Below are 118475 nucleotides of genomic sequence, written 5' to 3' on the forward strand. Positions count from 1 at the left end.
GGCCGGAGGGCGGGCGCCACCTCCGCAAGCCACTTCCTCCCGCTCCCGGCAGGGCCCTCGCAGAGCCCTGCTCCTGGCCAGGGCGGCCCCTGCTCCCGCCTGCAGCTGCTGGTGGGGGCGTGGGTGCAGCCAGCCCTGCGCCCCATCTGGGGAGGGGGGACAAGGCAGGGCCCCGGGAGTCCACAGCGGGGATACTGAGGGCCTGGGGGCCCACTGGGGCGTTCCAGAGACCCCCTGAGGACGGGATGCAGGGGGTGCCCTGTGAGGTACAGGCCAGTGAATTCACCCCCATGGGGAGGTTGGAGAAGCAGATGTGAAGCCCAAGACCCCGAGCCTGCGCCCCAAGCACACCCAAAGGCCCTTCTGGGAGCCCCTCCCCAAATCCAAGCACAGGACGGGGTCCTGGGAGCCCACCGGCCCCTTTGGGTGCAGAGGACACGAGCTTTGGGGCATGGATGGAGCTCTGGGCGATGCTGCCAGTGAAGGGGGAGGTGGTTGGCCTCGCTTAAGGCCAGACAGGCAAGGAAGCGAGGCTGTGAACCTTGGACACTCGGGGTGGGAGGCTGGGGCGGGGGCTCGTGGGGGACGGGAGGAGGGAGAATCACAGGGCCTGGAGATGGGGCTGTGCCCATCTGGGAGGATAAAGTTCACGCCCCCAAAGTACACAGTTGTATCAATGAGCGAAAATCAATGAAATCTAAGAGCTTCAAAATACCAACCCCCTTCTGCCCAACGCCTGCGTGACCCCCAGGCCCGAGGCAGCCCCGGCTCTGGGGGCCGCACGGCCTCACTGCGCTGGGACCAGAGCCGAGAGAAATGTTAGATAAGCTCGGTTTATTTTATTTTTTTAAATATATTATTATATTGCTTTTTTTCCCCAAAGATTTATTTATTTATTTATACCAGCACTGGAGACAGTCAGAAGCACAGGAGGGTGAGAGAATTCACCAGAGCCAGAGCGGGGAGCAGAGCAGGCAGAAGGACCGAAGTACACTGCTGAGGGGAGCAGCGGGCGGCAGGAGAGGTCTGTGCGCCATGTGGGACCCTCGCCCGGTGGCCGGGGATCGAACCGGAGCTGCAGAGGCTGCGGGCAGCTTCACAACCCAGCGCTCAGCCGCTGCACCACCGGGGAGGTCCAGCTCAGTTTATTTTATAGTTACGATAATACGCACGTGAACCAAGGTAACGTTTTCTTGCAAAAACAACCCTTTCCCAAACAGGCAAGATTCAGGGTCACATCAGCGTCACATCGGGGTCACGGTGGCAGCCAGGGCAGGGTCCCCCTACCTGAGGAGGCAGAAGGGCCAGGCCCAGGAAGAACACCCCCCACAGTTCCCAGCACATCCCTGCCAGCCCGCGGCTCCCTCTGGGATCTCAGTGGGGTGGGGGGCGTGGGGTGGGGGGCTCACGCGGCAGGGTGCTGCCACGCCTGGGACGGGCGAGACCGCTGCACCCAGCCAGGAGGCGGCCACCAGTCGCCGTGGGACGGAACCGGGCCTGGCGCACACAGACTCGTCCCATGTGCTCGCCCAGGCACAGGGGACGGCGACCCTGGCAGGGCACGTAGTTAACAGTTGAGGGGCCCGCTTGGGGACAGCCTCAGAGAGGTCTCCGTGCAAACACCACCTGCACGCACCTGTACACACCTGCACACGCCTGCACTCACCTGCACACACCTGTACACATGCACCTGCACGCACCTTCATGCACCTGCACACACAAACACAAACTGCAGAAGCACAGGAAACCCTAGGTCTTGGTCACAGCCTCTACCCCAAGCCTGCCCATAGGGCCCCTGGGTAAAAGGTGTACCCCAAGGTCTCCGAACAGGTGCAGGTGTGGCCGGAAAGTCACACACTCGCTGTGCAGGGAGCTGGGGCAAGCGCAGGCACTCACACACACAGGGTCAGCGGATAAACATTCGCTAGTTTTGTGGCTTATTTCCCCCTTACAACTCTAAGCCAAAGGACTCCCCTCCCCTGGGGCGTCCCCTCCAGGGGCCTTTCAACCCCAAATGCAGGAGGAGACCAGGAAGAGGGGGAGAGGGGAGGAGGGCAGAGCCGGAGGCGGAGGCTGTCCCTCCACGGCGCAGAGCCAGCAGGCGCCACAAGAGGGCGCCGGAGACCTGCTGCCTAGCCCAGTCAGAAAAGGGGGTGCTGCCGCCTGGGAGCGTGACACCAGGGCTCCCCGGCACGTGTCGGCTCACTAGGGCACAGGGACTGGGGGGCCAGGTGGGGGGCAGGGATCAGAGTGGAGGGATAGGGTTCAGGGACTGGGGGGACCAGGGACTCGGGCTCAGGGACAGAGGGACAAGGGACCGGGATAGGGACGGGGAGCCAGGGACCAGGGTGCGAGGGCAGAGCCAGGGCGTACCTCCCAGCAGTCGCCCCCAACCCCGCCACGCAGACCCCTCTCCCCAGTCAGCCCCTGGCAAGGGGCCAGGGCGCGTTGCCGGCGGGCACAGAAACCCACAGACCCGCCCCACCCCTCTTGGGGCAGATGCATCTGAAGTTGGCAAATCTTCAGGTTCCTGTAAGCTGGAAACACACAGCTGGGGCCACGTCCCAGATCATGGCGTCACCCACCAAGAAGTGACACAGTCGTCTGTCCCCCCATCCCCGCTCAGAACAGGCCCCCAAGACGTGCCCTGGCTGTGGGCGGTGGGGAGCGAGAGCCAGCGCCCCGTCACTGTCCAGGAAGCCTGGAGGCTGCAGACGCCAGGCCACAGCATCGCCCCTGAGACAGGCACTCTGCCCCCTGCAGCAGAAAGGGGTGAGGAAGCTGGGGAGCGTCAGGAGCCCCCGCTTTCTGACCCTCTTCAGGGCACAATGCAGGTTGTGCACAGGCCGCTGTAAGAACTGGGGGGCGGGGGCAGAGTGCCCTCCTCTCAGTGGGGCGTGGGGCCTCTCCTCCCCACCGCAGGGCCCGGGTCACCTTCCCGCATAGAAAGTGGCACCAGCAAGGCTTGGACAGAGCCCCCCCCCCCACCCCCGGCAGGGCCCGCACCCAGCACAAGGCTTGCACAGACCCCGCAGGCCACTGTCCAGGCTGAGCGCGCGACTCGGCCTGTGACTTGGGTTCGCATGTTGACCAGAACCCCCGCGGTGCGTGTGCTGAAGGCCGGACAGCCCGGCTGTGGGGGGATGCGTGCTGGGCCCAGGGCGCAGGGTCTGCTTCCCCCTCCGAGCCCCCCCTTCAGCCTTTGGGGTTCCCCCCCTCAGCACTCCGCCTTCCCTTGCTCACTTGCCCCCTCTGCACTCCTGGGGCATCTCACGGCGGGCTGAGTGGAGGACTCGGCTCAACGCAGGAGGCCCCGCAGTGACCGGTCACTCTTCCGCACCTCTGCCTCCTGCTGGGATGGGCGGCACTTCCTGCTCCCCATAGAGCCCCGAACCAAAGCTGGTCCTGGAGGGGCCTCCTCCTGCGCTTGGCAGGCCCCTAAGATGGAGGCCAGCGGCAGGAGGATCAGGGAGGCTGCTTGGACTGGACTCTCCCTCCAGGCAGACCTTGAGAAATGAGCCCCAAGAAATGCCAAGGCCTGACCCCCAGCCTCCATCTCTGCTAAAAGCAGAGACCTGCGGCCACACAGGCCCAGGGCAGCCCCAGGAGAACCCCAGGGGAGCCCCAGGGAGGGGTGGGGGTGGCGGGGGTGGTCCAGGCTTAAGGAAAGGTCCTTTGGTCCGCAGCTCCCACACTAGATCTTTCCCGAAGCCCCAGTGGGAAGAATGCGAGCAGGGGGAGGCCGAGGCCCCCAGGCCCGGCGCAGGGACAGGGTTGGGGGAGAGGTCTGGGGCCAGTGGCCACCAGTCTTCCCCTGGAGGCGCGGCTCCGGCTCCAGGCCCCGTGCCCAGCCGGCCCCAGGCTTCCTGCCCCCAGGCGGCACCGCGGGAGAAACCAAACCTCTGCAGCGCAGCTCCCTCTCCTGAGGCCTTCCCAGGAAAAGGCTCTGCTCCTCAGGTGCGCAAACAGCCCCCATCCTGGACAGAGGTGAGGTCCTGCCCAGGCCGTCTCAGACGCTGCCTGGCGGGGAGCCCCGGCCTTGCCTCATCCCAGGGCAGGAGGGGCTGCCTCCATTCACCTTGGGGAGTCCACCCCAGAGAGTCCAGCCCAGAGAGAGGCACCCACTTCCCTGCCTGCCGAACTGACCGGCTGACTGCGGAGAAGGCCCCTTCCAGCGCCCCTCCAATCAAGACCAGCGGGCAGCGGGCAGGCCTGGAAGAGGGTCCGGGGCTTGCGGGGAGGGCCTGCGGCTCTGGAGACCCAGCTCGCCCGTCCACGGGGCCCGGCCCCGTCAGAGTCTGCACTGGGCAAGAAGCAGCGTCTCCAAGGAGCTCCAAGAGGCGGTGCGAGCCGGCGGGAGGCGGCGCAGGACACAGGACGCGGCTTAGCAGAAAGAGGCTGCCGGGGTCTTCCTGGCAAGTCTGGCCCAGCACCCGCCCCTGACCTCCCCCCGCTGGGGCCCCCGAGCTGCAGGTGCCCCAGTCCTGGCCTCGCACACCACCTCCGGGCCGGGGGCAGGCCCTCGCTCCCCAGGTCCCAGCAGGCCCCAGGCGCCTGCCCTGGGTGCTTGTGGGCGCTCCACCTATTGCAGCTCTGGAGCTCATGGTCGCCTGGCCCCTCGCGAACAAGCAACGTGAATGACCAGCGTAAGGCCAGCGGGGGAGGGGCCGCAGCGAGCATGTGAGCATGGCGGGCCGGGCAGCGCATGGGCGGGCGTGGGTGCAGGTGCTAGGTGCTTGCGGGTGCTGGGTGCTCCTAGGTGCTGGGTGCTTGCGGCTGCTGGGTGCTCCTAGGTGCTGGGTACTCGCGGGTGCTGGGTGCTCGTGGGTGCTGGGTGCTCGCAGGTGCTGGGTGCTTGTGGGCGCTGGGTGCTCGCGCGTGCAGTCTGGCCGCGTGCCCAGCTGCCTGAGCCCCTGATGCTGCAGGGCGAATGAGGCAGACTAGGTGAGCCTGAAGACACTGATCCTTCTCGGAAATGGCCCTAGCCGGCTCCCCGGGGCCCCAAGGGGCGACCCAGGAGCTCTCCACGCTCCTCAGCTGTCCCTAGGGCCAGGGCTCCGTGTTCCCGCCCCGAGGCAGCCGCTGCCCCCAGCACCACCCGCCCGCTCTGCCAGTATGCAGGCCCAGCGGACCCTCCGGCCCAGCCCTGCTGCTGCCTTCACGCAGTGGGCGACGCGTCAGTGCCCATCCAGCTGCCCCCAGCACTGCCCACCCGCCCACTCTGCCCGCTGCCCAACCCCACGCCCAGCTAGCTGTGACCCCAGGTGCCCCCAGGGCCGCCCCTGTCCTGCAACTGGCCACTTAGGGCACCGCTGTGCGCAGCATCTCCTTCTGGAAGGCCAGCAGGTGGGGCTGCCGCGGGGATGCTGAGGACGTTGCCCCACTCGCCTGCCCCAGCCCCGGGGCAGAGCCAAAGGCACTGGCAAAAGCAGGCGTGAGGGGCTGCTGGGGCGGGCTGTGGCCCTGGGCACAGTGGGGGCCGGATTCCCCACCTGCCCCCCAGCTGCCTGGGGCTGGAGCGCGGCTCTGCCGGGGACCTGGACCCTTGCTGACCTGCACCCGCCCCCTCCCTGCCCAAGCCTCTCCTCCAGGCCCTGCGCCCGGCTGGCTCCGGAGAGGAAGGGGCAGCGCGGACCCGAGCTGGAAAGGGCGCGGGAGGGCTCTCCGGGCCGCTTGGGGGGCGCCGCCGCCCCGACTTCCCCTTGGCCCATGTCCTGCAGCTGCAGCGTCACCGCGTGTGGCTGAGTTGTGGCTCCAGGCCCTGGTCAGTCAGGAGTGACCGGCCCGTGACCCAGAGCCAAGGGGCGCCTGCCGGCGGGGAGGCCCCTCCCGAGCGCCAGGACACTGGCCTGCGCCTGGGGGTCTCTTCCCGGCCCCGCCTTCCCGGCGGGCGGGCGGTGGGGGTGACCGGCCGCGCCTCCAGGGCGGCACCGGCTCCCACACTCAGAACCGGCCGGCGGGGGCGTCCCTGGGGACCGTGGCCCGGCTGGGGCCTCCTCGGCGCAGCCCCGCGGCCCCCGGCTTGAGTCTGGGTCCCGGGCGGTGCGCCCCTGGGGGCGGCCTGGGCTCCCCGACCTCAGGGCTCTGGGGGTCGCCGCTGCGCGCCCGCGGGGGCGCCCCTTCGCCCACCCAGGCCCGGGGGGGCTCCCGGGACCGCGGGCGGGGCGGGGCGGGGCGGGTCCCGGGTGCCGCCCCCCCACCCCGCCCCACCCCGCCCCGCCCCGCCCCGCCCGCGGGCCGCAGCCGCAGCCGGACGCCGGACGCCGGACGGGCGGGCGGGCGGGCGCGGGCGCGCGCGCGGCGGGGCGGGGCGGGGCGGGGCGGGCGCGCGGCCGGCCGGGCCGGGGGTGTCGGATGTCACCCCCCGCGCACACCTCGGCCGGGGGGCGGGAGCGAACCACTGAGATGCGGAGACCTCCGCGGTCCTAGAGCGGAGCAGGAAGTGTCCCGGGGGCGGGCGCCGGGGCTCCGGCCTTTCCTCCCCGCGCGTCCGGCGGGCTCGGCGGCCAGGCCTGCGCCAGGGACGCGGTGAGTGGCCGCCGCCCGCGCCCCCGCCCCGCCGCGGCCGCCCGGAGGATGCGGGGCGCCCGCCCCCGACGCCGCGGGAGCGCCCCCCGCTAGGCCGCCGCGCGTCCCGCCCCGGAGCCGGTGAGGCCCCCGCGGGGCCGGGGCGGGCGCGGGGCCGGCGGGCCTGGCGCGGGCGCGGGGCCGGCGAGCGGGGCCCGGCGGGGGCGGACGGGCCCGGACGGGCGGCGGGACGGGGGCGGCGCCCGGGGGTCCCGCGGCCCCGCGCGCGGAGCCGCGCCCCGAGATGGAGCCGGGACCCCCGCCCGCCCCGCGGGGCCCGCCCCGCCCCGGAGGTTGGGGTGCCGGGGCCGTTCCGGGCGGGGGGCCGGGCCTCTCCCCCCGCGCGCCCCTCCCCTGCGCCCCGGCCCGCTGGTGTGCCCCGGTGCAGGCGGCTGGCGCTCCCGGGCAGAAGGGGTGCCCCGAGCCCCCCGCGGGAGAAGGGGCGAGGCGGGCGAAGGGCGAGCGCCCGCCTGTGCTCACCTCTGCCCAGACTTCGCAGGTGTCTGAGAGGCCGCCCTTGGGGTGAACTCCCCTGGCCCCCACCCCAGGGCGGACCCCTCGTGTCTCTGAGGCCCGCCCCCGTCTTTGTGTTCCAGCTCGGTTGGTCAAGGTCTCAAGGGCCAGGACAGTGGCCTGGGAGCCTCAGGAGAGCGGCCTGCGGGGCCCTCCGTGGGGGCCGCTCCAGGAAGGTACCCGCGCGCCTCCCTCCCCCCCGCCCCTGCATGTGGCCCGGCCGGGACCCCAACCGCTGCATCCAGTTCCAGCCGGACGCTGCCTGGGGCCCTGGGAGGGCCCCGCCTGTGTGGGAGGGCTCACCCCAAGGGTCTCACCACCCCAGATCCTCCACAGGAGACCAGACGTTGAAGCCAGCGATTTCTGTTTGGAAATAGGGCCGTCTTCTGCTGCTGACCCCCGTCAAATCCCATCATGCCCACAGCCCTGTGCCCCCGAGTCTTGGCTCCGAAAGAGAGCGAGGAGCCCAGGAAAATGAGGAGCCCGCCCGGAGAGGACCCCAGCCCCCCCGGGGAGCTGCCCAGCCCCGAGTCCTCCCGCCGCCTCTTCCGCCGGTTCCGCTACCAGGAGGCGGCGGGCCCGCGGGAGGCGCTGCACCGCCTGTGGGCCCTGTGCCGGGGCTGGCTGCGGCCAGAGCGGCACACCAAGGAGCAGATCCTGGAGCTGCTGGTGCTGGAGCGCTTCCTGGGCGCCCTGCCCCACGAGGTGCAGGGCTGGGTGCGGGCCCAGGAGCCCGAGAGCGGCGACCAGGCCGTGGCAGCCGTGGAGGCCCTGGAGCGGGAGCCGGGGAGGCCCTGGCAGTGGGTGAGCCGCAGGCGGGCAGCTGGGTGGGCAGCTCCCCGGCGGGCCCAGCAGGGGAAGGACATCTGTCCAGGGCTGCAGCCCCGGGTCCCGCACGGAGGGCGTCTCCCAGGAAGCAGGCCCGCCCCACTGGGCCCTCGGCAGGCACCGCGTGTGCCCCATCCCACTGGCCCCACTCGCAGTGCTGAGCGTCCCATCGCCTTGCAGCTCAAGCTCTGTGAGGACCCCGTGGTGATCGACGATGGGGATGGGCCCCCGGACACAGCTTCGCAGGAGCGGCCGCCCACCGAGCCCCAGAGCGACCTCACCACCCCTGCGGGGAGCCAGGATGTGCTGCCCACGGCCCTGCTGCAGGGAGCAGGCCTCCCCGGCCGCCCCCCCAGCGGGGACCCAGGTGTGCAGCCCGCAGGGGCGGGGCGGGGGCGGCCCTGACGTCAGTGCTTTCTCTGCACCCCGCTCCCATGGCCCCCACAGGCTGCGACCCTGGGCCCGCAAGGTGGTGCGGCCTGGCAGGCGGTCCCGGCACAGCTAGGCAGGGTCTTCTTGCCTCGCGTTCTGCCCTGGGCCCGGAGCCACATGGCACGCGGGCACCCGAGTGGCCCCCTGGCTGCCTGAGAGAGTGCCGAGGTCTGGCAGGGTGCCAGCAGGCCTCAGAGACCTGCCCTCCCCTGGGTTTCTGAGGGTCAGCCCTGGAAAACACTGAACTTGGGTCGGGCTCGAAGCCCTCGTGGGGAGGGGTGTTCCGAGGGGCAGGGCGCGGCCTTGTGGCCTGCAGAGTAGTCCTTGGCCTTGGGGTTGAAGGACGTGTGCAGATGTCCCTGTGTGCCCCGTGCTGTCCCGGGGCCTCAGACGGGTCACAGACCCACGTCCGGGAGAAGCTTCCAGAACTGCTGCCTAGCCGGGCCTCTTGGAGAGCACAGAGGTGAGGCTGGTGTCCCCGCAGCAGGAGCTGAGAGTGGAGTCCACACCCCCTCGAGCCCACGCCACCGCCCGCTGGCCGCAGAGGCGCCGGCCCAGCCTGCCCTTGGCTGAAGGCCTGGCCTCGGCCCGAGCTGCAAGGCCCAGTGGGGCCGCCTGACTCTGACCCAGGTCAGCCCCAGGTTTCTCTGAATGGCAGGAGCCAGTGCGTCCGCAAGGTGGGCAGGTGGTCCCTGCGGCCCCCGCTCGCCCCTTGCGCAGGTGTCGGGTCCCGGGCGCCCCCTTGGTGTCCCGTGTGGGCCACAGCAAAGACCCTGCCTTGGAGCGCCGGCCCTCGACCCCTGACCCTCCTCTCTGTCTGTTCCAGTTCCCCACGACCCAGACCTCCTTCCCGAAGCCACCCTGAGGGACGCGCAGCCAGCCAGCACCCTCCAGCTGCCCCCGGTGAGTGGCTGCGCGGCGCCTGGGCCCTGCCCGCACTGGGGGCCGCCTGCAGGGTGAGGTGGTCCCAGCGCTCCTGGGTGAGCCCCTCTGCCGCCTCCACTCCAGGGCCCTCTGGCCACATCCGGCAGGTGGGGGCCGGGCCTGACCCGGTGGGCCACCACGGCAGTGACCGGTTCCCTGCAGACTGTGGCAGGCGCTGGGACATAGGTTTAAGCATTTGGAATTCTTTTCACTTTCAAAAGCAGGTTAGCGTATCGTGTGAAAGTACATCGGGTTGTGTTTTTCAAAAAAAAAAAAAAAAAGTGTGGGTTCTTCCCGATTAACTGACACTTTTTTAACCCCCAACGGCGCGGCGCGGGGAGGCAGAGCACATACGCCCCCTTCCGCCGGCTGCAGTCGAGGTGCTGGCCTCGGGTGGGCGAGGTCCGGGGAAAATTGAGACCCACAACTTCCAGCATTAAGGGGTTTCCCTCGAGCAAAGGGTGCCTGCGCCTCCTGGTGTTTCTGAAGCTGCTGAGGCCGGACCCCAGGGCCCGTCGGCCTGGGGGTGTCCCCAGCCCAGGGTCCTGGCTGCGGCGTCCGGCGCGGCTCCCCCCTTGCGGGCCTCGGCTCAGGCGCCCCGTGCTGCGCTTTCAGAGCCGAGCGTCTCCCTTCAAGGACGTGATCTTCTGCTTCTCGGAGGAGGACTGGTCCCTGCTCGACCCCGCCCAGACCGGCTTCTACGGAGAGTTCATCATCGGGGAGGACTGCGGGGTGGCGCTGCCCCCCAGTAAGACTGGGCCGTGTCTCCCGTCCCCTGACCCCACCCGCCACCTGCACAGCAGCTGTTCCCACCACGCCCCATCTGGCGCCTGTCCCCATCCTGTTCTGCCCTTGTTCTGCCGCTGTGGCTCTGCCCTGGGAGGCGTCCTTGGTGCTCCCACCCCCCCCACCCCGGGTTGCTCACGCACCTGCCCCCCTTGTCTCTGAGCAGACGACCCTGCCGCCCCACCGCCCACCTCCCAGGGTGGGGAGAACAGGCCCCAGGGCCTGGAGCTGCAGGAGCTGCAGGAGAAAGATGCACCCCAGGTCTCCTTCGAGGGTGAGAGGTGGCTCTGGGGGCGGCGGGTGGGGTCCCCTCTGCAGGCCCCTGGCCCGGCACTTGCCAAACAGCCTTGCCTCCCCTGGCTTCTGGCGCCGAGGGCAAGGGTTTCCTGGGGGTGGGGGTGGGGGTGGCAGCAGGTGCCCCTGGGAGCCACACAGTACGCCAGGCACTGGGCTGCACCTCCAGGAGTCTCGCCTGGGGTGCAGGCAGTGTGGGGACACGAGGGCAACACCGTGCAGCCCCTCCTGCCTCTGTCACCAGGGCCCGCCCGTCACCCACACTTGAGACACCCCCTTCACGCACCCTCGCCCTCTGGGCCTAACGCAGTGAGAGCTGGTCAGTGTGGACAGCCCTCTGGCTGGAACCAGCGCCCAGGGCGTCCGCATGGCCCCGCAGCTCCCTCTGGCAGGGCTGGCACTAGGCCCCAGAGTGCCCCGCGGGGAGCAGACATGACCGCAGGTTCAGGGCCAGTGGGCAGGGGCGCCCCCGTGGCCTCTGGTGCCGCGGCCGCCAGGACTGTGGCAGGACTCGGGGCGGGTGGCGCCCGCCGCCCACTGTCCCCGGGCACCGCACCTGGGCCGCTGAGGACAGACGGGCTGCCTCGCTTTCCCGGCAGGCTTCCCCGGCGCCCAGCCGGACGACAGGAGGAAGCGCGACGAGCTACAGGTGCAGACCTGCCCGCAGACTGCGCCAGCCCAGGGCACCTGCGCAGGTACGGGCGGGCCCTCCAGCGCGAGCGCCAGGGCGGTGGGGTGTGTGGCACACAGGTGTGAGTGCAGGGGCGCCCCGGGATTGCGTCCAGCCCGGCTGTCGGCTGCTGCCCCTGCCGAGGCCCCTCCAGGGCCACCCCCAGGCCCAGCGGGGACGCCCTGCGGAAGGCGCTACCAGGGGGGCCGGAGTGCGGCTCGGGCGCCCCTGCTGACCGCCCCTCTGCCTCCTGCAGCTGGAGGCGACACCCCGCCCCCCAGAACGGCCTGGAGGAGGAGGTGACCATAGAGATCGTCCTGTCCAGCTCCGGCGACGAGGACCCCCAGCTGGGCCCATACTGCGCCGAAGGGCCGCGCAGCCCCCTGCAGAAGCCGCGGGGCCTCCCGCCCGCCCACCGCAGGGGCGCCGAGGCGGGGCCCGGGCCGCAGGGCCCCGGGAAGTCCTACGTGTGCCCCAACTGCGGGAAGATCTTCCGCTGGAGGGTGAACTTCGTGCGCCACCTGCGCAGCCGCCGGGAGCAGGAGCAGCCGCTGCAGTGCTCCGTGTGCGGCCAGCTGTGCCAGGACAGCGAGGACCTGGACGGGCACCTGGAGACGCACGAGGCCCAGAAGCCCTACCGCTGCGGCGCCTGCGGCCGGAGCTTCCGCCTCAAGTCGCACCTGCTCTCGCACCGGCGGACGCACCTGCCGCCGCACGGCCCGGAGCCGGGGGCGCCCGAGGGGGGCGCGGCGCCGCTGCGCTTCCCGTGCCGCGAGTGCGGACGCGCCTTCCAGCGCGCAGACCAGCTGGCGCGGCACCGCGGCGCCCACGCCAAGGACCAGGCGCGGCCCTTCCGCTGCCGCTACTGCGCGCGCGGCTTCCCGCACAACCTCGACCTGCTGCGGCACGAGCGCATGCACATGCGGCGCCGCTCCAAGCAGGCGCTCAACTCCTACTGAGCGCGCCCGCCCCGCGCCCCCGAGCCCGAGGTGCTGGTGTCTGCTGGGCGCGCGGCCCCCACGGGCTGGACGCCGGGAGCAGTGAGGCCGGGTGGGCTGGAGGGCAGCAGGCCCCTCTGGCTCCAAGGCCCTGCGCCCCTGCCCCCCGGGAAGGGAGACCGGGTGTCCCTTGAAGCTGCTGTGGCTGTCGGTCACCTGCCACGGCGGCCTCCTTGAGGGCAGCCCACGTGTTAGACTAGATACCCAGGGCCTGCAGCCAGCACCGGGCCCGTGCTGCCAGGGCCCAGCCGTCCTGCTTGGAAAGGTGCTTGCTCTGCCCTGCTCCGGTGCTGGCCAGCAGCAGTTGGTGCCTGCGGTCCTGGCTCACTTGGGCCGGAACCGGGCGGCTCAGCACAGCTGGGAGCAGCCTGGGTCTGTGGCCAGTGGGATTGCAGCGTCCCTGCTCCAGGCGGTGGCCCCTTATAGGGCCCCCCACACTGCAGGGTGTCCCCTCTCCAGCGAGGCATCACCATCATCACGTGCTGGGGTGCCAGGGTCAGGACGTGGACGCGCGCGTGAGGAGACACGGCCAGGGCGGCCTGAGTGCTGCTGACTGGACTGCGGGGCTCTCCCCAGGAGGCAGGGCAAGAGGCCTCGGCTTCCAGGGCTGCAGCCCGCGGTGCCCTAGTGAGAGCCAGGTGGAGCCAGCGCGGCCTCCCACTGCCACTGGTGGGGGGCAGCCCCCGGGCCCTGCAGTGGGTGGCCAGCCTCTGCTTGCCATAAAGGCCAGCTCAGGCCAACCATGGTCAGCCTTGGGGACGTCCTCCCGAACCATCAGCCTCTGGCACCGATGTGCCCGCCCGGCCTTTCAGCCCGAGGGAGAGGAAACACCGAGTCCCCACCCCACACCCGAGGCCCCTCGCTGGGGCCCTCCAGACCTGTGTGTCCCGCATGGGCGGGTCAGGCACAACGCCAACAGCCCTGTGGGGCAGAAGCACAGGACAACCCCGAGCCTTGGAGCCCCTGGGGATGGTGCCCAGACCCAGCTTCACCCCAGTCAGCCCTGAGGGCCTGGGCAACTCAGGGGGAGCCCCACGTCTGCGGCCCCTTCTCCCCACCCGTCCCCACGCGTCCCCACACAGGTGCATAATAAAGACTCACTTCAGAACTGAGGAGTGTGTGTGCCCGGTGTGGGGGAGGGTCAGGCACCTGTCCACAGCCCAGGGGAGGAGCTGAGTCCCAGAGTCGAGGTGGGGGTGACTGAGCAGCTGAGCGGCATCCACAGCAGGGAGGGGCGGCTGCGGGCTGCTAGACAGGCTCCCCAGCTTGTCTCTGGGCCCCTCAGTGCCCCCCTGCGGGGGGGGGGAGTGCGGGGGGGTGGGGGGATGCAGCAGCAGCTCCCCCAGGAGGGGCGGGAGGCCCTTGCAGACCCTGAGGTCTCTGAGGGAGATGCCTCACCTCCGTGAGGGCGCCCCACACCCACCTCTGAGCCCCTCCCGGAGGACCCCGCCGCCCGGGGCAAGGGGCAAGTCCGCAGAAGGTTGGGGCAGGACCAGCCGACCAGGCCGCCCAGGGAAGAGCCGTCCAGGCCCACCCCGCCTGCAAACCTTCGGGGGGCGGGGGAGGGCAGTGCATAGGGCTCAGGCTGATGTGGGGGAGCTTTATCTGAGCCCCAGCTTCTGCCCCTGGCCTGGGTCCCAGCCCTGACGGGTTCCCCCAGGGCCTTGGTGCCACCAGCTGCCCCTTGCCATGGCACACCCCCTTATCTCCCACTGCAGGGGGAGGCGGGGCTGATCCCCACCCCAAAACCCTCTGCTTTGGGGTGGTTTTTTCTGTTGAAACTGCCAAGAAGACACCCCCGGTTCCTTTCGCAAAGGATTCACAGCAGCGTCCTGTGGGCACCAGGCGCGACAGCCCACCTGGACTTCCGGGCCCAGTCCCGTCGCAGGGCCTCGGACGTGGGTCTGGCTGCCTAGGACCCTCGGAGCATACGGCCAGTCCCCCAGCGCCCCAAGTCGCGGGCCTCCTGGGAAGCCCCCGCTGCCCAGCCAGGTGGGTCTCCCCAGAGGTGGAGGCAATGCCCACAAGCAGGTCGGGCTCACCCACTCAGCCCGACCCCCCACCAGACGCCGTCCACACGGGGCCTTCGCTGGGAGGCTGGGGCAGTGGCCGGTCATAGCCCCTCCACCCGACCACACAAGGCCCAGCAGTGACCTACGTGGCCAAGAGTGTGGATACCACACGTGTCCCTGCGGGTGACGCTAAGCCGCAGGACAGATGGACTTGGGGGGGCTCTGCCCCAGGCCGCGGGTGCGCTCTCCCCAAGGCCCTTTCCACTCCCGCAGGTATGGCCAGGACTCATGGGCTGGGTGCCCCTCCTCCCAGCCGTTGGGTCCCCCTCGTCCTGCAGCTCCTGTCCAGCTGCAGCCCCGGGAACGGTAGGTCCCCCCACACCCTCTCCCACCCCAGCACACCAAGGCCTGTCCTCCCGCTCAGAGTCTGGGGGTGGGACTGCCTTCCCTGCCCCACCCTCCTCCCTCTGTCCACAGGGAAGGCCGACTTCCAGGTCTCAGGGCCCAGCGAGCCAATCCTGGCCACCGTGGGGAGCACCGGGGACCTGCCCTGCCGCCTGACCCCCAACATCAGCGCAAGGGACATGGCGCTATGCTGGTACAGGGACCAGCCCTCGGCGGCCGTGCACGTGTGGGACCGCGGCAGAGACGCGCCCGAGGCGCAGATGGGGCACTACCGGGGCAGGACCTCCCTCCTGGGGGCCCACCTGGCCCAGGGCCGGGCCACCGTGCGCATACACAACGTCTCCGCCTTCGACAACGGGACCTTCCACTGCCGCTTCACCGACGGCACTGCCTCCGCGGGGACCACGCTGTGGCTGAGGGTGGCAGGTGCGGGCAGTGGCCCCCAGGTACCCCAGTACCATGAGCCTGAGAACCTTCCAGAAAGCTCTGCCTTCGGCGGCTTTAGCAGGGACACCCTTCCTGGGACGCATCCTGACCCATGGCGCTGCCTTATGCAACTGCCCTTCCTCCATCATCCCGGTGACGTGGGGGGCAGACGGACAGACTGAGACAGAGGCAGACACAGAGAGACAGGCAGAGAGGGAGACAGGCGGAGGCAGAGACAGGCGGAGGCCCAGGGCACATGCGGGCGCGAGGCGGCAAGGGCTCCGGGCGACCAACACTCGCTGAGCAGAGAGGCGGCCTTGCCCTCTGAGCCTTTCCTGCCACCTCGGGGTGGCTTCTCCCGGGACTGGTATGTGCTTGGGGGTGATATGGAGGGAGGCGGTGGCTGCGCAGCCCCCTCCCACCTGTGGGGGCGCCCCGGGCTTGGGCCTCGTGGCAGCTGTGGGTCTCCCCCAGGGCTGGGCTCGGAGCCCAGAATCCACGCGCCAGTGCACGGGGACCGCGGGGTCCGGGCGGAGTGCACCTCGACCGGCTGGTTCCCGGAGCCCCAGGTGGAGTGGACGGACCTCCAGGGACAGGCCCTGCCTTCTGTAACCAACCTCTCCGCCTCGCCGGAGACTGGCCTCTTCGCCGTGGTGTCCAGCGTGGCCCTGGGGGGCAGGGCCCTGAAGGGCGTCGCCTGCTCCATCTCCAGCCCCCTGCTCCAGCAGAGGAAGGTGGCCGAGCTCCGCCTGCATGGTGAGCATGGCCCAGCTCAGTCCCAGACCCTGCCCGGCCAGGGACCCCGGGCACCCCCGCTGTCCCAAGCATCTGTGGCCTGACTGGGGCTGCGGGCCCAGCTTGGGGGCGCCCACTGAGGTGTGTCAGGAGTGCCAGGGGAGAGAGGACGGTTCCCCTCCTTAGTTTATTTGAAAGTTTTTTAATAGACTTTGTATTTTAGAGCAATTTAGAATCAAAGCACACTGAGGGGGAAGCTCAGACATTCTTCTGCCTCCTGCCCTGCAGCCGCCCCCACCTCCCCGCACCTGTCACCACCCACAGCAGACAGGGCCTCTCTTGTGCTTGGGGATTCCCCACTGGCTGCGCTCACCACCCACGGCTCCCTGTGCACCACCCCGAGGGCAGACAGTCCGTGGGTTTGTGGGGTGAAGCTGACGGGCCTGCAGCCTGGCGTCAGGATTCAACACCCACAAACCCCTCTGCCCTGCCCTGCCCTGCCCGTCCCTGCTGAGCCGCTGGGTGGCCTCCGGCCGACTCTGTGTGGCATCTACTGCTGAACGGTTCGGCGTATGGCTCACCTGGTCTCCCCGCGGGGCTGCCCTGTCCACGCAGGCGCAGTCTCCCTGCCCCCCTCAAGCCCGTGCCCTCCGCTGCGCCCCCTCACTCCCATCTCTCCAGCTTCCTCTTCCAGGAGGGCCACGCTGGGCTGGAGAACGGCCCTGCCGCTCCTCGCCGCGGCGGGGATCACAGTGGCTGGAACCCTCTGCCTCTTCTGGACGCGCCAAAGGGAGGAGAAGCAGCAGCAGCTGGAGGAAGTGAAGGCGTGTGGGCCCCGGGAGCAGCCGGCCAGCGGGCCTGGGGACGCCCCGATACCCGGTGCGCACTGGGGCCCCGGGCAGGCCCCGCCTCAAGCCCAGTGGGGGGCGGGAGTGGAGTGTGGCGTCCGGCATTCCAGGCATCCCCCTGGCGCGCCCTGGGCCCGCAGGTGCCGGCCAGCCCTGACCTCGGCCCGGATGTGGGTGGCGGGACAGAGACCCTCCTGACCTCCATGGGGTGAACAGGGTCTGTAGCAACTTTAACGTAAGAAAACCAGCAGGAGCGGGCGTGGGAGGCCGCCGCCGACTGGCCAGGCCTGCGGGCGCCTGTGTCCAGCTCCCGCCCTGCGCAGTCGCTGTTCAGCGGCCTCGCAGGAATGTTCTTGATGCTGCTCTGTGACTTCTGTTAGTCTCGGGCGACTTCCTGGGTGATGAGAGGGTGTGGACTAGAGGAGGCGCTGCCGGGGTGGTGGGGACGGCAGTGGCCTGCCAGGTGCCCGCACGCCGAGCCGCGGGGTAGGGGCGGAGAATTCCAGAAGCAGCAACGGGAATGTTTGGGGAGAAAAAAAGTCTTTGGCTTGAGGCAGAAAACTGGGGCTCTGAGGGCGCAGAGCGGGTGTGGGGTGAGCGAGGGACCCTTGGGGATGCCCGCCAGGCACAGCACAGCAGCATTTGGGGTTTAGAACCGATGGTGGGGACGTGCCCGGCCACCCCCAGACACCCTCCTGGCCTCTCAGCAGGGGCTGGAGCGCGGACGCGCGTCCTCCTGGGTGAATGCGCTCCAAGAGGGCCTTGGACATGGAGAGGACTCAGGGGTCCACTCCCTCTGGGTGTCCAGATGGGGCACGTGGCTGTGGAACAGCCCTACGGCCAGCACAGGCGCCTTCTCGCGTCCCCCTGCCCTGTCTCTGACCTGTGCCCTGACCACCACAGACCAGACGCGCTGACCAGGCCGCCACAATCCCCGGGAGCTCGGCCCACTCCCGCCTGCACCGGGCAGGCTGGGCTTGCTGCAGGGCTCCTGGGCGGGGCGCCCACCCCCAAGTGACCCCCGCGGCCCTGGGGCCCCTGTGCAGGCCTTTCCGTTGGCCCGAGCCTGACCTGCCTCTCCCCACAGAGAGCCTGTCCCTGGACCCCGACACCGCCAGCCCCAAGTTGGCCCTGTCTGCGGACGGGAGGAGCGTGGCGCGGCTGCTGCTGGAGCGGGAGCTGCCTGATGGCCCCGGCAGGTTTGACCGGGACCCCTGCGTTCTGGGCCGCGCACGCCTGTGGGCCGGGCAGCACTGCTGGGAGGTTGAGGTGGGGAACAGGAGCGCCTGGACCCTGGGCGTGTGCCTCGAGAGCCTGCAGCGCAAGGGGCGGGTCCCCAAGTCGCCCCATCACGGGGTCTGGGCAGTGGAGCTGCACAGGAGGGCGCTCTGGGCCCTCACCTTCCCCAGGGTGCGCCTGCGGCCCCGGGGGCCCCTGCAGCGGGTGCGTGTGCTCCTGGACCTCAAGGCCCGGGAGGTCGCCTTCCACAGCGGGGATGACGGCTCCCTCCTCCACACCTTCTCTGGGCTCTCCTTCTCGGGCGCCCTCCGGCCATTCTTCTGTCTCTGGACACACGACCCCAGACCCCTAACCATCTGCCCCGGGCCCCAGGGCCCGGAGGCCTCAGAACCTCCCCAGGGTCAGGGACAGGAGCGGGATGCAGGCCCCCCTCCAGGGCCCAGGCTCCCCCCGCCCAGCCCAGCCCACTGCAACCGCTCAGCCTCCTGAACCCCAGGGGGCGGGCACCGGGGTGTGGCTTCGTACACGACCCACTGCGCCTCGATTCCTCCGCAACACGACCACGGCCACGGAACCGCGTTCCCCCGAAATGTGCCAACTTCAACTTGACAGAGCAGGCTTGTAAGAAGCCAGCCGGGGCCGGGGCCCGCTGTGGGGCCAGCTCGCCCATGGCTGCCCCGGTGCTGTGCCGACGGCCATGCTCTGGCCCGTCCCGCTTCTGAGAGGCCCGAGTGCTTGCTTATCAAGAAGGGGCGAATTCCCGTTCGCAGATGGAGGTTTAATAAAAACTGAGCCCCCAAGGCCATCTTTTCAGAAAAGGTTTCAGGGTCTTTGTTTCATTTAAATTGTCTGGACACCTGGCGAGGTTCCGCTCAGAGGAAGCCGCTGGCCCCTGAGCCCGACCCTGAGAGGTCGGGCAGGGCTGGGTCCCGGGGGCCTCCTGGCTGGCGGGACGCGTGGAAACTCACTTCCCAGTGGTTTCACGGCCGCCTGTCTGCCACGGCCTCCCTGGCCACCCGGTGCCAGCCCGCCCGGGACTCCAGGCCGGCGGGGAGACTGGGCGGCAACAGCTTCGTGAGGAGATGGGTGCACGCGGGTGGCACCCGCACGGCTCCACGGAACACGGGGAAGGCGGGATGCCGCAGGCCCCTCGGAGCTCCGCCCACACCCGGAGACCTGGGTGCGGGAGCCTCTGCAGAGGGCGGCCGGTGCCTCGGCGCTGGGGACATCACTGCAGGCAGGCGTGCCCCAGCCCCACCAGCCCCAGCTGCCGCGCCAAGGTCGGCGCCCCAGCACCCACAACCGCCACCCAGTCCCAGCAATTAACCATCCTGGCTGGAGCGAAGCCCCTGTTGGCCGAGCAGGGAAGGCAGGGGCTGCCGCGAGGGGCCCGGGGTGGTGGGGGTCCGGCAGTCGCCGTCCTGCCCTCCAGAGCCCCAGGCGCCCGGCACCCCCAGCAGCCGAGGTCCGCCCACGGCAGGCAGCGCTGTTCCTCCTGCGGCCCATCCCGTGTCCCGCGGAAGGACCGAGTCCTCGGTGTCCTGCGGGCCGCGCCGGGTCACAGTGGTGCACACGGCCCCAGCACATCCCGGGCCCCACCGCCTTCCACACAGCGGCCGCGGACTCTGCCTGGCGCGGGCCGGGCATGGCCCAGGTCCTTCGCGTGATCTCCATGGACCCCTTGTTCTCCTGGGCAGTCCCTGCCCCTAGCGTGCTGCAGCCTGGGGCCAGCGCTGCCACACCTGGGGGGCGGGGGGCAGGCAGGGCCTCCCCATCACCCCACCGAGCTCCCCAGAAGCCAGCCTGGTAGAAGCGGCCGGACATCTGAGCTGGCAGCACAGGTGCCCTGCGGCCCGGATGGGGCAGCAGCCTGGAGCGCGGCACCCTCTGCTCCTCAGGGCTGGGCGGCAGGTCGCTCTGCCCTCGCGGCCCGGGCGAGCAGGCCGCGCCAGAGCCGGCTCCGGGCCCTCCTCGCGCTGCGGTGCCGCCCGAGCCACCAGCACAGGCCCCCTCCGAAGTGCCCCGTCCCTGCCGCGGGCGCGGGCCGCGGGCAGTTGGCCCCAGGCCCGTCTTCCTTCCCCCAGAAGGACCTTGTGTCCCCCACACCCACGGGGGTGGGGGGTGGGGGGGCCCAGACTGGCCCTGGGGGACAAGCACCCGGGACGCTGCCCGCGCAAGTCCAGGGTCCAGACCCGAGGCCCAAGCGCGGGGAGAGGGCGGCAGGGAGCACAGACCGCGGGGCGGGGCGTGGGGGCAGCACCCTTCAGGGAACTCCCGGGTGCTTGGGGGAGCGCGAGCCCGGTGGGGGGGGGCCGCGGCGCCCTCGCGGGGGGGGGGGGGGGCCGGGGCCGGGGCCTCCTCCAGCGGGGCTGTCCCCACCCGGGCCGCGCGGGCCCCGCGGCGCCGCCGTCCTCCTCGGCCCAGAGGCGCGCGGCACGCCCGGCAGAGGCGGGGGCCCCGGCAGAGGCGGGGGCCGCGGGCGCAGGCGGCGGGCGGGCCGGGCGGGAGCGCCGGGGCGGGACGCGGCCGAGAGCGGCCCGGGGCGCCCGCCGGGTCCCGGCAGCGGAGGGCGCGGCGGCGCGGACCGGGCCGCGGCTCCGCCTGGGGGGGGGTCGGCCGCCCGCCCGCCGCGCGAGGCCCACAGCGCCGGCCCCGGCGGAGAGTCGCCGCGCCCGCCGCCTGGAGCGGCCGGGACCCCGGACCCGAGCGCGGGCGCCGGACCCGCTTCCCCGCGGGGCGCAGACTGCGGACGGCCGCGGGCGCGCGCCCCGCCCCGGCCCGCCCACCCCGCCGCGCCGCGCCGCCCCTGCCGCAGCCTCGCGTCACCCGCCGCCTGAGCGCGGGGCGGGCGGGTGGGGACGCGCCCCCCAGGCCCGTGAGGGCGGCCGCGGAGAGGGCCGGCGTCGCTGTGGGGGCAGCTGGGGCCGCCGGCGCGGCGGTTTCTTTTGAAAACAACCGAGCATGGAGCTGAAACACACCCACACCCCTCACACACCCCTCCACACACCCACACCCCGCACACACCCACACCCCTCACACGCACACACACATCCCTCCACACACCCCTCCACACCCACAACCCTCACACCCACACCCCCTCACACCCCCACCTCCTCACACGCACACACCCCTCACAAGCCCCTCCACACACCCACACCCCTCACACGCACACACACACATCCCTCCACACACCCCTCACACCCACACCCCTCACACGCCCCTCCACACACCCACCCCTCACACACACACCCCTCCCACCCACACCCCCTCACACGCACACACACCCCTCCACACACCCCTCACACCCACATCCCTCCACACGCCCCTCACACCCACACCCCTTACACACCGCCACACTCACACCCCTACACACACCCACACCCCTCACACACATCCCTACACACCCCTCACACCCACACCCCTCACATACGCACCCCCACGCGCACCCCTCAACACACCCAACCCTCCACACACCCCTCCCACACCCACACCCGCACCCTCCACGCACACCCCTCACCCGCCCACACTCCTCACCCGCCCACACCCCTCACATGCCCACTCACAGGCCCACCCACGCACACCCCTCACACGCCCACACTCCTCACACACACACCCACGCGCACCCCCCCCCCACACACCCCTGCAAGCACTGACGCGCACTGCGCCGTCTCTGAGTCTCCAGGGCGCGCGGAGCCGCAACCCCGCCTCGGGAGCGCGCCGGCCCGGCCACTCCGCGGGGCGCCCTCCCCCGCCCCCCCGCCACTTCCTGCGCAGCGGGGCAGACGCCAGGGGCGAGGCCGGTCGCACGACGTGGCCCGCCGGGGCCCCCCCCGCCCGGACGCCCCGCTCCCCCCTCGTCCCTGCCCCGGGCGCGCGGCGGGGACGGGCACGGCCGAGGCCGCTGGGACAGGCCGCGCGCGGGTCACGTCGGGCTGCGCCGCGGGGACCGGCGGCGGCGGCCCCTTGGGATGCGCGCCCTCGCGGCCGGCCAGGCGGACGCGGGGAGCCCGGGAGGACGCGGGGAAAGCGCTGCCCCTGCGCCCGCCCAGCGGGGCCTCGAGCGCCGCCGGCCCGCGCCCTGAGCCCGCCCGCGCCCTCGCCTCTCGCGGGGCCGTCGGAAGCCGCCGCGGCCCTCCCGGCGCCGCATCACGGCGGAGCTGCCGCGGGGCGAACGGCGCCCAGGGGCGCGCCCTCCCGCGCCGGCCCCGCGGCCCCGCCCGCCAGACAAAGGTCTGGAGCGGGGAAGCGCGACCCGACGCCGCGCCGCGGGCCTGCGCGCGGATTGGAGCGGCCGCCGCCCAATGGGAAGGCGGCGCCGGCACCTGCATTTACATAAACCCCGCGGCCCGCCGTGCGCGTGGCTGCCGCCCAATCGGCGTTGAGCGACTTGGAGCCGTCATTTAAATACGGGGCCGTAAACACGCCGCGGGGGCGCGTCATCCCCCCCTCCCGTTCCCCCCGTTTTCTTGTTCGAACGTTTGCGTGCGTGGTCGGCGCCTCAACAGGCGGCGAGTTGGGCGCGAGCGCAGCCGCGGAGAGCTCGTGCTCGGGACGCTGGAGCAGCGCGTCCACGACACCGGGGCCCCCATCACGGGCAGGCGCCCCGGAGGTGCCGAGGACGCGCGCCTGCTGCTCCCCGGCCAAGCACGCGGTGTCCCGGGGCGCCGAGGCCATCACCCGGTCCACCCGCGGTGCCCACACCCAGGAGCCCCCCAGTGCTCAGGAAGGAGCCGCCACCTGGTGTGGTGCTGTGGGTGATGGGGTTGGGCCAAGCGAGACAAAGGGGAGCCCCACTTGCTCTGATGACACGGCCCCAGGGGCTCCCCCAGTGGGGAGCAGAACAGGCGGATCTACTGAAATGCACTGCTGAGGGGAGCAGTGGGCGAGTCAGGACAGGTCTGCCGCGCCATGGGGGTAGCTCCCTGGCTGGGGCTAGAAATTGTGCTGCAGAGGCTGCGGATGCTTCATAGGCCGTGTCTTAACCTCTCGAGCCACCAGGGAGGCCTTGTGGTTCCTTTTTAAAAGGGCATTTTTGTCCCCAAGATCTTTGTTCCATGACTTCATGTTTCTGAGTCTTACAAGGATTTCAGGTTATACCTGCAAAATCCCTCCAGAACCTACCTGAAGACTTTATCTCGTTATTTCAGGCCCAGAGGAAAGTCCCTTAACCTAGCTCTGCACCTCCGCCTGCTCTCTAGTATTTGCTGCACACCGCCTCACCCTTCTTACCCAAGCTAATCCCACTTGCCAGGAGTCAAATGGCTTCAGAGTTTAGGTTTGTGTGAACCACAACCGAATTTATTTTGACAGGATTGAATATGCAGGTAACATGGTCGCTTCTTGACTCCATTTTTCTGTTAGCACCATTACAGCTCTGTGCTGGAGACACTTCATTTTCTTGAACCTAAATTTCTATTTCCTGACCCCGTGCCACCCCCCGGGGCCCAGTCAGCAGGCCCCTGCTTCAGAGCAGGACCCTACTCTGCGGGCTTAGGAACTGTTACCTTTTGAGATGATAAAGGATGTTGATCTTTGTTCACAGATCATCGTTCAAAGTTCAACTATACCTAGGAAGGCAAAAACAATTGAGAAAATGGATTACTGAGCAAACGAATATAATAGTCAAGCAGAACTTCCAGCCCAGGTGCAATGCATACTCCAATGCAGGCATAATTTGCAAGTTTGCTTACAGCGCCTTCTCTCTCAAGATTCATGGCCAGGGCCTCAGCACGCTTATCTACAAGATGAGCAGCCGACCAGGTGGTCTTTCTATCCAAGGCCATCCCCGAAAGCCTGCATCTTTCCCCCCTTGCCTTGCCCCCTTTGTCTGGCGACTGCTGCAAATGGTTGTGCCAAAAACTGATGCTATCCATGTAACAGGCACGGACACAGTTGTGCATAAAGAAGCCCTTGGTCTTTACACCGGTGCTCACACCTTGCGGGGCTGCCCAGGTCCGGGACCGCATGCATGAGTCATAAAGCGGCGCCTGACCTCAGCATTCCTGAAGCACCCCTTGTTCTTCCCCGGCCTGGGTAAAAGGCTAGCATTAGTTTCTACAACAGAATGACTATGCCAACTACCTCGCGTCTAGGAAAAAAGTGGTATTTCCATTACTATCCACGTCTGCGTTCTACTTCTGGGAACACCCTTGGTGCCCAGATCAGCGCCAGCTGTGCCCGTGGACGCGGGAGGGACTGAGGCGTGATGGAGGGAGGGACTGGCACAACCCTGCTGATTACAGGTTTTACTAAATCTTCTTCCTTTGACAATTATCAAAACATACTCGTTTTTTAGAAAAAGTTGTGTCCTGTCCAGATGATTTTTTTAAAGAGACTACAGATGACAAGTATGTTTAAATTTCAACTTAAGAGCCTGGTAGAGAAGGGCGACCCTGGACACAGCAGCACGCCCGCACCGGGGGGCAGCCCTGAGGCAGCACTGCAGTGGACGTGAGTGTGCAGAGAACAGTCTTATCTAAAATCCCTCCCCAGCCACGGAAAAAATTAATGGGAGTATTTTTATTAATGGATTTGGCATCAAACTGCTGTTTCACTGAGTGGCGTGACCGTTTTGGTCCTCAGAATGTTGGGGTTTGCACCCTGACAAAATATTTCACATGCCGACTTTAAAACGCACGTCCTAGAAATCGAGCGCGCCCACGGACAAGGGTTGGGGTCAGGGGCCTTCCGACCACAGCAACTGGCTGCGCGGGTCCCTGACCCCCGACCCCCAGCCCGTGCCGACACACACACACCCGTGGAGACCCCGCCAAACCTGGAACGGACGTTTTGCCTGCGCTGCCCGCTGCCTGCGGAGACGACGACCCCTCCCACACCGCCGGTTCTCAAGCACCCCAGGGTGAGCAGGAGCATTTGGGCCCATGAACGGCATCTGGGGCGCAAACCCCGTCTCCATGAACTTGTCAACTGTCAGGGCCGCTTTCCTGCTCCGCACAGAGCGACCCGGGGCGGCGGGCAAGGGTCATTTTTCCCTCCGGCCCGGCACACTCGCGCCCCTCCCTCTCCTCCTGCACCCCGCTTTGCGCACCCCGCCCCGGGCCACCCGCCGAACCTGCGCTCGGGTCGCACCCGCAAGAAGGACCCCGCCCCGCGACTGCCGCAGCTCGGCTCGCCCCTCAGCACCCCTCTCCCCGACAGCCCGAACCCCTTTCTCATCACCGCACAGGACAAGCGGCGCAGGACGCCCCTGCAGGCGCCGCCCGGGCCTCCCTGACGCGCAGAGGCGCCGCCCGGGGAGGGGGGTCCGCGTCGCCGACGGAGGCCAGCGCGCTCGGAACAGGCGAGCGCCGCCGCGGGCCCCAGCCCGGGAGGGGCCCGCGCGGGCAGGTGACGCCCGCGGGGTACGTGACCGCAGCAGCAGCGCCCGGCAGGGGGGCCGCGCCCCAGCCCCGGCGGACGCGGCGCCAGGCCGCCCCCCACCCCCCGCAGACCGGGGCGGCGGCGAGGGGCCCCCGGGCCGCGCCAGCCACGCCTCCCCCGGGGCCCGGCTCCGCCGCCGGCCTTCACCGTGTGCGACACCCTTTCTCGACAGTGTGGGTGGCTCTGAAAAGAGCCTTTGGGTGCGGGCGCGCGGCGCGCTCACTTGGAGCTCGTGTACTTGGTGACGGCCTTGGTGCCCTCGGACACGGCGTGCTTGGCCAGCTCGCCGGGCAGCAGCAGGCGCACGGCCGTCTGCACCTCGCGCGACGTGATGGTCGAGCGCTTGTTGTAGTGCGCCAGGCGGGACGCCTCGCTCGCGATGCGCTCGAAGATGTCGTTGACGAAGGAGTTCATGATGCCCATGGCCTTGGACGAGATGCCCGTGTCGGGGTGCACCTGCTTCAGCACCTTGTACACGTAGATGGAGTAGCTCTCCTTGCGGCTGCGCTTGCGCTTCTTGCCGTCCTTCTTCTGCGCCTTGGTCACCGCCTTCTTGGAGCCCTTCTTGGGCGCGGGCGCCGACTTGGAGGGGTCCGGCATGATGGCGGCTCGCTCGCAACAAGAAAAACCTGCGCCGGGCGCCACCGTATTTGAATGTCCCGTATTCAAATGAGGGATCAGAAGCTCCTATTTACTCATAGGCTCCAACGCTGAGCAACGTCATCTGTGGAAGGCGCGCATGCAAATTAGGGGATACGGACTTCCCGCTCTGATTGGCTGTTGTCGCTATCCAATCGGAAGGCGCCATCTAGCCTACCTCGGGACCATATATAAGGGCTCACCGGGGCGCGCGCGGCTTTCACTTCAGCTCCGTTCCTTGCTCGCCTGAGTCCCCGTGCAACCCCGGAGATGTCCGGCCGCGGCAAACAGGGCGGTAAAGCGCGCGCCAAAGCCAAGTCGCGCTCCTCGCGCGCGGGCCTGCAGTTCCCCGTGGGCCGCGTGCACCGGCTACTCCGCAAGGGCAACTACTCGGAGCGCGTGGGCGCGGGCGCGCCCGTGTACCTGGCGGCCGTGCTGGAGTACCTGACGGCCGAGATCCTGGAGCTGGCGGGCAACGCGGCGCGCGACAACAAGAAGACGCGCATCATCCCGCGCCACCTGCAGTTGGCCATCCGCAACGACGAGGAGCTCAACAAGCTGCTCGGCCGCGTGACCATCGCGCAGGGCGGCGTGCTGCCCAACATCCAGGCCGTGCTGCTGCCCAAGAAGACGGAGAGCCACCACAAGGCCAAGGGCAAGTGAGGCCGCGCCGGGCGGACGGGCCCCGGCCGGGCCCTGCGACACCAAAGGCTCTTTTCAGAGCCACCACCGCTTCCCGAGGAGAGCTGCACGCCGGGGCCGCGCCGGAGTGGGCGGGAGCCGCGTGCCCGGGGGCGGGGTGTTTGGCCCTGACTCGCGGCTTCTCCCGGGGCGGGGCGAGAGCGCTCGGCTGCGAGGCGCACCCGCTGCCCGGCACGGGCTCCCCGCCGCGCCCCGCGGGCGCTCGCTGTGTTCCCAGGCGGTGACGCAACTTACACCCGCCGGAGTCTCGCCCCCGCCCCCGAGCCGCGCGCGCCCATTGCGCCCAGGTGGTCGCTTTCTGGGGCGGGGGGCCGCCGGGGTGGCCGCAGCCCGAGGTCGCCGGCAGTGGGGAGCGCCTGTGCGGGGGCGCGCCCCGCACCCTCACAACCTGCTTCAAAACGCCTGCTTCAGCGCTCTCGTGAGAGAGAAGCTGGCGCGGCGTCTCGGGCTGCGCGGGCCCTCGCGCGCGGGCCGGGGCCGGCTGTGGGCGGGGCGGGCGAGGTGAGGGCCGGGCGGCGTGTACGCCCGACGGGCCAGCGGGGGGCGCGGGGCCCCGGGGGGTCGGCTGAGGGCGGTTTCCCGGGCGCGGCGGGAGGGGGCGCCGCGCGGGAGGCCGAGGACCAGGGGCGCTCGGCACCAGGTCGGCGCGGGGCCCGTGTCCGCCCGCCGGCCCTGACGCGGGTGCCGCGAGGCGAGGCCACCCTCGGCCGGCGCCCGGGCCGGCGCGGCGCCCACACTCCCCGCGCCCCTATTGGCTCGCGCCCGAGCGGCGGGCGGGGCCGGCGCGGGAGTCCGGGCTGCGCTGCAGTGCGGGGCGCGGCCCGGGGGGAGGGCGGCCGCCCCCGAGTCCGCGCCCGCCGATCCGGCGTTTTGCCGGGGCCCCCGCCGCTCTGAGACCGGCGGGCGTCGGGAGGGAGGCGGCGCGGGCCCTGGGAGCGGCCTCGCGGGGGGCGCCGCGCGGGCTGCTGAATCGATTTCATGTGATTAAAGCTGACCCCAAGGACGCCGTCTGCGCAGCGCGCGCGGCGGCGGCGTGGGCCGGCAGCGATGCGGAGCCGGGCGCGGGCGGGGCGGGGGAGGGCCTGGGGGGCGGGGCGGGGGAGGGGCTGCGGGGGGCGGGCGCTGCCCGCACGAGCACGCCCGCGCGCGCGAGGCTGGAGATCTGCTCCCCGGGCGGGAGGCGGCGGCGAGGTGCTGGGGAAGACGCGCGCCCGCCGTGGGGCGGAGGGGGCGCGCGGGCGCGGGGAGCGGATCTGGGGGTCGGTGGGGAAGGGAGGCGGGGGGCCTCCTGGAGTGGAAAGGGCTCCGGGACGGGACGCGGGTGGCCCTGCGCGGGGGCGCGCCCCCAAGGCTGGTTTTGGGGGACCGGGCGTCCAGGTGAAAGCGGGCGGGGGGCGCACGCCGCGTGAGTGCAGGCGGGGGTCGAGCGTGGGGTGCAGGGCAGGGCGGCCAAGGATTGCGCCCAGCGCGCGCGAGGCCTCTGGGGGCCGAGCGGTCCCGGTGGGCGCCGGGGCCGAGCGCAGCGGTGCACAGGGGCGGCCGGGGGCTTCGGGGCGCGCTCGCGGGCGGCGGGGCGCGGGGCCGCGGCTGCTCGGCTCCGCCGGCGGCGCATGCGCAGGGGTCCTCGGGCGGGGCCGGGCGCGCCCCGCTCTCCGGCTTCGGGCTGCGGTGGGCGCGGAGCGGAGCGCGGGGACCCGGGGCGCCAGCGGGCGGCGCGCGGCGATACTGGACAAAGGGGCGCTGGGGGCTGCGGGGTCGGGGACGCGCTGCTCGTGGAAGACCCGGCCCGGGTTCTGTCGCGCTCGGGCACGATTCCCGGGGTCCGAGGCCCTGGGCCGAGCGCTTTCCCGCACCCCTCGGGCGGGCGCCCCGCCCCCGTCTCCGCCCGCGCGCTCCCCGCGGCGGCGCCTGCCCGCGAGCGCCTGGGCCCCGGCCCCAAGAAGGGCAGCCTCGGCCCCGGGGCCGGTCTCGGCGCCGCTCGCGGGCGCGGGGGTGGATCGCCCGGGGGCCTCCTCGCCCGCTCGCCCTGCCCCTGCCCAGGGCGTCCGTCTCCGCCTCCCTTTGCTCTGCGCGCGGCGCCCCTGGGTGCTGGGTCCTGCTTAGCGGTTTTCTTCCTTTTCCTCTCCCGCTGCTGCCCGCGTCTCCGAGCCGGGCCCAGCGCGACGGCGGGGCTCAGCGCGCTCGCCCGTGCGGTACCGACTATTTTGAATTAGAGCTACCTGAGCAGCACCTGTGCGAGGACACGGCGTCTCTCCGTGCCCCTGACAGCTGGAGAGGCTGCCCTGAGAAAGGCGCCCCCGCTGCCCCCCTCGTCCCCACACGGGAGTCAGGGCCAGGCCGCGGAGGAGCCGGGTCGCTCCCGTGCGCGGCGTCTGCTCAGCCCTCGCAAGCGCGGCTGCCTCTGAGGCCCCTCGTGGCCCCCCCGCACCCCCACCCCCACCCCCACCCTAGCTTCCCCCGCCCCCAGCTTCTCTTAATGTTTTTCTAGTGTTAACCTGCCCCTGTGTAGGTAGTGGACTACCCAACAGAACCCGGGGCAGGGTCAGATTTTCTCCTCCTTTCCACAGACACACCTCGGATCCCACATACCCTTTCTTGTTACTGAGCGTCTCTGTCATTTTATTATCTCAGGGTTGGCACAGGGCGTGGGGCAGGCAAATACCGTGCTCAAAGAACAAACCCCAAGTGGGTCAGGAGAGCGTTTTACTGGAGAGGACTATTGCAGGCGACGGAAGAGGACCACTGCGATGGGCAGGGAAACTCTCTCCCCGTTTTCGGTGTCGGTGGAGGTTCCGTGACGAGAGAGATCAGCAAGAGCAAAGAGCAAGTGTCAGGTTCACAGGGACCTTCCTGAGGAAACCAGACCTGGAGGAGTGGGAGGAAGGTGACCCCGGGAGCGCAAGCAGGATACACGAGGCGGCAAAATACACGTTGCGGCCGGAGGAAGAGAAGCAACATTTCAACCCTGGCCTGTGCAGAGCTTGGCCCTCACTTTCCTGCCTTGGGTCAACGAGGATTTCTCCTGGCATGGGGTGGGCGTCTTTCCCACGGAGCTCGCACTCCTGTGGCCAGCAGAAAGGTGGGAGCTCGGACGCCCCTTTACACCTATTTTTCAAGCACCGTTGGTTCAAAATAATCCTTGTGCTGAAGCGTTTTTTTTTTTTTTTTTTAATGCTACAGGAACGGGTGTAGGCCACAGGTGGGGTGTGAGAGGATTCGTCAGAGACAGCAGGGACAGCACAGGCGGATCCGCTGAGATCCACTGCTGAGGGGAGCAGTGGGGGGAAAGGAGAGGTCTGCCGGGTCATGTGGGTCAGCTCCCTGGCCGGGGACCGAACTCGGGCCACAGTGGCTGGCGCTAGCTTCATTGTGCCGAGACTTAACCCCGGCCCCACCAGGGAGGCCCTGAAGTGGTTTATTTTGGGGCGACACACACCTCCGCCCTCCAGCCGTGCCCTTGCTCAGGGGCTGCGGGCGTCTGCAACGAGAGCACCGAACAAGAGGAAGGACCGGCGGGGGAGCTGGATGGCGGGGCTGGCGGGGCTGGGTCAGGGGAGGCTTGGCCCTGAGGTGCCCAGTTCTCGAGAGGGACGAGGACCTCGGCGCCTGGGGGTGGGGGAGGCGCTGACGTCGGGGGAAACGTCCTACTGGATCCTTTCAAGGGCGTTCCCGCTGCAGACCAGAGTGGGGCCTTTGGCGGGTCTGCGCCCTGCCTGGTCGGGAAACGAGAGGGGATCCCCGAGTCAGCTGCGCCTCGAGGGAAGGGGGGCAGTGCCTTGGACCGGCGCTGAGACCTCAACACCGGCCCCGGGCGAAGGCCAAATTTTGAGCACACGCTTCTAGAAGGTTCTTCCCGCCCTGCCCGGGCTGATCTATCCCGTCACAGAACCTCCACCGACACCTAAAACGGGGAGAGAGAAATGCAGGAACCGAGCGGCAGGTGGTGACGCCCACGACCACAGGCCCCGGGGCCCGAGGCCCGACCCGCCCAGCCCGCGGGTGTTGGAGAAGCGCCCGAGGGCCCCCCTCAGCGGGCGGCCGCGCCCTGGCTGCGCCTGGATCAGAGGCTGGCCAATGAGCAAGCGACCCCCCGGGCCAATCAGAGCACAGCCTACCATCGCGCCACCCGGCGGCCAGCCAATAGGAGGGCGGGAGCCTCTATAAAAGCAGGCTCTGCGGTCGGGCTCACCACTCGGCGAGGAGCGGCAGACCCGGCAGCGCCCTCGGCATGGCCCGCACGAAGCAGACGGCCCGCAAGTCCACCGGCGGCAAGGCCCCGCGCAAGCAGCTGGCCACCAAGGTGGCCCGCAAGAGCGCGCCGGCCACGGGCGGCGTCAAGAAGCCGCACCGCTACCGGCCCGGCACCGTGGCGCTGCGCGAGATCCGCCGCTACCAGAAGTCCACCGAGCTGCTCATCCGCAAGCTGCCCTTCCAGCGCCTGGTGCGCGAGATCGCGCAGGACTTCAAGACTGACCTGCGCTTCCAGAGCTCGGCCGTCATGGCGCTGCAGGAGGCCTGCGAGTCCTACCTGGTGGGGCTGTTCGAGGACACCAACCTGTGCGCCATCCACGCCAAGCGCGTCACCATCATGCCCAAGGACATCCAGCTGGCGCGCCGCATCCGCGGGGAGCGCGCCTAGGCCCGCGTGCGCGTGCACGCGTCACCCCAAAGGCTCTTTTCAGAGCCACCATCTTGTCCCGAAAAGTGCTGTCCATGCTCGGCCTCGTGCCCGCTGCCACCTCAGGGTCTTGCTGGTCAGCGGGTGGGTGGCCGGTGCCGCGGGGGAGGGTGTGGGCGCGGCAGGAACCGGCCTCTGGCGCCCTCATCAGTCCCGGCGGGCGGGGCTTCCCTGGGGCCAAATGGGCGCCTGGGCCGGGCCGCAGGCAGGCCGGGCGCGCTGGCCGCGGGGACCGCGCACCCGGCGCCCCAGGCCGAGTCGGGCTCCTCTCGGCCAGGTCCGCAGGGCAGCGGCCCCGGCCCGCCTGAGGGCGCGGGTGGACGAGGTCCCGGCCCGCGAGCCATCCCGAAGGCGCAGCCAGGGCCCGGGAGGACGCCCCCCGGGTCTCCCAGCGCGCCGGCCTGTTCCTCGGGCGGGGTCCCGCGGGTCGAGCTGTAGGGCCCGCGCGGGACTCGGAGGACGGCGGCTGCGGTGTCCCCATCGCTCGAAAGGGGCCTCTTGGCCGCTCGCACGTGTCCGCGCACGCGCCCTCCCAGCACGACGCCCGGTGGTCGCCAAACGGCGCGGACGCCGCATGCCCGGACGCCCTGCGCGCGCTTTGCGCTGCCGAGCTCCCGCCGGGGCGCCCTGGGTCTCCTCAGGCCTGAGCCGGGGCGAGCTCGGCCGCTCCCTCGTCTGCCGCGTTGCTGCGCCCCGGCCGCAGGAGCACGTGACCCCCGCGCGGGGTGCAGCGAGCACCGCTCCTGGGGCCCCCGGGCGACCCGCGCCCGCCTAAGCCAAGCTGGGGGAACGCGGCCGGCCGCCCCGCGCAGCCGCACTCCGTGCCCTCCTGGGGCCCCGCGCGGGGAGCAGCCCTCGGCCGCGGGACGGGGGGCCGCGGGAGGGGGGGCACCGGGACCAGCGAGCAAGTCGCCCCCGGCCCGCCCTGCCCGGCCCGCGCCGCGCTCGGACAGCCGGGGGCGCAGGCGGCGTGGGGGTCCCGCCGCCCTCCCGGGCCTGGCGATGCCGCTGACCGTCCGTTTCTCCGCTGTCCTGGGCCGGCTCCAGCCTGTCCTCACCTGCCCCCCCCGCGCTGCACCCCCACGAGTACTGGGGAGCGCATCACCCCGTAAGGTCAGGGCTCAGGCTGGGGGGGCAGCGAGCCGCGGACACCCACTGCGGTGCTGCCCCTAACCCGGCCCGCGCCCACCAGGCGCCCCCGACCCGCCCCCCATGCGTCCCGCGCCCCCAGCGCCCCGACCACACCCCGCGGGCTGACGCCACAAAGCCGGGCCCCGCGCGGGGCCGGAAGTGCCCGCGGACGGGGCGGCGCCCGCGCTCGCGAGTGGCCCCGGCGCTGGCGGGCTGGGGTCGGGCGCGGAGCGGCGCCGGCCGTGGACACGCGCGCGCCTCCGCTTTGAAGATGGTGAAAAGCTGAAGCCACGGGCTGAGCCGCGACTGCAGGGGTCCCTCCTGCCCGCAGGTGGCCGGCCGGGGCCCCCCTCTGTGCGCCTGGCGGGGCTCCGCGTGGGGGTGACCACCCGCGCGTGGCCGCTGGGATGGAGGGAGGGGGCGGCCCCAAGGCTGTGGCCAGCGCAGGACCGCGGGGTCCAGACGTGGCTTTAAACAGTCAGGAGCCGGACTGGGGCGCGGGGGCCCCCATCCGCAGCCCCGTGTGCAGCCCGTCCCTTTGGGGTGCAGGCCCGCGTGCTCCTGGGTTCACACCCCCCCACCCCCACCCCGGGTGGACAAGCACGGACAGGGCACGCGGCAGCCAGAGTGGACGCAGCGAGAGCCGAGCGGACTTTACTCAGGACTCGCGACGGGCAGAGACCTCGGCGTGATCGGGGCTGGCTCGGCTCGGAACCCCACTGCGCAGGGGGCTGAGCGGCCGGGGCTGCGGCACCAGGCACGGGGAGTCGGGCTCAGCCCATGCAGCAGGGCCCCCGCTGCACCGGACAGAGCAGAGACAGACTGATGTCCAGGGCCTGGTCGGAACGTGCCGGAGCCCAGCAGAGTTTAGTCAAGGAAGCTGCCAACCTCACTCCCAAATGGAAGAGATTTGTCTTCTCACCTCACTGCCCCTGCCCTGCCCTGGCACAGCTCACGCTGCCCAGGCCGGCAGCAGCAGCAGGGCCTGGGCTCAGCACAGCCTGGGGGCACAGAGGGGTGTGCACAGCCCAGGAGCAGAGTGGGGGCTCAGGGGCCAGAGGCCCTTGGTCTGGGGTGGCGGAAAGGCCTGTGAGACCAGCCCAGCGCAAGGCGGGTCCAGCTCAAACTCATAGCAAGTGGGGTGAGGGTCCCCATCAGGCAGCCCCAGGGGATTCTCAGATGCCCCTAAAACCAGGGGGCCCGCAGGACGCGGCGCGGGGAGCTGGTTGCTGGCCGCCGGGGTCTGTCTGCAGGAGGGCGCTGCAGGGAGCAGCTGGCAGAGGGTGGCACACGGCTCCCCCCCAGGACATGGATGCCGTGGAGCTCGCCAGAAAGCTGCAGGAGGAGGCCACCTGCGCCATCTGCCTGGACTACTTCACGGACCCGGTGATGACCGCCTGCGGCCACAACTTCTGCCGCGAGTGCATCCGGCTGACCTGGGAGAAGGCCAGAGGCAAGAAGGGGCGGCGCAAGCGCAGGGACTCCTTCCCCTGCCCCGAGTGCCGCGAGCTGTCCCCCCAGAGGAACCTGCGACCCAACCGCCTGCTGACCAAGGTGGCGGAGATGGCGCGGCAGCACCCGTGCCCGCAGCGCGGCGACCTGTGCCAGACGCACCAGGAGCCGCTCAAGCTGTACTGCGAGGACGACCGGAGCCCCATCTGCGTGGTGTGCAGGGAGTCCCGGGAGCACCGTCCGCACAGGGTGCTCCCCGTGGAAGAGGCCGCGCAGGAGCACAAGGTGGGCGGGAGGGGCGGGCGAGGGCTGGACGGGGAGCCCAGACGGGTGCCTCCCCACGCCACGGGGGTGTGGGCATCGCAGCCAGGCCACCCCGGCCAGAGGGAGCCCCTTCCCTCGCCCGTTCCTCCAGCCAGGCCCAGGGGCCGGACCCGCCAAGACGGCCCAGCAGCCCAGTGGGCACAGGCAGAGCCACAGTGGCCGCCAGCCCCTAACAGCAAGCAGAGCGGGGTGGCGGCGGGGGTTGGGGTGGGGGGAGAGCAGCCAGTCCAGGCTCCCCGGGGCTGGGAGCGCCCCCCGCGGTCAGTTCCCAGGCTGCAGCTGAGGCTGGAGGCTGACGTGGCTGTGCCCGTGCGGCAGGGGCTGGGGTCTCCACCAGGCACAGCCCCACCCCGGCCGCGCCCCAGAGGCCCTGGGCCTGACACGTGTGACCGGCCTGGGTGGCGGCTCCGAAGTGCAACTCCCCAGCCTTTACCCGGAGGGGCTGCTGACAACCCTAAGTGTCTGTGGCCTGTCAGGCCAGGGGGTTCTGGGGTGCCATGCCCAACCCCTGACTGCATCGACCCCAGCTCCAAACACCCCTCCTCCCGAAGGGCGCACCTGGGCAGGTGCAGAGCCGCTGACCCTGCCCCACGTCTGCGACCCCAGGCAAGGCTGGAGGAGGACGTGGCCAGCCTGCGGGCGGAGGTGGCCAAGACAGGGGCGCTGCGGGCGCAGGAGGAGCAGAGCCTGGTGGACTGGCAGGCAAGTGCCGGGCTGGAGCAGGGCGGGAGGCGGCCAGCTAGGGGAACCAGGGCTCAGCAGGCCGGGGCAGTGGGCGCCATGGGGTCAGCGGCCACGGGGCCCAGGGCCAGGCGGGCTGTGCCTGCTGAGCCTGGGCGGGGGACCCTGGGCGGGCCGGCGCCCACATCCACACCCCCCCAGGAGCTGGTGCAGGCGCGGCGGCGGCGCATCCTGGCAGAGTTCGAGAAGGTGCGGCTCCTGCTGGTGGACGAGCAGCAGCGGCTCCTCCGGGCCCTGAAGGAGGAGGAGGCCGAGACAGCAGGGCGGCTGCAGGGGCGCAGGGCCGCGCTGGCCCAGCAGGGCCTCACGCTGGAGCTGCTGCTGCAGCAGCTGGAGGACCTGGGCGGGCGGACCCCGCTGCAGCTGCTGCAGGTGCGGCCCGGCTGGCGGGAGGGGCGGGGCCCAGGTGCACCGAGGCCGCTGCACGCCCGGCTGCTCAGAGGCTCGTGGCCCTGCCCTGTCCTCCCAGGCGCCTTGTCCCATCCCGCGCCCTCTTCCCACAGGCCTGGGTCTGTGGGGTTGGCACCACACCATGAGCTCCCCTAGCTCGCCCCTTCTGAGCCGTGGGAGGGCTCCCCACAGGCCCAGCGCGCCTGTGCGCTGCCGCCCTCCCCGCCCAGAGAGGTAGCCTGGGCAGCTGCCATCCAGGTGGCAACCCACACAGGACACCCAGCCCAGAGCGAGTCCCAGCAGCCTGGGGAGGTGCCCGCAGGACCGTGACGCGGAGTGTGCACAATGATGGCAGAGTCACAGCAGAGAGCTGTTGCACACACGTGCATGCACACGCACAGGCAGGCCCAGTGAGGCCTACAGACAACCAGTCAGCCCCCAAGTAGACAGGGTGGAGGGGGCTGTGAGGGAGGGGCCCAACCTCTGCCGCCCCCTGTCTCCACAGGCCATGAAGGACCCACCGAGCAGGTACCTTACCACAGCGGTGGGGGGGGCAGGGGCGGGCCCACGTGGGGCCCCGGGGACAGTGAGACCTGTGTCCACTGGAGGAAGAGCAGCGCGCCGGTGCAGTACCCAGAGGCCACGCCCGCACTGCTAAGGACCGTCTGCAGGGTCCCGGGGCAGATCGAGGTGCTCAAGACCTTCCAAGGTAAGCGCCCGTGCTCCCAGCCAGGCTGTGGCCCTCAGGGACCCGCTCCTGGAGCCGCGGAGACACTGTGCGCCCAGCCCCGGCCCCAAGCAGTCTCCCTGGGCTCAGCCACGTGGGCAGTCTGGGGTTCAGGGAGTGAGGCGGGTGGCCCTGCTAGGGTCCTCCCCGCAGGCCCTGAAGGCCTCCCCCTGCCCGCCCCACGCCCGCACGCAGAGGACGTGCTGCCCGACCCGGCCACGGCGTACCCCTACCTTCTCCTGTACGAGAGCCGCCAGCGGCGCTACCTGAGCACCCCTCCGGACGGCGTGCCCTGCAGCCGCGACAGGTTCCTGGCCTACCCCTGCGCCGTGGGCCGCGAGGCCTTCTCCTCCGGGAGGCACTACTGGGAGGTGGGCATGAACCTGACCGGCGAGGCCCTGTGGGCCCTGGGCGTGTGCAGGGACAACGTGAGCCGCCGGGACAGGGTCCCCAAGCGCCCCGAGAACGGGTTCTGGGTGGTGCAGCTTTCCAAGGGGAAGCGCCAGGAGCCTGTGGCACCCGCCCCGACCCCCGTCACACTGACGGAGCCCCCCAGCCACGTGGGCGTCTTCCTGGACTTCGAGGCGGGCGAGGTCTCCTTCTACAACCTGCGGGACGGCTCCCACCTGCACACCTACGCCCAGGCGGCCTTCCCCGGGCCGCTGCAGCCCTTCTTCTGCCTCGGCACCCCCAAGTCGGGCCAGATGGTCATCTCCACCGTGACGCTGTGGGTGAAGGGCTGAGGGCTCAGGCCGGGGCCCGGCCCCCTGCTGCGGCCCCGGGACGTGCAGCCCGCAGGGGGGCCACGAGCAGCCCCCCAGATTCACGATTAAAGCACTTGCATGTGAGAGGCCGGCCTCGGGTCAGACGTGCGCGCGGCCGCCCGGGCGGACCCCGCGGGCAGGGACGAGCCCCGCGGCGGGGCGGCGGCCACAGTGGACACCCCGCCCGTGTCCAGCCGCCAGGCGGCGTCCCTGGCCGGGGATGGGTCACGAGGAGCCCCCGCACCCGGGGGTGGGGGGTAACGCAGAGCGGGGGTCACCAGGGGTCACCCTTCCTCTCACGCCCGCCCAGTCCGCGCTGACCCCCACCCGACGCGACGGGCACCCCCCCCCCGGGCGCCCGCCCCCCCCCCCCCCCCCGGCGGGGCCCCGGGCGCACGCGCGCGGGCGCGCCCCGGGGCCACCCCTCGCCGCGGGCGCCGCGGCCACGTGACAGCCGCGGCCAATCCGGGGAGCCCCCCCCCCGCTTCCCGCTTCCTGCTTCCGCCGGGCCGCTTCCTGCTTCCGCGGCGCCGCGCGAGCCCGGCCGCCCGCCCGCCCGCCCGCGCGCGCCATGGCGGCCCCCGACCTGTCCGCCAACCTGCAGGAGGAGGCCACCTGCGCCATCTGCCTGGACTACTTCACGGACCCCGTGATGACCGACTGCGGCCACAACTTCTGCCGCGAGTGCATCCGGCGCTGCTGGGGCCAGCCCGACGGCCCCTACGCCTGCCCCGAGTGCCGCGAGCTGTCGGCGCAGCGCAACCTGCGGCCCAACCGGCCGCTCGCCAAGATGGCCGAGCTGGCGCGCCGCCTGCACCCGCCGTCGCCGGTGCCGCAGGGCGTGTGCGCCGCGCACCGCGAGCCGCTGGCCGCCTTCTGCGGGGACGAGCTGCGCCTGCTCTGCGCCGCCTGCGAGCGCTCGGGCGAGCACTGGGCGCACCGCGTGCGGCCGCTGCAGGACGCGGCCGAGGACCTCAAGGTGCGCGCGGGGGCGGGCGGGGGCGCCCCGGACCCCGGACCCCGGCCGCCCGCCTCGGGGCGCAGCCCGCGCGGCCGGGGACACGCGCGCCCGCCTCGCCCCAGCTGCGCGGCCGGCGCGGGCCGGGGCCCCCGAAGCGGGCCCGCGCCCCGAGCCCGCGCCCCGCCCGGCCGGCACCCGCGGGAGGGCGAGGCCCGGCCGCCCCGGGGCGAGCGGAAGCGGGGTCCGCGCCGCCGCGGCCCCTCCCGGCCGCGCCCCCTGCCCCGGGGCCCCCCGGGCGCGCCCGCGGGCCTCCCCCGCACCCGGCGGCGCGGGCGCCCTGAGGTCGGGGTGCCGCTCCCGGCGGGGGCGCAGGCGAGGGCGGGCGGCCCCGGGCGGCCAGGACCCACCCGTGGGCCGCACCGCGACAGCTCGGCTCCCGCTGCTGCGCGGGGTCGCGGGGCGCCCGCTCCTGCCGATGTGCGCACAGCGACGGCGGAGGCTGCAGGGCGGACCCGCACCCCGGCCGCCCTGCCCAGTGGCCTCCCGGGGCCCCCGCGGCCCGCCGAGGTCAGCCCCGGACCCGCCCGCGTGGGCAGCTGAGAACCAGCGTGTCCCACAGGCCCCCAGAGGCTGAGGGGACCCCTTTGCGCCCTGCCTGGACCCACGGGCCCCTTTCCTGCCTCACCCGCCAGGGCTCCCCGGGCGCCAGCCAGTACCCGCGCGCGCCGGGTGCAGGGAGAGGCCGGGCGGCCGTGTCAGGCGCTGTCGCCCCAGGACCTCCCCAAATCCCGGCAGTGACCCTGCAGCCCTGAGCAGGGGGAACCTGCGGGCGCCCCATCCCGCCAAGGGACCCGCGGGTCGTGCTGAGGCGCGGGCTCTGGCGGTCCCCGCCTCGCGCCCTGCTGGCCGCAGCCTGGGTCCACCGAGAGGGACCGTGGACAGTGTTGCACGTGCCCTTAGCTTTAGGCCGAGTGCAGTGGTTCAAACTCACTATTTAAAGCAATTTTACTTCCCCGAGCCCTAACTGGACTAGTAAATTTTGCCCACAAATGAAAGCCAGCCCGTGCCCGGCAGGGGCCCCGAGGGGTCGGGAATTTGCTCAGATTCACAGGCTGTTGCTTCCCGGGATCTTACGTATTTAACACCCTCGCGTGTTTTTGTTTTTTTACATTTTTGTTCACAGTTCATTCCCTTAAAGGAAATAACTCGCTTTAAAGACTGTCGAATAAAAAGTTATGAAAGGATTATGCCAGGACGTTCCTACGCTAAGAGGACACGTGCTGTGTCGTGGACACTAAGGGGGGCTTCAGACACCCTCGAGAACGCGCGTGTTACTCTCTGCGCAGCCCCTGCGCGGGGCGGGCTCGGTGGCTTTGGATCCTGTGTCTAAGCCGACTTTGTGCCTCTCTGTCCCGACAGGGCAGTTTTCTTGAGATTGTTCCCCAGGGCCACGTGGGGATAATTTCAAAGTTCACTTTCCGCCTATTTTTGAGTTTTCAAAATGTCAAAATACTGAAAGCGTAGGGGATTCCAAATAACAGTTACTTGTTTCATCAACAGACAGTCCCTGCCGGCCAGCGTAGGGCTCTCCCGGTGACCAGCAGGCAGCCGGGGTGTCCTCGGCCCGGGCCGTCGAGCTGAAATCGGCTTGAGTAAGACCCGGGAGAGCCTTGGAGCCAGTGGGGCCCGACGCGGGGCCCGGCCTGGGCCGGGCTTGGGCCTCCGCGGCGCCCGGCCTTGGAAGTGCGTGACATTCAGGTTTACTTCAGAACCCTCGTAATGTTGATTTTGTCCACTTGGGCCCCATGCAAAATGCTTTCTCTGAAAAATTTTTGTTAAACCTTTTATATAATTTTACGTTTTAAAAACAAGTTTTGGCTCGAGGCCAACGATTTTTTCCTTCACAGTATTTTTGTGAGAAGCAAGTGGGGGCTCCCTGAGGGCCCCCGCCTGGGGGGGAGGGGCTGCGGGCACGGGAGGTGGCACCCCAGCAGGACTGGGGAGCAGCCCCAGGAGACCCCGGGAGCTGGGTTGTTCCCTTCCATTTAGTAGCTTTGGAAATTACGTTTTATCAGGAGGCAGCGCTTCGTGTCTCATTTTTAAGTGCAAGCAATTGTGCGGACTGTCTCTTCGTCGTCCCCGGAGGCTCAGGACATTTGTATTTCAGGCAACACAGAAACGTGGGAGTTGGTTTTTTACCACACCCCCAAATCTGCGGGCCCCTCTCCTGTGCAGCGGCTGCCTGCATCCCGGGGTCGGGGGAGCCCTTGGGCCCCCATCTCAGCCCCTGCCGCCTCCTGGAGCGTCTGCCTGGGCCCTGCGGTCACAGGGCTGTACCGCGGTGCGGGGTGGCCTTTCTGTGGGTCCCTGGGGGTGCGCGGCCCGGAGGCGTCTCCACTGCCCTGGGCTGGCCATCCTGGGGCGCCCTGCAGCCACTGGGAATCCGCCACTGCGTGGGGTCGAGCACGGTGGCCCCTCCTAGGTGGCCATGGAGGCCCCGGACTTCAGCTCTCATGGGGCGGTGTGGGGGCGCCGGCCTCTCCCCTCCCCGTGGGCCGCGGCTCACAGGGGGCCTGGCTCTTGTCCAGGGGGCTCCCCCGCGCACGCTCGGGGCTCGTGGCGCCAGGCACAGGCTGCCATGTGGGCCACGGCGGCGGGTGAGGCCGGGGCAGCACGCCTCGACGGCCAGGCTCTCGGCCCCAGGGGCTCCAGGCGGCACTCGGTGGGGCGCAGCCCGTCCTGTGCCCTGGCGCCGGGTTTCGGGTCTGGCAGTGTTGGCACAACGTGCGTCCGAGACCCGGTCCCCGCCGCCTGGGCAAGTGACGCTCCCGCCGGCGGTCTCCGGGGCTGCCCGTGCCTTTTGCTTTAGGGGTGACGTGAGGCAGTGACGGGGCGTCACCTGGCCAGACCCTGGGAGGGTCGTTCTTTGGACTTTGCGAGCTGGGGGGCGGGGCCTCGGGCTGCCTCGGCCCTGTGCGTGTCCCCCCCTCTGGCGCTGGCCCTGGGTTTGGAGCTGCCCTTGCGCTCCTGCCCAGGCCAGCTTGTGCCCCTGGATGGCTCCCGCCTCCGGCCCGGGCCAGCACACCCTGACATGGCCGTGGGGGCCAGTGCGGCCAGGCTGTGGGGGCCGGGGAGCTGCGCTGGTCCCAGGGCCCGCGTCCGGCCGCACTCTCCGGGCTCTGGTGGAGCCGCCGGGCCGGGCGGGGCCGGGTGCTGGGGCGCGCACCCAGCCCTCACGTGTCAGGCCGTGCCCGTTTGCCCTCGGGGTTGAGGCCTGTGGGGTGGACTGGCCAGTGACTCCACTACCCAGCTGGGCCTTCCGTCGTCATTTCGCTCTCCTGCCCTCTCCGCCCCCCTGGCCCCCGGGGCGAGGGGTGTCCGCCCTTCCGGGCTCCGGCCTTGTTCCGCTGGGGTCTGGCCGAGGGGCCAGGGGTGCCAAGGCCACGCCTCACTCTGCTCTCCCTCACTCTGACGCCACAGGAGGGGAGCGAAAACCCCGAAAGCAGGCGGCCAGTGGCCTGGGCGCCCGCTCGGGGATGATGGCCGGGGCAGCGTCCCCACGGCTCAAGAGGGGCTGGGCCTGGCGGCGCGTGGGAGTGACGGTGGGTGTGGGGACCAGCGGGAGCCCCTTCAGGGCAGGCCGCACGGGCATCTGGCCCCTGGGGACTTGCCCTGCGCTCTGTGTGGGTCAGGGGCTGGGCGTCCAGGGTGGGTTGGGGTCAGGGCGCCCCCCCCCCATTGGCGCAGCACAGCTCTGGCCCCACGCCCAACAGACCTCCGCCGGAGTGGGCACGGATGGGCACCCGGTGCCAAGCGGGCAGGACATGTGGCCAGCGTAGGTCCAGGAGTGACCCAGGACTCGCCCTCCGGAGAGTCCCCTGCCCGCCCGTGTCCCGTCCTCCAGGCCCACACCTGCCCTTCTGGGGAGGCACAGCCTTCGCTGCGCCCTGGCCCCCCGGGGCCTGCGGAGGAGCCGCGGCCATGGCAGGAGGGCGCTGGCCAGGCTGCCCGCCTGTGGTCTGCGCCCGCGGTCTGCGGGGCCCTCTGGGCATCGGGCATAGCCACGGCTCACCAGCCTCCACCCGCAGGGGAAGCTGCAGGCGTCGCTGGAGCATCTGCGGAAGCAAATGGAGGAGGCGCTGCTGTTCCAGGCCCAGGCGGAGGAGACCTGCGCCTTGTGGCAGGCATGCAGGGGCGGGCGGGGCACCGGACACCCCCTCCCGGGCGCGGGGGCAGGAGGGCTGGGCGCAGGGAGCCCCGGGGTACGCGGCCGCCTGGCCCTCAGCCCCGCTCTGGCCCCGCAGAAGATGATCGAGAGCCAGCGGCAGAACGTGCTGGCGGAGTTCGCGCGGCTGCGGGGCCTGCTGGCCGAGGAGGAGCGGCGGCTGCTGCAGAAGCTGGCGGAAGAGGAGCGGGAGGTGCTGCCGCCCCTGCGGGAGAGCGCCGCGCGGCTGGGGCAGCAGAGCACCCAGCTGGCCGCGCTCATCGCTGAGCTGGAGGGCCGCTGCCAGCTGCCGGCGCTGGGGCTGCTGCAGGTGCGTGGGGCGGGCATGGGGCCGGCCTGGGGGGCGCGGGGGTCCTGGCTGTCCCGCTGCGCCTCCGCACCTGTGAACCCGCAGGGCCAGGAGTCCCGGGCACGGTTTGGGCCCTGTGGCGGCAGGGCCTGGAGGGTGGGCAGACCCTGCTCAGCCTGGGGGCCCGGGGCTGCTCCTAGGCCGGCTGTGGGCATCGGGGCCTGGTGGGGCTGCACCGTGGGCGGCTCCAGGGGTCAGGGGCCGCCCTTGGAAGCCAGCCCCGGCCACCAGGCCCCAAGGGGCTGCCCCAGGCGGTGACATGGCACCAAGTGCTTGTTGGTCACCACAGGAGAGGAGGGGTAAGAGGCAGGCTGGGAGGGGGCACCCCACGCTGCACAGAGGCACCTCCGAGGGCAGGGGTCAGCCGGGCTGGCCTCCCAGGGTTCGATGCCTCCAGGCTCTATTCCTGGGGCGCGGGGCGTGTGTCCGGGCGCCGGCGTGTGGCCCACTGCGGGGAGGCCCGGCCAGGTGACCAGCTGCATGTGTCTCTCCCACAGGACGTCAGGGACACCCTGCGCAGGTAGGAGCCTGGCCCCCAGGGAAGGGGCGGGGGTGCCGTGGCCACGTGACAGCAGCTGCCCCCCCAGGGTCCAAGACGTGAAGCTGCAGCCGCCCGAGGTGGTGCCCATGGAGATGAGGACGGTGTGCCGGGTGCCGGGGCTGGTGGAGGCCCTGCGCGGCTTCCGAGGTGGGTGCAGCGGCCGGCCAGGCGCCTCAGGCAGGGGGGCTGGCCCTGGGGCCCTGCAGGCGGCTTGGTCGTGGGTCAGGGCTGCAGGGAGATGGGGCCAAGGGGCAGCCGGGCCCAGGCTCTTGGCTGGTGTCCTTGGGGAGCGTGCCGGTCAGCCCAGAGCCCGGGCCCACAGGGGCCAGAGTGCCCAGCAAGAAGCTGGGTGGAAACCCAGGGTATCCCCCTGCCCTCGGGGGAAGAGCCAGAGGAGAGGGGGGCCTTCTAGACCACCCAAGTCACTGCGGCTGGGGGGATGGGGAGGCTGCGGGGCCTGCGCCGTCGGGCACAGGGTGACCGTGGCTCTTTCTGCAGGGGACGTGACCCTGGACCCTGACACCGCCAACCCCGAGCTGGTCCTGTCGGAGGACGGGCGGAGCGTGCGGCGGGGGGACCTGCGCCAGGCCCTGCCCGACAGCCCCGCCCGCTTCGACCCCGGGCCCTGCGTGCTGGGCCGCCAGCCCCTGACCTCGGGCCGGCACTACTGGGAGGTGGAGGTGGGGGAGCGGGCCAGCTGGGCGCTGGGCGTCTGCCGGGAGGACGCCAACCGCAAGGAGAAGGGCGAGCTGTTTGCAGGCAACGGCTTCTGGATCCTGGTGTTCCTGGGGAGCTACTACAACTCGCCCGAGCGGGCCTTCGCCCCACTGCGGGCCCCGCCGCGCCGTGTGGGCGTCTTCCTGGACTACGAGGCCGGCCGCCTGTCTTTCTACAGCGTGGCGGACGGCTCGCTCCTGTACGCCTTCCCCGAGACGCCCTTCTCGGGCACCCTGCGGGCCCTCTTCTCGCCACTGTCCGGGGGCCCGGTCCCCATGACCATCTGCAAGCTGAAAGGCGGGCCTGGGGACACACCGGCCCCCCAGTGAGCAGCCTGGTGCTCAGGGCCCGCCGTGCTGGGCCCAGCCCCGGGAGCCGCCTTCACCAGCCCCAGCGCCCACAGCTCTGCCTCCAGGAGCCTCCGTCCCACGCTCAGGGCTGCGCTGGAGTCCGGGGCCTGCACAGCCCGGCCCTGGAGCCCCGCAAGCCCCGAGGGGAGGTGGCCACCCCGTACCCGGGTTGGGTCCTCTACCTGCCTGGGAAGGACAGGGGCACAGCCACTGCATCCTCACGAGAGGCCGTCTTAGGAGAGCCAGCAGGAGGCGCTGCCCACCCAGGGCCAGCAGAGGGCCATGCAGCCAGGACACGGAGCCTCATGCGCGAGAACAAACCCCTGCAGGACTCTGGACAATGCCCTTCCCTGGCCTGGGAGTCGGAGCCCCCGATGTGCCTGTCCTGCCTGGGGCCGCACGCCTGCAGACCCCGACTCGTCCAGGGGCTGGCTCTGCGTCGTCCCCTCCACAGCGGCTGCGCCCCAGGCTGTATTTATTGTGAGGCCCGGACCCATTAAATACACTGACACCCCATCCATCGTCCAGCGCGGCTCAGAGGCGGCGACCAGAGCACGGGCTCTGGCTGCAGCCTGGCCCCGGGGGTCAGTGTGCACCTGGCCCTGGGCTGGGGAGGCCGGAACTCCAGGTGAAGGAGGGGGTCCCATGGGGGCAGTGGGGGGCTGAGCAGGCGGGGCTGGGGGCTCGGCCACCGCGCCTACCCAGGGGGACTGTGTGACCGCCAGGGCAGCAAGTGGAACAGGAGCTCGTCCACGGGCAAAGGGCGCCCTGCAGCCTGTGTTCCCCACTTCCAGGCAGGAGCAGCGCTGGGCGGAGGGTGGAGCCTGTGGGCACCGCCCGGCCTCCAGGGCACATTCCTGAGCAGGACGCCCTCACTGGCCCTGACAGCCTGGCCGGCTGCCCCCCAGATGCTGCTGACCCAGGTGGACAGAGGGCGGTAGTGGCCACCCTCGGGACCGCAGCCCCATCTGAGCCACAGAGCCGGTCACGGGGGTGCCTTGACGCCTGCACCTCTCACGCCCAGAAGGCAGTTCTGCCGCCCGTGGGTCCCCCCAATGCCGGGAGGTGACGGCCCCCCGGACAGAGCAAGCGACGCGTCTGGGCTGGTGCAGCTTTATTGGCGAGGCCGTGCGGGCGGGGCGCGGGCGGGGCGCGGCCTCCGGGACAGCAGGGCCCGTCTCCGCTCCCGCTCCCGCACGAAGGCGCGCAGCCGCGCGGTGGGGAAGGCGACGGCTGCGGGCGGCGAGCTGGCCGGGCCCTCCTCGGTCAGCCACGGGCTCTGCAGGCAGCTGGACGCGCATGGCCGGCCCCTGGGGTCCAGGAGGGGGTGTCAGTTGGGGGCGCGCGGCGGGGGGGCAGGGGGGCTGGGGGGCGGCTCACCAGGGGTGCGCGCACAGCGTGCTCCGGAGGAAGGCCACGGCGCCCCCCGACAGCCCGGCGTAGCAGCGGCCCAGCCGGATCAGCCCCTTGCGCAGGCCCCTCTGCAGGTCTCGCGCGCCCTCGCTGCTCACCGGGTACTCGGCGCTCAGCCTGCGGGGGCGGGGAGGGTCACCGGCCGGGTGACGGAGGGGCCCGGGGTTGTCCCAGTGGCCCTGCACCCAGGACTTACAGGACGAAGGCGGTCACACCGATGGCCCAGATGTCCGTCTGCGGGACAGCACCGCGGCCCTCCAGCAGCTCCGGAGCTGGGGAGTACATGGGCACCGGTGAGCAGCAGGGCACGGCCCCCCAAACCAGGGCTGCCCACGCACGCACCCATCGTCTCCAGGTGGTCCCGGAAGCCCTCCGGCGGCGGCACCCTCTCCTGGGCCAGGCTCTGGGCGCTGCCCAGGTCCACGACCTTGAGCAGGTTGTACTCCGTGACGATCATGTTCTCGGACCGGAGGTCCAGGTGCAGGATGCCGCGCGCGTGCAGGTACTGGGCGGCGCTCAGCATCTGCCACAGGTAGTCCTTCACCTCGGACTCGGAGTAGGAGGCCCTGGGGACGGGCGCGGCTCAGGGCAGGGAGCACGGGGTGTGGGGGGGGCGGGGGGACACCACCCGGGCCCTCACCTCTCGGCCAGGGCGGGGAGCAGCTCAGGGCCGGAGCAGAGCTCCTGGACGAGCACCAGGTGCCGGGGGCTGAGGTAGGCGGCCTGCAGCTGGGCCAGGTGCGGGTGGCGCAGCGCCTTGAGGGCCTGGTACTCCCGCAGCACGGCCTCCCGCTCCTCGGGCCGGTAGGGCACGATCTTGGCGGCCAGCGCCCGCCCGCTCGCCCTCTCCCGGCACTGATGCACCACGCTGAAGCGGCCCCTGGGGACAGGCCAGGCTCGTGGGGCTCCTGCCCACGCGCACCTGGGGGGTGCGGGGGTGCGGCAAGGGCCGGGTGTGTGGAGGGGCGCGGGGCAGGGTGGGGCAGGCGCACCTCCGGATCTGCGTCTGGAAGGCGAAGGTCTGGGTGCTGGGCAGCGGTGCGGCTGGTCGCGCGGGGCCGCTCTCGTCCTCAGAGGCTGCAGCGAGGGCAGAGCCCGTGACAGGGGGCCCGCCCCACAGCCCCAGATCCTCCCCTCTCCCCCATCATCCCCAGCCCCACTCTCAGGCCCTGGGGGCAGCCGGTGCTCACCCAGGTGGCGGGGCCCCCCCAGGAGCACCTGCTCCGAGGGGCTGCTGAAGGGACCCATGCCCGCCTTGCTGACGCAGGCCGTGCGGAAGGCGTAGGCACCGCCCCGGGGCAGCTTGCGGGCCAGGTAGCAGCAGTCGGACACGTCGGCCGCCAGGGTGCTCCAGCCGCCGCCTAGAGCCGCCCGTGTGAGCCCGGCCTGGGGCGCCCCCCCACCCCCACGCCTGTCCCAGGAGGGCTGGCCGGGGCGCCCCCTCCCCCCAGGCGTCGCCAGGGCGCCCCCTCCCCCACCAGGGAGGGACAGCGGGGGCTCCCCCTTTCCCCCCAGGGCCGGCCGGGCACAGGTCCCTCGGGGCTGCGGCACCTTCGCGGCTGCACTGCACGGTATAGGTCACGGCGCCACAGTGCTCCACGGGCTTCCAGACCAGCAGCACCCCGTCAGCATGCACCTCTCCAATGTCGGGGCGCGGCGAGGACGAGGGGCGCTCTGCAGAGCCGTGGCAGCCCCATCTGAGTGCCCCGCCCCCACCCGCCCCCTTCACCCCTGCCACCCCCTGCAGGCCAGGTCCCCAGAGGGCACACCCCGGGGTGCAGGGCCTGCCCTGGCTGCTCAGCCTGGCCACGCGGGGCGGGGGACTGGCGGCCCCATCAGCCCCCTCTGGGTGTCACGCTGGGGTGCCCGAGGGAAGCCTGCTGCCCCTCTAGGTCACCCCCAAACCCAGTGAATTGCAAGATCATGGCTGCAGGATGGAGCAGCCACCCTCCCCTGGGGGAGCGGTGAGGGGGCCAGGGAGGGGCCAAGGCACCTGCCCCACACATGCCCCTGCCCACGGGCAATGCCCTGGCAGGCGGATCACGGGGGGGCATGGAGGGCCGACACAAGCCAGGGCCCAGACAGGGGTGGTCTGGGCCCACTGGCCCCACATTGGGGGCGGCCACCCAGGCCCCGTGTCTGCAGGACCCACCTGCCCTCCGGAGCGCGGCCGTGGTGGCCGCTGTGCCCAGCGCGTTGCGCACGTGGCAGGTGTACACGCCCAGGTCCTCAGCGGCCACCACCAGGATGGTCAGCAGCTGGAAGTTCTTGAGTGTGGAGGAGATGAGGAGGCGGCTGCTGCTCTCCAGGGGAACCCCATCTGCAGCAGGACAGGGGAGCCTGGGGGCGGGTCCCAGCACACCCCCCGGCGCCCCAGAGCCACGCCCGCCCTGCGGCCTCCACGCACCCCACTCCCGCCTCGCCCAGCGCGCCTCACCTTTGCTCCAGGTGGCCTGGGCGGCCGGCTGGGCCGACACCTGGCAGGCGAGCGTCACGGACTGGCCCAGGACCACCGTCTCGTCTGAGAGCTCTCGCAGGAAGGACGGTGCTGGGAACCAAGGGGGCGGCCTTCGGCCTCCAGCCCACAGCACAGCCTGCCCCCCTCCACTCACCCCACCACCAGCACCTCCTCCGGGAAGGCCCCCGAGACTGCCAGTCCTGAGCCCACAGGGCAGAGCATGCCCTCCCGCCCTTGCCTGGCACAGCTGGGCCGGGGAGGGCACCCGTCCCCAGCCGGGCAGGCCTCTGGGGCTGCACACCCACCTTGGTCCCTGCTCTTCAGGCCGGGCAGCCAGATGGAAGCCAGACCTGCCTTCTTCCGGGGCGGCTCCCCCTCGGGGCCTGCAGGAGAACGGGCGAGTCACTGCAGGGTCCGCTGCTCTGAGCAGGCTGCTGCCGGGTGCCGGGGCGGGAGCCCCCAGGCCCAGCCGGTGACCTCGGGAACAGAGGTCCCCGCGGCGGGAGCCGAGATGGGCAGGAGCCCCGGCCAGCACCCGGCCCAGGGGCCAGGGCCGAGGACACAGCGTGAGGCCTGTGAGGGCCGAGGTGTGGCTCACCTTCAGGCCTGCCCCGCAGGAGCCGGGAGATGTGGGCCACCGAGGCCCACACCCGCTGACGCAGCCCCTGCTCCACCGGCTCCTCCGGCCACTCGGGGCCCCCTGGCAGGGGCAGCAGGCCCTCAGCGGGGGGCGACCACCTGCGCTTCCGGGCGCCGACCGGCTCCCCCAGCAGGGCCACCATGTCCTCCGGCTCCTCCATGATCTCCAGGCTGGCAGGGGTGCCCGGCCAAGGCCACGTGGGCTCCGGCAGCCCCGCCAGCTCCTCCCCGGCCTCAGACTCGGGGGAGGGTGGCCGCTGCGGCCTGGGGACCTTCCTGAAGATCATGAACTCGAAGGGGAGGTACTTGATGTCGTAGAGGTCGGACAGGTTCAGGTAGGCGGGGTCCACCTCCGAGATGTCCAGGGACAGGGTGTCCGCTGCCTCCGAGTCCCCCGACAGGTCCCGGATCTGCACCAGGGACACTTGGGGGCCCTCGTCAGAGTCCTCCCAGGCGCTGGGCTCCAGGGAGACGCCGGGGGGGCCCTCGCCGCCCTGGAGCGGGGGCCCCGAGGCGGCCGCCGCGGGTGGGCGCTGGGGCCCCGGCTCGTCCTGCTCCTCCGAGGACTGGGAGGCGGCCCAGGCCATCCTGGCCCACATCGGGCCCTGCCCCAGCATGCCCCCAGCGTCCCCGCCAAAGGCGAAGGTGCCGTAGCCCGCCACCCCCGCGTAGCCCCCGCGGTACCCCAGGGAGAACTTGCGCGTGGTCGCCTGCTCCTGAGGCCTCGGGGGGCTCGGTTCTGACTCGGCCTCTGGGGCCAGGTCCTCATTTGGGGAGGGACTGGGCTGTGTGTCCCCAGGGCCTAGGGAGCTGGGGGGGCCGAGCCTGCCTGGGAGAGCCGTGTCCCCCGGCCCCTCCTTCAGTCCCTTTGGGGGGCTCGCTCGGGTTGGGGAGGGGAGGGGGGCCTCTGCGCACTGGCCTACGCAGCTGGGACCAGGGGGTCTTCCACCCTTCGGGGGAGCAGGGCCCCGCTGGGCATGGCCACTGCAGCTGTCCTGCGGCAGCCCTTCCCGCTGGGTGGACACTGGTGTGCCACCCGTGGGAGAAATCAGCCCAGGCCCCAGGGCCCCCACCGCGTGCTCCAGCCCCCTGACAGTGACTCCTCCAGGCCCGCTGCACCCTGGGGCGCCCTGGGAGTCCGGGCTGCTGCTCCCAGCGGAGCGGCCGGCCACACACGGCCCCTCGAGGTCCAGGGAGCGGCTGCAGACCGGCGGCAGCCCAGCGGCCTGCTCCTCCTGGGCAGCCAGCTCCTCCAGCACGTGGTGCTCCAGCAGCGGCTCCCGCAGGCCAGGTAGGCCACGGGCAAAGTAGCCGCCCTGGAGCAGGTGGCGCCGCCGGGCCGGGAGGCGCCGGCCGCCAGGGGCCAGGGGCGCGTGCTCGGGGCCCTCGCCCGCCTGCTGGTGGAACAGGCTGCAGATGATGCTGTGCCGGGGCACGCTGCCCGGGGCGGCGCTGGGGGGCGCGCGGGCCTCCGCCTCCTCAGGCGCGCCGGCCTCGGCCTCCTCGGGCAGGCTGGCGGACGGCCGCAGGAAGCCCCGCGGGCGCAGCAGCGGGGAGTGCGTGGCCGGGGAGGGTGGCAATGACCTGGCCCGGGCGAAGGGCGCCAGCTCGGTGTCCGAGGAGGAGCTGCTGGAGGTGGCGCTGTCACCGCGGTGCAGGTGCCGAGCCACGCCCAGCGAGGGACTGTCGGGCGAGCCCTGCAGCAGCTCCGGGATGGCCCGCATCAGCAGCACCGACTTGTAGCTCATCAGGGAGCGCTGCGGGGGCGGGGCGGGGGTCAGCCGGTGGCTGTTGCCAGGCACAGGCCCCCCGGGGCTCAGGGAGGGAGACCTCAGGAGCCATGTCCAGCCCCTCCCGGGGCACAGCCACCTGGGCCTTGCGTGCCTCCCGCCCTGAAGCCGGGGCCAGACTGACCTGCCAGCGGCTCCGGGCCAGCAGGAACTTGAGCGGCTTGGTGCTGATGAAGTGGGCGTCCTCTGCGGGCACAGACCTCTGGGGGCCCCGGGGAGAGAGCCGCGTTGGAGGCCCCCAAGGCCCAGCCCCCCTTCTTCCCGTGCCCACGTCCCTGCCTGGGCTCCGCCAACTCACCAGGAACCAGGGGTGGGCGAGGCACTGGGCGGCACTGGGCCGGGCCCTGGGGGACGGGGAGAGGGGTCAGGCGGCAGTCAGCTGGTGCTGGCAGCGGGCCGGGGGCAGCGGCCGGGGGCGGGCACTTACTGCGGGGCCCGCTGCAGGGTGGCCATGATGAAGTCCTTGGCGTCCTCACTGAGGTGGGCGGCCGGGGGGCTGCTCCAGGACACCCGCCCTTCCAGCACGTTCAGGAGGGTCGCGCGGTCACTCTCGCCGGCAAAGGGGGAAGAGCAGGTCAAGCTGGAAGCAGAGGGGCAGCCCTTTGGGTGCCCTCGCTGGGGTGGCCTCCAGCCCCCCCCCCAACCAGCCCCACGAGGCCCACAGCTGTCCCATTTTCCCAGGGGACCAGGCTCGCCCTGGTAGGGGGGCCCACCACGGTGGGGGCCAGGCCCAGCAGGGTGGGGGCTGGGCTCAGGTGTCTGGGGGGGCCCCGTGGGGGGGTGGGCGGGCTCAGGCGTCCAGGGGCCTCTGGGCGAGGCGCCCAGTTCTGTGGGGACAGCCTGTCCACACGTCGCGGTGCTGAGCAAGGCCAGGCTGGCGCCAGTCTTATCAGCCAGTCAGCAGCCTGTGCCCAAGATAGCGGCCTGGGTCTCGGGTCTGCTCTGGGCAGCAGCCAGGGGTGCGCTGGCCTCCACAGACCCGGGGGGCCATCCAGGGTTGGCTTGGCAGGGAGGCTGCTGGCGTCTCCGCTCACCTCAGGTAGGAGATGACACCCATGGCCCTGCGGGACAAGGTGGGGTGTGAGTCTTCCCTGAAGGGGGTAGGGGGAGGGTTCCCAGGAGCAGCCGCCCAGCGTCACCCACCAGATGTCGGAGGCCTCGCTCACAGGGGTCTGCTCAATGATCTCGGGGGCCACAAACTCGGGGCACCCGTATTTGCTGTACTGGGGCTCTGCCGGGGTGATCTTTTGGGCAAAGCCAAAGTCGCAGATTTTGATGTCTTCTCTAGCAGGGTGCACCATCAGGATGTTGGGGGGCTGTCGGCAGAGGGGACCGGGCGTCAGGGCAGGTTCGAGCAGCAGAGCTTCCCCTGCAGGGCAGAGTGGGCCTGGCCCAGCCGGTACCTTTATGTCCAGGTGGAGCACACGCTGGCCGTGCAGGTAGTGCAGGCCCTCGGCCAGCTGCTGGATGTAGACCTTGACCTGCCGGGACCCGCAGCTCAGGCGGGGGGCGGGGGGAGAGGGCAGGGGCTGCAGGGCCTGGGGGGCTGCGAGCCAGGGTGTGGGGGCGGGTGCACGCAGGCTCGCTCCGGCCGGGGGGGGAGGGGGCGGGGGCCTCACCTCCGCCTCGGTCACCACGCTCTTCTTGAACAGCCGGTCCAGCAGCTCCTCCGAGGAGCACCTGCTGCCGTCAAGGAAAGGCCGGGACCAGGCCCACCTGCCCGTACCCCAGGACCCTGCACCAGCCGGGGCCGCCTCAGGGGGTGGTGTGGCCAGGCCAGGTGGGTGGGGCACCCTGGAGCTGGGGTGCCACCCGGGGGGTCCGACCCCTGCCGGAGGCCACGTGGACAGGCGGCCCGCAGCCCCGCCCACAGCCCGGCCCTTGGACAGGCAGATACAGCTCCAGGACGAGGATTAGGGTCTTGCGGGTCTCGAACTGGTCAAGCAGCCCGGTGAGCAGTGGGTGGCTCAGCCCGGCCAGCACGTCCCGCTCCCGGTAGGCCTGGGCGCGCGTCCGGCTCCGCAGGGGGATGAACTTGGCCGCGCAGCACACCTGGTTCCCCTTGTGCTGCACCCGCTTCACAAAGCTGAACACGCCCCTGCAAGTGGGGGCTGGGCGTGGGGAGTCTGCGGGGGCGGGGGGCCAGGGGGTGCTGGGCGGGGCTGAGTGTGGGGAGTCTGGGGGCTGGGTGGGGCCGGGACGGGGCCTGTGGCAGGTCCAGAGGTGAGTTCCACCCTTTGGGGGGGCTCCTGGGCGCGGAGCTGGTGGGCCTGAGGCCAGGCTACCTTCCGATCTCCTCCTTGACGTCGTAGAAGGACTGCAGCTTCCGCCGAGTGCTCGGCTCTTCCAAGTCCATCTCGTCCCCTGTGGTCAGGTGGGTCAGGCGGCGTGGCCAGGGCATCGCCCATGCCCATTCCCCTCTGGAGTGTCGGAGGCCGCTCCCAGGGCCTGAGCCCCATCCAGAGACAACCGCACACCGGGGCAGACTCACCCCCGAGGACCTGCAGCTCCGCCTTGCACAGCACCTGGCCCCCCGCATTGCTGGCCAGGCAGGTGTAGACGCCCGCGTCCTGCAGGTCCACCTCGCTGAGCACCAGGGAGTAGGTGCTTCCTTCCCGCAGCTGGCTGAGCCGCGGGCCCTCAGCGAGCTGGGCGCTGCCCTGCAGGCACGGGTGGGCAGCATGGTGGGCCGCCATCCCCGGGGCGGCCCTGGCCACCCTCCCCGAGCCTGAGCCTCGCCGCTGCCTCCAGCACAGGCCCCGCCCCGCCCCACCCCGGCCCGCAGGCTGCTCCCACCTTGTACCAGGTGACCGTGGGCTGGGGGTTGCCCTCGATGACCGCCTGAAAGTGCGCCTTGCCGCCCCTCTGTGCCTGGACATCCTCTATGGTGACCTGCATGGACGGGGGCCCTGGGCGGGACAGGGGGCGGTGGGGAGCGGCTGGCTGCGAGGCCCCGGCCGGCCCGGCCCTCCCGGCGCCCACCTCCCCGCGGCCCTCCCTTCGGCCCCAGGCCCTGCCGGACAGGACGTCCTGTGCGAGCCCCAGCTCCGCCCAGGTCCGCCTCACCGCCTGCCGGGCCGGGGCCCAGCGGGGCGGCATGCCGGGCACCTACTGACGGCTCCCGTGGCGCCGGCCTGGCACACGTATGTCCTGAGCGTGGTCTCCGTGTACACGTGGGTGTGGACGTCCCAGCGCGGCTCCGCTGCCCCCGGCCAGGCCGCACCCTCCATCCTGCGGGCAGGAGCTGTGAGCTGCTGCCCTGCCCGGCCCCCACCGCCTGCCCCTCAGCCGGGGCTTACCTGATGGGCACCGTCCGTCCCTGAGGCTCTGGACCCAAGTCCGGCCCCTGACCCTCTTCCACAAGCAGTTGCGGCCCTTCCCGGTGGGACTCGGCAGCTGGGGGCCCGTGGCCTAGTGAGGCAGAGCCGGGGTGAGCAGGGCCTCGGGGCCAGGCAGAGGCCCCACCGCCCACGAGGCTGTGCCCCCTGTCTGGTGCTGGCCCGCTCGGCGGGGCCCGTCATCATGGGCCCAGAGCTGACCGTGGGGCCTGGGCCCCAGCTGGGGTGGGCGGGCACCTGGCTCCCCAGACGGGACACAGGCTGAGCACAACGCCTCTGCGGGACCCCGTGCGGGCGCCAGGGCCCCTGGGCTCTGCCGGGTCAGCAGGCAGGGTCGTGGGGGCGCCTGGCAGTCCGGCTCACCTGTGGCATCCGCAGCCTCCGTGCCGGGCGGCCTGGAACTGGCCTCCTGCGGCCCAGGCAGTCCCCCCAGGCCGGCGCTGTCTGCTGCGGCGGATCCTACAGCCTCGGGACCCACCAGCGGCTCTGGGATCTCCTGGGACGCCGGCTCCTGGGCAGCAATGGTCGGGACAGCAGTGTCTGTGGGGTGGTCAGTGCCTGGGTGAGGGAAGGCCTGGCCAGGGAGGGGGCGGCAGGAAGTCCCTCCCGGCCCGATGCCTCCCCAGCAGGCTCCTGGAGCGAGGGGCCATGTGGGGCACGGTGCTGGGCTGCGACTCGGTTGTCCACACCAGACCCCTCACGGGCAGCCCACGCTGCCACCCCCCCCTGCTCATCCCACCCCCACGCAGGACCCCAGGGTGCTGGCGCCCGGCGAAGGTGGCCAGCCCCACGCTGTGGGGCCAAGAGGATGCCGAATCGCTGCCCCCTCCCACGCGGCCCAGGCGCAGCTTCCGTCTTGCTCTCCGCCCTCGGCCCCACTGGGGGACCAGCCCCCGCCCGTGGGGTCCCGGTGGGCCAGAGCCCCCATCCGCCCTCCCCTCTCCAGGGAGGTCACTGGGACCCGGCACGACCCCGCCCACCCCAGCATGGCTGTGCCCTGGTCACCGCCGGCCCTGGTGGGGCTGGGTTGGGCCCTGCTGCCCCCGCGGCGCCTGCCCCGACGCGTGAAGGAGGCGCAAAGGTGGACAAGTGCTGCTTTATTATGGGGCAGCGGCTCCTCGCCCAGAGCCCAGCGGGGGGAAGGGGAGGCGGGGTGGGGCCACGCACGGTCCAACCAGAGAGGCCACTGCGGCCTCCACTGAAGACCAAGTCCTTCGAGGTAGCAAGTGTCCAGGGCAGGAGGGGAGAGCAGCCCGAGCCACTGGCCACAGCAGGGCGTCCAGCCGTGAGTCCCTCCTGGCCGTCTCGGCCTCAGCCCTGAGAGGGCCCAGATGTGTCATCCACGTCCGGGCAAATGTGCAGGGTGACCGTCTCACCCACTGTCCCAAAGCTGACCATCTGGGTGGACACCTCCGTCTTAAAGCTGCTCTGGCCACTGTCCGCAGAACGCTGGACGTGGGTGTGGAGGGAGGGCTTCCAGGGGGCAGCGCCCACAGCCTGGGCCGCCTGCCCACGGACAGAGACTCCCCGGGACCCCGGGGGCGGCCAAAGGAGCCAGGGGGCCCCGGAGGGTGCCCCACTCTGAGCAGGACGGGCTGCCCCACAGCGAGCTCCCTGATGTCCCTCTGCAGCACGGCCACCTCGCAGGGGGGCTCGTCGGGGCTGCCAGAGGCCTCCCCCTGCGGGGGCTCACAGTCCTGCAGGTCAGCCAGCGTCAGCACCCGGCCGCTGCCGAGCACGGGGACCGTGGGGTCACCATCCCGCCGGCCCTCAGGTCCTTGGGGCCCCTCCAGGGACAGGTCCTCTTCAGCCGCCCAGGGAGGGGGCGGCGTGGCGGCCTCGTGGGGGTCCTGGGTCTCGAGGGCCAGCCACGTGTTGTTGGAGTTGTTGGCATTGGGGCCCCCTCCGGGGCTCCCGCCGGGCGGCGTGCAGAGCAGCGCAGCCGAGCTGGCCGGGGCCTCCCTGCTGGGCGCCACGCCCCCCGGGCCGGCCTTCTTCACCCGGACCTCCACGGTCTCCTCCACCTCCAGCCACTGGGGCCCCGCGCCCCCGGGCCGCGCCTCCGTCACATACAGGGCAGGCACGGCGGGCCGGCGGGGCTGGCCAGCCCCTGCTGCGTCTGGCGGCCCGGGGGCCGGCCTGGGTGGGCTGGCCGGGCGGCGGGAGGGCGACTTGCTGGGTGACCGGCGGCGGCCGCGGGGGCTCTTCACCACGGTGGTGATGGTCTCCTCTCTGCAGGGAGAGGCCGGAGGAGGTGGGCACGGGGCAGGCGCCTGCACCCAGGCCTGCAGCCGCGCAGGTTAGTGCGGAGCAAGCAGCAAGCGCAGGCGCAGCCCAGGGAGCCCTGGGAGGGCCCGCTGTGCGCCAGGGTGGTGCCCAGGAGCCGCTCTCTGTCTGGGCTGTGTGGTCCCTGCCTCGGAGGAGCCTCCCTGTGGCTGGATGCCCAGAACCAGGGCAGGGAGGCCCAGGAGTCCAGGCAGGGGCAGCAGGGACTCCGGCTGACCTGCCCACGCTGTGAGCGCAGGGCTGGGGCAACCCACCGGCTGGAGAGGCTGGGGAGGCTGGGAGGCCCGGGAGCCCGAGCCCGCGGGCGGCCGCCTCTGCCTGGAGGCCCTCCAGGTCCACCGCGCGGCCTGCTCTGTGCCCTCGAAGGGGTCGGCGGAGGCTGGGGGGGCGGGGGTGGGGGGCTGCGCGAGCCGGGGCACCACCTGGGCTGGTCCCGGCAGGTGAAGGTGACAATGAGCTCTCCAGGCAGACGCGCCGCATGCGGGTGGGCTGCGTGCGGGTGGGCGTTGCTCTTCCAGAAACAGGAAAGACGCGAGACAGACGTTAAGACGACGGGACGGAGCAGAGAAGGGACAGACGGCAGCAGGCCGCAAGGGACGCAGACACAGACAGAGACGCTGAGAGGAACACGGGAGGGACGGGGCGGGACGGGACACGGGAGGGACGGGACGCTGGAGGGACGGGGAGAGACGGGGGGGGGGGGTACGGGGAGGGGCGGGGACGGGGGGGGACGGGGAGGGGCGGGGACGGGGGGGGGGACGGGGAGGGGCGGGGACGGGGTGACGGGGAGGGACGGGGGGACGGGGAGGGACGGGGGGACGGGGAGGGACGGGACGCAGACACGGACAGGGCGCCGGGAGACGCAGAGACGCAGACGGGGAGGCGGCGCAGAGCTCAGCGGGGCTGACGGACACGGGCCACGGAGGGCGCGAGGTGCCGGGCGCGGGGGGAGCCCCGAGGGCGCAGACGCGAGGGACGGAGGGACAGGGCAGGAGACGAGGGACAGACGCAGGGTTGGGGGGACACGGGGGAGCAGCAGGCGGCGCCGAGGCCGGGGTGTGCGTGGCCTTGGGCGGGCGTGGGCGTGGCCGCGGTGTGGGCGTGGGCGTGGGCGGGCGTGGCCTTGGGCGGGCGCAGGCGTGGCCGCGGCGTGGGCGTGGCCGTGGGACGTGGGCGTGGCTGCAGGCGTGGCCGCGGCGTGGGCGTGGCCGTGGGACGTGGGCGTGGCTGCAGGCGTGGCCGCGGCGTGGGCGTGGGCGAGCGTGCGCGTGCGCGCGGGCGGGCGGGCGGGTTAGCGCGCGCGGCAGTCACGGTTAGGACACGCGTGCACTTACATGATGACGGTTTTCTTGGGGGCTCTAGTCTCCTGCTCAGTGACTACAAAGGAAACAGCGGGAGCCAGGTCAGCCCCGCCTCGCGGCCTGGCGGGAGCGCGGGGCCGCCGCTGGCCAGCGCGGCGGGTCCTCTCGTCTACGGGGGCAGCGGCCGCCCCGCGGCGGGGCCACCCGAGCCCGCGTCCCGCCGCCTGCAGCCCGGCCTGCGCTCGGCCACGCCGCGCGGCTCGGGCGCAGACGCTGGGGCGGGGGCGGCCCCGGACGGGGCGGCCGGATGTGCAGCAACGTCCCGGGAGGACGCGCGGCCCCGTGGGGAGCCCCCAGCGGGCGCTGGGCCGCGATACCGGGGCTCCCCGTGGAGTGGGTGTGGGGGGCTGGCTGGGGGCAGGTGACCTGCTCCCCATGGGCCTGAGGCCATTTCTCTGGCTGCCCAGCTGCCTGGACCCTCAGCGCTCTGGCCCTCCTGGCCGCCCTGTGGGGACAGTCGGGGTGAGGCCTGCAGCCCCTCGCTCCTGCTCTTGCTCCTGCCCCTGACCCAGAATATGGGGCCACTGCCTCAGGCACCTGGGCGTGGGGGGTGTGCCTGTGGGGGGGTGGGAGGTGGGTGTGCACACATGGGGTGTGTATAGGTGTGCAGGTGGGGGTGTGCACGGGGGGGTGTTGGATGTGTACATGTGTAGGGGCCTGTATGGGTGTGCAGGTGGGGTGTGTGCACGGGTGGGGGCGTGTATGGTGTGCAGGTGGGGGGTGTACACGTGTAGGGGCCTGTATGGGTGTGCAGGTGGGGTGTGTGCACGGGTGGGGGCGTGTATGGTGTGCAGGTGGGGGGTGTGCACGTGTAGGGGCCTGTATGGGTGTGCAAGTGGGGTGTGTGCACGGGTGTGGGCGTATATGGTGTGCAGGTGGGGGTGTGCACGGGTGGGGGCGTGTATGGTGTGCAGGTGGGGTGTGTGCACGGGTGGGGGTGTGCATGGTGTGCAGGTGGGGGGTGTGCACGTGTAGGAGCCTGTATGGGTGTGCAAGTGGGGTGTGTGCACGGGTGGGGGCGTGTATGGTGTGCAGGTGGGGGGTGTGCACATGTAGGGGCCTGTATGGGTGTGCAAGTGGGGTGTGTGCACGGGCGTATATGGTGTGCAGGTGGGGTGTGTGCACGGGTCGGGGCATGTATGGTGTGCAGGTGGGGGGTGTGCACGTGTAGGGGCCTGTATGGGTGTGCAAGTGGGGTGTGTGCACGGGTGGGGGCGTGTATGGTGTGCAGGTGGGGGTGTGCACGGGTGGGGCGTGTATGGTGTGCAGGTGGGGGGTGTGCACAGGTGAGGTGTGTATGGTGTGCAGGTGGGGTGTGTGCACGGGTGGGGGCATATATGGTGTGCAGGTGGGGTGTGTGCACGGGTGGGGGCGTATATGGTGTGCAGGTGGGGTGTGTGCACGGGTGGGGCGTGTATGGTGTGCAAGTGGGGTGTGTGCACGGGTGGGGGCGTGTATGGTGTGCAGGTGGGGGGTGTGCACATGTAGGGGCCTGTATGGGTGTGCAAGTGGGGTGTGTGCACGGGCGTATATGGTGTGCAGGTGGGGTGTGTGCACGGGTCGGGGCATGTATGGTGTGCAGGTGGGGGGTGTGCACGTGTAGGGGCCTGTATGGGTGTGCAAGTGGGGTGTGTGCACGGGTGGGGGCGTGTATGGTGTGCAGGTGGGGGGTGTGCACGGGTGGGGCGTGTATGGTGTGCAGGCGGGGGGTGTGCACAGGTGAGGTGTGTATGGTGTGCAGGTGGGGTGTGTGCACGGATGGGGGCGTATATGGTGTGCAGATGGGGTGTGTGCACGGGTGGGGGCGTGTATGGTGTGCAGGTGGGGGTGTGCACGGGTGGGGGCGTGTATGGTGTGCAGGTGGGGGGTGTGCACAGGTGAGGTGTGTATGGTGTGCAGGTGGGGTGTGTGCATGGGTGGGGGCGTATACGGTGTGCAGGTGGGGTGTGTGCACGGGGGGCAGGTGTTTGGGTGTGTGCACATGTAGGGGCCTGTATGGGTGTTCAGGGGGTGTGCACGGGGGGCAGGTGTTTGGGTGTGTGCACATGTAGGGGCCTGTACGGGTGTGCAGGTGGGGTGTGTGCACGGGGGTGGGTGCATGTTTGGGTGGGGGTGTGCAGGAGTAGGGGTGTGTGTGTGCGGGCTGGGTGCACGTTGGGTGCTCTGTTGTGTGTGGCGCACACGTGTGCGGTGTGCCCGTGTGTGGATGCGTGTGCAGCTGCCTCTGGAGAGGCGGGCCGTGGGTCGGCCCTCGGGTGGGGAGCGAGGCGGGCGGTGCAGCTGAGCGAAGCGGCTGGCGCAAGCGAGGCGGGCACGCGGTCCGCGCGGCTGCGGAGCCCTGGTCAGGAGGAAGCGCGGGCGGGTTAGGAAGCGAGGCTGCCCGGGCCTCCGGCCGTGCGTCCCGCACCCGTGGTGCCTCCTCCGGGCCGCCGCGCGAACGTCGTGGCTTCACCACCAGGGGGCGCGCTCGGCGGAGCCGGCGGGTCTGCGGCTGTGACGGCGCCCGCCTGCGGCGCGCGGACAGGTGTGGCCGGCGGGCAGGTGCGGCCGTGGCCGGCGGCCCGCGCACACTCTCCGCGACCCCGCCCTGCCCTCTGCGGGGAGGAGCGGATCTCCAGGTCCAGCCCAGGCGCCAGGTGGCGCGACTGCAGGGTCCGGCTGGACAGCACCCTGGGGAGACCCGGCTCGCTGGCCAGCGCATCCCAGATGCCAGGCCTCAGGGGCTCACAGCCCGTCCTGCTGAGGGAGCTGCGGGCCCCGCATCCATCCACCCGAGTCCCTCTGGCCCCCGCGCATGCCCCCAGTGACAGGCTCGCCCCTAGCCCTGCATGTGGCTGAGGCAGCTGCCCCCCGGCGCCCAGGGGCTCTCCTGCTGCCCTGAATGACTCAGGACAGAGCGCCCCGCCCCGGCAGGTGAGGGGGAGAGGCATTGCCCTGGCAGGTGGCTCTGCCCAGGCAGGTGAGGGAGAAGGTGTTGCCCCCCACCCCACCCCGCTGAGGCAGCCCACGCCTGCGACCCCCCAGGAGCCAGTGTCCCGGCCCTGCAGGCCCACCTGACCCCACTGCCTTCAGGGGCGGCTGGACCTGCACCTCTGCACCAGGCAGGGTTCCCTCCAAGGAGCTGCTGCCCACCCCGCCACCCCTGCCACGAGGCCGCTCTGACGGGCCCAAGGCGGCCCGGACTCACACCCCTGGTCCTGGGGGTGGTGAGCAGGCTGGGGCCGGCAGCCAGCCCCGGAAGGGTGCGGCCCACCAGCTTCTCCTGGTGGTGGCACCGGCACATCCCGCCTCCCCCTCCGCAGCCCCCCCACTGCGGGCTGCGCCACCTACCTTCCACAGCGGCCACCTGCTCCTGACGGCGCTGGTCTTGGGCCCGCGGCACGGGGCTCTGCATGTACAGGTCGGCGCCGGCTCGTGCCGTGCCCAGCCGGTTCACCAGCTGTGGGCAGAGAGGCTCCCTGCAGCGGCAGCTCCCACGGGGCGTCGGCCAGCTGGCCCTGCCACAGGTGGCCTGCGCCAGGTGATACTCCTCCCGCGCGGTCCACAGGGGCCACACGGGCCCAGGCACTTGGGACACAGCCAAGGACCCAGCTCTTCACCCAGAGACCCCCATCCTTACTCTAGCTCACCGGGGGCCTGAGGGCCAGCCTCCAGGCGCCCCACACGCAGGCCAGCCTGGACGCCCGAGCGAGTGTCACCGCCCACATCCTGCCCTGGGTGACTCTGCCTCTCACCCGTCCTGGCTGTGGCTGGTGTCAGGAGTGGGGCCATGCCCCCCGCCTCACCTCACACTCATAGTGACCGAGGTCCTCCTTGCTGGCTGCCCGGATCTCCAGCACCAGTCGGCCGGCGCGGGCCTCGCTCAGGGTCCGGTACTTGCCACCGGGTGTCAGCGCGGCCCCGTCCTTGTACCATCTGAAGTTAGTCAGGGTGGTGAGGGGAGCCCTGTCCCTGTGCTTGGTCTCCCCGCCACCCTGCGGGCCAGCCAAGGGCCAAGCCGGACCCTCATGGGCCCCGTGGCCTCACGAGGAGTGAGGACCTGGGTCTGGCCTGCCCTGCCCGTAGTGGCCACAGCTCCTGGCCCACCTGATCTGAGGCCACGGGAAGCCTTCCACGGAGCAGGTGACCCGGGCGTCCTCTCCCTCAGCGAAGGGCGCAGCCTGCACCTTGTTCACGAACCTCGGGGGCACTGCAGGCAGGCGGGGGTCAGAGGGGACCAGGAGCAGCCCCCATCCACCCACCAGCCCCGCCGCTCACCCTGCACCAGGATCCTCCCCAGAGTGCTGGCATTGCCAGCGGCGCTGGCCGCGAAGCACATGTACTGGCCGGAGTCGGCGCCTGTCAGGTTGTCCAGGATGAGTGTGCACGAGCCGTCCGGGTCCCCGATGAGGATGTGGTGCGGGTCCACCTCCACTGGCTTCCCGTCTGCGGGGGAGGCGGTAAGGGCAGGGATGCCCACGGACAAGAGGCTGGCCTGCGGGCGTCGTGCTCACGGGGTGGACCCCAGCACTGCCAGCCACCTGACCCCATGCCCTGGATGGATGGGAGGATCCAACCCCCCAGGTCACAGCTGCCCCCGGTGGATGCTGCGGACCCGCCTCTCTCTGGCCATGGCCAGCAGCATGGCCTGGATGCCCACAGCCAGTGGCCCCTCACCACAGACCCCTGGGAGGGCCCGGCTGCCCATCCACGCAGCACAGCTTCACACGCCGCAGCCCGCATCCTTATGGTAAAGCAGGAGCCGGCAACTGCCCAAGGAGACCCTGCGCCCTGGTGTGAGTGACCACTGCCCACCTCCCTGGCCCCCTGGCAGAGCCCAGCTCCTCCAGCAGGGTGGAGCCGGGCCCCTCTGCGCCTATGCCAGAGAAGGCAACAGGCTGCCTGGCCGCGGCCGGTGCCCCATGCTGGACCCAGCATGGCGCCCTGGAGCCGCAGGCGCGTGGGGGACAGAGGGCCCCGCTGGTGGGGGCAGCAGCCACCACCCCGCTGGTGGTCCAGCAACATCCCTAGGGCTGGGCCCGTGGTGCCAGAACCTCCACTGGCCCTACACACCTGGGGAGGCGGTGCACGTGGATGCTGTGACCACTAGCACCCTGCCTGCCCGTCTCCCCAGTCACATCCAGAGACCACGTCACAGCTATGGGCCCACTCCGCACCCCAGGGGTCACCCCACGGGCAGGATCCGCCTGTCCACCACCTTTTCCAGGCATATGGGGGGTCCCCTAGCCTGACCCACAAAATGGCCGGCGGTGGGCAGTTGCCCTAAGCGCCGGCACACCCGGGGGCCTCTGCCCAGGTGCCTGGCCAGGTCCAGCCCAGGAGCAGGTGAGGGGCAGGCCCAGCCTGGGGCCGCCTGTGCCCTCTGGGTTCCTCCTGGTGCAGGGGTGGCACTCAGGGCCCACCTTTGTACCAGCTCACGACGGGGGTGGGGGTGCCAGTCACACGGCAGGCCAGCTTGACCGTCTCGCCCAGTGTGGTGGTGCAGTCGGCCAGCTCCTCCTCAAAGTCCGGAGGCCCTGGGGGAGACACACATAGGTCCTGAGGGTGGCCCTGGTAAGGTGAAACGCCCCGGGACCAAAACCCAGCCAGGCCCAGGGAGTGGAGGAAGGGCGGCGGACAGTGCGGGGTGTCTGGTGGACACTGAGCGGAAGAGCCGGTGGCCAATGGGGAGTCAAGGAGGGGGTTGGTGGACACTGGGGAGTCGGGGCTGGACATGGCAGGTGAGTGGACACTGGGGCTGGGGGGTTGAGTGGACATGAGACGTCTGTAGTGACTAAAGGTGTGGACAGGAACCTCCCCTGCCAGGTCAGGGAGCAGACTGAGGCGGCCAGGTTTCACAGCCCCTGGGCACAGGGGGCACCTGCCCAGCACTGGGGTCCCTGCAAGCAGCCCAAGGGCCCTGCCCTGGGATCTGGGCCCCTGGGAGGCTGGGCTGGTAAAGGGAGCAAGCCCTCCCACTACGGATGCCCACCCACTCGGATCAGCCCTGGGTGACCCAGAGCCAAACTTCTGGGCTGCAGGCTGTGGCCCGTCCAGCTTGCTGCCCAGGGCACTCACGCCAGACGGGCAGGGCCAGGCGCTGCTGGATGCTGCGGATGTCCCTGACCCAGGCGTTCTTGGTGGTGGCCGTGCGCGCCTGCAGCAGGAACTTGCGCACGGAGCCCTCCCGCTCGTGCCACACCTCGAAAGCGCGCTCGTCCCCCTCCACCTGCTCGTTGAGGTCCACGCTGCTCAGCTGCGGGGCAGGACAGGCAGGTGAGCAGCGCGGCAGGGGCCGGCCCCGCCCACCGCCTCGGCCCCGCCCCCGGCTCCGGCCCCGCCCACTGGCCCGGCCCCACCCCACGGCAACGCCCCAGCCCGGCCCCGCCCACCGCCTCGGCCCCGCCCCCGGCCCCGCCCCGCCCACCTTCATCATGCCGCGGAAGACGTAGCTGAAGGTGTCGGTGCGCGGGTCCCGCCGCGGCTTGCAGACCACCAGGTGGTGCGGGAACAGGAAGACGTGCCGGTGGTGGCCCTTCCAGGGCATGCGCGCGCCCGGCGCGCCCTCCCACACGATGAAGTGGCCCTGGGGGGCGGCGGCGCGGTCGGTCAGCCGGGGTTGGGGCGCCCCCGCCCCCCCCCGCGCGGCCCGGCCCGGCCCCACCTGGCGGACGGGCTCGCCCAGGGCCTCCAGGCTGCCCGGGTAGTTCTCCATGAGCGACACGTGCAGCCGGTCCTCGGCGCGCCGGGGCAGCGCGGACACCACGGCGTAGGCCTGCTCCAGCAGCGCGCACGTGCGCCCGCCGCGCGCCTTGTTGCGGATCAGGTCCTGGGGGCGGCGGGGGGGGCGGTCAGGGCGGCCGGGGCGGGTGGGGCGGCCAGGGCGGCCAGGGCGGTCAGGGCGGTCAGGGCGGGGTGGCCAGGGCGGTCAGGGCGGGCGGGACGGCCGCGGGGCGGTCGGGGCGGCCAGGGCGGCCAGGGCGGTCAGGGCGGTCGGGGCGGGGGGGCGGCCAGGGCGCCCAGGGCGGCCAGGGCGGTCGAGGCGGGCGGGGCGGGCGGCCGGGGCGGTCAGGGCGGTCAGGGCGGGCGGGGCGGGCGGGCGGCCAGGGCGGCCATGGGGGCGGGGGGGGGTGGGGGGGGGGGCGCCGGCCCACCTTGAGCAGCGTCTGGTACTGCTGCACGCGCTCCACCGGCTGCTCCAGGAAGTGCTGCAGGGGCGGCGGGGGCGGCTGCGCGGGGTCCTCGGCCGCCAGCACCTCCTCGCTGTACCTCTGCGGGCAGGGAGCCATGGCACCAGCGCCCAGGGCCCGCGGGAGCCGCCCGCCCGGCCCCCACGGCGCGGCCCAGCCCAGGCCAAGCGCACCTTGTAGAACTCCTGCACCGGCGTGCTGACCACCACCGACTCGGCCTGCACGTGGCCCACCAGGAACTCCAGGTGCTTCTCGAAGGCCTCCCGGTTCTTGATGAAGCACATGGCCACGTCGTCGTCGGACTTGCAGGCCTGCAGCTCCCGCAGGAAGCTGGGGGGGCAGCGGCCTCAGACCCACCCTGCCCCCACCACAGGCAGGGGCCACATGCGCCGCTGTGCACGCGTGAGTGTGGGGGCCCGCGCGCATCTGCCCGTGTGCTCTAAGGGTGCACGCCGCCTGCCCACCTGCCGTGGAAGCGGCTGATGTCCTGCACATTGCGGAAGATGACGGCCCTCTGGCTGGCCACGGCGGCAGGCGCCCGGGGGCTGCGGTCCAGGTGCCGCAGGTGGTGGCTCTCCAGGAACTGCAGCTTGTCCACGAAGGCTTGCTCCGAGCGCAGCAGCTCCTGGATGGTGGCGCTGGGGAAGGGGCCCGTGAGGGGGGACCCGGCAGCGTAGGGGCTGCAAGCGCCCACCCCCAAGGGCGGCGAGGGGCCGATGGAGCAGCAGGCCAGGCCCCAGGAGCCAAGCAGGAAATTCAGGTGGAAGGGCGCCTGGGAGACCCCGCGACCCCACCTCCCCCGCCCTGCGCTGCTGGACCCTCACCTCAGCCGCGTCTTGTACTCGTCCTCAGACACGGCCTCCCCAGGGAACTCGGGGGCCTCCGTAGGGCCCCACTCGGGCGACAGCTGGCGGGAGACGGGAAGGGTCACCGCTGGGGCGGCTGCGGGGGCAAGACTCAGCCCTGGGTTTCCCAGGTTGGCCTCCGGCCAGGGTGGCCTGGCCTGCAGGGCAGGAGGCCCCCAGGAAGCGGTCCACAGTCAGGTAGAGGGCGGGGGGGGGGGGCAGGTGTCTGCCGGGACTGGCAGGTACCTTGAGACGCCGGTCCAGGTAGGCGGGGGACACCCAGCCCTGCCGGGAGGGGCTGGATTTGGTGGGCTTGGTGCGCACAAGCCAGCGCAGCGGGTGGGCAGCGTCCAGCACCTCCACGTACTGGCCCTCCCGCAGCGCGATGGCGTCCTGCTCGGCCCCCAGGGGCTGGTAGTCCGCCGTGGCCACGTAGATGTCAAAGATCTGAGGGGGCGCTGAGTCAGACCAGGGCTGCGGCGGCCCTGGTCCACAGCAGAGGGCGTGGGCAGCCAGGCTCGTGCGGAGCATGCAGTCCATGCTGGTGGGCCCCCGGGGACATCCCCCCACCCTACGCCCCCACCCTCGTGACCCCACCAGCCCCAGCACCTCGCCCCGCGAGTCCCCGTCCTCCGACTCCGAGGACGACTCCTGGACGCTGGAGGAGGGGCGTGAGCGGCCGTGCCGGGGGGACGCAGAGGGCGTCTTGGACTCCTCGTCGCTGTCCCCTCCTGGCACCTGCAGCTGGGCTGGGGGCACAGGGCGCGTGATGCAGGGAAGGGCTTCCCCGCACCCCGCCCGCACCCCGCCTCCGCGCCCCACCCTCACCCTGCGTGATCTTGGCTGACACCATCTCCGTGATCTGGGAGGTGAGCTTCTGCAGGAACTCCTCCGTGCCCACCTCAGCCAGGGACCGGGGCCCGCGGGCCGCCCCTGCCAGCGGCTCTGTGGGGCAGACTGTGCTCAGCGGCCACGTGTGCTGCAAGCGGCCCAGGCCGCACTGGCCAGGGTGGTCGGAGAGATGGGGCTGGGCGTGACAGGGTGAGCAGAGTCCCGGCAGGGGCGGTGGGAGGCAGGGGGAGTGGGTGTGGCTGCAGGGCTGCTGAGGGCAGAGCCTGAGGCCAGACCGACGAGTCAGCAGGCTGGAGAGCCCCCCACCCCAGGCTGTGCGGCCTCTGCTCTCAGTGGCCGCTGGCTGGGAAGGGACCAGGGGCGCCACCGCCTGGAGAGGGACCAGAAGGGCCCACACTTTGGTCGGAGCCGGGCTGTGAACGCGGGAGGGGGTTCCGCCGGGTGCGGGTTGGGGTGAGGTGAGGGTGGCTTGCAGAGGGAGGGGATGGGGGGGCAGGCGCAGAGGTGGGGAGGGGAGTCTCGAGGAGGCTCAGACACGTGGGGTGGGGCTCTGTCGCCTATGGCCAGTGCCGCCAGATGACTTCACGAAGCCCAGCACAGGCCAGAGGACTTAATGGCCCTGGAGGGAGGGGCAGGCCTGACCCGTAGGCCCCAGAGGAGCCAGGAGGGGGCGGACGACCCCACAGACCCAGCCCAGCCGGGGCTCAGCCCGTGGACCCCCAGGGCAGCTGTAACCAGAGACCACACATGGCCGGGCTCCGAGGGCAAGCATGCCAAGAGCCCAGCCCCCCTCCTGCGCCCACCCAGGGACCCGCCGCCCGCCTACCTTGGCCAGCGAGGTCAGCGAAGCCCGACATCTGGGAGGACACGGCCTGGGCGCTGTGGGGGACAGGGGTGTCCGAAGATGCCGGATTACCCGCCCCCGGGGAGATGGCACTCCCTGCCAGGGCAGAGCCAGGGCGGCCAGGACAGGGCAGCCCGTCTCACTCACCCCTGCAGGAAGGTGGAGATGAGGGCCGCCTTGACCCCTGCCTGCTCCTCCACGGCACCGGCCTCCTTGGGCACTGCCAGAGAGCAGGGTAAGCCCCAGGCACAAGCCCCAAGCACCTGGCTGGGCCCCGAACCCCAGGAGCTGGGAGAGGAATGGGCCTGCCCTTGGCCCCGCAGCCCCTGGGGGCCGAACAGCCCAGGAAGCAGTGCCCAGGGGCAAGGGCAACCGGTGCAGCGGGCAGTGGGGCGAGCCAGGCCTTGGGGGCCCCCCCAGCTCCCGCCCTGCCACCCACTCACGGCCGGAGACGCGCAGGCTGGCGGAGCACAGGGCCTGCCCCGCGGCGTTGGAGGCGACGCAGATGTAGGTGCCCTGGTGCTCGCGGCCCACGTCCAGCAGGACCAGGCTGTGCTGCTGCGCGGAGCTGGCCAAGGTGTAGCCGGGCGTGTCGCGGCCGATCCACAGCACACCGCGGCCTGCCTCCTCCCGCAGCCAGTGCACCACGGGCACCGGGCTCCCTGCGGGCCGGAGAGAGTGGTGGAGGCGCCGCTGCCCGCACCCGAGGGGCTCCGCCTCCCAGGGCTGTGGGCAGGTGGGGGCCGGGACACCCTACCTTCCACCTTCACCGAGAAGGTGATGCTGGAGCCCTTCTTCACCTTCTTGGGGGAGAACCTCTCCAGGATCCGGGGGGGCACCAGCTGCTGGTGTGCCTCTGGGGAGACCCAGCCGCTGGTGTGAGCCATGCAAAGCCAGGTCGGGGTCCCTACCCCACGCCCCCACCCGCCCTGTCCTGGCCTCACCTGGTGCAGGCTTCTCCTCCGGGTCACTGGGGTCTGAAAGAGGCGCAGGGTCAGACCGCAGGCCCATGGCCCTCCCTCCCCAACGGGTGGGGGCCCCGAGCAGCGCACCTCCCTGTGCCCGCTGTGTGGCCCTGGGGCCGGGCACGCGGCCCTGCCAGAGGCTCGGGCTGGCCCACAGAGGGGCAGGGGGGATGCCCGGCCCTACCCCCGCTCCCTGCCCCGTCCTCAGCCCCGAGCCTCCTACCCGCCGGTGGCAGCAGCAACAGGACTCAGCCCAGCACCCACCTCGGACCAGCAGGCGAGCGCACGAGTAGGCAGCACCCAGCGTGTTGCTGATGTAGGCCGAGTACTGGCCACTGTCCTCACGGGTGACCGAGAGGATCTCCAGGGTGTGCACCGTCCTGCGGTCAGTCATGCGGACGCGGGCAGATGCAGCCAGAGGCTGCCCGTCTTTGAACCAGTACAGGCGGGGTGCCGGATAACCTGGGTGGGGCGTCCATGTGGGGTCACCGCCCAGGGAGAGGACCTGAGACCCCCACCTAGCACCCACTGCCCCCTGGGTGGGCTCCCGAGGCCTCCTTGTACGCCTCACCTTTCACCTTGAGCTGGAGCTTGGCCAGGTGTGTGCCCGGGGCCACCTGAACATCCCTGAGCTCCTCCACCACCTGCGGCAGCTGGCCCTCCTCGAAGGGGGACTCCGTGCCCTCCTGCTCCCTGCTGGGGGAGAGCAGACCAGGGCAGCCGTGAGGGGCAGTGGCGGGGCCGAGCCGGGAGGGACTGGGCGGGTGGTGGGCGGGTGGAGGGCCCAGAGGCCATGTGCCCTGTTGGGTGCTGTGCCTGGGCCATGTCTGTGCGCCCAGCTGGCAGGGCCGTGCTGGGCCAGGGAGCCTGCCGGCCCCGCCGTGGTCTCTACCTGGACAGGTAGCCTTGAGCACTGAAGTAAGACGAGGTCTCGGTGGCATCGGCTGCAGTGTCGTAGTCGGTGCTGGTCACTGAGGAGGAGGAAGGGCAGCCCTGGGCAGGATGCACTCCCAGCCTCCTCGGTGCAGAGTCCCGTCACCAGCGCAGACCCCTGCGCTGCTCCCGCCCCACGCACGGCGTCCAGCCCCACACGGCGTCCAGCCCCACTGACTGTGGGCGCCGTGGGCCCTCCGCACTGAGGTTCTAGAGGCCCGGGGATTTGGGGGCGCATCTCCCCATGCCACCCACCAGGGACGCAGCGCTCAGGTCCCCACGCCAACAGCGGGCTGCGCGGCCAGGCAGGGCAGCAAGGTCCACGCAACTGCCCCGCGGACGCTGGAGCCCCGCCCCGGAGCCCCGCCCCACCCTGAAGCCCCGCCCCACCCCGGAGCCCCCACACGGAGCCCCGCCCCACCCTGAAGCCCCGCCCCACCCGGAGCCCCGCCCCTCCCCGGAGCCCCGCCCCGCCCGGAGCCGAGCCCCGCCCCCGCTCACGGTCCACGCGCAGCTCGGCCTTGGTGGAGGACACGCCCACGCTTTTCTCCGCCAGGCAGCGGTACACGCCCGTGTCCGCCGGCACCACGGCGGGAGGATGAGCTGGTGGCCGCCGCGCCCGTCGTCGGTGATCAGGTGGCGCGCGTCCTCCTCCAGCAGCCGCCCGTCCTTGAGCCAGCGCACGCTGGGCGCCGGCCGCCCGGCCACGGCGCAGTCGAAGCTCGCGGGGTAGCCGTCCAGCACCTCCTGGTCGCGCAGCTGCGCCACGAACACCGGGGCTGCGGGCGGACACCGGTCGGCGGGCGCCCCCCCCCCGCCCCCGCCCCCCCCGCCCGGCCACTGACCCCGGCGCGGCCCCTCCCGGACGCCCCCAGGCCCGCCCGCCCGCCCGAGCCGCGAGGCCGCGCGCACTCACCGGCCTCGGCGGCCTCGGCGGGCGGGGGGGCGCGGGGGGCGCGGGGGGCGCGGCGACCTGGCGCACGCGCAGCTCCACGCCCCGCGGCCCCGGCTCCGCGAGCGCGATGTCCACCGCGATGCCCAGCGCGCCGAACAGCTCCCGGAAGCGCGCGGCCGCCCGCCGGGCCTCGGCCGGCGCCTCGAAGCGGAGGCTGGCGGAGCGCGCGTCCTCGCGGTAGGTGCGCCCGTCGGCGGGCGGCGCGGGGCCCTCGTCCGCGCTCAGGAACAGCTCCTCGTCCGACACCTCCGACGCGCGCTTGGCGCGGAACAGGCGGTGCAGCCGCCGCGCGCCCGGTGGAAGGGGTCGTCCAGCTCGCCCCCGAGGAGCTCTCGGCCTCGCTGTCCGGCCCGCCGACCGCCACGCGGGCGCTGTGGGCCGCGCTGCCGAACTTACTGGTGACCCGGCAGGTGTAGCGGCCGGCGTCGGCCCGGCCCAGCCCGGGCACCAGCAGAGAGCAGGTGCCGTCGCCCTGCTGGTCCATGTGGTGGTGCCTGCCGTCCACGAGCTCCACGCCGTCCTTCAGCCAGCAGGCCCGCACGTCCGCCTTGCTGGACACCACACACTCCAGGCGCAGGGCATCCCCCACCCGCACCTCCGTGTCCCCAAACGTGCGGGAGAACACAGGCCCCTCCTGCTGCTTTATCTCCTTCCGGACCTTGTAGCCCTTGAAGGCAGCCTGGATCTTCACAGCCGCCTGGTCCATGACCGGGCCGCCCAGGTCCTCAGCGCTCAGCTCTTCTGGCGCTGTGGACGCTGCCGCCAGCTGGGCCTGCGGCTTCCGCAGCTCCCCCGCAGGGGCGGGCGGGACCCCGACCTGCGTGCACGGGTGAGGCAGGACGCAGAGGTCGGCGCGGGGAAAGGGCATTCAGGCAGAGCCCAGCCTCCCGCCCACTCCCAGCGCACACTCCCTCCCACACTCCGCCCCACCCTGGGGCCGGCCGTCCACACGGGGCCCAGGCCCCGCCACCCGCCTGACACAGCCCCAGTCTGGGTGGAGACGGTCAGCTCTTCAGCATCGGGACTTAGTGGCCAGGGGGAGAGACGAGGTATAGTGGACGAATAAGTGTGTAGCTGGACACACCAGACGTGTGCACAGACGGGTGGCTGGGGAGGTGAGTGGGTGGGTGTGGGTGGAGGAGTGGGCGGGTGGGCAGGACAGGCGGGCGGGTGGCCCATGGGGTGGGTGTGTGGGCGGGGCGGGTGCATGGACGGGAGGGCGGGGTGGCAGCGCAGAATGCCAACAGCCGGGGCCCCGGGCCCTCACTTGCTGGACAAGCGGCCGACGCGCCTCGCTGAGCAGGGGAGGGACGCCCGGCACACCGGCCTTCTTGAGGTAGGTGACGAGGGCTGGAGTGCCCGCCCGGGACTCGTCGTCAGAGCTGGTGTGGGAGAGGTCGGCCTCGCCTGTGCGCGCCAGCTCGTCGGCCGTGGAGTAGTCCTCGGAGAGGTAGGGGGCGGCCTCCTCGGCCTCCTGCTGCGGCCGCGGGAGCCGCCCGTCCTCCTCGGGCAGCTCGCTGATGGAGTCCAGCGTGGGCTCGCGGCTCATGCGCCGCTTCCGGGCCAGGGCCTCCCACAGCAGGTGCAGGTCGCCCTCCTGGGCCGCCTCTGGGGGCAGGCTGGGCTGAGCCGGGGCCTCAGCCCCAGGCCCGTCTGTCAGCACCACTGCGGACAGCGGGACGTGGGTGAGCCGGCTGGGCAGAGCCAGATCCGGGCCCAGCTGGGCTGCCGACTTGGATGCGGCCAGGAACGGGGTTCCCCTTAGGGGGCCTCTGCTTCCTGCCTGGGCCCCCGTGCATTTCCGAGGGGGTCTGGAGGAGGTCATGAGGCCTCCTCTCCCAACACCTCCCCACCCCGACCTCGTCAGCCCCGCACAAGCTTCCATCAACAGGGCCTGCAAGGCCAGACTGAGCTGACCTTAACCTCTGCCTTGGTCGCCCTGGAGGAAACCAGAACCCCAGCCAGCTGGGGAGGGGTCTGGCCTGAGGCGGTGACAGGTGCGCCCTCAGTCTCCCTGGGAGGACCCCAGGGGCTGCAGAGCAATGGGAGCAACGGCGGCAGGAACTCACCCTGGAAGGAGGCAGGGGCCGCGCCCTGGGTGGGGCTGCAGCAGTACTCGCCCTGGTCCTCTGCCGTGAAGTCCCGGACCACCAGCGTCTGCCGCCCACCCTGGCAGAGCATCTGGACACGGTCGCCAGGCTGGATGCGCTCCGTCCCCTTCAGCCAGGTGACCTCGCCGGTCTCGGCCACCTCGCACTCCAGACGCAGCTCCTGGCCCATGGCCACCTGCCGGCACTCGGGGGCAGGGGGTGCAGATGTGGACTCCAGCGGCTCTGCTGGACGGGACAGGTGCCTCAGCACAGAGGCAGCCAGGGCACGCGTGACCCTCAGGGCCACCCCTGGCCAGTGGGGCAGTGACTCACCGAGCCTCACCGTCTGGGGCAGGTGCACCGGCTCCCCAGCGCCCGCAGGGCCCACGGCCGCCACGCGGAAGCGGTAGGTCTCCCCAGGGGCCAGTCCGTCCACCACGCATTCAGGCCCCGGGACAAGCTCATGGCACAGTCGCCACTCGCCAGTGGCCGCCGCCTTCACCTCCACCCGGTAGCCACAGAGACCCCCGCCGCCGTCGCTGGCAGGGGCCACCCAGGACAGCGTCACGGCGCGGTCGCTGCGACCCACCACCTCTGCGTCCTCCGGGGGGTCAGGGAGGCCTGCGGGGAGGGCCCCAGTCAGCTGAGGGCGAGGCCTGCCTGGGCCACCCCACAGAACTGTGAGCCCGGAGGCCAGCCAGGCGCGGGCCTGAGGGAGGAGGACAGAGAGGGGCTGTGGGGGGGCCCCGAGGTGGACATGCGCAGCAGGTGGCAGCACTGCCCTCCCCTAGGGCTGGGAGGGGCGGGGTGGGCGGGAAGGGCGGGGCGGGCCTGGTCCACGCTGCACTGGCCACTCCAGGAGAAGGGCCCGGCCCTCGCCCCGGGCCGAGCCATCCCCAGCGGCGTCCCCGGGGAGGGGCGGGTGGTCCCCGCCGGGCCCACTCCCGCCCGGCCTCACCCCCCAGCACGCGGAGGCGCGCGGACACGACGGCCTCGCGGGCAGCGAAGGTGACCTCGCCCGCGTGGCGCGGCTGGGCGGCGCGCAGCTCCAGGGCGTGGCAACAGCCGTCCGCGGTGGCCGTCCAGGCGGGGTCGTCGGGCTGCACCGCGGCGCCGTTGACGTACCAGCTCGCCTCGCCCGCCGGCACCGCCTCGCTCAGGCGGCAGCTGAAGCGGGCCTGGCCGCCGGCGGGCACGGCCGCGTCCCGCGGGGGCTCCAGCACCTCCAGCCGCCAGCCTGCGGGGGGGGGGGGAGGTGTGAGCGTGCCCCGGCCCCGCGCCCCCCCGCCGGCCCTGCACGCCCCGCCGGCCCCGGCCCGTGCCCACCTCACCTCGCACGGTGAGGGCCGCCGATGTCGACAGGTCGCCCGCCACGAAGGTCACCCGGCAGCTGTCCCGGGGCCGCAGGTTCCGGAGCAGCAGCACGTGGCGCAGGCCGCCCTCGAAGTAGACCACCTCGGCGTCCTCGGAGGTGCGCACCGGCTGGTCGCCGCGCAGCCAGGTGTGGGCGGCCACCTCGGGCTGCGCCAGCTGGCACTCAAACAGCGCCTCCCCGCCCTCGGGCACCTCCGCGTCCTCCAGGCCACGCACCAGCGAGTTCTTGGCTGCGGGAAGGGGCGGCTCAGGCGTGGCCTCGGCCGGCGGCCCCGCGGATCGGCCCCACTCCCCGCGCGGCGCCGGCGTCCACTCGAGAGGCCGGCGCCCTCCCCTCTGCGGGCTCCCGGCGGGGCCTCCACGACCAGCTGAGCCAACACAGGCTGTCCAGGCAAGGAACTGGCCAGCACAGCCCTCCAGGGAGCCGGCCACAGCCTGCCCCTCTGCTCTCCCCCTGCCCGCCTGCCCGCCTGCCGCGGGGCTGCCCCCGCCCAGCCCAGTGACCCGCCCCACGCCGGGCTCCCCAGTGCCCAGTCGCCAGTGGTGGGAAACCTCGTGGGAGCTTGGGCCCCCGAGGCCTCTCTCCTGCCCTGCCCCACCCCCCTGCATCCACCCACTCGCCCGCCGCAGCCCGCCGCCGCCAGCCCTGCCCATCACAGGGCACCGCCTGCCCTGGCCTGGCTCCACGCACACTCCCCAGAGCTCCTCCCTGCGAGTCCCCACAGGTCCCCTTTCTGTCCCTGCTGGCCCCAGGGGCCAAATGGCGCGTTCAGAGAACTTGCTGAGGTACTGGGGTGTCCTCACCCACCAGCGAGTGGCCGCAGCCGGACACCCCCACAGTGCCACCCCTTGCCCCGCGCTATGTGGCGCAGCAGGAGTGAGAGCTGCGGGGCGGCCGCATGGAAGAGGCAGAGCTGAGGGGTCCCCTGGGCCTAGGAAGTCCCGCCCAAGGCCCTCCCCCTGCAGCACGCAGCCCTGCCAGTGCCCCGGTCACCACCCGGTCACTGACCCCATCACTGCCCCGGGGCGAGCTCAGCTGCAGGCCCTGCGGGTGCAGCCTCTGCGGGGAGGGGGCTTCCCTCTCCCCTCCCTTGGGCCCTGGGGGGCAGGGGCCTGGGGACAGGTTGTCTCAGACCCCCACGCCCTGGGGGGCATCACGAGCGCCCGGGCTGGCGTCACCGCGGGTCTCCCTAGCCTGGCCGCGCTGCCCACCGGGCGGCCTCACCTTGCACTTGCAGCAGAGCCACCACGCAGGTGCCCGCGGCCTCACAAGAATAGATGCCGCTGTCGCTGGGCAGGGCCGGCCTGAAGGACAGCCTGGCCACGGTCCAGTCCTGCTCTATGACGACGCGGCACCCGTCTGCGCACACCTCCCGCGCGTCCAGCTTCCACGTGGCCCGCACCGGCCGCGAGTACTGGCAGAGCAGCTCGGCCGGGCTGCCCTCCGCCACCACCAGGTCCTGCATGGCGCTCACCACCTCCACCGCGGGGTCTGCCGGCCGACAGCCACTGCCCGTCAGCCACCGCCACGCAGCACGCCCCGCGCAGGCAAGCAGCAGGCCCCGCCCTCAGCCTCGCCCGCCTGGGGTGCAGACCCCACAAGGGACACCCTGGTGCTCCCCGGGGCCCTCCCCACCGCCACCCTTCAAAGCCTGCTCAGAAACGCCTGTCCTCGGCCAGGCTGAGCCCCCACATGGCTCCATGGGGTACAGACCAGAGCCTCCCAGGCCAGGCCTGGGCGCGGGACTCTGCTGGGCAGGGAGCCCCTGGCAGCTCGCGGCTCCCCCAGCCGCTGCTTCCCTGCGGAAGGGCGGGTGGCCCGACTGACCGAGGGCGGGCTGCTGGCCCAGGCCGTCTGGTGAGGGCCGTGCACTCCTGGTAAGCAGTGGGCCGCACACCTCCTGCCCACCGCCCCCAAGAGGCTGCCAGGGGGCTGGCCCAGGCTGGCGGCCCCTGACCCCGCCCGCGCCCCAGGAAACGCGAAGGGCAGCGGCAGCAGCAGCGGCAGCGAGGGCGGGCCCCTTTGGCCCGTACCTTTGACCAACAGCTTGGCCGTGGAGACCAGGGGCCCCGCGCGGAACGTGACAGTGCCCGAGTCGGCGACCCCCAGGCCCGAGAGCGTGAGGGAGTGCAAGGTCCCACCACGCACGGCGATGGTGCTCTGGGGGCCATCCTGCAGCAGGGCCCCGTCCAGCCACCAGCGCGCCTCCAGCCCGCCCGCGCAGGACACCTCGCACGAGAACGCGGCCACCTCCCCCGCGAAGACGTCCACGTTCTGCAAGCCACGGAGCAGGCGCGGCACGGCCTCTGCCAAGAGGGCAAGAGAGGGCAGGCTGGGCGTGCTGCGGCGGGCGGGCAGCTGTGCGGCTCTAGGCACCCCCACCCGGTCACAGCATGAGCCGCGGAGCCACCGCAGGAGCCCCGCACCCGCCCCCACGCACGGACGCCCCAGCGGGCGGCAGCCACGCGTCTCAGCCCGAGGGACTCCAGAGGTCCCCGAGGTCCAGTCCTACAGCCCTGAGGCCTAAAGGCCACGCTGCGGCTGCCCCTCCCCGTCACCCCGACCTGGCAGTTCGCGCACCAGCAGCCTCCCCGCGGGCGCTGCCCGCCTCCAGTCACTTCCCGGGTGCCGGAGCCCTCGGCCAGGCCCTGACTCCTCACCCGCCGCTCCAATGGCCTCCTAGAGCCCTACCCACCGCGCAGAGGGCGAGGGGACGCGGGCATCCCCAGATCGCAGGCGGCGCGCAAGGCAGCTCCAGGCCTGCTGCGGCCAAGCCCGTCCCTCAAAAGCCCTAACCCCTGCGGGCAGCGCCACTCTCCCAGCCTGCTCCCTGCGTGCAGCCTGCCGCTCCTCATCCTCTGCTTCCCCTGAGAACGCAGCTGACTCCTCCGCCACCTGCCAGCCTCGCCCCACCTCCAGCGGGGTTTCCACCTTGCAGACAGGCGCCAGTGGGCACCCGCTCCCGCACACCCAGCGGCGCCTCCCCAGGCCGCAGCCGGTCATCCGTGCACAAGCCTGCTCGTCCCGCGGACGCCTGCCCGAGAGGGGCCGGGACTCAGCTCGGGTCCTTCCTGGTCAGCTGACTCAGGGCACCCAGGAAATAGTCCCTCTCCCCCAGCTCAACTGAGGGCTGATCGTATCTTTCCACTCCTGAGGATTCAGGACACGCTCAGCCTCCCTTTCCGGCTCCCCCACACCTCCCGCAGATTGGGGGCTCCCTGAGGGCACAGCTGCAGCCGACCCCTCTCCAGCTCTACGGTATACGGTGCTGGCTGGCTGACGGGTGGATGGACGAGGTGGTGGGTGGGGGGTGGTGGGGGGTGGGTGGGTGGGTGGAAGGGTGAGAGGCAGATGTGTGGGGGAGGTGGTCAGATCGTCAGGGAGGACAGGTCAAGAACCAGGAGGGGAGGAGCTCTCAGGAATGACAAGCTCTGGGAACAAGGATGACCAAGTCATCCTTGAGCGCCCTGCGTGCACCCTCGGGGCCGAAGCGGCACGCGTGTCCAGGAGTGCTGTGGCGTCAGAGTGCGGGGCCTGCTGGGAGTGCAGGGGCGTGTCCGTGTGGCTGGCATCAGTGGCCCTGCCCCCGGGGACCGCAGGCATCCTCTGCAGACAGCGCTCCCACGCGGGGCCCCACACGCCAGGACGTCTCCCGCCGACGTCCAGGCCCTCGGAGGGCCCTCTGGCCTGAGCCAGGGTCCAGGTGAGAGCACTGCCACCCGGGTGGTCACTGCCAGAGGCCCAGGTCCTGGCGCCGGCCCAGCCGCCCTCCCGCAGGGAGCACAAGGGCCCACAGGCAGGGGGGAGGTGGGGGGGCTGCCCACCTGTGACCTTCAGCTGGGCCTCCGAGCTGCACGAGCCCACCTGGAAGCTGACAGTCCCGGCATCCTCGAGGGTGACCTGAGGAGGGAGAGGGCGCTCACCTGGCTGCCGTGCGACCAGCTTCACTCAGGCCTCCCACACGCTGGCGCACTGTCTGACCCGGGAGCACCGCAGGGCCAGGGAGCACCACGTGTGGCCCGGAGCATGGCGTGTGGCCAGGAGCAATGGGGCCTGCCCACCTTGCGCAGGGTGAGCGAGTGCAGCGTGCCCTGCTGCACAGTGAGGTCATTCATCTCGTTGGCCTGCAGGGGCACCCCTGCCAGCGTCCAGCGGGCCTCCTGGCCCGCGGCCCTCGACAGCCGGCACTGGAAGTGGGCGTCCTGGCCCTCGCTGAGCTGCAAGTCCTGCAGGGGCTCCAGGATGGTCACCTCGGGGACTGGACACAAGGCAAGGACAGCGTCGGCCTCTGCAATTGGGGAACCCCGCAGTGCCCCCAGCACCCCACCCAAGGCCTGAGGCAGCACCAGCCCACCCGCCCCCCAGGGGACCCGGGCTCTGTCCCTGGAGGGGGTGACAAGGCCCAGCCCATGGGCACTACCTTGGACGATGAGCTGGGCAGAGGACGTGAGGGCGCCCACGTGGAAGGACACGGTGCCCGCGTCCTCGGGCGTCACACCCTTGAGCCGTAGCGTGTGGGTGCGGCCCCCCCGCACGGCCACCTCGGTCACCTCGTTGGTCTGCAGCGGCAGCCCCTGCAGGCGCCACTCCGCGCCCACAGCCCCAGCCCGCGACAGCTCACAGCTGAACTCCACGTCCCCATCAGCCTGCGCCTCGGTGTCTGCCAGCCCCCGCACGATGGTCAGCTCGGGTTCTGCGGGGAGCAGCCGGCGCCTAGGTCAGCCACAGCCGTCCAGCACCCCAGCCCTGCCGCCCGTGGGGCGGGGCCGCGGGCAGCTCTCTGGAGGGGGGCGACGGTCACTCCCACAGGGACACCAGGGAGGCCTGACTGCAGGCAGGGCCTGAGAGGCACAGGCCAGCCTGCCCAGTTGCTGGCTGGGGAGAGGCGGGCAGGCCTCAGTCTCCCGTGGACACTCCTCGGGCCTCTGCTCAGGGCTGCAGCCCCAGAGCCTGCAGCACTTGGCCCAGCTCGCGGCCGAGAGTGCTGGGGGCCACCCCGGGGTGCCAGGGCTCACCTCGGACGGTGAGGGAGGCCGAGGTCTTCTGGGCGCCCACCACACAGGTGTACTCGCCAGTGTCCTTGGGCTCCAGCCCGTGGACCAGCAGCTCACACGCGGCCCCCTGGCGCCGCATCTCGTACTTGGGGCCGGCGGGCAGCTCAGCGCCCTCCTTGAACCAGCGCACGGGCCCCGGGGTCTCCGCCTCGCCCAGCACACAGCACAGCCGCGCCAGGCCGCCCGCCTCCTGCTCCGCGCCCTGCAGCTCCGTCCTGAACGCCGGCCTGGGGGCTGGGGACAGGGGCGCGGGGCACTTAGGGCTGCCGAGCCAGGCCGCAGGCTGCCCCTGGGGAGCCCGGCCCGCGAGGCAGTACCAAGGGCAGCTCACCGCGGACAGACAGGACGGCCGTGCTCTGCGCATGGCCAGTGTCGCAGGTGTAGTGGCCGGCGTCCTCCTGCTCCACGCCGCGCACCAGCAGCCGGGCGGCCGCGCCCTCTTGCAGCATCTGGTACTTGGCGCAAGGGAAGAGCTGCAGGGCGCCCCTCCTCCACTCCACAGGGGCCCCCGGCCGGCTCAGCTCACAGCACAGGTGCGCCGTGGCCCCCTCGTCCACCTCCTGGGCCTGCAGCTCCCGCAGAAAGCGCACTGGCACGGCTGCAGGAAGGAGGGCGTGAGGGGCGCCCGGGGTGGCTACGGGGCCTGGGGTTCAGGGACCGGGGTGGCTACAGGGCTGGGGGGCTGGGGACCGGGGCTGGGGGACCAGGGGCCCGGGGACAGGGGCAACTAGGGGCGCAGAGCCCCGCAGGCGGCGCCGCCCCCACGAGCCCCACCCCCGCGGGCACCTGTGACGGTGAGGGTGGCGCTGGTGGCCTGGGACCCGCAGGCGCAGATGTACTCCCCGGCGTCCTCCCGCCGCAGGTCCCGCAGCAGCAGCTCGGCCGTGGGGCCCCGGCGCAGCATCTCCCGGCGCTCGTCGGCCTGCAGTTCCAGGCCCCCCTTGCTCCAGACCACGGCGTCCCCGGGCCGGGCCAGCTCACAGCGCAGGCGGGCGGAGGAGCCCTCCTCGGCCTGCAGGCTCCGCAGCGGCTCCCTGAAGCCCACCTGCGCGGCTGGGGGGCGGGGCGGGTCAGGCCGGGCTGCCTCACGCCCGCCGCAGAGTCAGGCTCCGCAGCTCCGCCCTGCCGCCCGGGGCTGGGTCCCCCGGGGAAGAGGAGCTCTGGGAGGAGCTTCGGGGCTGCCCAGGAGGTCTCCCCCCGGGAACCGGGACCAGGTGGGCCCCTCGGGCCGGGGCCATGTCCTCCATACCCCGACCGTGGCCTGGAGGACACAGACAGGCCGCAGAGCCAGGAGGTGAGGGCAGCGTCCTGAGGCCGTCGGGACAGACACCCGCCCCGACGCGGGACGGAGACGGCCGCAGGCCAGCGAGGGCCGGGCACGGACACGAGGGGGGACAGGGCTGGAGGGCCCCCTGGCCGCGCATCCTCACCCCTGACGGTCAACGTGGCCGAGGTGCTCTCAGGCCCGCACACACACGTGTACTCCCCGGCGTCCCCCGCCGCCAGGTCCCGGATCTGCAGCTCACACACGGCCCCGTCCTGCCTCAGGCTGACCCTGCCCGCGGTGTGGAGGGCCTCGGGCCCCCTCCTCCACTCCACGGGGGCCGCCTGGCTCAGCTCGCAGCGCAGCGTGGCCGTGGCCCCCACCGGGGCCTCCTCGTTCTTCAGACCCTTCGTGAACTTGGTGGGCGGGGCTGCATGGGCCAGAGGGCATGGGTGTCACCCCCCAGAGGGCACAGGCAGCAGCAGAGGGCACCCAGAGGGCACGGATGTCACCCCCCACAGGGCACGGGTGTCCCCCTCTCGCCCCCGGGCTGCGCGGCTGCGGAACTCACCCCTCACGGTGAGCGTGGCCAGGGTCACCTGGTCCCCGAAGCAGCAGGCGTACTGCCCGCTGTCCTGGGGCTGCAGGTCCCGCACCACCAGCTCCAGCACGGCGCCCTCCTGCCGCAGGCTGTACTTGGGCCCGGGCCGCAGGACCTGGTCTCCCCGGCGCCATTCCACCGGGGCGGCCACAGCAGACAGCACGCAGCGCAGGGTGGCCGCCCCGCCCGCCTGCACCTCCATGTTCCTCAGGCCCTCGCGGAACTGCACCGGCCGAGCTGCGGACACGGGTGGGTCACCGTGCCAGCAGGGGGCAGGGAGCACGGGGCGGGGGCAGGGGTCCCCTCTGGGAGGCCCCTGCCTGCGGGGAGCCCGCCCCAGCGGCTCAGAAGGGGCTGAGTGGACGTGGCCCTGAGGGGCAAGTCACGGAGTCACGGGCACAAGGCCCACCCATGGACGGGGAACCTTGGGAGAAGAGGTCAGAACACGGCAGGGCCCGCCCCACCGGCACCCCAATCTCGCAATCTGGTCTCTGGGCCTGGGGGGAGGTGGCTGTGCGGCCCTGGGGCAGCCGCTGCACAGCCCACTGGCTGTGGAGACAAGCCAGGCAGCAGGAGGGACGCCCGGCAGGTCGGGAGGGACCCCCAGCTGGGCGGGGCTGGGCAGGCAGGAAGCCCGCGGGCTCACCCTGGACCCTGACGATGGCGCTGCTGCTGCTGCCCGCGGCCTCGCACTTGTAGCGGCCGCCGTCCTGCGGGGTGACGCCAGCAATGACCAGCCGGGCCTGGCTGTCCTCGTGGCTGAGCTGGCACCGGGCCGATGGCCGCAGGGCCTTTCCATCCTTGGTCCAGCGCACCGGGCTGTCAGGAGCAGTGGTCTCGCAGGCCAGGATCAGGTCCTCGCCCTCCGTGACGGTGGTGTCTGTGAGCTCCTGGGAGAAGACGCTGGGCCGCTCTGGGGACAGAGGGCACAGGCACGTGAGGCTCCACAGCTGCCCATGCGCTCCACAGGAAGTCCGCAAGGGGTCAGGCTCTGGCGGCGCCCCCCACCCAGGCCAGGCCACGCTGCCCAGGCTCCCCTCTGCCCGCCAGCTGCACAGCCCTAAGCCCACCCTCCGGGATGGGAGGCCCCAGCTGGGCACAGCCGCGACGCCCTCTCCCTAAGCCTGGCCCACATGGCCCACGTGGCCCGTGGCTGAGCCGCCCTCTGAGGCTGTGCCCTGGGGTCGGGCTCCCACACCAGGCCCGGGCCCACCTGTGACCCGCAGGGCGGCTGAGGTCCGCTGCTCGCCCGCCTCGAAGTGGACAGTGCCTGAGTCCTTGAGCGCCAGCTGCCGCAGGGTCAGCACGTGGTAGCCCCCTGGCTGGACCTCGATCTCGCTGAGCTCGCTGGGGTGCAGTGGGGTCTTGTCCAAGAACCAGTGGACAGGCCCGAAGTCAGCAGGGGTGATACGGCAGCGGAAGGAGGCGGAGGAGCCCTCCTGCACCTCCACGGCCTCCAGGCCCTCCGAGATGAGCACCTGCCGGCCTGTGGGCACAGAGCAGCACGTCAGGGGTGCCCTGGGGGAGGGAGCCCCAGACCTGGTGGGCTCTGCCCGGGCACAGCAGAGCTGTGCGCAGACAGGTCCTAATCTCAGCACAGCGCCAGCACCTGCCGCGCCCCTGAAGGGGGCTCGCTGGGATCCCCCGGGAGGAGGGAGCCCTGAGAAGTCAGCCGTGCCCGGGAAGACACCAGGGCACTTCCCACAGACGCCCCGCAGCACTCCAGCAGGGCCCGCTGGCCTCCAACCCGAGCAAAGCCACCGCTTTCTTATCTGCCCAATGGAGGAGGTGACCCCTCCCCGGCCTGTGAGCCTGGAGGCGTCACGGTGAAGCCCGGGGGACCGGCGCCTCCTTTCATGGACCACATGCCCGGGGTCAGGACACGCACCAGCTAGAGGACCCAGGGAGACCGCCAGGGGAACCCGGAGAGCAGAAAGAACAGGTCTGGGTGTGCCCAGGCCAGCAGAGCTGCCACTGGCCCCTGCCGGGCACAGGCCTCACCGAGCACGAGGAGCTGGGCCTGGGAGCAGGCCTGGCCGATGTCGCAGGTGTAGGTGCCACTGTCCGCCTTCCCCAGGCCGCTGATGGTGAGCCGCAGGGTCAGGCCATCCCGGCTGGGCACGAGCCGCCCCGAGGGGCGCAGCTCCACCTGGTCCTTGCGCCAGGTCACGCTGGCCGCGGGCCGCGCCGTCCGGCACTGGAGCACGGCGGTGCCCTGCTCCTCCAGCTGCAGGTTGCTCAGCTCCTCCGTGAACCCGTTTGCCTTTTCTGGGGGACGGGTGGAGGTGAGCCGCGCAGACCGTCCTGCCCGGACCGGCCCGCCCCCAGGGATGCCAGGGGTGCGCTCACCCTCCACACGGAGGCTGGCGGAGGTGCGGGCGCCCTCGGCCTCACACGTGTACTCGCCCGCGTCCTCAGGCGCGGCAGCCCGCACCACCAGCACGGCGCGCGTGCCCTCGGTGAGCACCTGGAACTTGTGGCCCTGCCGGAGGGGCTTCCCATCCCGCAGCCAGCGCACCACGGCGCCCGCCCGTGACACCTCACAGCTCAGCCGCACGTCCTCCCCCGGCGCGGCCTGCTGGTCCTCCAGGGGCCTGGAGAAGCCGGCCCTCTCTGCAGGGAGCAGGGTGGCCGGGTGACGGGGCATCCCCACCCAGCCAGCGAGGCCCACAGGGCTGGGAGCCCTGGCCGGAGCCCCACAGCCAGGCAGCGGCTCCCACCTGCGGCCCCAGGTGGTGCCAGGTGTTCCCGGACCGGCCACCGTCCTGTAGGCACCCCACCCCCCAGACCCTGCCGCTCCAGAGGGAGCCCCTCCCGCCCCCTCCCACTCCCTCCAGCAGCCCCACAGGCACCCCCCCACCCCCGCCTCCGCCGGGAAGGCCCAGGCCCCACATCGCGGCCCAGCGCCACAGCAGCCCGGCCCGCGGGCGCCCACCTCTGACGATGAGCGAGGCCTTGGAGGAGAGGTCCCGCAGCGAGAAGACCACCTCCCCCGCGTCACTGGGCGCGGCCTCCCGGATGGCCAGGGTGTACTTGCGGCCCTGGCGCGTGGCCTGGAAGCGGCCTGAGCTGCCCACGGGCTGGCCTCCCAGGGTCCACACGGCCGCGTCGCTGGTGTTCTCGTGAGACAAGACACACTCGAAGCTGCAGCCCTCTCCCTCCAGCACCTCTGCTGTCTTCAGTCTCTTGGTGATGCCCACGTGCAGGTCTGCGGATGGCAGAAGGATCACTCCCGCCCATAGGGCCAATCCCAGAGGCGGGGCGCCCCACAGACCCGTGTCCCTGCCCTCTCATGGGCCTGCTGCCCTCTGAGCCAAGGCCCACTCCACCTTTGCTGTCCCTGGACCCTCAAAAGCACCACAGCCTGAAGGCCTGGCTGTAGGCACAACGCAGTTTAAGGCCCCACCCCGCAGCCCGAGAGCCGCCCCAGAGGACCAGGTGCGGGCACACAAGAGAAGACGCTCCAGGTGACCGAGTGAGTCCGTGAGAAAGTGAAAGATGGGTCACCAGGGGAGCCGAGGGGAGGGCCGGGGACGGGGTGCAGGCAGACGGCATGTGGGTGTGGGCAGTCTGGAGAAGGGTGAGTGCAACACACACCCCTAGAGAAGAGTAACAGTGTAACCCCCAAATACCAAAACATCAAACATCAAAAACCAGATATTGTTGGTGAAGGTGCCGCTAGGACACGGGAAATAAAGGCACAAACAATCAGAGTCCCTGCGATTAAAGACATGACCCTCGCCGCAAGAAGAGCAAGCGAAAGGAAAAAGTAGGAACCACTTGGCACCGCACGGAGCAGCAGCACGTTTAGGAGCGTGCGGCACGGGTGTCCCCCAAAGCAGGAGGTGCGGGGTCCGGCAGATGTCCCGCCCCGGCAGTCAGCGACGCAGGCACGCCCATGCCCACCCAAGAGCCGCAGCTCCCTCAGCTCTGGCCTCCCTGAGAGTACACCCAAGGGCCAACACGGCAGCCGAGGGCAGCCTGGAAGGGGGCCTGGCGCGGCGTCCGGCCCTCTGTCCCCAGGGTCACCTCCCAGAGCCCGCCCCTCCTGCGGGTAGCCGCGCACCTGGGGCCTCCATCGGCTGGACAGCCCAGCCGCGAACTCACTCTGCCGCCCGCCGCCGGGCCCACACCCGCCCGCACCAGGAGCCCTCGCCACCCACCGAGCACGCGGACCCGCGCCTGGGTCTGGGCGGCGCCCACGTCGCAGGTGTAGAGACCAGCGTCGTCCCGGGCCAGGTCGTGCACCACGAGCCCCCGCGTGCCCGCGCTGTGCTGCAAGTCGTACTTGTCCCCCGGGCCCAGCTCCACGCCGTCCTTGCGCCACACCGCGCGGGCCTCGGGGTCCGAGACCTCGCACTTCAGCGCCAGCGTGCCCCCCGCCTCCGCTGACACATCCTCCAGCGCCTTCAGGAACACCACTGGCTTCTCTGGGGGAGCAGTGAGGCATGAGGAACGCGGGGTGCCCGGGGGCCCCGCCCTGCCCCTACCCGGCCAGCTGCCTGACCTTGGACCACGAGGCGGGCAGAAGCTGACACCTTGCGGGAGGCAGCGCGCACCGTGCCCGTGTCCTGGCGGCGCGCCCGCTTTAGCACCAGCGTGTGGCGGCAGCCCTCGTGGGCGATCTCGTGGAAGCTGTCGTTGTACAGGGGCGTCCCGTTGAGCGTCCACTCCACCTCCTCGTCGTCGTGGGACAGCTCGCACGAGAAGCAGGCGCGGGCCCCCTCCGTGACCTCAGCGTCCTGCAGCGGTCGTGTCACAGCCACCGCGCGCACTGCAAAGGCACAGGGCGCTCAGCCGCCGGCCCAGGGGCGCGCAGCCCTTCCCGCCAGTCCCCGGCCGGACCTCGGTGACCTACCTTCCACGGTGACCTCGGCACTGCTCTGGGCGCTGCCTGCCTGGCACCGATAGACGCCGGCATCAGCGGGCGTGAGCTGCAGCACCCGCAGCTCCGCCATGTGGCCCTCCAGACGCATCTTGAACTTCGCGGAGGCTGCCAGGGGCGTGTCATCCTTGTACCACTGCACGGCCTTGGGGGGTGGCTTGAAGTCGCAGGACAGGACCACCGACTGCTGCTCGCGCCCGGCCTTGGGCTCCAGCGGCCGTGTGAGCACCACTGGGACGTCTGCAGCGCCGGAGAGGGGTGCCACGAGGCTCGCACCGGGCCACCCGGGCAGGGGCCCGCCTGCGCCTCCCGCATGCAGGCCGCAGCCTCCCGCTCGCGCTCACCTGAGACCACCAGGTGGGCGCTGGAGCGGGACTTGCCGATGGTGAAGTGCACGGGGCCCGTCATGGTGGAGCAGGTGCGCAGCAGCGCCAGACGGTGCACGGTTCCCTGCTGCTCCATGGCCACGTCCGCCCCCGCCCGCAGCACCGTCTTCCCCAGGAGCCACTTGGGCGGCCGCACCGAGGGGATGGAGGTCTCACACTCGAACCAGGCCGGGGCGGGCTCCATGACCGTCACGTCCTGCAGGCCCCGCACGATGGCGATGGATTGCTCTGCGGGCGAGGGGACCGTCACGGGCGGCCACAGGCGCAGCCCCCGGGCTGGGCCTCCCTTTCTGGGAACAGGCCTAACCTTAACCCTAAGAGGGGCCGCCCCGAGCGAGCGCTTGCGCCCAGCCACAGGGGAGCCCCGGCGAGCCCCCGCCCCCGCCCCGCCCCCGCCCCGCCCCCGCCCCGCCCCCAGCCTCGACTCTCGGGCAAGCCCCGCCCCGCCCCGCCCCAGGGCTCAAGCCCCGCCCCGAGGGCAAGCCCCGCCCCCAAGGGACCAGCCCCGCCCTGAGGGCCCAGCCCCGCCCCGAGGGCCCAGCCCCGCCCCTGAGGGCCCAGCCCCGCTCCCGAGAACTCAGCCCCGCCCCTGAGGGCCCAGCCCCGCCCCCGAGAACTCAGCCCCGCCCCTGAGGGCCCAGCCCCGCCCCGAGGGCCCAGCCCCACCCCCGAGGGCCCAGCCCCGCCCCTGAGGGCCCAGCCCCGCCCCCGAGAACTCAGCCCCGCCCCTGAGGGCCCAGCCCCGTCCCCCGAGGGCCCAGCCCCGCCCCGAGGGCCCAGCCCCGCCCCCGAGGGCCCAGCCCCGCCCCTGAGGGCCCAGCCCCGCCCCCCGAGGACCCAGCCCCGCTCCGTGGACCCAGCCCCGCCCCCGAGGGCCCAGCCCCGCCCCCGAGAACTCAGCCCCGCCCCTGAGGGCCCAGCCCCGCCCCCCGAGGACCCAACCCCGCCCCAAGGGCCCAGCCCCGCCCTGAGGGCCCAGCCCCGCCCCCGAGAACTCAGCCCCGCCCCCGACGGCCCAGCCCCGCCCCGACGGCCCAGCCCCGCCCCCCGAGGACCCAGCCCCGCCCCTGACCGCCGCCCTGGACGCCGTGGCCTCCAGGCGCCCCAGCGCCCGCGGGCTGCCGGCCCGGTCGCACCTTCCACGAAGAACTGGGCGCTGGTCTTCGCGTCTCCGGCGTCGCAGGTGTAGGTGTCCTCGTCCTCGGGCTGCACGTCGTGGATGACCAGCTTGCGGTAGAGGCCCTCGCTCACCACCTCGTACTTGGGCCCGGGCCGCAGCTCGGCGCCGCCTTTGAACCAGCGCACCTGCGCGCTGGCGCGCGACACCTGGCACTCCAGCACGCCGCGCCGCCGCTCCATGGCGATCTTGTCGCGCAGCGGGCGCAGCACCGTCACCGGCAGCTCTGCGGGCGGCCGCGGGGTCAGCGCGGGGCCGCGCGCCCGAGGCCCGGCCAGGCGGGCCCCGGGCCCCCCGGCCCCGCGCGGCTGGGCTAGCGGCGCCCGGAGGCGGCCCGGGGCGCACCGCACTCGGGCCGCGAGGAAGAGGGCGGGCGGCCCCCGGGTGCCAGGCCCACCCGGCCCAGCCCGCCCCGCCTCCACCGGCCGGGCTCCCAGGCCAGCCAGCTCAGTGGGCGAGGTGGCGCCTCAGCACCTGCCCGGCCCTCGCCCCAGTCTCCAGCGCTGGCCGCTGTCGGGGAATCCCGGTGGAAATAAGAGATGTCAAGTCCTCACACCCCAAGGCCGCCTCCCCACACCCCTGTCTCCCCCACCCTCGCAGCCGTCCCTGAGCCCCAGGCCCGCCCCACACAGGCGCCCCACCCACCGCCCTGCCCTCACCCTTCACACGCAGCTGCGCTCGTGATTCTGCATTTTCCACCACAAACTTGATTTCCCCGGCGTCTTCTGCCAGGACCCTCCGGTAGATGAGCGTGAATGTCCTTCCTGGGAACAAAGGAGGCTCAGCGCGGCTGGGGGCCCCGGGGTGGGCTGGGGCGCAGGGGAAGAGCCCCACCTTCCTGGCGGATGCGCACGTTGTCGCTGGGCCGGAGCTTACTGCCCTCCCGGAACCACTGGCCGGCCACCTCCTCGTGGGACACCTCGCAGGAGAACGAGGCACCCTCCTTCTCCATCACCTCCGCGTCCTCCAGGGGCCTCACGATCTGGACGCTCCGGCCTGGGGAGCAAGCAAGGCCCTGCCACACTCACCGGCTGGGGCCCAGCAGCCCCACCCGGCCTGGTGGGCACCATGCTGGCTGGGCTAGTGGCACCCAGAGGCAGCTTGGGGCACACCAGTACTCAGGCCACAAGGAAAATGGGTGGGTCCCTCGGCAAACGGGGGTTCCACCAGGGAGTGGGGTGGACCTGGGATGAAGCAGGAGAGTGATGCCCGCACCGCACATGGGCTCCCCCCACCCCTCACCTTGCACCTTCACAGAGGCCGAGCTCTGTGCGTCCTGCGCATCGCACACGTACACGCCCTGGTCCTCACGCTCACAGCGGTAAATGATGAGGCTCCGACAGGTGCCCTGGGCCACCATGCCCACCGTCTTGCCCGCCCGTAGCTCCACACCGTCCTGGGCAGGGGCAAGGGCAGGGGCAGGGCCAAGTCAGGGGGTTGGCCCCCAGGCAGCCCACCCCGCCCGCCCGTGGGTGCGACAGCCAGGGAGTCCACAGGAGGCACCTTCAGCCAGCGCACGTCCACATTGGGGCGTGAGAGCTCACACTCCAGGGTCACCTTGTCCTTCTCCGTGGCCACCACATCCTGCAACTGGCGGCTGAACCTCACAGGCAGCTCTGGAGAGGGAGAAATGGCTCAGGGCCAAGGAATCGGCCACTCCTGAGTGTGTGCCCACTATCCCAGTCGCCCCACCCCGCCCCGTCCCGCCACGCACCAGTCACCACCAGCCGCGCCGTCGTGTGCACGCCCTCGGCCTTGAAAGCCACAAGGCCCCCGTCCTGCGGCCGCAGCTCTGAGAGCGTGAGCGTGTGAGTGGGGCCACACACGTCCAGGCGGCACGTGGGCCCTGGCTGCAGCCGCAGGCCGTCACGCGTCCAGCTGCCCTCCACGTCGGCGTGCGACAGCTGCACCTCCAGGGTAGCCGTGCCCTGCTCCTGCACCTCCAGTGCCTGCAGGCCCCGCACCACGCGCACCTGAAGCCCTGCGGGACAGGGAAGATCAGCCGCAGCCCTAACCCTGGCCACACCGGTGCTGCCCCGGGTCCGGCCACTCACTTTCCACCGAGAGTTTGGCCTGCGTCTTGTCGTCTGGCGTCTCACAGCCATAGAAGCCACGGTCTTCGAAACCCACGCTGCGGAGGACCAAGCGGTGGCTCACATGCTCGGCGTGGATCTCCACGTTCCCACCCTGCACCAGGGCCGTGGCGTTGCGGGTCCACTTGACCTCCGGCCACGGCCGCGTCAGCTCCACCTCCATGGTCACTGAGCTCCGCTCCTCCACTGTCTGCGGCTCCAGCTTCTTCTTGAACAGCACCGGTGCCTCTGGACAGAGGGAAGGGGAGGTCGGCCCAGGCAGGGCCACCCTCAGAAACCACCAAAGCCTTCAGAAGCCTACAGCAACGGCAGCCTTGGCCCTGCCAGGACCCAGCCGCACGCCAGCACAGGCAGGTTAATGGGAGGAAAGAAAGGGCCAGCTCCTGCTCCTGCCATGCCCCAGTGACCGTGACCAGTACAGGCACACAGCACCCCCCACCCCACTGCACCTGTCGTCCCACTTCCAAGACGCCTTGGCCCCTCAGATGCTGAAGAACCAGAAACAGGCATGAGTGGGTGTCCTGCAAGCTCTCTACAGGCAGTACACGGGCCCACATCACCCTTCCCTGAGAGCCCCACAGCTCCCACTCCCCTCAGGCGAAGCCCCAGCTCCCAGCACAGCCCAGTCTCAGCAGCAGAGCTCACCCACACTCCCCCTCTGCTGCACCCACTGGCTGCCAGCACCACTCTCCCATTAGGCACACCTCCTCCTGGAAGCCTCCCTGGACTGCCTCAACTGCCACCCCTCTCGGCCCAGGTACATCCCGGAGAATTTTCCTCTCCTCTGCCGAGGAGGCACCAGGCCTCTTCCCACCCGGGGGGCCCCTCTGCGGCTGACAAGCCCTGTGCCCCTGAAGTCAGCCAGATGAGCCGGACACAGGCCAGCAGCATGGACTCCGCCTGGGAATGGGGCGGCAGGTGCTCCTGGACCCAGCGCACCTCGGACGCGGAGGGCTGCGGAGGACTGGACCCCCTCGGCCTCAGCGGTGATCTGGCCCGCGTCATCCAGGGCCAGGTTGGAGATGACCAGGCTGTGGCTGGCACCGCTCTGTGTGATGACAAACTTCTGGCTGGGCTGCAGCAGGGCGCCGTCCCGGAACCAAGTGACCAGCGCGTCGCCAGGGGACACCACGCACTGGAAGGTGGCCTCCCGGCCCTCCTCAGTCGCCACGGCACTCAGCCCGGACGTGAACTTGACCTGGCGGGGCACTGGGAACGGGGGTTTGGCTTGAGGGCCCTCAGCAGCCACGGAGGCCACACCTGGAGACACGGCAGGAGGCTGGTCCAGGCCCCGCCCCCAGGCCCCGCCCCCGCCAGGGCAACCACCCACGGCCCCGCCCCCACAGGCCCCGCCCCACAGGCCCCGCCCCCGCCAGGGCACACCACCCACGGCCCCGCCCCCACAGGCCCCGCCCCACCAGGGCACACCACCCACGGCCCCGCCCCCACAGGCCCCGCCCCACCAGGGCACACCAACCATGGCCCCGCCCCAGGCCCCGCCCCACAGGCCCCGCCCCCGCCAGGGCACACCACCCACGGCCCCACCCCCACAGGCCCCGCCCCGCCAGGCCCCGCCCCCGCCAGGGCCACCACCCACGGCCCCGCCCCAGGCCCCCCGCTCCGCCGGGCCCCGCCCCACCAGGGCACACCACCCACGGCCCCGCCCCCACAGGCCCGGCCCCCGCCAGGCCCCGCCCCGCCAGGGCACGCCACCCACGGCCCCGCCCCGGCCCCGCCCCCGGCCCCGCCCCGCGCTCACCCCGCACGGTGACGCGCGCGCTCGTGCGGTCGTCGCGGCTCTCACACGTGTACTCGCCCGCGTCCTCGGCGCGCAGGCCCGACACGGTGAGCGAGCGCCGCGCGCCCTCGGCCGCCATCCGGAAGCGCTTGCCCGCGCGCAGCTCGGCGTCCCCGCGGCGCCACACCACGGCGGCCGGCGCGGCGCTCAGCTCGCAGGTCAGGGTCAGCGCGCCGCCCAGCTCGCCGCTCGCGGGCGCCAGCGGCCGGCAGAAGCGCGCGGGCACCTCTGCGGGGAGCGGGCGTCAGGCGGGCGGCGGGCGGCGGGGGGCGGGGGGCGGGGAGGGGGGCGGGCGGGCCTCACCTTCCACCTGCACCGCGAAGTCGCGGCCCGCGGCGCCCGCGCGGCACGTGTACACCGCGCTGTCCCCCGGCCGCGCGCCGCGCACCGTCAGCGTGTGCGTGTCCCCCGCGCTGGCCGCCTCGAGCCGCCCGCCGCGGCGCAGCTCCACCCCGTCCTTCAGCCAGGTCGCCGCGGCCGCGCCGGGGGCGGCCAGCGTGGCGGTCAGCACGATGTCCTCGTGCTCCCTGACCACCAGCGGCTCCCTGCGGCCGCCCCGCTCCGGGACGGCGGGCTCGGGCGCCGGCGCTGCGGAGGGCAGGCGCGTGAGGCGGGACCCGCGCTGGCAGGCCCCGGGCCCCACGCTGCGCCGCGAGCGCGAGAAGGGGCAGCCCGGGCGGAGCCCTGAGGACTCGCCCGGCTACCCAGGACGGCGCCGGCACACGCAGGGCACTGACCCGGTAACCCGCCCCGGGGGCCAGGCACGCACCGGCACTGCCCCAGGACCCTGAAGGAGGCGCCAGCCCATGAGCAGGTGCGAAGGGGGGCAGGACCGGGGCCCCTCGGGTAGCTGAGCCTGGGGAGCGAGGGAGGGGAACAGCACAGACAGCCTGCTCTGCCCAGGAGTGTCCACTCTGTGTCCAGGCAGAGTGACCGTTTCCATCAGCTTCAAGCATCGGACAAGGGGACCAGGAGGCCTGAGGGGCAGGATCCTCAGGGGAAGTCTGCTCTGGAGTGACCGTGCTGGAGCCAGCACAGAGGACAGCCACATGCCCACCCAAGGGTCAGACCATGCCCTCAGACCATGAGAGCAGAGGTGGGCAGGGCACAGGGCTGGATGAAAGCCACAGGCAGCCTCACAAACACGGGGAGGGGACAGATGGCAGGTAACCGCTAGCCACCACCAGCCAAGTGATCCAGCCCAATGACCAGGCCTGGAACCCACCTGGAACCTGCAGGCGGAAGGTGACCCGCTGGCCCCCGGCCTCGCAGCTGTACTCCCCGGCGTCCGCCGGCCCCGCCTGCCGCAGCACCAGCCTCCGCGCGCAGCCCTGGGCCTCCACGCGCACCGCCGTGCTCCCACTCAGCCTCTGGCCGTCCTTGAACCACACCACCTCCGTCTGCGCCTGGGCCACCTCGCAGCTCAGCGTGGCGCTGGCCCCCGCCTCGGCCCGCACCTCCTCGAATGCCAGCTGATCCTTGGAGAACACCAGCAGAGGCTCTGGAGGTGTGGGGAGAGCACTGTCAAACACACCAACCACCCACCAGGGACAGGGGCCAGGAATGGCTGCAGAGTTGGCCCCAAACAGGCCCAGGACTCAGTGCCCTCCTCCTCACACAGGATCCAGCCAAGAGGCAGAGCTCCCGCCTGCCCATGCCCAGGCCCACGGAATCCCCTTCCCAGCAAGACGCACAGCCCAGTGCGATACCCTCACACCAAGCACAGGCCCCAAGGCCCAGGGAGGGGTACGCCAAAGCCAGACCAGCACTCCTGTCTCCCCAGAACAACCCAGCACTCAGGATGGTGCAAAAACCAATCACTTCTTGGGGAAAAACCCACCCACACCCACCCTCAGGCCCCTCCACCCGGCGCTGACCTGGGACCTGCAGGCAGAAGGTCACCCGCTGGCCCCCGGCCTCGCAGCTGTACTCCCCGGCATCCGCCGGCCCCGCCTGCCGCAGCACCAGCCTCCGCGCGCAGCCCTGGGCCTCCACGCGCACCGCCGCGCTCCCGCTCAGCCTCTGGCCGTCCTTGAACCACACCACCTCCGTCTGCGCCTGGGCCACCTCGCAGCTCAGCGTGGCGCTGGCCCCCTCCTCGGCCCGCACCTCCTGGCGCGCCGGCTGCTCCTTGGCGAACACCAGCGGGGGCTCTGGGGGAGAATGGGGGGCAATCACCCTCACTGGCCGCCGGTGGGGGACCAGGGACCAGCACAGCTGCAGAGTCGGCCCACACAGGCCCAGGACGCAGCTTCCTCCCTCCCCACTCCGGACCCGGCCTGGCCCTTGGTGACCCCTGGGAGGCAGAGCTCCTGCCTGCTCCTGCCCAGGCCCATGGAATCCCCTTTCCTGAGCACTCACAGCCCAGGGAGATGCCCTCACACCAGGCACAGGGCCCAAGGCCCAGGGAGGGGGGACACCAGAGCTGGACCAGCACCCCTGTCTCCCCAGAACAACGCAGGCTCAGGACAAGCGCAGAGACCACCCACCTCTTGAGGAAAACCCACCCACACCCACCCTCAGGCCCCTCCACCCGGCGCTGACCTGGGACCTGCAGGCGGAAGGTGACCCGCTGGCCCCCGGCCTCGCAGCTGTACTCCCCGGCATCCGCCGGCCCCGCCTGCCGCAGCACCAGCCTCCGCGCGCAGCCCTGGGCCTCCACGCGCACCGCCGCGCTCCCGCTCAGCCTCTGGCCGTCCTTGAACCACACCACCTCCGTCTGCGCCTGGGCCACCTCGCAGCTCAGCGTGGCGCTGGCCCCCGCCTTGACCCGCACCTCCTGGCGCGCCGGCTGCTCCTCGGCAAACACCAGCGGGGGCTCTGGGGAGAATGGGGGGTACCGTCGGCTTCACTGGCCCCCGGGAGGGACCAGCACGGCTGCAGAGTCAGCCCAGACAGGCCCAGGACGCAGCATCCTCCCTCCGGCCTGGTCCCAGTGGACCCCAAGAGGTCACCAGTTTCCGGATGCACACCGTGGAGGGCACCGATGCACATGTCAGGAGATGGACACTTGCCTGGGTTCTGACCCGACTGACAGCACCTGCACCGGCCCAGCAGTGCGGCCTCTCAGCCTCCCGCCCCCAGGCCTTCCCCACGGCAGCCCCGATGCCCTGAGCAGAGCTTGGCTGGCCCGTCTCACTGTGGCCGGCGCGTGGCCGGCGTCATCCAGGGCCGGCGGCAGAGTCCTGATCGTCGGCCGTGGTGTCGGCGGCTCTGCTGGCCACTGGGCCACCCGTGTAGTGCCCCGTCTGTCCTCGCCAGGCGCCTCCCGCACTCACAGGCTGAGGTAGTCAGGGCTGGCTGCACATCCCGCTCACCGGCACAGGCCATCACATCGCCCCGTCACCAGACAAGCGCCCCCTGCAAGGGCGGGAGCCCCTCCTGCCTCCTGCGGGCCCTGCGCCCCCCCAGCAGCCCAGGGCCTCCCCAAGACTGGCGACGCGGAGCCCCAGGAAACACCTCTGCCCCATGGCCCAAGCGTCCCTCCCCGCTGAGGCTGCTCGCTGCTCCCCAGGTATCTGTCCTCGCTCCCTAAGCGCGCAGGAATCCTGCCCCTGGGCCCTTGCACGCCTCTCCTGAGCCTGGGAAACAGGCGCGCCCGGGGCTGGGGTCAGCCGCCTCTCACCGGGCGGTGGTGGGCTGCGGCCTCGGGCGGGCAGGCCCCAACCCTGTCTCCTCCTGGGTTTGCAGAAACCATCACCCTCTTATCTGTGAGTTCCACTCTTATCTGTGAGTTGCCTCATTCCCTTTTGCCGTGTTCTCCTCCGCCGGGCCGGGAAGTATGGGGGTCCCGCCAGCGCCAGGCCCCCCCCAGCAGCCCTGGGCCACGCTCGTGTGAGCAGGGCGAGAGCGTGGGATTTCCACCGCGGAGGGATGCCGAACTATCATTTTTTTTCATGTTTTGATGTTCAATTTTCCCAGAAGTTTCCCCCACGTTTCCTGAGCTAATCGCCAGCTTCTCCTCGGGGCTCGGGCGCCATGGGGCACCGGGTCTCGGCAGCTCTGGTGTCGACCCGACGCCTGGCCTGGACCCGGGCTCCGCGGCCGCCGGCCTCCCACTGCGTCTCTCGCCCTGACACGGCCACCCGTGGGAGTCTCCCGGCGCCGCCCTCAGGCGGGTGCGGGCGAGCACGGCCTCCCCAGGGCCGGGGCGCGTCTCTCTCCAGGGAGCCCTCAGCGCGGAGCGGCGCTCCCGGGGCTGCCAGGACGCAGCTCAGGCCCTCCCCAGGCTGTCTCCCGCTGAAGCCACAGGTTCTGCGTCCTTGAAGGCCGGGGCCAACGCGGCTTTCCCATCTCTGCGCGTGTCGCTTCTCATACAGTTTCCAGGATGAGCCGAATTGGCACAATTCCAAGTTTTTTACCAAAAGGTCATTTTCCATATTATTCTTAGAGTGCATTTCACGGGCGCAGCGAGGACGCCCAACCGGGCACTCGTACCCCACCCACGCCCAGCCCCAGGCCCTCTCCCCTGCCCTTCCCTTCACCCCGCCCCTGCCCTCCCCCCTGCCCACCCCGCCCCTCCCCCTCCCAGCGCCGGCCGCCCAGCCCTCTCCACGCGGCGTGATCAGCTCCATGACGACACCTGGTGGCCACACGTGGGACTGCAGCCCATGCCTGCCCGCCGAGACCAGCCTGACCCACCGGCTTAGGATGGCAAGACAGGCCCTGTGGCCGCTGGCCCGCCCGCCCACACACACCCCCACCCCGAGCCCCGCGGTGCCAGCCGAGCACGTCCACTCCCAGCTCCCAACCCAGGCCCAATGCCCTGTGGCCAGGAACGCACATGGACCAGGCTGGTCCACACAGGCTGCGGACACCGTGGCAAAGCGGGAACGACATGTTCAACAGACGCCGTGGAACAAGGATCTGCTTGGAAGGACGGCGTGTCCCAGGCTCCGCGCGACGAGCCTGTCCCCCCCCCAGACGGCGGGCGGGGGGCCGAGACCCAACCTGAGACCCAGGTCAGCCGCTGGGCTAACCCTCCTGACCCGCTAGGGCCAGCACCTTGTGACAGCCACATGCGGCCGGCACGCAGGCGGCGCCAGGACGGCTGACAGGAAGGAAACGTGGACACCTGTCTGGTCTCCAGACCACATGGTCAATGGACCTGACATCCCTGACACAGAAGCAAGGAGGGAGTGGCTACGGGAGCTACTCACTCAGACGAGGACACGGGGCAAGGTGGCCGACAGACACTCCCTGACACACACCTCATCAGATCTAATCGCCTCCCAATGGTCACTGTGCCCAAAGACTGACCTGCAACCTGCAGGCAGAAGGTGACCCGCTGGCCCCCGGCCTCGCAGCTGTACTCCCCGGCGTCCGCCGGCCCCGCCTGCCGCAGCACCAGCCTCCGCGCGCAGCCCTGGGCCTCCACGCGCACCGCCGCGCTCCCGCTCAGCCTCTGGCCGTCCTTGAACCACACCACCTCCGTCTGCGCCTGGGCCACCTCGCAGCTCAGCGTGGCGCTGGCCCCCGCCTCGGCCCGCACCTCCTGGCGCGCCGACTGCTCCTTGGCGAACACCAGCGGGGGCTCTGGGGGAGAATGGGGGGCAATCAAACTCACTGGCCGCCGGCGGGGGACCAGGGACCACCAAGGCTGCAGAGTCGGCCCAGACAGGCCCAGAACCCTGGGTTCTCCTCCCCATACAGGAACCAGCCTGGCCCTTGAGCACCTCTGGGAGGCAGAGCTCCCACCTGCTCCTGCCCAGGCCCATGGAATCCCCTTTCCTGAGCACCCACAGGCCAGGGAGATGCCCTCACACCAGGCACAGGGCCCAAGACCCAGGGAGGGGGGACACCAGAGCTGGACCAGCACCCCTGTCTCCCCAGAACAACGCAGGCTCAGGACAAGCACAAAGACCACCCACTTCTTGGGGAAAACCCACCCACACCCACCCTCAGGCCCCTCCACCCGGCGCTGACCTGGGACCTGCAGGCGGAAGGTGACCCGCTGGCCCCCGGCCTCGCAGCTGTACTCCCCGGCGTCCGCCGGCCCCGCCTGCCGCAGCACCAGCCTCCGCGCGCAGCCCTGGGCCTCCACGCGCACCGCCGCGCTCCCGCTCAGCCTCTGGCCGTCCTTGAACCACACCACCTCCGTCTGCGCCTGGGCCACCTCGCAGCTCAGCGTGGCGCTGGCCCCCGCCTCGGCCCGCACCTCCTGGCGCGCCGACTGCTCCTTGGCGAACACCAGCGGGGGCTCTGGGGGAGAATGGGGGGCAATCACCCTCACTGGCCGCCGGCGGGGGACCAGGGACCACCAAGGCTGCAGAGTCGGCCCAGACAGGCCCAGAACCCTGGGTTCTCCTCCCCATACAGGAACCAGCCTGGCCCTTGAGCACCTCTGGGAGGCAGAGCTCCCAACTGCTCCTGCCCAGGCCCATGGAATCCCCTTTCCTGAGCACCCACAGGCCAGGGAGATGCCCTCACACCAGGCACAGGGCCCAAGACCCAGGGAGGGGGGACACCAGAGCTGGACCAGCACCCCTGTCTCCCCAGAACAACGCAGGCTCAGGACAAGCACAAAGACCACCCACCTCTTGGGGAAAACCCACCCACACCCACCCTCAGGCCCTCCACCCGGCGCTGACCTGGGACCTGCAGGCGGAAGGTGACCCGCTGGCCCCCGGCCTCGCAGCTGTACTCCCCGGCGTCCGCCGGCCCCGCCTGCCGCAGCACCAGCCTCCGCACGCAGCCCTGGGCCTCCACGCGCACCGCCGCGCTCCCGCTCAGCCTCTGGCCGTCCTTGAACCACACCACCTCCGTCTGCGCCTGGGCCACCTCGCAGCTCAGCGTGGCGCTGGCCCCCACCTCGGCCCGCACCTCCTGGCGCGCCGGCTGCTCCTTGGCGAACACCAGCAGGGGCTCTGGGGGGAAATGGGGGGCAATCACCCTCACTGGCCGCCGGTGGGGACCAGGGGCCGGCACAGCTGCAGAGTCGCCCCAGACAGGCCCGGGACGCAGTTTCCTCCTCCCCACGTGGGACCCAGCCTGGCCCCTGCAGAGCTCCCGCCTGCTCTTGTCCCACCCAGGCCCATGGTCTCCCCTTCCCTGCGGCTCCCACGGCCCAGGGAGATCCCCCCACACCAGGGACAGGGCCCAGGGCCCAGGGAGGGGGATACCAGGCCGGACCCAGGAGCCAGACAAGAAACTTTGCCTGCCTGGACCCCAGGACACGGCACTGAGCCCCAGAGCAGACCCACATCCACTGGTCACCCCACCAGTGACCCCACCTTCCCATGGCCTAGGTCAGCTCAATCACGAGCACCACCCGGATAACACCAAGAGGTCACACCCCACGCCAGGTCACACCCCACACCCCAGAACAACCCAGGCTCAGGACGGTGCACAGACCTCCCACCTCTTGGGGAAACCCACCCACGCCCACCCTCAGGCCCCTCCACCCGGCGCTGACCTGGGACCTGCAGGCGGAAGGTCACCCGCTGGCCCCCGGCCTCGCAGCTGTACTCCCCGGCGTCCGCCGGCCCCGCCTGCCGCAGCACCAGCCTCCGCGCGCAGCCCTGGGCCTCCACGCGCACCGCCGCGCTCCCGCTCAGCCTCTGGCCGTCCTTGAACCACACCACCTCCGTCTGCGCCTGGGCCACCTCGCAGCTCAGCGTGGCGCTGGCCCCCTCCTCGGCCCGCACCTCCTGGCGCGCCGGCTGCTCCTTGGCGAACACCAGCGGGGGCTCTGGGGGAGAACGGGGGGCAATCACCCTCACTGGCCGCCGGCGGGGGACCAAGGACCAGCAAGGCTGCAGAGTTGGCCCAGACAGGCCAATGACGCAGCGCCCTCCTCCTCACATAAGACTCGGCCTGGCCCTTGGTGACCCCTGGGAGGCAGAGTTCCCGCCTGCTCCTGCCCAGGCTCACGGACTCCCCTTCCCTGAATACCCACAGCCCAGAGAGATGCCCCCACACCAGGGACAGGGCCCTGGGGAAACCCACCCACACGCCCCCTCAGGCCCCTCCACAAAACCCACCCACACCCACCCTCAGGCCCCTCCACCCGGCGCTGACCTGGAACCTGCAGGCGGAAGGTCACCCGCTGGCCCCTGGCCTCGCAGCTGTACTCCCCGGCGTCCGCCGGCCCCGCCTGCCGCAGCACCAGCCTCCGCGCGCAGCCCTGGGCCTCCACGCGCACCGCCGCGCTCCCGCTCAGCCTCTGGCCGTCCTTGAACCACACCACCTCCGTCTGCGCCTGGGCCACCTCGCAGCTCAGCGTGGCGCTGGCCCCCGCCTCGGCCCGCACCTCCTGGCGCGCCGACTGCTCCTTGGCGAACACCAGCGGGGGCTCTGGGGGAGAATGGGGGGCAATCACCCTCACTGGCCGCCGGCGGGGGACCAGGGACCACCAAGGCTGCAGAGTCGGCCCAGACAGGCCCAGAACCCTGGGTTCTCCTCCCCATACAGGAACCAGCCTGGCCCTTGAGCACCTCTGGGAGGCAGAGCTCCCACCTGCTCCTGCCCAGGCCCATGGAATCCCCTTTCCTGAGCACCCACAGGCCAGGGAGATGCCCTCACACCAGGCACAGGGCCCAAGACCCAGGGAGGGGGGACACCAGAGCTGGACCAGCACCCCTGTCTCCCCAGAACAACGCAGGCTCAGGACAAGCACAAAGACCACCCACCTCTTGGGGAAAACCCACCCACACCCACCCTCAGGCCCCTCCACCCGGCGCTGACCTGGGACCTGCAGGCGGAAGGTCACCCGCTGGCCCCCGGCCTCGCAGCTGTACTCCCCGGCGTCCGCCGGCCCCGCCTGCCGCAGCACCAGCCTCCGCGCGCAGCCCTGGGCCTCCACGCGCACCGCCGCGCTCCCGCTCAGCCTCTGGCCGTCCTTGAACCACACCACCTCCGTCTGCGCCTGGGCCACCTCGCAGCTCAGCGTGGCGCTGGCCCCCACCTCGGCCCGCACCTCCTGGCGCGCCGGCTGCTCCTTGGCGAACACCAGCGGGGGCTCTGGGGGAGAATGGGGGGCAATCACCCTCACTGGCCATTGGCAAGGAACCAAGGACCGGCACGGCTGCAGAGTCGACCCAGGCAGGCCTCACTGGCCACTGGGGCCTCCTGTCGCCTCTAGAGCCTGCTCCTCGGGCCTGCGGGGATCTTCCCTCGGGGTCCGCCAGGCACAGGTGCCGCTGGCCAGCCCCGGCGTGGTATCACTGATGGCCTGGCCAGCCCCGGCCGGGCACACAGACTCCGAAGCCCTGGCAGTCAGAGCCACACTCGGCGTCTGCAAGAAGTTTCTTCCTGGTGGCAGAGGGGGACAGCACCTCTCCCAGGGCTCCCCACCGCACCTCCCGCTGCCTTCCCACCCTCGCCATCCGGAGGAAACAAGGGTTTCAGAATTCACTTTTTCTAGGGCCCGGCTAAGCACCCAGCCACGTGGACAAGGTTCCTCGGCCCGTCGGCCGAGCTCGGGCACCCAGACAAGGCTCTCCTGGGACCAGCCTGGGCTGGCTGCTCCTGCTTCGGAGCTTGGAGCACGAGTCTGGGATTCTCCACCCGAGTCCAGCGCCGGCCCTGCCCCGCGCTGTCCCTCCCCGTCCCCGCGGCGCCCGCTCACCGCTCACGCGTAGCTGGAAGTCCACTGCATCGTCGCCCACCCGGCAGGAGTAGGTGCCCTCATCCTGCCTGCTGACCGCGGAGGCTACCAGCCGGTGCTGCGTGCCCACGTCCTCCTGGGTGAAGTGCTGGCCGCGGAGGCTGAGCTCCTGGCCGTCCTTGAACCAGCGCACGCACTCCTGGGCCCCCACGGTCTCACACTGCAAGCAGACGGGGCCCCCCACCACGGCATCCACGCGGCCGCCCGCCTTGTCCTTGTGCAAAAAGGTGGTGGCCCCTGCAAGGGCGTGGGTGTGTCAGGAGGGCAGGACTCCCACCACGTGTTTGCATACGCGCCCCACGCCCACGGGCCTGGTGGCGCCCCATTCAGGGCCTCGGGACACTGGACACAGCCTTCCAGGGTCCCCTGGGCTCTCAAAACTTGCAGCCCCGAGGGGCCACCCACTCTTAGGAGCCTCTCCCGGGCCAGTGAAGCCCGCTCCCCCTCCACCCAGGGTCAGCAGGACCGCCAGGGGCCCCAGAGCCTGCCAGGAGCAGCGGTCACCTTGCACGGACAGCCGGTAGGCGAAGCGGCCCTGGCCACTGACACACTCGTAGAGGCCGGCGTCCTCCCGCGCCACGTCCCGCACCAGCAGCTCCCGCTGCCCTGCCATGGCCTGCACCTCGTACTTGGGGCCGGGGGTCAGCGCACGCCCGTCCTTCAGCCACGTCACGGCCGCCGCCTGGTCTGACAGCTCAGCCAGGAACCGTGCCTCCTCGTGCAGCCGGGCCAGCACCTCCTGGGCAGCCGCCGGATGCTTGGCAGCCTGTCCTGGGGCCCCTGGGGGCAGGGACAGGTGGACAGATGGGGCAGTGGACAGAGGGAACACAGACACAGAGTGTGGCCGGAGAGGATGTGGATGGGGAGGCGGCAGACAGGAGTGGGAGGGAGCACAGAGCGGGGTAGACAGGGCCGCGGGGGTGTGGGGGTTGGGCGGGGGGCCGGGGCACAGACAGGGGAGAAAGCCCGGGGCCAGCAGGGCACGCGGGGAGGGGCAGGACAGACGGGGAGGGGGACAAGAGAGACAGGAGGGGGCGGGGCAGACAGGGCAGTGAGCCCGCATCCCCGAGGCCCCCCCACTTCTGTGGCCAGGCCACCTGCTGCGCACGCCCCAGCACTTGGACCCCCCGCCAGGCCCATCCAGCCCCAGCCCTGTGGACACGCCGCGGGGCTCAGCGCCTACCTCGGACCTCCAGGCGGATGCTGCTCTGGACGCCATTGGCCACAAACTTGAGCTCGGCGCCCTGCAGGCTGGCGGGCACCTGGCGGATGGTCAGCGTGTGCCGCGTGCCCTCGCAGCGGATGCTGTACAGGCTGCTGGCCATCAGGACCTGGCCGTCCAGGAGCCACTGGCCCGCCGACACCAGCGTGAGGTCCACAGAGAAGGACACCTCGCCACCCTCCACCGCCTCCACGGCCTTCAGGGGCGTCTTCACGGCCAGCTGGGGGACTGTGGGGCGCTTCAGAAAGGGGCAGGGCCACCCTCCCCTCCTGCCCCTCCCTGGCCCGGCTGGGCAGGGGATCCGGCCGCAAGTGGAGGACACCTGGAGCCACAGGCCCGGCAGGTGGGCGGCTCCACAGCCTGGTCCTGCGCCCAGGCTTTGTCCCCCAGAGGGGCCCCACCCCAACAAAGACACTCCCTGAGGAGATGGCTCCCGCTGGGCCCAGGGTCCCCGAAGGCATGTGGGGCATGCCTGCCCACTCACCCAGGTGGACAGTCCCAGGGAACTCGAGGTAGGGACTCTGGCCAGAGCTGTTCATGGCAGACACCCGGAACTGGAAGTCCCCCTCCTGGGCCACGCCTGCCACGGTCAGCTCGGGCCCAGCCACCCACTCAGCCTCGTGGCACCGGGTCCAGGCGTAGGTGCCCAGCCGCTTCCTCTCCACCAGGTAGCCGTCGATGGCCACAGCGTGGTCCCCCGGGGGCGGTGGGGACCAGCCAAGCGTCACGGAACCCTCAGTCCTGGACTTCACCACGGGGGCTTCCGGCGCGTGCAGGGGCGGCCTCCTGGGGGCTGAGGGCGAAGCGCGAGGCGGTCACCACATGGAGCCCTCCATGTCCAGGGCCAGCCTCAGGGACGCGGCTCTGATGTAGGACGGCCCCATTCCAGCCAAGGGGGCACCAGCACCGGCCAGCAGCCACGTCTCTTGCAGTAGGTAAGGGCGGCCAGCCCAGCCCTCAGCGCCATGCAGCCCGGGCCACCAGGCACCGTCCAGGCAGAGACAGCTGGCCCCATCCGCACAGGCAGGACCCCACAGCCAGCCCGAGGCCACCCTCGCGGTGTCCGGGACAGGGCACTGCCCCCACGCTCCGCTTCCCACACCTGAGGCCAGCGGAACTACCACTGTCCACGCAGCGTCCAGACCTTCCGCGCCTGCGCCCGGCAGGGGGAGGGGAGCGGCAGGACGCTGGCCCCGCAGCGGAGAAGGCAGGGGCGGGGGAGCCAGAGCGTGACCCCAGCGCCGCCCGCCCCGCAGCCCGGGCCCCTACCCGACACGCAGAACTGGGTGGAGGTCCGGCAGTCCCCGGCCACGAAGGCCACCTCGCCCATGTCCTCCAGGCAGCACTGGGCGATGGTCAGCGTGTGGGTGGCGCCGTGGGCGGTGACGGCCACGCGACCCCCGGCCACCACCTCCTCCTGGTTGCGCAGCCAGCGGACGGGGCCCTCCGGCTGGGCCAGCTCCACGCAGAACAGGGCCGTGTCCCCCACGCGCACCCGGGTCCTCCGCGGCAGCTTGCGGGTGAGGTTGCCTGCGGGCGGCGGCGGGTCAGGCGGGGCCTCGGGGCTCCGCAGGCCCCGCCCCGGCCCCCCGCCCCCCGCCCCCCGCCCCGCGCACCCTGCACCGCCAGCTCGGCCACCGTGCGGCTGCCCTCGGCCGTCTCGCAGATGTACACGGCGTCGTCGTCCGCCGACACGTCGCGCACGGTCAGCCGGCGCTCGGTGCCCGCCGCCTCGATGGCGTACTTGGCGCCGGCGCACAGCCGCGTCTCCTCCTTGAACCACGCGGCCTCCGTGGCGGGCAGCGGCACCTCGCAGCGGAACGTGGCCGACTCCTTCTCGCGCACCTCCAGGTCCTGCAGGCGCCGCAGGAAGGGCACGGCGGGCTCTGCGGGCGGGGGCGGGCGGGCGCGTGGGCGCGGGGCGCGGGGCGCGGGGCGCCGGCCGAGCTCCGAGCAGGAGTCCCCGCCGCCGAGGCCGCGAGGAGGCCGGCAGGCCCGGGAGGTCAGAGGAGGGCAGGGAGGGGTCCCTGAAGTCCCCGGGCGCGAGCCGGGGGCGCGGTCCTGCCGCCCCGCGTGTCCCCCCCAGCCGCGGCGGAGACCCCAAGTGGAGGGGTTCCTCCTGCAAGGACGAGGACAGAGGCAGCCTGGGGAGCCGGGGCGGGACCGTGACCCCCTCGGGACGCTGCCTTGGAGAGGGGGCGAGGGACCTCCCGCCAGACCGGCCCCGGCCCTCTGCGCCCCCCTGCCGGGCGCTGCCAGCGGAGCCCGAGCCCCCCACCCCCGGCCGCGCGGCGCCCCGAGGCCGCGGGTGGTGCCTGCGCTGCGCTGCGCTGCGCTCCGCGGGGAGCCCGCCCGGCAGCAGCCCTGCGGCCGGGGGCCCGGGGGCCGGGGGCCGGGGGGCGGGGGGCGGGGGCCGGGGCCGGGCCGCGCCTCACCTCGCACGACCAGCAGCACGGAGCTGTAGGTCCGGCCCACCAGGTTGGACGCGGCGCAGGTGTAGAGCCCGCGGTCCGCCTGCTTGCAGAAGAGGATCTTGAGCACGCAGTTCTCCTGCGCGTCCTCGTACAGCAGGTGGCGCCGGCCCTCGGCCAGCGGCCGGCCGTCCTTCTGCCACACGGTGTCCGGCTTGGGCTCCCCGGTCACGAAGCAGCTGAGGCGCGCGTGCTTGCCCTCGGTCACCGTGCAGGTGCGCGTGCCCGCGCCGGGCGGCGAGGGCGGGGCGCCGTCGGCGGCGCGCATGGCCTCGCGGCGCCGCTGCAGGTGCGCCAGGAGCGCGGCCGTGGAGGCCCCGGGCGGGCCGGCCGCGTCGGCGTCCGCGTCGGCGTCCACGGTCAGCGCGGCGTCGGCGCTGGCGGCGCCCAGCGGGTTCTCGGCGCGCACCGTGTAGGTGCCGCCGTCGCGCGGCCGGGCCGCCTGGATGCGCAGCGCGCTGGCCTCGCCGCTCGCCTCCACGCGCACGCGGGGCCCGTCGGGCTCCCCCACGCGCCGCCCGTCCTTGGCCCAGCTCACGGCCAGGGGCGGCGAGCCCCGCACGCGGCAGCGGAAGGTGGCGTCGGCGCCCTCGCGCACGCGGATGGACGTGGGGCGCAGCAGGAAGTGGGGCGCCTGCTCGGCGCACGCGGCCGCGGCGTTCACCTGCAGCCCCACGGCCGCGAAGGCCTCGCCGATGGCGTTGCGCGCGCGGCACACGTACTGCCCGCTGTCGCCCAGCGCCAGGTCCAGGATGGTCAGGCGGTAGAGGTCGCCGTCCTGCGCCAGGCGGAAGCGCGCGCCCGCCTCCACCGGCTGCCGGTCCTTCTCCCAGCTCACCTGCGGCCGGGGGTTGCCCACGATCTGGCAGCTGAGCGTGGCGTCCTTGCCCACCGACACCGCGAAGGCCTTGGGCCGCGTGAGGAAGCGGGGCGCGCCGCTGAACGAGGACTGGGCCATGCTGGCGGGGCGCGGCGGGCCTGCGGGACGGGCGGGGCTCGGTGAGCGCCCGCGGCCCCCCGGGGCACCAGCCTGGCCCCGGGAGGGTCCCCGCGCGGCCCCGCGGCGCCCCGTCCCGCGGGTGGCACGCGGCCTGCAGATGTGCGGCTTTGAGGGTCGCAGCCCCTCCGGGGCTCTTCCGGCCCGAGGCGCACCGGAGCGCGCCCCCACCAGAGGCCGCTCGGCCCCCCAGCCCCGCGCGGCCTCCCCTGCCTCCCGCCGCACCGCGGGGCCCAGGCTCGCGCTCCCGCGTGGGCTGTCCATGCCCACGCAGGCCCCCTGCTGCAGAGGTTGGATATGCTAGGTCTCCCCATCCAAGAAGGGGGAGGGGTTCCTGCACCCCAGAGGCCCTGGCAGTGGAGGCCCAGGGCCCGCTCCTGACCTGTCCTCCCTGACCCCGCAGCAAAGGTCACCTCTCTCCCCTGCTCTTCCCCCAGGCCTCCCCCAGGCGCCCTCAGGCTGTGTGTGGGGCCTGCCTGGCCCAAGCTGCACTGCCAAGGGTGGCCACTGGCCCCCCCAGGGGTGTTCATCCCAGCGTGGGAGGGAGGGAGGAGCCAGCACCGGCCCCCCCCCCCAGCAAGGCCTCCTCACACCCTCAGGGCCAGCCCAGCTCAGGGCTGCGGGGCCCATTTCATGCTGGCTGGCCCCCACAGCCGCCCGCAGGCCTCAACGCACTCGCCTCTGCCCCTGCCCCTGCCCGCCACTGCCCCGCCCAGTCAGGAGAGCGGCCCTGCCCGCGGTGCCTCCAGTCGCCAGACAGCGGTGCCCACCGCGGGGCACAGGGCCCTCCGCCCTGGTCCTGTGATGCAGGCCCTAATCCCCTTAATCCTCCCCGGGAGGCGGCGAGCAGCCTGCTGACTCACTGTGCGTCAGCACCCCGCCCCGCCCGCACCTGGCTGCAGAGGGCCTGGCCCCCAGGGCACCCCGGGCCCTGGCCTGCCAGCTCTGCTCAGCGCCCACCCCAGCGTGCAGCTGGCCGCGGGCTCCCCAAAGGTGAGGCGCCACACCCCCAACATCTCAGAGGTCGGGCTGGCATGCAGACGCCAGGGACGCAGGGGCACCGCGCCCCACCCCGCCCCTGGCAAGGGTGGCCAGAGACCCCAAGACCCTGAAGGGCCACCAGGACCATGCCCACCACCTTTGCCCTCCTAATGCGCCGACCCACAGGGCCGAAGGGGCTCACGGGGGCCGCTGCCTCTGCTTCCGGGCAGCCCCGCCAGGCCGGCGTCCCCCTGGGCAGCAGAACCAGGCAAGAGAGGGCTGCCTCGGGCACCCGGGACATGACAGCCTCCGGCTTTCAGGCCAGCTGAGGCCCTCGGGCCGGCGGGCACCTGCCACAGTGGGGGCCAGGGCTGCTGGAGGTGTAGGTGCATGGGCAGCAACTGGAGAGGCCAGGACCTCAGGGCCGGGCCCCCAGAGATGCCCCCCAGGCAGGTGGCTCCTGTGGGGCCCACTCAGCCTCTCAGCATGGGGAGATGGCCCAGCACACAGGCCTCACTGGGGGGACCTGGGGCCCGTTGCTGGGGCGCTGGCGCAGGCCCCGCCTACCACTTTCCAGCCCTCTTTCCAGAACATGGCTCTGTCTCTCGGGCATGGGCTACTTTCCAGAAGGGCCTCAAGTGGGGAGCAGCTCACCCACAGCAGGGCCAGGCCCTCTGCCCCAGCGCTGCACTGCCCCAGCCCTCGCAGAAAAGACCCACAAGGGCAGCTCCTGGGGCCTGGCCCTGAGACCCACGCGGGCTTCGCACTCAGGACATTCTCTGGGGTCAGGTGTCAGCCCCGCTGGCTGTGCCCTCCGCTGAGCCAACAGGCCCAAAATAGCCCCAGCTGTCAGCAGCACTGGCCCTGGAGCGGGGGCAGGGCTGGCCGACCCCCGGCCGCCCTCCGAGGGGCCGCGAGCGCGGGCTGCAGTGCCCCTGCCAGACCCAGGGCCCGTCCCCAGAGCCCTGACCTCCCTGACTGTCCTCTGGAGACCCAGGGCTGCCCACACTGCCCCCCTCTGCTCCTCACCTTCCTCTCAGGGGGCTGCAAGCGGTGCCGGGCTGGGGCTCAGATGGAACGTCGGGCGCTGGGTCTCACCTCCTGCTGCCGGCCAGGACCTCCGCGGCGCCCACCCAGCAGCCCACACTCTGGCCGGCACTCAGACTGGACGGGGACGAAAGGACAGGCAGATGCCGTCAGCTGGAGAGGCCCCCCCGGGCAGGCCCAGCCCAGCTCCAAAATAGCCACTGTCACCGCCCGGGGTCTGGTTTCACCCACCCCAGAAGGCAAAGGGCAGGCTCTGGGGGTGGGGAGGAGCCCATGTCTCCCGGGTGGGCGGGGGACCCTGGTCAGACCAGCCTCCCGGGGTTCAGGGTGGGAAAGGACCCCGGGGCCCTGTGCCAGTGGGGGGCCGAGGACCACGCCTCGGGGCTGGCTCCCACCTTCTCACTCTGGGGATCCCTTTCAGATCCACCAGCCTCCAGCCTGTGTGCAGCGGCACAGACGGGGTGCAGGCAGTGGCTGGGGCCCAGCGGGGTGTGGAGCAGGGGCAGCCTCCATGCTCTGTCCGGGCCCCACCCCTACAAGGGCACCAGCCAGGAGGGCAGGCCTGGGTCCCCAGGGGCAGCAGGCCAGCCCCTCCTGGAGAGACCACGGGCCTCCCACCAGCCACCGACTGCCCGTTTGGCCCAGTCCACCTTCCCCGGGTGGACCCCATGTCCCTGGGCCCTGGTGAGGTCCTCAGGGGCCCAGTCCCACCAGGCGATGCCCCGACACGTGGCTAGGCGGGGACAGGGTCAGAGGACCCGCCATCTTCCTAGAGGACAGGCCCAGTGGTCCTGACGCCTGGTCAGCTCTGACCTCGCGGCAGACCCCGTGGACGGGGCGGCTCACGCCAGGTCACCGGTTGGCCGGGCGGCTACACCTAGAGAAATGCTGGTGGATCTGGCATGCAGCTGATCCAGGGCAGCAGGGGGCACTGAAACCGGCCCAGGACACTGCCCAAATAGTTTACTGGTCACTGTCTGAGCTCTTCCCCCGTGTGCACAGTTGCAAGGCCACGCAGGCCCGGAGAACAATAAAGGGATTTATTTAACAAACCAGGGAAAACAAGAGTTACTGAGGCCAAAAATGGCCCTTTCCTTCCCCCAAAGCTGTGTCCAGTGTTTTCCAGCCCTAAACAAAAGCAGTTAAGATGGCGTCCTCCCGCCGCTGAGGCCTGGGCCTCGCAGCAGCCGCGGGACGCCCCCGCGCAGCGCCAGACACGCACTCTCAGGACAGCAGCTGCAGCGGCCGAAGGACCCGACCGCGGCCACAGCGAGGGCCTGCCCTGGTCTCCGCCTTCCCCCAGGCCGTGACAGCAGCAGAGCTGGGAACAGCTTCCGTCGCTCGGCCAGCAAAGCCCCGGGACTCTCCCTGGCTGAGGCCGGCTGCTGGAGGCCTCCACGCCCATCAGGGGCCGCCCCAGCCTCGGGGAGATCCGCGCGGTGGGGCCAGAATCGCTGACCCTGGAATCACTGAAGGTCCGAAAACGCTGAATGTTCAGACGCTGAATCCCGAACACCGAACCCGGGGCCGCTGCTGCAGTCCCTTGCCGGAGTCTCCGCCCCAAATGCCATACCCGTTAGCCTGCCCCTGGGGCACGGCCTCGCCAGCGCCCCCTGCAGGGGGCGCCACCTGTAACAGTCTGGCTTCAGCCCTGTCACACGGTGAGGCCTCTGTCCCCCCACTTCCGCCTTGGGGACCCCACTCTTGTGACCCCTCACCCAGTCGCCTATGAAAGGACCCCCTAACACCACCACACTGGGGTCTCGGGCTCCTCGTGTGGATTTGGGGGGCAGATTCCAGTGAGGAAGGAAAAAGTGGGAAAGAGAACGAGGCCCGGGGTTCAGGGCGGGAAAGGACCCCGGGGCCCAGTGCTGACGTTTCCGGCGGCCAGGGCTGACACCCGTGTGCCCCGCGCCGCCCGGCCCCGACGCACACCGCGCCTGTCTCCCTGTGTGCCGGCAGCTCCCGGGCAGGCGCCGGAGGCCCCGGCGACGCCCCTGCTGTCTGGCGTCCCGGGGAGGCCTGGGAGTACAGGCCGGCCCACCCGGCCTCCAGGTGACCCCACGGCCGCACCGCCCCGTCCAGGGACCCAGCCCCACCGCCGGCCGTCACTGTTGTGTTTTTTGGAGTCAGTGGGTTTGGGGTGCAGGGTCCTTGGGTTCACTCCGGGAAAGGTGTCACCAGAGCTCCCCTTCCAGCAACACGCGGCCAGCCTCCCAGGCGAGTTTCTCCACGAGACAGAGACGTGGGTCGCATTTAAAGGACAGGTTTACTAGGGCCAGGGACGGCAGAGTAAGGGACACTTGCACAGACACCAGCGGGCAGGAGGAGCTGCCCGAGGAGGACGGGTTTGCTGAGAGGCCTGCATAGCCTCAAGCAGGTGGCCCTGAGGGGAGCGGCCTCCGCTGAGGGGGTCAATGAGGAGACGTCCCGGCAGGTGCAGGTCACGGGCAGGGAGGGGGCGGCTGCCCTGCGGACAGGGGAGTGGGTGACAAGAGGCCCCTGCGTAGGCACGGGTGGGCAGAGGGACGGCGGCCCCGAGCCAGGGCAGACTGCACTGATAGAGTCTCCCGTCTGGGAGGGGTCGCCCCTTGTGAGCCTCAGCTGGTTGCTGACTTTGGACAACTCTGCAGAGTCTCAAAGGGACCGGAGATTCCAGGATGGGCTCCATCTCCATGTCTTTCCCTTGGATGCGCCCCCGATACCTGCTTGGGTGCCACGCCTTGTGACCCCGGCGTCCGCGCCGAGGATGCTAGTTTCCGCGACGGTGCCGTCTGGCCTGAGGATCTTGGTGTCCGTAGCTGGGTCAAGGGCTGTGCGAATCCCTTCGACCCCCGCCTCCTTGAGTGAGCCGGGTTTCTGGTCTCGTGGCGCCTCCTCTTCAGTTTGTTTTTTTCTATTCTTGTCCTCCATCAGTCACCCTTCAATTGGGGGATCAGCCCCTCCCCTACCCTTACCTCAGGGGGAGTAGGCATTCGCCCCACCCTGCCCACGGTGTCCCTCATGGTCTCTGGCCACCGGAGGTCAGGATTCAGCGCCAGCAGGCATGCCAGGCCGCTGGCCCTCGGCCCCTGCCACCGTGGACCCCGCCGGGGTCCTCCCGGGCACACCCCATAGAAACGCTGCTGCAGCTGCACCAGCCCCCGGAGGGCCAGGGCTCTGGCTGCACACAACGTGGGGAGCCAGTCACCGCAGACCCCCACCCCCACCCCACGCGGCTGGCAGTGGCCCGGGCGCCTGCACTGGACCCTCCTCACCCTGCTGGGAACAAGCGCTCGGGGCAGGAGCCAGCACAGAGACACACACCCCCCCAAGCGCAGCCCCTGGTCCTCCTGGCCGGAGCTCGGAGCCGAGAGGCGGGCGTCCCCTGCAGATGCCGCCCGAGCCGAGGGCACCGTGGGCAGCGGGAGGCCCGGGGCTGTGGGCATGGCTCGGACACGGCCGCACACACAGGCCCCAAGCCCAGGGAACCCATCCTCAGTGCCACAAGCCCGGCCTGGGGGGATCCCGCCCCGGCCCCTTTCTCCTGGGGAGCACGAGGCCCCCTCGCGGCCATGGTGGGGGCCTTGGTCCACCTTTTTTGTGCTGCTTTGAAAAAGCGTCCCTGGGGGTGCAGGGGTTGAGTCTCAGCACTATGGCGCTATCAACAGCCTCTGCAGCACAAGTTCCATCCCCGGCCAGGGAGCTGCCCACAGGGCCCAGCAGACCTCTCCTGGCTCCCGCTGTCCCCTCAGCAGTGTGTTTCAGTGGATCCGCCTGTTCTGCTCCCCACTCTCTCTGGGGAGTCCTCTCGCCCCCGCACCTCTGGCCTGTACCCCAGTTCTTGTGTGCATAAATAAAATAAATCTTTTAAAAAAAAAAGCATCCCTTGTAATAGCGGCCAGTGAACGCCAGAAACGGACACCGGGACCACCCCTTCTCGAGCAAGAGGGGGCTGGGGGCATTTCTGGAGCGGCCTGGATCACGATCAGCTTCCCTTTCTCACGCCCAGCGGTTACGTGGGGCCAACGCCCTGTCCTGGGCCCACCTGCGCCCTTGTCCACGGCTTCCTGGGGAGCTCGGGGGCGTTCGCTGGTCAGCGGCTAGAAAGCCAGATGGTCACCTTGGACAGGCTCCTCTGCCCTTGAGCTCGCTGCAAGTGCATGCCACGGCCAGGGGTCCATGGTGGCCCTGCAGGGGGAAGGGCGGGCAGGGGGCAGGCCCTGCAGGGGCGGGGAGGGGGCTTCAGGCAGGATCACTCGGCTCAGGGACACAACAATCGCGTTTATTTAGCAAATGGGGAGACGAGGAGTTTCCGAGGCCGAGTGGCCGCTACCCCACCCCAGGTATCCTCGGTGTCCAGGATCCTAGGCAAGAGGCCCCTGGTCCAAGATGGCGCCATTGGGCCCACGAGGCCCAGGGCGGGCAGCCCAGGCAGCGGTGGAGGAGCCCAGGGGTGCGAAGGTCTGGGGGCAGCGGGCAGCAGCGGTTCCAGACGCCCAGCCGGCAGCTCGTGGTGGCCAGGCCGGCCCTGATGCACCCTCCCGGCGGCGGCTGGACACTTGCTCCTGCTCGTCCTTCTTTTGGAGGCGGGTTGGGAATGCGAGGGGTCTGAGCGTCTGGGGTCCCCCGCTGGCTCGGTCTCCTCTTCAGAGCCCCCGCCCGCCTGGCCGCTCCTGACTGGACCATCCCACCCGCCCGCCCGCCCAGGTGGCCTGGCACAGAGCGGTCAGCACCAGCTGCCCAGGCACGCACCCGCGCAGACACGGGAGGCCAGGGTGTCGGCGTCCATGCTAAGGTGCCACTCTCTGGGGTGGGGCACCCACCTCGCACAACAGTGGGGGTGCGGGGGGGTGGACCCAGGGGACACTTCGCTGCCCTCCCCAGCACAGGCGCTCTCGATGCTCTCGGAATGGGCAGCGCCCACCTGGCCTGAGGGAGTGCAGCGAACCCCCAGGGCAGGGGCTCCAGCGTGGTGGTCTCTGACCAGGTGCTGTGCAAACAACCCCCCACTTCCCACTCAAGGAAAAACGGTGCCAAACTGAGTCAACACCATTGACCAGGCTGCTGGGACCCCGGGACGGGGCTGCAGGGGGGCGGCCCCGCTCGGCCACTGATTTCCCTCCCGGCTAGGCCAGGCAGGGCAGCCAGGGCGTCTGGAATGGCCACGCCCACGTCCCGCCTGCGTGGGAGAGTGAGGGCAGCAGCTGCTGGAAGGACATGGCCAGGGGCAGAGCCTGCCGCTGCGGTGCAGCCCAGGGGGTCATCTCTCGGGGGTGGACAACACAAGGCACAGGTGGGAGGCCAGAGGCCCTGCTCTGCAGTGGTCACCACTGTGCTAGGCAGGGCCTGGGGGGCCGTGGGGGGCTTCCTCCTACGAGGGAAAAGGAGGCTGCTGCAAAGCCCAGCCAGTGCACAGACACCCCCTGGGGCAGAGCTGCCCACTTCCCCCATCAGCCCCCCACCCCCCCAGCGTGGGGGAGGGGCGCCGGGCACTGTGCAGGAAGCCACCCCCAACCACCTTTTGCTTCCCGCCCCAGCAGACACGCCTTGGGCTGGGGCTCAGGCCACTACCTGGGTCCTCCTCACTGCCAGCCCTGGGCAGACGCCCCGCGAATTCCCCCAGCCCCGCTCCCGCCTCTGCCTGGGGAGGTTAGCGCTGCCCGTGGGCCCCTGGCTGCGGTCCAAGAGGGCGGTTGCACGGTCACACCCTGGCTGCCCACTTGCCAGGCCCACCCCCGCCCAGGACAAGGTCCTGAGCTCGGACCCTGCTCCTGTCCAGGCCAGCACGCTCGCCACCCCTCCGGCAGGTTGGGGGACGGCCAGCTCAACACCCAGCAGGGTCGCGGCCCGCGGTCCCGGGAGGGCTTCCGCCGAGTGTGGCAGGCCAGACGCCTGCACCCAGCCCCAGGGCGCCCTGCAGCTCCAGGGTCTGTGGAGGGGCCGGGGTGCCCAGGCTACTTTGCGGCCCCCGGCCACCAGTCGGGCACTGACGCCGTGAGAGCCACGCGGCCGCGCTCGGAGGTGCCGACATGCAGGGGGCCGTGGATCAGCTCCGCGCGCAGCAGCGCTAGCCCCACGTGCCCCTGGCCAGCCCGGTACTTGCCGGCCACCTGGCCCGACGCGGTGAGCACGGGGGTGCCGGGGGCCAGGCCGCAGGCAGGGAGGTCGCCAGAGAGACGGACAGGGAAGAGGCGTTTGCGGACTACGCCCGTGTGGTGGGTGCGGGCCGTCAGCTCCTGGCCCAGGTAGCAGCCCTTGGTGAAGCTGACCCCATTCATGAAGGCCAGGTTGGACTCCAGGGGCAGTGCCACGCCCGGGGGCAGGTCTCGGATGCCCTCAGGCACGCCTGTGGGTGGAAGGGGCAGTGGGTGAGGGCTCCAGGGCTTCAAAGGGGCGGCTCAAGTCCCCACCCCGCCCTGCTCCTGCCGCTGTTCTCCCACCCTCCTCCCTCAGGTCCCCTGGCGGCACCCCCTTCCTCTCGCCCCTCTGGTGCCCAGCCTGGCTCTGGACGCCCGGCCATCCGAGACACCTGCTCCTTACACCGATCCCCCCCGCCCGGGCGCCAGGGCTGCACCCCTTCCCGGCCCTTGGGCAGGGCCACTCGCCCACCTTGCTGGTACCGGTGCCGGTGGTAGTCCTGGGCATCCCCAAGCTGGCTCCCCAGCACAGGGGCCGGGCCCTGGACCCGCGCGAGGAGCCGCCAGCCCATGCGGGCAGTCCGAGGATCACGGGCCATGATAGGGGCGTGCTCAGGGCCCTGCGGGGGTGCAGCCTCGGGGGCGCCAGGCAGCGCCGCCCACACACCCAGCTCGGGGTGCAGCTCCACGGCGACCCTCCGCCGGATCCTGTGCAGCGCCAGGTGCCTCTGCACCGCGTCCAGCGCCCCGCGGTCACACTCCAGCAGGAAGGCAGGCGCCTCGGCCTCGAGCTCGGGGAGCCTGCAGGGAGAGTGGGGTGCGTGGGGGCGTCAGGAGCAGCACACCCTGCCACCCAGAGGGGCCCCGACAGCACCAGTGGCTGCGCCGGGAGGGGAGCAGCAGGACGCGGGTGGTGGGTACCGCCAGCTCCAGGGACACTGCCACCGCCCCAGGCTCTCAGCCCCGAGCAGGGGGTGCCCACAGGAGACCCCAGCACCATGTCCGGCTTTACTCTGATACCCAAAATGGAAAGCAACAGCCCTGCAGTGGAAGGGCGCTCACCACGCCACCCCAGGTTCCGCAGGGCACCCCGGAGACCAGCTGCGGGGCTGGGGCTCACCCTCCTCAGCAGCAGGAGGGGCGCGGGGGAGGAGCCTGAGGGGCACACGCGGGAACAGGCAGCCGCGTCCACCACAGTAACTGCAGGCACACGCGTGTGCACACACCGGCCCGGGTGCGCCTCGCGGGTCACACGTCCAGCCCCAGCGGGCCCCGGGCCCCAGAGCGAGCTGCTGCCGCTTTGGGAACCGCGCCCGGCGCCTCCCGGGGGCTTCCCGCGAAGTGCGGCCGCCGCGCGCAGGGCGCGGAGCTCCCCGGGCGGCGCGGGCACCGGCCACCGGCCCGTCGCCTGCTTCCCAGCGCGCGTCACGCTCCCCAAGCCCTCACGGAGGGGGGGCCTGGGGGCGGGGGAGGCCGGCCCGGAGGGAGGGGCCGCCCAGGAGGGACCCGGGCCGACCCTTCTCGCCGCCAGCGGGCTCGGGGCTTGCGCCCAGGGGCTGGCCTCAGGCCCCGCCGGCGCCGGTCAGGGGGCGCGGCTGAGTGACGGGGACGGGTCGGCGGGGAAAGGGGGGCGGGGGGCGGCGGCGGGGCGCTCGGGCCCGGGGCCCGCCGCCGGCCGCACGGAGGCCAGGGCGCGGGCAGCGGCCCCGCGGGCGCAGGGCGAGGAGCGCCAGGCGGGGGCTGCGGCCACGGCCGCCCGCGGGCAGGGAGCTCGGACTCGGCGGGGAGGCGCCCGGGAGCGGACGGGCCGGCTCAGGCCAGGTCGGGCGAGCCCAGCCCACCAGGCGGGAGGCCCCTGCGGCCGCAGCGCGCAGGCGCGGGGAGCGCCGCGGGGGGCGCGGAGGGAGCAGTGGCGCGCAGGCGCGGGGCGGGGGTTGGCGCGCAGGCGGGGGGAGGACGGGGCGCAGGCGCAGCGCGCCCCGCGCTTCAGGCCCCGCGGCAGCCGGGCGGGCCCCTCCCTCCGCCCGCTCCGACGGGGGATCCGCCTCCTCGCCCGCCCCAGCCCCGCCCACCCGGCGCCCCGTCCTCTCACCGGTACACGATGACGTCATAGAGCGTGCGCCCCTGGACGTTGAGGAAGTGAGCGTAGCCCGCGCGCGCCGCGGGCGGGGCCGCCCCGTCCGCAGGGCCCGGCAGCTCATTGGTCAGCAGCCCCAGAAGGAAGGGCGCCGAGTCCGGCCCGCGCACGCGCACCAGGGCGCGCTCGCTCAGGGGGAAGCAGGTCCAGGCCCCGCCACCCCCGGGGTCGCCGCCCTGACGGCCTGGGCCGTGGGCCAGGCGGCTCCCCGGGGCGGCGCGCAGCCGCCAGCACCAGGCCCTGCGGCCACGTCCCGGAGCCACCCCCCGGAGCAGCGCCGCGGCCGCCATTTTGGGCACGATTGGAGCGCGGGAAGCGTCGGCGCTGGCGCGCGCAGGGGGAGAACGCCACAGCGACCTCTGGCGGCGGCGGCGGGCGGTGGCGGCGGGGCGGGGCCTCCGGGGCCCGTCACCTCGCGCGCCGCCTCTGCGCGCGCCCGACGCACCTGCAGCTGCTGCCCGGCGCGCCCGTGACGCGCGTGGGACGCGCCCGCCCGCGCGTCTCTGGCTGGGGTCGCCGGTCGGCCCGGGGCACCGCGTCTCCGCCTTTCAGAGGCCGGTGGCGCCGCGGTGGGGGGGCGCAGGGGGCCCTCGGCCACGGTGCCGTGAAGGACCCGGCCTGGGTGGGGCGCTGCCCCCGCATCACCCCGGGTCCCTGCGAGGGTGCCCCAGAGGCTTGGGGCCCGGGAACTTGGAGTTTATGGAGGCCTCTCCCCGATGGAATCAAGTCAGGTTCCACCTCTAGCCAGAGTCCAGTGGGGGCAGAGTGGGCCCCCCCACCCCACAGCCACTAGGGGCTTTCCAAACCCGCCTCCTCCAGGGCTCTGACCCGGGACAGTCCAGGCTTTAGTCCAGGAGCAAGACAGAGGGTGAGTGTGTTTCAGCATCACAGGTCAGGGCCGGGTGGTTGGCTCTTCTGAGGAGCACCCGTTGTGAGCCAGCAGGGTCTGCAGTCCTGCTGGGGTGGGGGGGGGGGTTCGCGGCAGACCCCTCCCCTGCTGCTCCCTCTTGGAGCCAGTCTCAGCTTGCTCCTCAGGTGTGGAGGTGCCCGCCTGCTCCCCGCCCGCGGGGCAGACCCGGCTTCGGCCCTGCCACAGGGCACTGCTCTGGAGCCAGTCGAAGCCAGCTCTGCCCGCACAGGCACTGCTTCTCCAGGTCAGGGCGCTTAGCATGGTGCCCCCACCCAAGGGGCCCCTCTGGCTCCTGTGACCTGGGATCCCGCCCTGCCCCGCAGGCCCCACAGCTCAGCTCCTGGGACCTGCCGGTTCTCACAAGCTGGGGCAGAGCTGGGACTTGGGGGCCTCCAGGCTGGAGGCCCGGCCCTTGAAGCACCTAGGCAGCTGAGCCGGATGCTGGCACACCCCGGGTCAAGGCCTCACCCTCTGCAGCGTGACCCTGCAGGCTTCCACTGGGCCTGGCTGCCGGACCAGCTCGCCAGACTGCCCCCTCCCCGCAGGCGGAATACTCCCCCCGCGCCCCTGTCCAGCTCAAGGCCTGCCCAAGACCCCTCAGGTCCGAACCCCAGCCGTGAGCCGAGCTGATTGCATGGGGAGGGTCACATGCCCCCGCAGTCCACAGCCCTCCATCCTGCTGGCCACTTCCTGGCAGTGACCCACCAGGCCTGCTGTGTGGCCCCCTGGCCCTTCAGGAGGTAGCGGGCAGGGACAGCAGGGCACATGGGCACGTTCCTCTGGCCCCACGTAGCTTGGCTCTGGGCCAGCAGAAGGCCTGCTTCCCACCTCAGGGCCACAGGAAGGGCCAGCAGCTGGCCCGGGGCCTCCCAGGCTGCCCCCAGCTCTCTGTGCGGCAGGGCAGGGCTGCTCCAATGCAAGTTCACAGGAGCCAAACACAATGTCCACCTCCCGCTTGCTGGGGTGTCGTGGACCTTGCCTTGTGGCCGGGGCAGGGGAGGGGGTCCCCTGGTACAGTGTCTGCCCTGAGACAGACCCAGGGGAGAGCTGGCATGTGGCGGGCTCTCCTGTCTCCCGGAAGGGGAGCTTTCCCGCACCCTCTGGACCATGCCGGAAATGTTCGTGAGACTCCACCGGGGCAGTCCCCCTATCTCCGCCCAGGGGACGTTGCCTGGGGACCCTGGGCACCGTCTGCTCTCCTGCCAGGCATGCCCGGCTCAGAAGCATCTTCCGCTGGTCCCGGGGGCCACTGAGTGCACAGGCCAGAGCCCCTCATGGCCGCCCCTAGGGCTGCGCTCTGGGCCCTCCTCCAGGAAGACCTCCTGTCTGTGGCCAGCCTGGCCGGACCGACTCTCCACTGCTGCCCCTTCCGGGTCCCCCACGACACCTGCCTGCAGCCGTGTCCTCAGCTGCAGGGGTCGCTGTGGTCGGGGTCGCCCCCCGGAACCGGGTCTGGCCCAGGCTGCAGGCTGCCCTGTGCTGTCCCTGCCCTGAGGCCATGGGCCCTGGCACAGGGAAAATGGGCAGGCGCTGGGGGGCCCAGACCCCACTTGCCAGCCGCAGTGGGGGTGGCTTCCTGTTACTCTGTCTCACGCTGACCTCCCATCCCAAGGCAAGGAGGCTGCCCCCGCTCTGGGGGTGATGGCACGCCCGGCGGCCACACCCTCTGGGATGGCCTCAAGCCCCAGGCAGGTTGGCTCGGGCCAGGGCATGGAGGGGGTGAGACGGCCACTCTGACTGGCCTGCTGCAGGTGGGGATGGAGCCTGCCACGCCCCCGGGGGAGGCCAGGTCACTGCAGACTCGGAGTTGAAACGGGGTGCCAGGCTGGGCTAGGCGAGCTCCCGGGGCACAGCCCTGCCTCTGTCCGCTCTGGAGGAGGGAAGGGCCGAGTCCCCCGGAGCCACTGTAGGCATAACTACACGGTGGGTGATCCGCCTGCACCCTGTCCTGGCCCAGCCCCGCGGCACCCCCATACCCAGCCTGGCCCGGCGAGGGCCTGATGCCCTGGCACTGAGACTCACGCCCAGCATGGCAGCCCACACCGGCTTGGGACAGGCCCCGAGGTCTGGTTTGCGTGGCCACGCAAACACGGGCCTGCTGCTGGCTGTCCCGCGGACTGAGTGCTCATCGTGAGGCGGCTGCCGCCAGAGCATCCGGGCTCCAGTGCCAGCCTGGTCACGTGGGGGGCAGGCCTGGCGTGGGGGTGGCACCATGCTGCCCAGCCCGGGAGGCCAGTGATGTGGGCAGTGACAGGACAGGGCTGGAAGCCACTGCCGCCAGAACCTCACAGAGCCGGGCCCCCAAGTCTCCAGATGGCGGTCCCTGCCATGGGCCCTTCTGCAGCCATAGCACAGCCCTTCTGACCTGGGCTGCCTGTGTCCCTCCAGATTCATATGTGGGGCCACACCCCCCAGGACCTGGAATGTGACTGCTATCGAAGATGGAACCCTTAAAGGCGATAAAGGCAAAATGCGTGGTGGGGAGGAGACCCAGCCTATGCCAGGTCGTGGCAAGGTCAGGACAGCCCACTCAACACTGTCTGCAAGGAGGGACCTGGGGGCAGCTGCCCCCGGGGCCCGGGCTCCAGCTGGGGCAGGCCCACGAGCTGTTTGAGCCGCACAGCCCCGCCCGCCCCGAGGCGCCTGCGGAGGCTGGCCCTAGCAG

General features: G+C 71.7%; 9 protein-coding genes across 11 annotated transcripts; 6 read left to right on the forward strand and 3 right to left on the reverse strand.

Moving 5' to 3' along the window:
• Window positions 1-6992: 6992 nt before the first annotated feature.
• ZNF496 (zinc finger protein 496) lies at window positions 6993-13242 on the forward strand. The gene is given in 9 exon segments (XM_037500276.2): window positions 6993-7256; window positions 7458-7884; window positions 8089-8275; window positions 9167-9243; window positions 9880-10012; window positions 10217-10324; window positions 10944-11002; window positions 11005-11039; window positions 11271-13242. Coding segments are annotated over 8 exon segments (1692 nt in total). The 5' UTR covers window positions 6993-7256; window positions 7458-7494; the 3' UTR covers window positions 11974-13242.
• Window positions 13243-14299: 1057 nt separating this feature from the next.
• BTNL10P (Butyrophilin-like protein 10) lies at window positions 14300-18166 on the forward strand. Its single transcript, XM_037500911.1, has 5 exons — window positions 14300-14390; window positions 14502-14855; window positions 15330-15611; window positions 16272-16469; window positions 17526-18166. The coding sequence occupies exons 1-5, from the start codon at window positions 14300-14302 to the stop codon at window positions 18164-18166; spliced, it is 1566 nt and encodes a 521-aa protein (XP_037356808.1).
• Window positions 18167-25231: 7065 nt separating this feature from the next.
• LOC119235414 (histone H2B type 3-B) lies at window positions 25232-25696 on the reverse strand. Its single transcript, XM_037498763.2, has one exon. The coding sequence runs from the start codon at window positions 25655-25657 to the stop codon at window positions 25277-25279; it is 381 nt and encodes a 126-aa protein (XP_037354660.1). The 5' UTR covers window positions 25658-25696; the 3' UTR covers window positions 25232-25276.
• Window positions 25697-25906: 210 nt separating this feature from the next.
• On the forward strand, window positions 25907-26454 carry LOC119235413 (histone H2A type 3). The gene has a single exon (XM_037498762.2). It carries the CDS (start codon window positions 25967-25969, stop codon window positions 26357-26359), a length of 393 nt encoding a protein of 130 aa, XP_037354659.1. The 5' UTR covers window positions 25907-25966; the 3' UTR covers window positions 26360-26454.
• A 4000-nt stretch (window positions 26455-30454) lies between these two features.
• On the forward strand, window positions 30455-31192 carry H3-4 (H3.4 histone, cluster member). Its single transcript, XM_037498761.2, has one exon. The coding sequence runs from the start codon at window positions 30627-30629 to the stop codon at window positions 31035-31037; it is 411 nt and encodes a 136-aa protein (XP_037354658.1). The 5' UTR covers window positions 30455-30626; the 3' UTR covers window positions 31038-31192.
• Window positions 31193-32506: 1314 nt separating this feature from the next.
• Window positions 32507-36709, forward strand: TRIM17 (tripartite motif containing 17). 2 transcript variants are annotated; one of them, XM_054691054.1, is made up of 7 exons: window positions 32507-32538; window positions 33513-33944; window positions 34590-34685; window positions 34866-35096; window positions 35620-35642; window positions 35723-35823; window positions 36037-36709. In XM_054691054.1, exons 2-7 carry the CDS (start codon window positions 33516-33518, stop codon window positions 36582-36584), a joined length of 1428 nt encoding a protein of 475 aa, XP_054547029.1. In that variant the 5' UTR covers window positions 32507-32538; window positions 33513-33515; the 3' UTR covers window positions 36585-36709. The 2 variants fall into 2 exon arrangements, with proteins under 2 accessions (XP_054547029.1, XP_037354656.1); XM_037498759.2 differs by having other exon boundaries at window positions 35723-36709.
• A 457-nt stretch (window positions 36710-37166) lies between these two features.
• On the forward strand, window positions 37167-44370 carry TRIM11 (tripartite motif containing 11). The gene is made up of 6 exons (XM_037498760.2): window positions 37167-37584; window positions 41655-41750; window positions 41871-42101; window positions 42638-42660; window positions 42728-42828; window positions 43180-44370. The coding sequence occupies exons 1-6, from the start codon at window positions 37177-37179 to the stop codon at window positions 43725-43727; spliced, it is 1407 nt and encodes a 468-aa protein (XP_037354657.1). The 5' UTR covers window positions 37167-37176; the 3' UTR covers window positions 43728-44370.
• Window positions 44371-44862: 492 nt separating this feature from the next.
• On the reverse strand, window positions 44863-104577 carry OBSCN (obscurin, cytoskeletal calmodulin and titin-interacting RhoGEF). The gene is given in 104 exon segments (XM_037500912.1): window positions 44863-45058; window positions 45129-45278; window positions 45358-45433; window positions 45504-45727; window positions 45802-46041; window positions 46154-46238; window positions 46352-46522; window positions 46713-46835; window positions 47314-47481; window positions 47599-47709; window positions 47925-48002; window positions 48218-50015; window positions 50173-50250; window positions 50347-50392; window positions 50476-50628; window positions 51083-51109; window positions 51192-51364; window positions 51452-51529; window positions 51668-51728; window positions 51946-52146; window positions 52334-52404; window positions 52526-52708; window positions 52845-52957; window positions 53161-53279; window positions 53348-53459; window positions 53750-53926; window positions 54763-54892; window positions 54991-55618; window positions 57007-57049; window positions 60364-60472; window positions 60819-60948; window positions 61120-61222; window positions 61291-61458; window positions 62436-62549; window positions 63091-63268; window positions 63440-63598; window positions 63677-63841; window positions 64167-64283; window positions 64376-64532; window positions 64667-64840; window positions 65027-65109; window positions 65294-65494; window positions 65657-65796; window positions 65876-65992; window positions 66711-66778; window positions 66891-66963; window positions 67187-67405; window positions 67501-67599; window positions 67688-67720; window positions 67973-68170; window positions 68280-68404; window positions 68601-68679; window positions 69143-69235; window positions 69238-69420; window positions 69545-69889; window positions 69892-69921; window positions 69924-70413; window positions 70888-71261; window positions 71666-71932; window positions 72020-72307; window positions 72645-72923; window positions 73018-73290; window positions 76886-76961; window positions 77123-77319; window positions 77482-77754; window positions 78077-78349; window positions 78447-78713; window positions 78902-79168; window positions 79546-79809; window positions 79951-80217; window positions 80627-80893; window positions 81194-81466; window positions 81982-82248; window positions 82330-82593; window positions 82916-83188; window positions 84144-84410; window positions 84488-84754; window positions 84839-85105; window positions 85210-85479; window positions 86388-86654; window positions 87088-87192; window positions 87671-87824; window positions 87932-88044; window positions 88143-88409; window positions 88483-88749; window positions 89461-89730; window positions 90281-90547; window positions 90623-90907; window positions 91545-91820; window positions 92197-92472; window positions 92864-93139; window positions 95579-95854; window positions 96245-96520; window positions 96910-97185; window positions 97734-98009; window positions 98339-98614; window positions 99005-99280; window positions 99888-100163; window positions 100431-100706; window positions 101110-101376; window positions 101633-101941; window positions 102418-102678; window positions 102765-103034; window positions 103584-104577. Coding segments are annotated over 104 exon segments (22875 nt in total).
• Window positions 104578-111334: 6757 nt separating this feature from the next.
• Window positions 111335-115190, reverse strand: IBA57 (iron-sulfur cluster assembly factor IBA57). Of its 2 annotated transcripts, none has more exons than XM_037498783.2 (3): window positions 114856-115190; window positions 113236-113564; window positions 111335-112972 (listed from the first exon to the last, which is right to left on the reverse strand). In XM_037498783.2, exons 1-3 carry the CDS (start codon window positions 115188-115190, stop codon window positions 112581-112583), a joined length of 1056 nt encoding a protein of 351 aa, XP_037354680.1. In that variant the 3' UTR covers window positions 111335-112580. The 2 variants fall into 2 exon arrangements, with proteins under 2 accessions (XP_037354680.1, XP_037354681.1); XM_037498784.2 differs by lacking the exon at window positions 114856-115190 and adding an exon at window positions 113826-114027.
• Window positions 115191-118475: the final 3285 nt, after the last annotated feature.

This window comes from Talpa occidentalis, unplaced genomic scaffold (assembly GCF_014898055.3).
Source record: "Talpa occidentalis isolate TD23 unplaced genomic scaffold, MPIMG_talOcc4v2.1 talOcc4.9, whole genome shotgun sequence".
NCBI classification, from domain to species: Eukaryota; Metazoa; Chordata; class Mammalia; order Eulipotyphla; family Talpidae; genus Talpa; species Talpa occidentalis.

Coding starts and splice junctions, on each gene's coding strand:
- LOC119235413 (XM_037498762.2), top strand. CDS start 25,967: ATGTCCGGCCGCGGCAAACAGGGCGGTAAAGCGCGCGCCAAAGCCAAG.
- TRIM11 (XM_037498760.2), top strand. CDS start 37,177: ATGGCGGCCCCCGACCTGTCCGCCAACCTGCAGGAGGAGGCCACCTGC. Junction 42,661..42,727: donor GTCAGGGACACCCTGCGCAG/GTAGGAGCCTGG, acceptor CTGCCCCCCCAG/GGTCCAAGACGTGAAGCTGC. Junction 42,829..43,179: donor GGCCCTGCGCGGCTTCCGAG/GTGGGTGCAGCG, acceptor CTCTTTCTGCAG/GGGACGTGACCCTGGACCCT.
- LOC119235414 (XM_037498763.2), bottom strand. CDS start 25,657: ATGCCGGACCCCTCCAAGTCGGCGCCCGCGCCCAAGAAGGGCTCCAAG.
- BTNL10P (XM_037500911.1), top strand. CDS start 14,300: ATGGCCAGGACTCATGGGCTGGGTGCCCCTCCTCCCAGCCGTTGGGTC. Junction 14,856..15,329: donor GCTGTGGCTGAGGGTGGCAG/GTGCGGGCAGTG, acceptor GGTCTCCCCCAG/GGCTGGGCTCGGAGCCCAGA. Junction 15,612..16,271: donor GGCCGAGCTCCGCCTGCATG/GTGAGCATGGCC, acceptor CCATCTCTCCAG/CTTCCTCTTCCAGGAGGGCC.
- IBA57 (XM_037498783.2), bottom strand. CDS start 115,190: ATGGCGGCCGCGGCGCTGCTCCGGGGGGTGGCTCCGGGACGTGGCCGC. Junction 113,565..114,855: donor TATGACGTCATCGTGTACCG/GTGAGAGGACGG, acceptor CTCTCCCTGCAG/GCTCCCCGAGCTCGAGGCCG. Junction 112,973..113,235: donor CCGGCACCGGTACCAGCAAG/GTGGGCGAGTGG, acceptor TTCCACCCACAG/GCGTGCCTGAGGGCATCCGA.
- H3-4 (XM_037498761.2), top strand. CDS start 30,627: ATGGCCCGCACGAAGCAGACGGCCCGCAAGTCCACCGGCGGCAAGGCC.
- TRIM17 (XM_037498759.2), top strand. CDS start 33,516: ATGGATGCCGTGGAGCTCGCCAGAAAGCTGCAGGAGGAGGCCACCTGC. Junction 33,945..34,589: donor AGGCCGCGCAGGAGCACAAG/GTGGGCGGGAGG, acceptor CTGCGACCCCAG/GCAAGGCTGGAGGAGGACGT. Junction 35,643..35,722: donor ATGAAGGACCCACCGAGCAG/GTACCTTACCAC, acceptor TGTCCACTGGAG/GAAGAGCAGCGCGCCGGTGC.